At 45.4% G+C, this 144,179-nt stretch overlaps 1 long non-coding RNA gene across 1 annotated transcript; it reads left to right on the plus strand.

Annotated features, from left to right (window-relative positions):
* Window positions 1-49,278: 49,278 nt before the first annotated feature.
* Window positions 49,279-100,825, plus strand: LOC121836770. Its single transcript, XR_006077992.1, has 3 exons — window positions 49,279-49,413; window positions 100,443-100,660; window positions 100,747-100,825. It is a non-coding gene; the product is annotated as an uncharacterized LOC121836770 (long non-coding RNA).
* The last annotated feature ends 43,354 nt before the right edge of the window (window positions 100,826-144,179 follow it).

A 144,179-nucleotide genomic window follows, 5' to 3' on the forward strand; every position in this document is an offset into this window, starting at 1 on the left:
GCCATGGTTTATCGTGTTGCAGGAAGCGCTGGAGAACAGGACAGGGAGAGAGTCGTCGGTGACGGAGTGGACAGCCTGAGTCGCACAGTAAGTCTGAAACCTAAAGGAAAGCCTCCCTTCCAGAAGATAGTCAATTGTTTGAAGAAGAGCGGTTTGACGATTGTACAAGCGGACAAGGAAGGCGGATTCGTGGTTATGCCTAAAGGCACGTTCCAAGACAAGGCGAAATCGGCAATAGAGAATAATTTTAAAACAAGTAACTTTCGGCCTAAGCAACAGAAGACAGCGGCACTCAAAATGCTAACGGACTTGAACCTGAATAGCCTAAAAAAGGCTGTTAACAAAGCAGAAAGTGGTGTTTTGGAAGTGTTTTTTTCCGGAAAGACTCACAAACGAGAGTGCCCTCCACGGGTAAATAGTATCGGAGAAGAATTCGTGGCAGGTCCAAGTGAGCCGTTATTTACAGCGTCAACTGAATACGTTGGCATGTGATGATCCTTTTTTTGTAAAAAAACTCAATGGAGATAGTACAGGACATCAAGGACGGACTTATGACGGCCAGATCAGCCTTCTCAGTGGATGTAGAAGACCTGTATTATTCAGTGCCACATGATGGACTCTTCAATGCTGTGAGGGACAAGATCCAGGAATCCGGACGGACCAAGTTCCAGAATTCGGCTGGCATTAACTGTGAGAACTTTTTAACCCTCCTGGAATTCTATGTTAAGTCGACAGCTGTCAGCCTTAATGACCAGTTCTTTATACAAAAAAATGGTATATGTATTGGGTCTTCTGACGCCCCAGTGTTGTGCGATATTTATCTGAGCGAAATGGATAAACGCATATCTGGGTCTCTTGAAGATGTACATGTGCTCAAAATTTATCGATACGTTGACGATTTTTTTAATTGTTTTAGGTGATTTGGCTGGGACAAATGAAGTTGATGTTGCTTCGAAAATTATCGACATTTTCAATAGTCACTCGGGAGGTTTAAATTTCACTTGCGAATTTGCAAACCAAAATTGCATTCAGTTTTTAGATTTACAGCTTGATTTCTTTAGGCAACAATTGTGCTGGATGTACAACCCGCGATCTAAAAAAAGTCTGTTGTCATTTGAAAGTGCCCACTCCAAACTTATAAAAAGAGGAACAGCTACAAATTGCTTACTGGCTGCCCTCACAAAAAGTTGCGAACACAAAATGTCAACCGCCTTCGATCAGCAGTTTAGGAAGTTGAAATCTGCAGGGTACCCTAACATGTTACTGTCAGGCGTTTGCGAGAGCCTATTACAGAAACTTAAAGGATCACAGAATAAAAAACGTACTTTAGAACAGATCAACAAAAAAAGAGTGCAAGTTGTGCTTTATATGCACAAGGTATCGCATAATTTGAAAAAGATAGCTGGTAGATATGGTATTAATCTCCTTTTTTCGGCTCCCTGCAAGCTCGGCAAGATATGTCCTATGCTTACAAAAAAAAAAAAGTGATCAATGCGCAAAAAAAACACGCCGTCATGTACACTAACTGCACAAGTGGGGTTGTTTATGAAATTCCTTTTAGCTGTGGCCGCGTTTACATTGGACAACCGGGTCGATGCTTCAATGAGAGAGCGCGCGAGCATAATCTGTCTGTACGAAGCAATTCGGGTGGTCATCTTGCTGAGCACGCTAAACGATGTGGGTGTAAACCACTTTTGAATATGACGAAGTTCCTAAAGAAAGCAAAGGACAAGACAGAGAGGGAAATTATAGAGGCGTTTTTATCAAAAAAGCGGGAGACAAGTGCGTCAGCACGCCCTCGGTGTGTCTCATTGACAAAGAAATATTTTTTCTTGATGGTTTTATTTAAAGAACGGCGCGTGGTAGGCATATAATCTTAAAGTATAATTTTTTTGTGTGTTTTTGGGTTTAATGCTCGCTGGCTATGGTATATATTGCTTGGTTGATGATGAAATAAACTTAGTTGGAAGTAAGCGCCAGTCCTGTTGTACAGCTGCAACGGAAAAAGAGTAGCACAAGAGACCGATGACCGGAGCGGCAAAACCGCGACACGCGGCGCTATTGTTCCCGAGCTCGCCGATAGCGAGAGTGCAAGTCATGTTGCATTTTTCAATGTGGGGGTGGCCGGCAGAAAGTTGAGGGATAAGAAAGCTTTCAAAATGCAGGCCTTAAAATAAGCTGCTTTCTGCCGGCCGCCCTCCCGTTGAGACATGGAACGTGACTGCCACTCTGGCTATCGGCGCGCTCGGGAACAAGAGCGCCGCGTGTCGCGATTTTTCCGCTCCGGTCATCGGTCACTTGTGCTACTCTTTTTCCGTTGCAGCTGTACGTGTGCCCTCTTTGTCCTCGTCAAGTTTGCGCTTTTTTAATCATGTTTATTATTTATCATTTCTAGTTAAGTTACTAAAACAGAAAATAAAAACTTGAGACGAAATTTCTTTCTCCATAAGTCCAATAGTTCCCAACCGATCTCACGTTTAATTTCTGTCACACTGGATGTTCTATTATACATTCCCGACACAAACCTTGCAGCACGGTTTGGAATTTTTTTTTCTAGTTTAGTGCAAGGTACGCTTGGTACGCAGATACCACTGCAGTCTTAGCTTATGAGCGTTTCCGCCAAGTCACATTCATGATTAAGTAAGTTCACGAGAGAGCCATACTGCCGCGAACTGGTGTTGCTTCTTAGGAACTTATGACTTGACAGCATTCCAACGGAGCTTCACAGACCGCCACCAGACGCAATTTTTGAAATCCGTTTATTCGGCTTAAAGCTAGCTTTCTTGAATTCTCTGCATGCAGCCCAGAAACACCAGATTAGGCTAGTGTTTCTGAGCGGTCGGCACAACATGGATCACATCTAAACAAAGAAGTAAGAGTCCAAACATTTCGTTTCCGTTCCACTTAAAGGCTGGTTCACACATTCGTAACGGCTGCGCTCACAACAACTGAAAGGGCAGAAGCAACTAAAGCACCGGAGCAACCGTTACTCATGATTGCTTCGCAAGGTAACCGGACAAAAGCTCACCGGACAGAAGCTCACTGGACAAAAGCTCACCCGTTTTTTTCACAATCCTGGGCAAAAGCTCACTTAATATTTTTGGGCTACCAGGGCGAAACATAGGCTGGGATAAAGTGCGGACGCGATGGACATTGCACTATTTTTAGGAGAACTGGTACCCCATCCCATGGAAATGTGGCGATAGATAAGCCATAACAAACGGAGAAGTAACGATTTCGGGAAAAAAATTTAGGTCACCGAAATTGAGTGGAGCTGATAAGATCAAGCTTGCTTGACTCAAGGTATGCCGGAGCACCATTGTGCCACGACGAAGAAACTTTGTGAATCCAAGTTTTTAACCTGAAGAGTGACCGAAGACGTAAAGACACCCTTCGGTGACCTCGCTTTTTCATTGCGCTTGTGTCACGCTAAACGCGCACATAAAAGTTAGGCAGGATGTCTCTTCGTTCCTAATGCATGGGCTTTTTGGGGTTCAAGGCAATATTTGAAGTGAATGGATAAGAAAATAAATTGTTTCCGTCATTTTGCGGCGTAAGTGTATTTGGAATCAAGGATTATCTCAGGGTGACGCGAAAGGAAAAGTGAATCAAAACTGTATTATACAAACAATTGAGTAGCGGATTTGTAAAGATATTTTGAATGAACGGAAGTTGGGCCTTTTGAACAAGTACAAGGCAGATGACCACTTTAGAAAGCTGTGCGGGATTTTGTATAGGCTGACGTTCTTTCCACCTCAGCTTGTGTCCGAAGGACTAACGTACATCAGGGAAAAGTCTACCGGTGACATCGGCGACCTGCTGTACTACTTGATTGCATGTATGTCAACGGCCCCTTCCGTTATGCTTCTGCTCCTTCTGCGGTAGCAGCCAGAGCGAATTCTTCCCTTTGTCTGACTGTGCGCTGACGAAGGCCGGAGTTTCCCCCAGAACGGTGGAATACGTACGATGCCACTTTTCAACATAAGAACCGAACGAACAACACCTAAGAAAAATGGAATACCGATTCGCAGAAGCTCGTCGGCCACGCCCATCTAAGCGTCTGGAGGCTGATCGAATGCCTACAGCAAGATTAGGCGCTCGTTGCCACGGCATTGACACAAGCCCTGACCACAATCAATAGGAATATTTCGTATTGGTTGTGGCACACATGGCAAGTTGCATAGGTTTTTTTTACAATCCACAGAATAGACTGCTTTTGGGTTACCTTGGTCTCTAATGCATGTAGCACACAAAAGAGCACGAACTGAATCGCAGTGGGAAACTAAAACAATAATGATAAACAAGCGTGTAATCACGCGAAAACTGAGGGCATTGCACATATACAGAAGGTAAGCTTTGTTTCACTGAATACATTACCAGTAAAGTATTTAGTTTTATCGTGCGAGCGAATCGGAACATACAAGTGCGAGCATACTGCTCTGAACTACATACACCCGTGACTACACTTCCAGTGAACAAGCGCACCATCCAAAGTATCGAGCTCACTTTTATAGCTTTCGGTGCGCTCAAACCTTTGAAAACACAATTATCCTCAATTCTATTATTTCAATTATTTTTATTAAATGCACCTATGTATGTTTTTGTTTTTGTCTTTGGCGTTTACGTGCCATTTTCTTAGTTATATAATGTGTTTCCAGAATTCCGACAACTATAGTCTGTTTCATCATACGTAAGGGCCGCATAATCAAAGATGTAAAAAAAGAAAAATAAAGAGCGCGAACACGCGAACAAGCCTTAAAGGGGTCATGAAACGATTTTACTACTTCTTCCTCCTTAGCTTTAATCCTCAACTCAAATGCGAATTGTGAAATCACGTGGCCATGACATTCCTTCGGCACCGGTGCGATGACTCCTAGGTTCCATCGTGCTTTTTATGCACACCATAGAACTTGTCATTCCCCAGTGACAATAAGTTCCGTCAGGGCACTCATTGGCCACGAACGCGAATCCAAATATTCGTCGACGGATTGATTGTTAACGAGCGCATACGTCCGAGTGACGCAGTTCTCGCGTCCAATGCGTGAGCTGGGCTCTGCTGACGTCAGTTTGGCGCCGGTGACGCGCTTTTGGAACCGCGGATGTATCATAGTGAAAAGGCGGAGAGCTTTCGAAGGCAAGAAGGTACAAAATAGTCCGCTATATATTGAAATGTTCGTACCGAAAAGCTGGCTTTTGACTTTCTAGCCTCTTTCTTTTGGGCAACTAAACGATATGCGATTAGTAAAGTCCCAATTTAAAATCATTCATCCCAACCCCAAATTGGTTTCATGGTCCCTTTAAAATTGCAACGTACGGCGCATTCAAAATTAGTCGTTAGTTTTTTAGAGAGCAGGCGTTTCGTTGGGCGACATGGTTACCGTTGAAGGTTATAAAAAGTGCAGTACAACTGTTAGCTCGGGGCCTTTAACGTGCATTAGGCAGGATATGTGGCACACGATCGCACGACAGTAGGATGCAGATGGGCGACTGAACCTGCAGGGTTCCTGCTAAAGCCCTTTGATAAAGGCGTTTCTTACAAGTAGCGCCAACCATTGTTGTGGAAACGCGCAAGACACGTGCCACGAGCGGGTGGTTCACCGCCATTCGCTTTCAAGGGCCAATCATTTTAGTGATGCGCCGCCATTTGCCTCCAAGGGCCGCTCGAGACACGGGCGTCGTGCCCTGGCACCTTTGAGGTGATTTGAAAGAACAACGCAAACACATCGAGAGGATTTAGTCCCCACAGGTTCTGCAGTGTAAACTCCGTGCTTTGAAAGGAGCTCGCGCTCGAGCATTTCTCCACGTGCTCTGATCTGCGGTGCCACAACCACCTCGGCCTACGGTCCCCCCCCCCCCCCCCCCCGCACTTGGTTTAGCCTGTGAGCTAAACCAAATGAGGTACGCTTAGAGTATCGGCACATTTTACCTGATATTGTTGTGGGCGCCGCCATCTTGGTGGTTAGTAACAAATCCAACGCAACTGCCGATCGTCATGATTCAAAAGTATGCGACTTCCTCAGCATTAGTTTCGGTGTCAAGAAGCTCACGTAATATTGCTTTGCATTATCGCGAACTGTTTAAACATTTTTGGAGGACGGAAAAGCGTTTCCTGTGATTGCACATAACTGACAACCATCAATCACAGCTTATTTAGTGGCTCAAGTTTAGCCCGACGCATAGGCACAGAAAGAGAACGAACAGCTTGACCTCGCGCTCTTGGCGCTGCTTCAGTGGCTTCATCCAACGTTGGCTTCATCAGCCCGTAGCGTTGGCTGCGCTCCGAACTAAGGTCAAGCAAACCAAATATTCAGATCATAGGGTTTCACAAGCTAAACCAACAAAACTCACTTAACACGCTCCATTAAAAAAAACAATTGCGGGTTTATTTTGACTAACTGGAGATCTTTTGACGTGCAACCGAAATCTCAGATTGACCTCCGTCGGATTGCGGGCATCTCGGCCGATATTTAAACCTGACAAATATGGATTCATGGGCCAGCGCGTTGGCTCAGAGATACTGAGACGATTTAATGTTTTGTGTTCATTGCCACCTAAGAGCCACCGAAGTGGTTTTTAGAACAAAATATAGTCAAACCATTACGACAAGCATAGTTGAAGATGCTCCTAAGCAGATGATTCAATGCCTTTACATTCTCGACGTTAGCGCGACGTGAAGCAGGAGTTGGACGCAAGAGCTGCGTAAGCGTTCATTCCTAACTCGGTCCCAGTCAATCTGTTAGTAGCACTCACTAGGCTTCAAAGCGCCTTGATGTATAGGACTCTATCAAGGCGCCTATTTGGGTTGGCGCTTCGTTCCGACTGGCTGCATTTGTTTTGCCATCGACACTAAAAGAGATTGAAAAATAATTGGAGCGAAGTGCACATTTTCGTTTACCGTTGACCTTTAAGTGACGGTGCCCCATTAAATACTGCAGACCACAGGTTCATTGCCGCCATTAGTATAGTAAAAGATAACTGCCATTTGAGACACCAGATGGCACTGAATTCCGGAAAGGGTCCTTTGGATCGCGTCGGGCATGTGTACCGGGTACCGACGCACAGTAGAACGCGCGCAAAAGCAGGTGTGGTGCACCCGCAGCCTCGCGCTTGTTGTTCTGGCATCTCTGGCTCGCTCACTGCGGGCATCCAGGCATCTGACACCGGGACATATGTCGCTTTTTTGTTGTTTTGTCTTTTACGTGGCGTTCCAAGCGGCACACGACGGAAAATGCAAGTCAAGCTGTTCTTGAACACGTGTCGCCATCTTTCTTCCTTTCTTTCTTTATTTGTTTTCCTCCGGGCAGAGCCCGAAAGAAGGGCCAGTGCAAAAGGCTAAAAAAGCCTGACGTGGCACTAGTCCCTTACAGCCCACACACAAAAAAAAAAAAATAACATGAAAATGCGTTCCATCTAACAAATTAATACAGCAGGATATAAAAACTTTTACAGAACTGAGGAACACATCCATAACACAAATGCAACAATAAAAGCCATGTATATAAAAATAAAAATACGTGCTGAATGCAAAAAAAACAAGAATACAGACTATAATCCACATGAAAGAAAAAACAAGACATCTAAGGAGCACACAAAAAACAAACATTATCGCTCACTTTACAGAAACTGAACAGTGTATACCCAACAAGGCGAGGCATGCACATAAAATAAAACAAGGATGAATTTTTGAAGGTATAAAGTATAATACAACACTTTATTGTGATTAGGAAGCTTAGAAAAATTTTATAAATTTTATATAAATTTTATATCGCTGCCTACCAGCAGTGCTTTGCATTTTTTTTTAAATAAAGGGAACGACTTTGCATAGTTAATAGAGGGCATGTTATTTAATAGACTAATTGTTTGATAGTGTATATACTATGCCTTCTGTAATTTGTTCTTCTATAGGGTTCCCGCCTTTTAACATGACGGAACGGGTACAGTTCTTCTGTTGCGACTGGGGTGGCGTATAACCTTTTTAGATAAATTATTTGAAATAATTTGAAGTAATATACTTTATTTGCCTTTAAGATCTTGTATTTATTAAAAAGTGGTTCCGTCCGAAGTTCTCTTATTCTCCCCACATAGTTTTTTCGAATATACGTAGAACCTTTTCTTGCGGGATTAGTAATTTATAGTAATCAGATGCTGTAGTTGTGCCCCATATAAGAATCCGGTAACACATTTTGGAAAAATATAAAGAGTAATACAACGTTTTTACTAACCATCTGGGCACCAAGGCTTGCGACTCTATAAATATTATATTATATAATTTTATATTATATTATATTATATTATAGTTATATTATATTATATAACTTTATATTAAGAAACTACAATTTGTCGTAACTGAATGGGAAAAGTTTGAGGTCTTATAACTTTTTTAACGGGTAATATATCAATATGAAAGTTCTGGAAAATGTAATATCGAATGATGCTTCATAATTTAATGTCTCGTTATTTTGATTAGTTGACGTGATTCGTTGTTATAGCGCCATAAAATAATACCATTTTAAACTGTATTTTTTATTTAAAAATGTACATTATTTCTACAGTTTGTTGCTTACTTTTTTTTAATTTATTACATCCAACCGAACGCTCACGTAAAATATGGTGGACGATGGGACGTTACAACTCGAGAAATATTTTTTTTTTCAATATTAGAGACTGTGGTCTATTAAAAGTTAAATAATTAACTAACAACTAAAAATAATCGTAATATCGAGACAATAAAGTATTGTTAAAAAACAGCTCCTTAATTTGACATTAGCTTTATAATCATAAGATACATAGAAAGAAAGCTATAAGCCGTCAAAAAAGCACCAAAACGTCATGCACGGTGAGGTTGCACCTTAAGGGCGAACGGAGTATAAACAATTGCAAGCATGGCGCCCGCCTGGCGCCCAATGCGTGCGAGCACGTGCACTTTTGGCGTGAATATAGCCTTGGCAAGGTTGCACTTGCACGGGCTCGTTTGAACGAGCAGAGACATGGCGACGGCCAGTTTCAATGCTTGCAATCATCTATTGGGCAGGAGATCGAACTATAGGGGGCGCTTTATCGAGCTTGTTGTCCCCACAGCCCGGTGTTTACTCACACAACATAACAAACAAATGAACCTCGCCTAGCACGGCCTGGGCACGAGCGCTTCGTTTTGACCAGTGCTTCAGTCGCACGAGGAGCAGCCTTCGAATCGTCATCTTCGGTCTCTCAGATCAATAATAAACAAGAAAATACGGTTTGTTGTCCCCACAGCTGAAGCGTACCGCTAGAGGCATGACTGTTTGATCTCCTCCCCAATACCGGGCAGCGAGATAACCGAACCCTGTTTTCGGACCGCAAGAATAAAGAGGACATCGCGGAGAGCCCACACTCCGCCAGAACGTAGCCCCAGCCGTTCAAGCAAGATCCCTAAGTTTCATTATCAACCGTTATCTTATTCAAAGGTTATAAGCGATACTCTGAACATTTCAATGGAAAAATGGCGGCCTACGCCACTATGTGGCGCAAGGAACCGAAAACGGGCAAAAATAGGCCTCCTTTTCCCACTAAAAATTTCAGAAAATCACTTATAATTTTTTAATAAGATAGCCGTTGGTGCTGAAACTTTGGCACCTCGCTCGAACAGCGGGGGCTACGTTCTGACAGAGTTTGAGCTCTTCGCGATTTCTAGTTTATTTTTCCGGTGCGAAAAACAAGGTTCCATTTTCTCGCGGACGCCCGGTATCATCTAAAGCCCGATATTCACCTGCCCCGTGAGCCGGAGAGAATTGGTTCATACTGAAGGGTGGATACTAGTGATGGGCCGAACTTTTGCCGAATCGAAAGTTTGGCGCAGAATCTCGGGATTCGGCAAAGCCGAACTTTTGCCAAACTTTTCTAAAGATTCGGCAAAGATTCGGCAAAAATACATTGTTACCAGACGCGTTGGTATTTCGTTTTTTTCCGGCGAAAAAATGGTTGTGTGTTTTTTTGTTTTTCTTAACTTAATTGCAACCTGTAATGCATATTGACTAAGTTATTTCTAAATAAAGTTATATTCTACAATATAATTGTATCGGTGTCGTTTTTGTGTGTTTACTGGCAATTTTAGTGACTCCTTGCAGAAGTGGCGTGACAACGAGGTTGGGTAGAAGCGAGCGTGGCACAGTCACGAATCACGCAACGAGAGTTTCGGTTTTGAGGCATCATCAGCGCAAGCCTGCATGTGTGTGTACATTGCTAAAATGGAGCCAATAACGCTGCGTTCTTGCTTTCTCTGGGAGTCACCGTTTTGTGAGCGAAAACGAATGCAACGGCTGCTGAGCCTTCACCAGAAGAGAGAATAATAATATTGTAAATATGTATGTTTTTCGATTTGAGTCACTTGACGTCAGCTTTGCACGAAAGTGTGCGTCCCATATTCGCAACGTCTCGTTTTTAACCTTTATAATGCCTGTTTCTGGTGTTAGGATACGCACAAACGTTTCGGAAGATAGGGAGAGTGAATGTCGGATGTGAAACGTCGAGCATTATAGTTTTGTTTAGTTTTATGCAGATACATGAAAATCGCGAAATAACACTAATTGAAAAATCAATATTATTTTGTTTTGGAACACACTACTCTTGAGCCGAAAATAGAATTGTTATAATTGCAAGGAGCGCTTTAAAGTAATTGTCGGCCAATGTCTCAATGTATCAGAATGCACCACAGCATTTGTCACTTGCGCAGTGGACTGCGTAAATTACTGGTCGATCTTCTATTTTTGAGGCCGAAAATATTGAAGAGAACCACGTTTGCTCACAAACGCACAGTTACCGTGTTGCCTACCTCACACAGCGCCGTAACCGCTGGTTGTACTACACTGCACGATGGTAACCGCACGGCTGCACGGCGTCCATTTGCAATCCAAGGTTCCGTCGCGTTCTCGCGTGTGCGCAGACATTTGCCGAAGTTTTGCCGAAATTTGCCGAACTTTCCTGCAAAAGTTCGGCATTTGCCGAACTTTGCCGAATTTGAAGTTCGGCAGATTCGGTCCATCACTAGTGGATACACACTAACACGCCTTCAAACCCTTGGCCGCTGAACTCGAGATCAAAAGCAATGATTTCGATTGCTGTTGTTCCCTCTCTCCCTCTCTCTTTCTTGTGTGGTGTCGACTGACCAGAACCCTGAAAACCGGATACAGCCCAGCCGAAGGGCTCATGGGGTGCCGATTTCGGTTAACATATCTTGTCACGAACAGACTGCTGAGACCAGAGGCTCCGAACTTCCAGCAGCTCAGAATGTTTGAAGCAGACTTCAAGCTCAAGCGACGGGAGGCCTACACTCTAAGAAATGCCCGCGCGTCTACTTACCCGCAACACACTCAAAGAGCCAATCATAGCGATCTAGGAAATCACCTCAGCGAATGATGAGGCGGAACATCTGTTTAGACCTTAAAATTAAGTCTGTGCTATGGCATTACGCAATGCAAAACGTCATGCCTGCATTGCCCACACCGCAGACTTAATTTTAAGATTTAAACAGATGTTCCGCCTCATCATTCGCTGAACTGATTTCCTAGATCACAATGCTTGGCTCTTTGAGTGTTTTGCGGGTAAGCAGACTCGCAGGGATTTCTTAGAGTGCACGACTGAAAACACGGCGCCCACTATCTGCCGGACATAGTCGATGAAATAGATCGTTGGTCTCCACCGCCAGAGAAGCGGCAGGACGCAACATCGGAGCCACGCTGATATCTCGAGTCGTGGACATCGGCCAAAGCAGCGTGCGTAGAAACCGCATACGATTAATGACCTAAAGACACCTTTGTGAACACTTTTGTTGCACTTAGTTCCTTTGATTATTTATAAGAATTATTTTACGCCCAAAAAGCGCGCGGAAATGAAGAAAGAATGAATTTAGTCTGATATGCCAGAAACCTTTATCACAATTACCGTAAGTCAATATAAGGATATATTTCAAATGCAAAAAAGTGCCACGTTTCTGCATATGATATTAGACCGTCAAAGGTTGCACAGGCAGTTCATTGCAAACATTTCTAAGTGCGAAATGATTCCAAGAGATCTTGCGTGACTTCGCGTCAGTGTTGGCAGGTTAACAGCAACAATTCAGCGGCTCAACTAAAGTTTCGATCTGTTTTCTCTCCTGTGCTATCCAGTCTCGCTGACCCAGGAGTACGTACTCCCCCGCCCCCCCCCCCCCCCCCCCCCCCCCCCCATGGCTATATGATACACTCATAAAAAGCAAGATTGTCAATCTTCCCGGAAGGCAAGGTGCCACGCGTAAGAATAACCGCCGAATTCAGAAACCTCACTCAAACTACACTGAAACTGAAGGGCCCCTCCACTTCCTCGAGGAAGGCGCGAGGGCCGGCGCTGGCCAATCGCGACGGCGGATCCGTCCTCGCGATTGGCCAGCGCCAGCCCTCGCGCTTTCCTCGAGGAAGTGGAGGGGCCCTTCAGTTTCAGTGTAGTTTGAGTGAGGTTTCTGAATTCGGCGGTAATACATCCAAGATTCTGCTTCTCCAGAACAGAAATGAGACATAATTAATTCTGCGATCTCTTCAAGAAATCTTGGATCAAGTCTGTTGAATCACAAAACCTTGCAGAAATATTGATAAATTAATGCAGTCATATGAGGAGCAGACATAAGCATGCTCTCAAGGCGCCAGGTGGCAAATTTCTGTGGCCCGTAGCTCACATTCAAATAATGTAATAGACCAAATAACTTTTTTTTTCAGGAAGCTTATTTGGACATGCTCTAACTCAAATGCAACGATAGGCTAATCACCTCTTGCGTAAGCTTAAAACAAAGGGCACGCGATGCCTCCAGCTTTTCACGTTACCTACCTTTATTTTATTTTCTAGCTGTCATCGACTCTAAAATATTATATCGTAAGCACCGATAAATAAGGGCTGGGAGGACGAAACCGCCAAGTTGTTTACAACACTCACTCCATCCCGATTTTGACCCGGTGAATAACGAGACTGGCGATACAGGTCTGAAAGGCTATCGAGCAGTTAACAAGTACACAAAACAAGTATAAACAAGCGTATTTAGCCACGTAGTTTATCCGGAATGAAAATAATAACAAAGAAAGGGGGGATGCAGAAAGCAGGTTTAATATTCAAGCGCGGTTGCCTCTCTCACTCAAAACCAGGTTTCCCCTCCGTAGTTTCACGAGTTCCCCCGGGGCTGTGTGCTCTGGCAATTAGAGCCACGAACCCCTCACCACCCTCCCTCTCTCCTTTTTTTTTTTTATACCTTCTCTCCTCTTAGCTCTACGGAGGAGGGTGATGTCGGGTTTTGGTTGCTTCTCGCTTGTCGCCTCGTTTTGTTATCCGTGTGATAAGCTCGGGGGGCCTGTGGATTCGTGGAACCAGAGGCGCCCACCTGGGACGCTTTTGAGACCCCCACGCGCCGATTCTCTCGCAGAACCAAAGATGGGATCTTTGTGCCATCAAGCGTATTGAACTTCCTTGGGGGAAAAAATAAAATAAAGATAAATCTTGAAAGAAATAGCTGACAGCTGATGTCCCTCCGAAACAGCGAACCTTTATTTGACATGAGGAGCCTATCTATGTGTGACAAGCGTTGTTGATTTTGCGTAGATTCTAAAGAAAAAAAAAGAAAGGAAATGCCATCCAATCATAGTTAGTGCACTTTCGAACCCCCAAGAAAGTTTGTTCTCTCACACCTGTCGTGTAAGAGCCGTGAAAACGCGATACTTTATGTTGAACTAAGCGCCACATTTCCAGTGGGGCTCCGAGGTGAAAGCTGCACAAATATAGAAGACCCGACGCGAGGTGGGTGGGGGAACGACCAGACGAGGACTCCTCGCTGTTTTTTCTGCGCTTCTATGCAAACATCGTTTAGTTCCCCTGCGCGCTTTTTTTTTCTCTCTTCCACAAGATATCCGAAACCTATCTCGAGCCCTCTAAAACAAACAATCATTTCTGACTGGTCCTGTCGACGGCTCTTCGGTGTGAACATAGCACGTTAAAAGACCAGTTCACACATTTGCGTTTGGCTGTGATGGACTGCGTTGCAGCCGGTTGTAACCGCTTACGAAAAAAAGAAAAAAAAAAAAGACTCACTGGCGCCATTTTTTGGATAGTCTTGAAACGCTTTCAACCTGCATGTGTTTTACGCATCGTTCATTCAGCGTGTGCCTGAGATAATTCTGGCAATGTTATAAGCGACTCTTTATCGTAGCTAACGGGTGGATTTTATTTGCAGGTACTGCAAAACCTTTAGTATAGTTTATTTATACACATATTTGAATAGTTCCAGGGTTAGCCGATGGATGGTGCCACTGGTGTGCCAGTGTTTTCTTTTGTTGTAAGCGATTACAAGCAATTTCGACACAGCCGATAGAACTCAAACGCGAATGTGTGAACCTGCTTTATGGTTCGGAGCGTTCCACTCGGCGTTGCAGCTGCCATTTTTCGTATTGCAGCCCGTGACCTGCACGAAGCATTGTCTGTATCGATGTGATTCTGTCAAGCAACGTGCTTTCTTATGCAGACACTATTCAGATGTTGGTCATTGTACGCAGAATAGCTTTACAGGTTCCTTGTCCTTGCACAATAAAACAAAGGTGAAGGTCGAGAATGAAAAATTGCATAGATCAAGGTAAACTGTGGTTTGATATCGATCCGCTGTGCACGTTGTTGAACTTGTTGTATGCCCCTTGACGGCATCTATTCGAGAAAAAAAAATAAGTCAATGGGTAAAGCTATGTTTAAAGTAACGAGTTTCTTGTCCTTGTTTTCTTTCTATTTTTTTTCTTACAAATCAATAGGTTTTTTACGAGATTGCAGCCCGAAACTTCGAGAAAAAACTATCCTATTAATTTATTGATTCATAAAAATTATCCTGCATTTTCCAAAGACCATTGTTGCTGGAAAGGAATCAAAGTACATTATTGTTTTGTTGTAATGCCAGGGCCGAATGAACTTGACCCGGTCTAAGTAAATCGCAAAAAATTAATGTTTGGATCATCCGGCCTTGTAACTTACCACAGAAGCAGGACTAACTAGTGTACACTGGATTCGTGTCGAGAAAATAGCAAAGTAAAATCTTACACATAAAAAGTTACAAATATAAAGCACATTTTCCAACGGAGCTGAATTTGTCCAACGGAGTTCAGACTAAATTAAAAATTAAAAAGCGTCTCTGTATGACATTGTGGCATTTTTTAAACAATAAATAAGAAATTAATTTGAGGCCAGAATATATTTTTAATCAAACGTTTTTATGTTTTACAAAACCGTTTTCTCTCGCATTAACAAAAAAAAAATCACCTTAACTCTTTTTTGTCCCGTACGTAAACGTTTATTTTTAGCCATCTTGAGATATACAACAGCTTAAAGGACGAGAGCCCGGAGGTATCTACCAAGTACCAACTTGCCTAAGCTTCAACTTTACCAACGTTCCATCCCCAACATTCTCGGACATTCCTCTCTCGGCGCTTCTCTGTTAAATTTGCTAAAGTAAAACTTTCAGCTGAACAACAACATACAACGAAACGCTCCCCGGGAATATTTTACATGACAGTCATAATAAATCAATAAGCAGTAATTAAACTTTCTGGCGCGTATAGTTTTTATTCCACGGCATTGAATCTTATAGGCCCCATTAACAAAATAGTAAAGCTCTGCTTTTCTTGAAAGGATATCGTATTGTTCTGTTGGACGGTAATAGCCTTAGTATATTAGAACGCAAATAAATTAGAATTTGTATATTTCCCAGAAAACATTTGATTCCACGGAATGTCCCAGAAAGCTGACTATTAATTGGTACCCTTTGGTTGAGTTAAGTTTTTTTTTTTATATTTTCACAAAATAGATACACCACCTATACTCCGTTCACCCTTAATCCTTTGATGCCCAGTCTTGCTCAGGAACAACAACTCAAGAATGATTTGATGTCTCCCACGTCATGTGCGCCTCAATAAATTTATAGCCTTCTGTCGCAAGGCCGAGGATACCTGCAATAAGGAGTGAAGAATCGAATTGTATCTTCAGAACATATCACTTGTCTTTTAAAACCAAAGCTGACAGTGGATGTGAGTATACGATAACCACTGACCTCGAACCTCTGAGAAGAAAACCAGGCACAAATATTGCAAATCCAGTTACAAGTGTCTCTACTGCGCGATATCCGTAGTGCACCTACGCCCTCTCCCAGGTCGTAACTGCATGATTTCAGTCACTGGACGTAAAATAATGCCGCAAATTTCAAATGTTGCTCACGAGCAACATTTTAAAAACATAACTACAACAAAAAAAAAAGGTATTATTTTTTTTTTCCTTCGAGACCAGATTTTTTGTTATTCCGTGTTCTAAAACTACGGCAGGCGGGTTTGGCACCGAAGAGTTAACCTGAGACTAGAAGTTCCGCCTTCAGCGCGAATTTTCTGCCAATAGACCGATTTCACAAGGCAGTTTGACAACGCCACCGCTGCCGCAATGCATCGAGGGAACTTTATAGCGAGTTCGTTTCACGGCACTCGTGCCCACGCGTGCCCACTCGCAGCGTGGAACGGGTTCGTTTCGGCCGGCACTCCACGAGTGGTTGCACTCTCCGAGTTCGCTTCAGCGCTGACACCACACGCGTGCATGCACTCGCCGCACCGAGAAAATCGGGAGTGCGCCAAAATGCAATCCCGTCATGCCTCGCTCCGGTGGGGCCGGCGAGGAGCGGGAGCAGACGACGATGGTTCGTCTGCTACGATGTGTCGCGGAACCGAACGGAAAAAGAAAGTAGATTTTCTGATAGAAATCGCGTCCCGCGGGCAACGAAATCAAACGCAAGCTTGGATTGTGAGCGTCTGCTATTTCACGAAGGAAGCAATCGACAACCCCTGATTTATTTGCAGGTTTTAAATCGCTCTGTCGCCGTACAAACGCTGAAATAAAGTGTAAAGAAAGGCTCAGAACAAACGCAACAGCGGCCCCCGAGATGTCTATCACCATCCGTGTGCGGGTGAAAAATTTAACATTTGTCGACAAAACTCCTCCAGCAGAAACCTCTGACTGCCCAATAAGCATCAGAGAAAGCTAAAGATGGAGACTTTACCCGAGGATTGGGCAACATTATCATGTTTAACATTTACCTACGTCAGCTAACTTGCCCCGTCGTATTTTGTTCGACGCCGTACCGTTTCAGTGGTCTTCTTCATAATACCATGCTGAAACGGATCAAGCTTCTGCTCGGACAGCAGCATCAGTTTTCTTCAGTGTAAACGGTTATAAGAATTGAAAGATCGCAACCAGTTGCTTTGAAGACGGCTGGTAGCGGAAATTTACGCCGTCTGTAATTATCTCTACGGCAGCCTAGCTGCTTGAAGTCATCGTAACTATAAACTACAGGTTGCCGCGACCAACGTTTGTAGATAAACGTTGGTAGCGACTGCATTCTCGCATTCCCACGCATCACTCCGATCAGAAAGGCGCTAGTTTCGGTTTGAAGTCGGTACCTTTTCTACAACATAGATGGCGCCAGCATCAGTCTTCTGCACTCGGTGCACTTGGCGTGTTCGTTTGAGTCCAGTTTTCCGTGCAACACTCTGTGAGTGCGATGCATTCTGGGAGAGAACTCGAACGGTGCCAGTGCGTGTGAAACGAACTCGCTATTAGTCTTTCTGCACGTGCGACAACCCCGCAGGAGCTCTGCGAGTGTGGAGCACGAAACGGCACGAGCCCTCGCATGCACGGCCGTCTGGCTCCTGTGAACTAAAGTTATGGCGGCGTTACGCATGCGCCAAAAGCTTAGTGAGATCGGTCTATTGCGAACACAAGTACGAACGCGTAGGCTCGCGCAATCAAAGCATTGCGGAAGCCAGTAAGCTCGCGCTGAAGCCTTCCGCCTCAGCTTAAGGGTGAACCGAGTATAGCCGAGTATACCTTACTGGTAAATTACAGTGTCGGCGAATTCGAAACATATTTTTAATATGTATCTAAAATGAGGTTAATTTACTTGTCTGCCACCGTAAATATGTTGTGTACACGCATGCACATATATAAACAAGCATTCACACTCTGCCGCCAGGGAAAGACAAACAAAAGACATAATAACTGCAAGGAAAACATGCGTTAACAACATATATCAAATATACAGACAAAATCGTTTCAAATTATTAAAACAATATAGCTGAATAGCCGATTTCATTCCTCAAATTTGCGTAGAGAACACGAGTCATTATTTTTACAATTGAATTTTCTCATTTTGTTAAACGTCATCAGACCTCTGTGAAACAAACTATGGCGGATGTATACCATACCTGCTTCTGTTCATTCTTGTTTTGTTCGAGTATATGAAGACGTGAACGTAACGCGTTACTAGTAACGAGTTACTTCTACCTAGTTACTTTTTTTTGGTAACAAATAACGTACTTTGTTACTTTGAAGGCCAAGTAACGACTAACGGTATTGCGTTACTTTTGGGGAGTAACGTGTACAACATGCACCGTTTAAACAGCCTCGTTTTAATTCTAACCTGAGTATGCGTTTATTGCGACAAAGGCAGATGGACAACCAGAAGAAACAACTAAAAAGCGGGACAGTCAACGTTGAGCTCGTCAGTCGAACTCTACAGCTGGGAATGTCCTTCACCCAGCGAACACATTAAGGTTCGTTGGTTGAACCTTCGAGAATCGCGTACAGACCGAATGCAAACCAAGAGGTTGCCAACACGGGAAGGCACAGGACCCCTTGCCAACCCCGAATGTTAGAAGCAGGGAGAAGAAAAGAGAGGGGAGGATCCCAAATTTATTAGCTTTTCGTGAAGCACAGCACTTTCGAACGCGTCAGTAGAACGGCTCTTCAGCGCCGCCGAAATGTATTCTAAAGACAGCGGGGGAAAGATAACTGATGAATACTTCAAGACGCAGCAACTGTTTAAGTGCAACGACTACTGAAAAGAAAACAATATATCACGAAACAAAAGCACTTGTGTACTCGGTCTTCAAAGTAACGAAAAAGTTAACTCGTTATTTTGAGGTAAAGTAAAGTGTTCTTTTATAGAATATTTAACGAGTAAAGCATTTTCTTACTTTTCGAGCGACTAACGAGTAACGGTATTTCGTTACTTTTTGGGGTGTAACATGTACATGTACGAATATGATAAGACACTCCCCAGGATGTCACAGCGGCCGTGAAAATTGTTGCATGCTTCAATCCTCGTCGTCTGCGTCACGTAATTCAGAACGGCACCTGGTAAGACCAACAAATAACATAATCAGTCTTTTTTGCTATAGTATAGAAATTTCCAGAAGACGTCGTGCCATCGTCACGCATCTTGGCGAGAATAAAGCTATGACATTTACCGTGTGTATAATGGAGGAGTGGAATTTTGTCGAGCGTCATTCATCAAAATGAAGTAAACTGTTTCGGATTAAAAAAATCAAAATGGTGGCGTTAAAAGTTAAATTAATAAAAGATTCGCATAGCCGTGACAGAAGAACCCGTTCTTCGTTGTAGGTTGTTCTCTCTTTTTCTTTTTTTTTCGGAAAGATCGAGATTGTCGTGGAGGAAGAAAACGAGGCACCTCTCTCGGAGTCTCTCCATCGTCGTCCGTTATCATTTCCGTTGCGAACCGCAACAGTCCTGAGCTCTCGGCGCCCCCGGTCGCGACGCCGCCAAGTTTTCGCGCGCGAGCGGGAGCAGCATTAGCATACAGAAGAGAAACGGTGCGCCGAGACGATTTTATGTTTGTGTTTGCTGCTGACACAGAAGCTGCGCATCTTTGCCCGTGTCCTCACGCTCCCTTCAGAAGCACTCTAACTCTGCGTTTTATCGGGCGGGCCGTTTCCTTTGGGACCGATAACGCGCCCCCGCCGCCACCCTAATCGCGAGAACAAACACAGCGAGCTCGAGCCCCGCGCAACCTCCACATGGAGACTCAAGTGGACCGGCCTGCCTTGTCTTCTGCTGCAGCGGTTCTTCTATGTGGAGGCGGGCTAGAAGGAATCAAAGCATGGCCGACAGCAGCAGCTCTTCTTGACGGCGATAAGGGGCTTCTGGATTATTCTGTAGCAATGCGGCGAAGAACGTCCGATTCAGCGACGGTTGGGAGGCGCTGTTGCATGCATTTTCAAAGGGGCGTCTTATCGCGCGAGTGTGATGCTTCGTTTATCGGAAATCGGAAGAACTTGAGATGGCCGCGTCTTTCTTGAGGCCGACCGTTTGATGATGCGCGGACGCCACTGGCTTGTTTTTGTTCCACCGACCGTCTCGTTCCTCGCAGTTGGTTGATGCGTCGGTGTTTACGTTGTAGAGGGTAGAACGGATGACTGTCTAGTTTCGCTATGATACTGCTTCTTACATCAGTCGTTCTCCGACGACGGTCACATTAGAAGGGATATTTGCTGTGGCATTTTGTTTGCTTTGTCTAAATACCATCTTATTTTTCCTGGGTGTTATGTAAAAGTGCCCCCTTGGTCACTCGTATAGGAGTAGGAGATATGTTGGTTAAATTTCACTTGACTTCATAGTTCATGTCTAAATTAGCTCACAAACGGCTAGCAAGACAGAAACAGCTAAATCTATGCGTTCTCCCAAACCTCTGGTCTTCTCAAACTTGTTTTATGCACTAAAACAGAGAAGAGAGGAGGAACTTCTGAGAGGGAGTTTATAACCCGATAACGATGTTTGATGCTGTGAAAGGCCTCTCGCGCATGGGCAACTTTATTGGGTCTCTCGTGCTGACGGTACTTGTGTTATTGGAGAAGGCAGCGCTAAGCCACGAAACCGGCGAAATCCGGAGACAAAAAAGAAAGAGTTAGGCCACTTTCACCTACTGAAAACTGTTGTTCAACAAACTCCTACATTTATAACTTTTTGCGAGGCCACGAAAACAACAACTCCGTGATACGTGTGTCCTTCTCGTCCCCGTTTCAACTCAGCAGCACCGTAATGAATTAACAAAGACCATACCCAAATGAAATTTCCTTAATGTTATTTTGTCCAAGGTCGTCGTCAGACTGCCTAAAGCTGGAGGGCCGATAGATATTTCGCTACAAGATGAGGGAACACTGCTAAGACATGAGGAACGGTATATTTACCTGGATATTAGAATGTGCCGCGAAAACTATCAGAGCACGTTCTGCTTACTCCAGCCAGAAACACTGGAACAGTTGCTTTTAATCCCACCCCCCCCCCAACCTAAAAAAAAAAAAAAAAAAAAAGAAACAGAGTTTGTTGAGCAAGTCATTGGCGTTTCGTATAAATATATTTCACGAGTATGTCCGGGCCTCGGAAGGCCGGCGCATAGCTCACGCTAACACAAATGACTTGGGAAGCGCTCACTCCAAGTGTTTCATCGCGGTACTTTCCCGGCCACGCTGAATAATGTGCGCCGCACATGATCCGGTGAGTTCACGATATTGGTACACATTTTGCCTGGGTTGGCACCAAGACAACCTAGAACAACCGAGGACTGCGAAAATCATCATCCCCCTCCTTGGAACAGTCGGGTGGCATCAGCTGAGCAATTAGGACCCGATCCCGATGCCGAGCGCCCTCCAACGTGTCCATTGGACACGAAGGCCAGCCGAACGCCGAAGCAGCCCTCGTGTCCAATTTGTGTCTTCGATCTATCTCGCTGTGAGGGCATCAACAATTCAAGCGCACAGGCTTTCGTTATTCTCGGTGGTGTTGCTTGGCAACTCTGGACACTGCTTGGAACAATGCAAGGATCAATGTGTCGTCTATGAACTTTAAAGGGAAGCTACGGAGCTTCTTAGAAAAAATGAGTTAGAAGTGAATTCTAGTGTATCTTTACCCCGTGAACCCGAATACCCAAACCATTTGCTGAGTAAGTATTGTTAAACGCGAGAAAAGCGCAAAAGACAGTCGCTGTCCGTGACGTCATCGACGGATCTTTTGGCTGCCCAAGGCTAGGGAGGCGGGGCTTCAGTCCTATTTTGAAATTGCTCGTATGGCTCTCCGGCGCGTCGCATTGAAATACAATTTTGATATCTGTTAATCTAAAGGCCAAATGAACGCAATTCAAGCGTTTTTTCTCAAATGTAGAAGTGCCCCATCTTCCCTTTAAAGGCTGAAGAACGTGCGTTTTCCCGTGTCTGCAGCTCATGTTCTGCATTCTGCATTCTCGAGTTTAGACTAGACTGCGCCTGCCATCCCACTAAATCCTGTATCATCCTTTTTTTTTTTTGCTTTTGTTTGGGGACGAATGTTTTTTTTTTCCTTTTTCTTTTTGTGTCCAAACAAATAGGGCCTACAGCTCCTCGTAACCGCATAGAAGGTTTCTTTAATGTCTAAATTCGGTTAGAGGTTTGTCTTTTTGGTCATTTTAATTAAAGAAAGTTTATTTGTCAAACAGATCTCTCCCCCCACCCACGATCATTTGGGAAAGGAGGGGTGCCCCGAGGCCACAGTTATTGTCCACTGGTTAGTTTGCGCGCTTACTTGTAGATGGCACCACCATCCTAAAGGGCACGATCCTCAACTAAAAGTTTGTTCAGCTGCTGGACCGGGGTTACGTGATTTGGGCGCCATTCAATTACAAAATTTTGCTGCGGGTCTATGGGCCTACGGGTGTGTTTTTCAACGTAACTCCGGTTATAAACAGCCCTAAAGATGCTTTAATATTTTACGTGCAGAATAAATTAGCACTTCTCTTTAGACACCATTTTCGTTCCAATAAGATAAGTATTTCTTAAACGCGAAAAAGTGTATAATCCGCCATCTTTAACGCCGCCATTAAATTGCAAACGCTCTACATGGTTTGAGTTGAACACACTCTTACATGAGGCTCTCGAAGCGCACCGAAATCTAGCCACGTTACGCGCACCTTGCCTTCAAACTACGCAGCTCACATTGTTGATTCGTTGTTAGCGTTGGCGTGTAGACGTACGTTACTGAAAATTATCCGTCACATATTCTCACGCAAGCATTCTGGTGCCACACGTCCATTAGTGGTATGATCAAGAACTTTAAGTATATTGAATTTTGAGCTTGCAGTTCACAAGTGCTAGCCCATAAAATCCCCGAGTACTTAAACGAACAGCCTGATATTTGTGATCTAATAAAAATACTATTTCGCGCTTCAAGAGTACCATAAAAAGCTACCTTCTCTAATTATAATATTAGTATTCTGTAAGTACTTGTTTAAAGGGGCAGTGCAACGATATTTAATTGGAATGTTTTTCACTTTACACAAGCTTACTGGCACTAGTGAAACTCAAGGATACTCGCAGGCAACGCCACTGACCAAGAAACTTCTTTGTTGCGCTGTAATTTCGAGGACAAAACCGAGTGTTTTCATTCAATCTCTCCTTCGCAAAACCTGATGACGTAGCTGGGCGGTAGCAGTACCGCCCAGTGACGATATTTGAATGCGGTTCATTGATTGAACCCGAGCATGGCGTGGACACTCGATTTGGGCTCGTGATAATCGATAGCTCGAGAAGCATTCGGGTGGTGTCCTGTGTCCAATCGCTGCAATGACGACAACAGCCGAGTCATAACAATGTCTGGAACTTAGCACATGTCCTTTGCCTTGCCAACCCCAGCGCATGGCTATGATCAACATTGGCGGCATATAATCAGCTCCAGATCACGTGGCCGCTTGTTCTGGCTGCGAATTAAGGGGGTGAACTCTGCTCGCTTTTCTAAATTTTTTTCTGCGACTTCGATTGCGTGTGGTGAAAAACGAACGGGTATTTCACAGGTCATTAACGTCAGGGATCCGTTCTGAGCGGTATTTGCGCAAAATACAAAAATCGTTGCATCGCCCCTTTAATTGTATATTGGTTGTAATCTGCAACAATGCGTAGAACAGTTCATTGTCTCTTGCGACTGCATATATTCATGTTTTCTTTTTATATACCTACATTTCCAGGAATGTTAAGCGTCTAGCAATATCTATAGTACGTTAACTTAGTTGTTTCTATGGGTTTGCTCCTTATGTAAAAGATAAGTGTTCGTCCTCTGCTTTAATATTAATTATGTTTCTATATGGTTTTAATTTCATGAACATAAGACTCGCGGTTCATTACTAACTGAGCTATATTGACTGATGAGATTGTTCGTGCGTTTATTTTATTAGTATAACTCTCTCTTCTTTACTGAGCAATGTGCATGAGTGGAAGGGCCTTATCAGGTAAATTTTGTCTACAGTTTGCCCCCTTCCCCATACCATTAGCGACTCAAGGAGTCTGAACAAAAATTACTATAATATAGTCGTTGGCAACGTCCTACAAAGACTGCCAAACAGTAATCGGTTTGCTGCTAAGTGCGGATATCTCTTCCGGCGGTTAAAAAAGCCACAGGAGGGATTTTGAGATCAGGTGACCTGCTCCGTGGCGAGAGACTACCTAGAGTTCCAGCGAATTCCACTGATCAGACGCAAGCCTTGCCTCGCCTGTCGTTTTCGTTAATTATTGCTGAACACGACCTACCCCAGAAATAACTTTAGATGGCGCTCCTGAAGCACACGAATGGGGTTCATTTTACGTACACTAAGAGCCTGGTCACCCTCTTTCTGTACGCAAAATCGAGCTTGAATGATCGAAGCGAGGACCGGTTCAGGGGAGCGCTTGCCTGGAACGCTTGGTACCGTTAGTATCTTGTCCCCACGTAGCCGGTCACGTGACCTTAAAATCCTTCTGCTATTTTAACAACCGGGAGAGACACCCACATTCAGCAGCAAACCGGCCCTGGGGTTACAAACGGCGGTACGGTTTCTGTCGTGAACATGCACCCTCAAATTCAAAAGTAAGAAAGCAGTATATCTGTACTACTTCGAGCAAACTCATCTCTCGTTGTCTGTTCCAACTTTTAATCAAGATGTGTTGCAGCATTTAAATATGATGGCACCTAAGTTTCGAGGATTCATGCGCGTTGAATATTTTCTGCAAGTTTTCAACAAACTTCTGCCTGCTGCCCTTCGGTGATTGTTATGACACCAAGATCACACGCGTAACTCGAACCGTTCTGACTATATCAAACAAAAATATCAGAATAATGACATGCTTGAGGGTAAATATATAATAAAGACGGAACTGCAAGATGTGGTGAAAAGTTTTCCCTGTCTGAAAGAAGAAGAAGGAAAGCACTGCCTAATAATATTTGGTTCCCATATTAGTGACAATAAATATATAATAAAAACGGAACTGCAAGATGTGGTGAAAAGTTTCCCCTGTCTGAAAGATGAAGAAGGAAAGCACTGCCTCATAATATTTGGTTCCCATATTAGTGACAAAAGGTTCGGTCTCAAATTAGCTGGTGGTGGTTAAACATTTGACTAAAAACACCGAGACTGGGACGATAAGGGATGGAAAAACACAAAATATACGCGTTTACATGTGTTTAGCGCTCGTGGCTCGTTTTCTTCATAATGGAATGGTACCTATACACCTGAGAAAAAATCTGCTGCCGCGGTAGCGGATTCGCTCCCGGCGGCGGCGGCGACCAGCGGGCTGTGTTTACAACTTTACATCTATTTCCTTCGAGCGGCGGCGGCGGCGGCGGCGGCTGCGGCAGCTGTTTTCGTAACATCCCGTCAAATATGACTAGAAAGCGCGAGAGTTCCCACCTCGGCTGTCTCTCCCGGGCGTTGCTGCTCCCGGAAGAACGCGTACTCATGACGTAGGCAGCGTCGCGCTGCGCAAGAATGTCACTTCCGGTCAGCGAAACGCCTCGTTTGGAGGCAGAAATAGGTCCAGACCTATACGACTCGCCACCGCGTTTTCCACCCAGCGTTTCGCCCCAGCGGCAAAAGCTGGGCGGATTCGCTAGCGGATCCGCAAGTGTAGATGTGCCATAAAGCGGTAGCATTAAGGAGTTCGTGTCACAGAAAAGCCGGCGTCGGCGTCGGTGGGACCGGAAAATCCTGCTTCGCTGAAAACTAATTCATTTGCCTTAAAAGGATGATGCAACGATGTTTGTACTTTGCGCAAATACCGCTTAGAGCGGATCTCTGACGTTAATGGCCAGTGAAACACCCGTTTCTTTTTCATCCACTGCAATAGAAATGACAAAAAAAAAAAACAAGAAAAAAAAAAAAACAAGCAACGTTTACTTTCTGAAAAAAAAAAATGGGGGTTTCGTGTATGTTTATAAAGCCTTGAACTTGGTCTGCCCCAACGGGTGACGAGTCTACCGACTGTAGATGAGAGACTTAGCCAGTGCAGTACAATCGCTAGCCTGAGGTCTTTAACGTGCATCACGCAGTAGGGACACACGACCGCACGCCGGCATGACGCTCATCCAGATCGAAACGGTCAGCGGTGGGGATTGCACCTAGGATCCTGAATTCTGCAGCGCAAGCTTTCGCTCCACGTGCTCCAGGCTGGCGTGCGCAGCGTGCGCTAGCCCACTCGGACACCCGATCCCCCTTCACCCCCTCTACTCGCAGCCACAACAAGCGACGTCATGATCTAGAGCGGATTATATGCCGCCAATGTTGATCATAGCCACGCGCTAGAGTTGGCAGGGCAGAGGACACGCGCAGAGTTCCAGACATTTAATAGTTCGGCTATTGTCGTCATTGCAGTGGTTGGACACGAGCCACTGCCCGAATGCTTCTCGAGCAAGTAATTATTACGAGCCCTAATCGAGCTACATTCAAATATCGTCACTGGAGGATATTGCGATCCCCGCGAAGTTTCGGAACGGAGAGGTTGAATTAAAACGCTCGCTTTTGTCCTTAAAATTACACCGCATCAAAGGAATTTCTTGGCTAGTGGCGTCGCGTGCGAGTATCCTTGAGTCCCACTAGTGCCAGTAAGCTCTTGTAAAGTGAAAAATGTTCCAATCGGATATCGTTACACTACCCTTTTAAAGAAACAAAATTTGAACTTTGGGCGGAGCGGGATCGCACCCACGACCCCTCGGTTGCAAGCCAGACGCGCTAGACACGCTTGTACGGCTTGGGAACGAGTGGGGTTTATATTTAGCTATCGCGCGTTTCACTCTTAAAGGGACACTGACAGGGCATTTATGCTCGCCGAGGTTTTTAGTTGTACGTGACATATGAGAGCTCAACTACCCAGAACAGAATTTGCGGCTCGAAATTCGGTTTCTTTCCGCCCGAAAACCGCCGATCAAGAACTGGCCGGTTCGAGTCTCGCTCACTCTCTTTTCCGCGGTCACGGGCCGTTTTCTAAGGTATCGATGCGACCACCAAATTTAATCGAAGTCGTGGGTCACTGAAGGCACACACTCAATATTAAAAATAGAAAAAAATATGAAACCCATTTATTGTGGCTTCTAAAAAGCTGCAAATACGTTGATTGAAAAAAAAGTTTCACAGACAACCGGAAGCATCCTGTGCGTGCGTCGTTTCGCATATCGTGGGACTCGCGGGGACGGCGATGGCAGCGGACGACGGGCGTGGGACCTCTATTTCAGAACTATCGTTCGCGGTACTGGCGAATTCTGTCTGCCTTTAAAAGAGAAATTTGGGACTGATTAAAAGAATTGGTATTCATCCCGTACGACACGCCCGACCACCAAGCCGATTTGCACGAAGACGTCGCCGAGCCGTCGCTCCCTTCTCGTGGCTGAAGACATCGCTCGCGCAAACGTCAAGCACGACGTGTCTACTTCGCGTTGAATATGCACGCGTACGATTTCTTTACAAGGTGAGAATGTCGCCAATGCGTGGTGCATCCCAACTTCGACCCGGGAGTGCTTTTGCTAGAGGAAAATCGGCAGCAAACTTTCCAACTTACAGTTTATCGGCTGATTCATTACTAAGGAAAGAGACCCCCTGCTTTCGGTAATTGTATAGGCTCTTCTCAAAAGAACAGATCGATTTTGTTGCCGTCCAGGAGACAAAAATATCGTCTGATGAGGACACGGCTCGTGCACTGGACCCTTTCCTCTCAAATTATGAGGTATGTGTTAGTCATGCTGATGGGTTGTCGGGAGGGTGCCTTTTGTTTTTAAGGAAAAGGCTAGGATATACGTCACTCTCACACGCCGTCGATGACGACGGAAGGTTGATATGTTGCGATTTCTCGTTGCATGGCACATACTGGCGATTAATTTGTATTTATGCTCATAACGACGTTCGACAGCGATGCTCTTTCTTTGAAAACCTTGCCCCATACTTAGATACCGACAAACAAATAATTTTATTCGGCGACTTTAACTGTGTGTGTAATATAAACGATAGGTCAACACCCCCTTCTCGACCTGATAGAAGTGCTGACGCTCTCAACACTCTCACATATGAGTATCACCTATTTGATGTTGGAGCTTCTCGAAGTACAACTTTCCGATACACCCACCTCCAAGCTTCATGTAATGCCAGGCTTGATCGTATTTACGTTTCAAGTTCACTTTTTTCACGTGTGACTGCATATGACGTGAAACCAGTTTCGTTTTCAGATCATTGTCTTGTAAGCGTCCGTATCGGAACAGACACGCAACGTAAGGCAAAACCAAAATGGGCTTTGTGGAAATTTAACACGAGACTTTTAGAGAACACAGATTTCGAAGAGCGTGTGCGCGAATGCTTCAACAAAGCAGCAACAAATCATAATATCGGCATTTTTGCTCAATGGGACTCTTTCAAGCAGGAGGTTAAAAACGAGGCAATTGAATGCGCGTGCATTGCATCGTTTCATGCAAAGAAAGAAGAATCTACCCTTTTGAAAAATTTACACATTCTTTATGAGCTGGAGTGTGAAACACCCGGCTTGTTTCAGGAAGAAATTACACGCGTTAAATGTCAGATACAGCGTTATGAACAAAACCGTTACCATGGTGCACTAGTACGGTCTAGGTGCAAGCGTTTTCTACCCTCTGAAACACCTTCGCGCCGCGCAATCGACGACGAGATGCGAAACGGACTTTCAAAGAAAATTAAACTTTTAAATTGTAATGGGACGCTCTCAACAGACGAAGACGACATTATGAAAACGTTTGAATTTCATTACCAAAACCTCTTTGGGCACAAACAACCCGTAGACAATCAATTAGCCAAGCCCTTGGTTTCTTTGATGCCCCAGGTTGATCAGCTTCAACGCGACCTGCTTAGCGGACCAATAACGCTAGAAGAGGTTCGATGGGCGGTAGATCATCTACCAAACTCTAAAACACCAGGACCTGATGGACTCCCATCCGAGTTTTACAAAAAGTACAAAGAGCAGCTATGCCCTTTTCTACTCGAGGTCTTCTTGGAGGCTTATGAAGTGGGAGCCTTGCCGCCTACATTTTATAACAGCCACACGGTCCTGATTCCAAAAAGTAAAGATCCAGATAAGCTCATTCACGCTGAAAGCTACCGGCCAATTACTTTATGCAATGTAGACTATAAGATTTTTGCAAAAATTCTGACCAAAAGACTTCAGTTTGTTACGTCCAGTCTCGTTGGGGATCACCAGACCTGCGGAATTAAGCGGCGATGCATACAAACCAACATACACGTGGCACGTGCGGTAATAGAAACCTGCGTTTTGCATGCTGGACAAGTTGCCATGGTGCAAGTAGACTTGGCGAAGGCATTCGACCGGGTCTCCCACGCTTTCCTCTTCAATATTCTTCGTCATGTAAACCCAGGATCCACAATCTTGAAGGGCATTGAGATGTGTTACCGCAACTGTGCCACGAGGCTTATAATCAATGGATCGCTTTCAAGTCCAATTCGACTAGAATCATCGGTCAAACAAGGATGCCCCTTATCCCCTCTTTTATTTTCTCTATATCTGGAACCTTTGTGCTTAAGCGTGCTCAGAAACCCTACCGTGGAAGGTTATCATTTCTACTCCACAGAGGTTAAGGTGTTAGCATACGCCGACGATATTGCCTTTTTTTGCGCTGATAAGCGAAGCATAGACAATGTCTTCACTTTAGCTCAAAACTTCTGTGATGCTACCGGTGCTCTCATCAATAAGACGAAATGCGTTGGCTTCTGGTGCGGGCAATGGGCCACAACACCCTCAGAATATGCTGGCATATCGTGGACTTGCGTCGCTCCCCAGTACTTAGGTGTGCCCCTCAATTGTATTCGGAACAATGGCCACTACTGGACAGAACGAGTGGCAAAGATCAAAAGTCAAGCTAACATTATGAAAACAAATCAGTGGTCCGTTTTTGGGCGAACAAAAGCGTGTAATATTTTTCTTGCAGCGAAACTTTGGTATGTTCTTCAGGTTATTTGCTGTGCCAGAACCCACATTCAAAAGTTTCACAGGGTTTTTGCTACTTTCGTGTGGAACTCCACCTGGGAACCTATGCGACGAGACAATCTTTTTCGCCCTGTTGATGTCGGTGGTCTCGGTCTATTACACATCTTTTTAAAACAAATAATAACTCGTTTTCTATTCTTCAGAACAACATCACATCACTTCCTTCGTACTTACCTACAGGCAGAACTCTCAGATGCTTTACCTTATTTGGTGGTTTCATCGGTATCGGCGGGAACATCACGTCCCTTGGGATTCCTCAGAGAAGTAGTAAGCGCAATAGAGTTTCTAAGAGCCCGTTTTTCTTTGGAATATTTATTTACAATATCACGCAAAGCATTATATGCCGATCTTCTTGACATAACTTTTCCTGTACCTTTGTATCGAAGTATATTCAACCATGGACCAGGACAAGATGTTCTAACGCGTGTCCGAAAATTGCGCGTCTCACCTACCGCGAAGTCATTTTTCTTTAAACTTCACACTTCAACGTTGCCCGTGAAACCCTGGCTTCGCGAACGAGGAATTTTTGTACCCTGGTCAGTGAATTGCCGTCTTTGTAACCAACCAGAAACTATAGAACATTGTTTTATCTTCTGCACTGATGCCTACCTCTTCTGGGACGTCCTACAGAGAACACTGAAAAAAGATTTGGACGTCAACGCCTACACAATCCGGTTTTTACCTTTAAAACCCAACGATAGTTTTCCTTATGATTTGTTCACGCTCATGGGTTTGCATAGTCTCTGGAAGACGAGAATGATCGACAGAAACGCCGATCCACCCCGGACTACAAAATCAAACTTCATAGAAACTGTATCTCACGTGAGAAATGTGTTAGATCATCTTAAGGAACGCCCAGACTGGTATGCTCTCATTGATCGATGTCTCCATCTTCCTGATTTTTAGTTATGTCATTTATTTTGAATCCTTTCTTCGTTTCCCGAGCGTAAACAGATAACAATATTTTGATGTGATCAAGAACCGTTTAATTGTTTGTATTGTTATTCTTATAAGTAATAACTTTGTCGAACTGTATGTTTGCCGTTTGTCCTGTCACCTTTCCATGCAATAAATACAAAAAAAAAAAAAAAAAAAAAAAAAATGCCCCAGTAGCTTAGTGGGAAAGACGTCCGCTTCACACGCCGTAGGACAGGGTTCGATCCCCCGTGAAACCTTTTTTTTTTTTTCATATGTTTTTCGATGTCTACATTTCTTTTTTTTTTTTTTACAATTGTCACTGACGAAACAAAAAAAGAAACAAATGTTGTGGACGACACGTCGCTGAACTAAATGGTATGGGATTTCCTTTTTGACACCTGCGAACTCAATGTAATCACTTTCCACAAAATGCAAGGAGCATACAAATCAGGTAGCGTCCGCTTTCCGAGGTGCCCGTAAATGGTTTACAGGAATTGCAGCCAGCCATTGGTCCCGATCCCGTTGATCTTTCGGAAACTCTGTCGCACAATGCCACTTCTGTTTCGGACGCAGGACATGTGAGCCAGCTCTTCACGCAACATCTTGGGTGTATTCTTTTCGAAGCCGATCAAAATTCACCACGGGCACTCACTACTCATCTCCAACTCCTCAATGTACAAAACAACTCATCTTGGAGTACAGAACAACGAGCGGAACATACATAACTGCAAAAGAATTCCACGGCGAACAGTTCCCGTACGCCGCATGTCGTCTGCTACCGGGAAGGAGAAAAAAAAAAAAAAAACACACACACACACACGGTCGGGTGTAGCCACGTGACTTCCGCCACTCGCTGTCTTCTTTCCACTTCTCCGACCTCCGTCGGGTTTCGGTTTCGGTTTCGAGCAGTTGCGTCTTTTGACTTTATTAAAAAAATACGCTACTCTGTTCCAAAATATTAATTGGGTAGTCCTCCGACACCATAATGAAGCGCCTGGCAAAAAATGAAAAAAATTTTTTTGGGGGTGTCAGTGTCCCTTTAAGGCCCGTTCACACTCTTGCGACTTCTTAGAGCTGGGTGCCTTGAAACTTCTTACAACAGAGGACACCCTGGCGCCATCTATTGGGTAGCAGTGTAAACTTGGCCGTCCGGCATATTTTCTATTTCTCTCGTACATTATCCTTTGTCTCTTGGCTCGAAAAACTTGTGTTAACGAGTCTTTCTTAAAGGTATTACGCACATATGACCTCAGAAATCCCGCAAAACCTTCACTATTGTGAAATGTAGTTCCAAGGTCATCGCATAGATGGCGCCAGAATGCCAGTGTGGTCCCTCGTCCTAAGAAACCTTAAAGGGATGGTGATCCGAAATTTGGATTTCAAAAAATACAATGCTGGAGATGTAGGCGGGACGCTACAATCCCTACAACACTACTCGTAAGGCGATATCTCGTATGGACGGCCGTATTTCTGGAAAAAGAAGTCGAGATTGAACCAGGCCGACGAGGCGCGTGACCGACAAGATACATAGCTTCCTCCTTTCTTCGCTTCGCTCCCTCAAGGCTGCGAGGCGGAGAAGACGCGAGGCCGTTTCCTCTCTTTCTCGAAAAAACATGACGTCAACATTCCTGCCAAGTGCGCCTCTTTTTAAAAAAAAAAATACGGTCATCCGTTCGAGATATCGCTGTATGAGTGATGTTTTGGTGTTTGTAGCATCCCGTTGCACGCTTTTGCCGCGAGTTCTGGGGAATCCAGATTTCGGTTCAGCATCCTTTTAAGAGGTTTCAACAGGTCTCGTCTCTCTCGGTCGTACTCGGTTGCAAGAGTATGAACGGGACTTTACGGAGCGTTCACACCGGAAGCGGATCCGCAAACGCTAACCGGATCCGCTCGTTCTCAACCGCAAAGCGGCTGCAATCGTGCGGTTGGAGCGCGTTTTTGCCAACCGCTTCGGGACCGATCTGCCCCAACCACTTTCGCGAACCGCGAAATGGCAACCAATCACAAGGCGACGCCGACGTGACGTCAGTGACTTTCGAAACATGATGGCACCTATCTCTGGTGAGGCGTCCAAGGCGCTGTAGTCCTAGCGTTACAGATGACAAATCAACGGAGAAACGTGATGTTCACGTCCTTCCTTGGAATCCGTCACGAAAAGAATCGACTCGTAATCACGACGGGCTTCGCACCGGTGATTTTGTTTAGTGAGAGTTTGTTTATTATTCCAGGTGCCACAGCCCGAAGCTCGCTGCCTTGTTAGTCTCTGCCCGTAGAACATCGGAACCCGCCCAAGATCGACCGAAATGTCAGCTTTCGTACCAACGAAGATAGTCGCGTGAACTTTTGAAAGCTTTCGACACCGTGCATGACCACCATGAAGGCCGATAGAGACGTCGTGAGCCTGATTTCGCAGTCAACGCACTACCGTGGTGCGGGTAGCTAGGCTACCTGCGCTAGTTCGACCTGTAACGTTTACTTTTAACAAAAACATAAAGGGAACATACTCAAGGAATAATGTGTACGTACCAGACGATGCACAGGTAATCCATACGGCGTTCATTTGAGCTTAATGTCAAACAAACAGCAGACTCGATCAATGTGCGAGTGACGAGAGGAGTGTACGCCGCCAACGAAGCCACGACCGTCTAGCACCGAACACATTTCCCGCACCACGGTCCACCCTACCGCTCTCAACTTCGAAAATCAATAAAGCGAACAACGAGGGAGAAAAACTGGTCCTCTATCCCGAAAACAAGGTCAGTTATTCATGCGGGAAGGGTCCACTTTGAAGAAAAAGTCGGGGACATCCTGTTTTGAGTCAGCAAGGCGCGCCTAGCTGGGATTTGCTTGTGGGCCAAGTCACAGGCGAGTTTTGCTGGTCCATGCCTCTTCTTTCGCTGCCTCAACCCGTGATGCGTGCGAACGTCTCTAAGAAACAATCTTCAGGTTGCAAGGTACTTTCTACTTCAAACCGCCAAAAGCCAGACGGTGTAGCCCAAAAGTAGCCAAATGCAAGATATTTATATAGCCCAAAAGTAGCCATATTCTGCAGAGCCCCAAAAATTGTGCGCTCAAATGTGCGAGCTAAATTCGAAGGCACTGCGTCTGCATATCTATGGTTTAGGAGCAGCTTGCAAGGTCTACGACAGCTTGAAATGTATTGAATGTTTTATTTAAAACACAAAAGTGTACAAATTTTCCACGCGCGTTTTTGCAGTCACATAGCTATGAAGCACTCGCTCGTGCCCGGCTTACTCGCCTCGTTCATAATTTCCTTGTTAAAACGGGCAAAAACTTCTTCAGTACGGTTGATGTCCTTACAGAACTCGTTCTTCCCAAGGAAAGCAAACCTTACATAGAGGATGTTTTTAAGAGTTGGAAGGGACACGTTCTTCCTCATCCTGACTTTGTGAGGGACACGTGACTGAATACTCTCTCCACGGCGGCATTCGACATGGGCAGTGTCGGGAGCGCGATGACAAGCTCGGGTAGCAACGGAAACAGGGCTGCTCCTGCGCATTGATCTTGGCCTTGTTCGAAATATTCATTGTCCCAAATCTGTTGTCTTTTGTTGTGGCTCACTGTGCTTTAAGAAACTTCCATGTTTCGCGAAAAAGCCTCCTTTTGTTAAATCCGTTACAACAAGTGTGATCGGGTCACATCAAATTCTGCAGGATGTGTTGAGTTGCCTTTAGTATCAATTTTCCTCGGATGAGGTGCGTCCTGTAGGAGGATGGTGGGAAACTCGAGGAAATAAGAGACGCCAGTAGGAATTAGAAAGAACTTGGGAGCATAAAATAAGCCACATTTAATACAAAAGCGATGTCGTCGGAGCTGAACCTAGGTCAAGGTAGCCCACTTGCGCTAATAGGTTCTGACGTTACGCCCACTAATCTTCAGGCACAAAATCCCTGAGAGCAGGAATCCAGAAAGGGTGGACTGTCGCTTTGTGTTCATGCTCAAATGTCTTTTGTACATCTACTCTAAACCAAGCAAAAAAAAATGTGCCACATTAAGATTTGAAGTAGCCCGAAAATAGCCACATAGTCAACCGCCAAATTTCGACGCCAAATGCATGACAAGGTAGCCCAATTTGGCTATTAATAGCCCACCCTGGCAACCCTGATCTTCAGAGTGCCGAAATAGCAAAATGTTGGCTTTGGATCGTGGATTAAAGTAGATTTTGGATTGTAAAACAAGGTTGCCAAACGCAAGTCTCAAAAGATCACACGTGATCGCCGAGAAACCATGAACCGCATCTCGCCAACCGCCACTCCATGTGTCTAAACGGCGTCGCTCGCGAATCGCATCCGCAACCGCTTCGCGGACGCGGATCCGCTTCCAGTGTGAATGCGCCATTATGGCGCATTCACACTGGAAGCGGACCCGCTTTCGCGAAGCGGTTGCGGATGCGGTTCGCGAGCGACCCCGTTCAGACACACCAAGAGGCGGTCGGCGGTCTCTCGCCGATCACGCGTGATCGTTTGAGACTTGCGTTTAGCAACCTTGTTTTACATCCAAAATTCACTTTAATCCACGATCCAAAGCCAAAAGATTGCTATTTTGGTACTCTGAAGAATTTTTATTCGGAATGATCGCATGCTGCCTGAAGTCGGGATGACTTCAGGTGGCGAAAAACGAGGCATGGACCCGCAAAACTCGCCTGTGATTCCCTCCACTCTCTCTCTTGTGTCCGTCTTTTCTGCGCAAAACCATGAATCCAAACGTTCACCAACTCGCCCAAAAACAAACTATTTTACAAAGCACATCTAGGCCCGCCTTACTGACTCAGGAGTCAAAACAGGATGCCTTCAACCTTTTCTTCAAAGTGGACCCTTCCCGCACGAATAGCTGACCTTGTTGTCGGGAAAGAGGGCCAGTCTTCTCCCCTCGTTGTTCGTTCTAATCATTTTCGGAGTTGTGAGCGGCACTGGTGGACCGTGGTGCGGGGGAATGTGTTCGGTGCTAGCCGGTCGTGGCTTCGTTGGTGGCGGACTCTCCTCTCGACACTCGCACATCGATCCAGTCGACTGTTTGTTTGGCATTATGCTCAAATAAACGCCCTATGGATTACCTCTGCATCGTCTGGTTTGGCTTCAGTATGTTTGAGTATAGCTTGAGTATGTTCCTTTTACTTCTTTTGTTAGTAGTAAACGTTACAGGTCGAGCTACGCAGGTACCCTGCCCGCTCCACGGAAGTGCGTTGGCTACGCAATCAGGCTCACGATGGCCTTCGTGGTGGTCATACAAGGTGTCGAAAGCTTTCAATAGTTCACGTGATTATCTTAGTGGGAAGAAAAACCGACATTTCGTTAGATCAGGGGCGGGTTCCAACGTTCTACGGGCAGAGACTAACAGGGCAGTGAGCTTCAGGCTGTGGCACCTGGAATAATAAACAAACTCTTACCCGAGCCAAATCACCGGTGATCCCGTTAAGATTACGAGTCAATTCTTTTCGCGGCGGATTGAAGTGATGGACGTGAACATTACGTTTCTCCGTTGATTCGTATGCTGTAACGCTAGGACTTGGACGCCTCACCAGAGATAGGTGCCATCATGTTTCGAAAGTCACTGACGTCACGTCAGCGTCGCCTTGTGATTGGTTGCCGCTTTGCGGTTCATGAAAGCGGTTGGGAGAAGTCGGTTCCGAAGCGGTTGGCAAAAACGCGTTCCAACCGCTCGATCTTAGCCGCTTTGCGGGTGAGAACGCGCGGATCCGCTTCGCGTTTGCGGATCCGCTTGCAGTGTGAACGCGCCATTACGCCGCATTCACACAGGCAGCTGAACCGCATTCGCAAAGCGGTTGCGAACTTGGTTGCTTAAAGCAGCAGTACAAATTCACGCGCATTTGATGATGAAAACGAGCAGATTCGTTTCGCGGCTGCGATTCGAACGCCAGCGTGAATGCAGCATTAAAGGCGGAGCTTAAGCGTCCTCCTGTAATGCTTGGTTAGAAAAATACGTCATATTAATTTTCTGGTTAGGACAAAGTGAGAAAACATGTCTCACTTTAAATATAAAAGGCGGGAATATAGGTCGCTAGAGTAACTGAAAGCATAAGAGACACCGGGGCGTGTCGAATCCCAACCATCGGTAGCTCCGCAGCCGATAAGAATGCACCATCAGCCGAAATGAACGCCGAGGAATAAATCACGCAGAGTGAAGCGTGATGCTAAGAACTACGCCCTGTGTTTCTTGAACAACTACCACTTATGAAGGCTTATTATAATCGCCTAGGGATTGTGGACCTTCAGGGAAACCACTGTGCATACTCTTAAGAGAGAGAGCTATCGGCGTTTCCGATAGCGCCATGAGAGAAAGTCTTATCGTCTTGTCGTCACTTAATACTTTCCTAAAATAATCAACGCATTACAATCGCAGCACAAAAGAAAAGCTCTAAATAAATAAACTCACTTCTATTCCCATCACTTAAGCGAATACAAAGACGCCATTCGCTTCCTAACGAATTTCCCTAACTGCTAATATCCCGAACTAATGCCAAGAGCGAATAAATTGATAGATAAAGCCCACTGCGCAAACGAATGATTTCTGAAAGCTAAATGGACCTCCGGAATCAGCGTCACGTGCTTCCCGCGGCGTTCACTCGCTCGAACTTATCTGCTTTATATTCGGAACTGAATCAACAAACTGCCGAGGACCCGAATCCGGTCTAAAAATGTGTCGGCTTCATTTTCATGCCCATTTCGGGGGAGATATATATTTCCTCAAAAACCGGTCGCACGAGGTTGCCCCAACCGTCCTGCTGAGTGATAGGACGTATCACCGACCCGAAGGGTCGCAGCTGCTTCGCAATGAGAAATATCCCGTCTAATTCAACCGCCTCCCGTTTTGTCACATGTATATATATATATTTATATATATATATTTATATATATATATATAGAGAGAGAAAGAGATACGACAGCGGTGGAGTACATACGTGTGTATATAGTGTATATTGTCCGCCACTGAGTCGAGGCTGTGGAGGAAGAAGAGTACGCGTATCGACGACGCTCCATCAAAACTGACAAGGGCATAAAAATAGCAACATTTAGTAGATGGAGGTTCCCAGCGAATCTCATCGTGGCGGCGACGTCGCCAGCAGCACGCCTTTCCTCCGAACCACCGACCGATCTTTCAGAAGTGCACTGGCCTTGTTTTCCGATCGACGGGAAGCTAGAACAGGAACTAATTTGCCGGCGACTTAGAACCTGTCATTTCTTTCTAAGATATATGAATATAAATACATATAGTGTGTGTGTTTGTCTATATATATACAGACGCACACAGAATTGCAGAATCATCTCTTCTGGTATACTATGAACGCGTGAGTGGCTGATATAAAAGCAATGGCCGCCCTAGTAATCGATGCATATCGTGTATACGACCCATTATAGACTCCAAGGATCTAGACGACGAAAGACTTTTGCGGGTCACTGGTATTTTCGAAGACAACAGAAGGAAAAAAAAAAAAGATTGCCAATCGGTTGAATGCGTGTTTTCAGTCTAGCTAAGAGGCGTAGTATCGTGCGAGCATTGGAATTTGTAAGCCGGCCACAGCTTCCGAAAGAGCACACTCGAAAAAAATTAGTAAATGCTGGCTTCGTAGCATTATAATGATTGCCTGATGTCCAGCTGCCGTTTAAGTATATGTTACAAATTTCCTTCGAACATAAAGACAAATGTTTTCCTTAAAGTATATAATGGTGATGCCTACGACACAGGTAACGCGAAAAAACAGTCGCCGCGGGTTTTATTGTTTTTCTTACCCTAGAATCAAAAATATTTCATTAAAACTACGGTTTGCTTCAAAGTGACCATTCGGGGACACTAGTCTGGTAAAGTTTGATGATTTTCAATAGCATAAGTAAAATGCGAAAAAGTACCAACGTCGTGTCGGCGCTAGACATTTCGCGCAGTCTAGATCAATTTTATTTAATTCCTCTAAATTACGTGGATTAATTTATAAACAAATCCAGTTAATTAAGATGAATATCAAAAACTATCAAGAAACATATTTCAACGTTTTCTCACTTTTTCTATGCAGTGAATGCGACCCATTATACTATAACGTGGCACTGCACGCGGAAATCTTAGAAACAGCGGCCCTTATTAGTGTTTAGTGCTTTAATCAGTGAAATAGCAAGGTGTAGCATATATACTCCGTTCGCCCTTCAGCTGAGAGCACAGCCAATGCCACAAGCACGAGAGCTCTTGCATGGTCGCTCCTTTGAAGCGTCCTTTCGCAAAATGAGCACTCGCGCTAGAAATGCGCCTCTCAAAGCAAGGAACACGGGCTCGCTCGCGGCTGTACCTTTGGCTGCAGTCCCAGCTTAAATGTAAACTTACGCGGTTATGCATTTGAATAAAAATACTTAAATAGTCTTCATTTGGCCTCCAGGATAAGGGATATCGAAATTATTTTTCAATTTGGTGCACGGAGGCTGCAGAAAATGATTTTCAAACTTCCGCTGAAGCCCTTCTTTCCCGGGGAATAGCGTTATAAAAGGAGTTCTAGGAATCTCCGCTCTCACGCATCTTCAGTGCCTATCAAGGCTATGCACGCGCACTCTTGCTATTTTCAAAAAGGTAAGAAAAGGACGTCACGACTGGTGTCAGTGCGCGGGAATATACCTGGCAAGCTTGCAATTACACGCGTTGCCCACACGAGCGACTCGCGCCCCGGGGCTGAAATTTTTTTTTTTTTTTTTTTTTTTTATGACGTAACGACTGGTCAGAGGTTTTTCGTGTTTTCTCGCGTTTAATTACATCTTCGAGGAAAACGAATGTTATTATCAAATTCACGGGATCAAACTACTCTAAGATTCACCTCTAACTCGTACTTTTCAAGAACCACTTCAGCTTCCCTTTAAGGGAGAACAGAGTATGGTGGTGTATCTTGGAGGTGATGGCACCCATGGCAAAGAGGTTATTCGCGCCCCTGGTGATGATGATGATGATGATGTTGTGTAAACTCCCACGTGTCTACGAAAGCGGACTAGCTCTGTCTCAGAACATCGATTCCAGTGCAATGTACTGAACAGACAAGGGATGGGGATGCCAAACAAGATAAACTCCCGTCAAACCACCTCCTAATCCTCGCGGCCCCCATGTTTTGTGGAAGAAAGAAGACGAAATTTAAAAACTGTATTGCTTCTAAATAACTTTGTATCACAACGAAGAGAAAAACGAAGTGGGCATGTTAACAGTGCTGAATCGGAAATGCGCATAGATGAAGTTAGAGACATAGTAATAATAATTAATTGGGTTGTGGGGATGTTTATACAGCGTGTAGTTGGTCAGCCATTAAAGTTGCGACGAGTCACACGCTGTAGATGAGCAATTTAGCCAGTGCAGTACAACCGCTAGCCTGGCGTCTTTAACGTGCACCACGCAGTAGTGATACACGACCGCACGCCGGTACGATGCTCATCCAGATCGAAACGGGCACGGGTGGGGCTCGAACCCAGGATCCCTGGGTACTGCATCGCGAGCTTTCGCCCCACGTGCGTCGAGCTGTGTGTGCGCTTTAGCCCACTCGGCCACCGATCCCCCCACAGACATAATATCAGCAAAAAGGCGCTGCTTAGGATTCTTACATTTTATTTGCCACCTTTGATTATTCGCAGAACAAGTATAAAACAGAAATTAATATGTCATGGCACTGCATAAAGACTACAAAATAACTTTTCCTGCTTTCGCCGTTCCGCTGAAGCGAATTAAATAGTCCCTTTCCGAAATTCAGTCTGGCCACTTTGATCACTTTCATCATCTGAAAAAAGGCATATGTGCCGTACAAATGGCGGCCTTTTGTTTGCTGATAAAGGAAGAAGTTGAAGATGCTCCTTAAAAGATAATTCGAGGCTTATACATCCGTGACGTTAACTCGACACGAAGCAGGAATTGAAAGCAAGATCTGCGTAAGCGTTTATTTCTAGCTCGGGCCCAGCCAATCTGTTGGTAGCACCAAGGAGCTCCAAAGCTCCTTGATTTGTAGAACTTTATCAAGCAGTGTACGTGGGTTGACGCTTCGTTCTGACTGGTTGCATCTTTGTTTCTATCGTCACTAAAAAAGATCGAGAAGGAAATGTGCAGTGAAGCGCACACTGTCGTTTGCCTTTGACTTGCCAAAGTGACGGCGCCCAATAGAATATGGCAGACTGCATTTTCATTGCCGCCATTAGTACGGCAAAAGTTAAACTGCCTTTATAGCCACCAGATGGCACTGAATTTCGGGAAGGGTTTATTACACCATCATCAAAATCAGTTCGCTCAGTTTCTTATTTTTCTATACTCAGCAGAGCAAGATCCCAAAGATTGTCCCGTCTCATGGAAGGTCGCAAATACAAAAGTAATAATTTCAACTAAAGCAAGAGTGCAAACGGGTTCAATACTGACGTGGTAACCGCGAGGGACAGGGTTACCACGCCAGTATTGAGACGGGACTGATACAAAGCTGTCCGTCCTTTTTGTTCTCCAGCACCTAGCTGGATTACCATGTCAACCGTTCCAACTTGCAGAACATCCTCTCAAATCCAGCGATAAGAACTGATATGAGGAGCAGTATCTGAATGGCGATGTGATAATTGGAGAAAACGTTCTCATCTCTGTACTGGACATTATAAGGTGAAGGAGTTTTTCTCATTTTGATACTTCCGGTCAGCCCGCTCTGTGAACTACAATTCGCAGTCTAAAATTTCTGCACGCACATTATGTGCGTTGACGTCACATCTGTAGGGTTATCCGGAAGTGCAGCATTTTGATAAGTTACCCTGGTCGGTTTGCATAGTCCGTCGATATCCAGGAGCAACCCAAACGTGGCATCGGTGTCGCGTAGGTCTTAGGCGGCAACGCAATGAAACACAATTATAAAACAAAGCTAGGGAGAGCACGACTTTCTACACAATACGATAAAGCAGCACCGCTGTACAGCCTTTGTCGGTTCTAGAAAATGCCTCTTTGGAGCCGACGTCGTGCAGCAAAGCCCCTATAACGAAGACAGCTAGCTCAGTTTGAGTGAAAGTCTGTTGTCGCTTTTCTCTTTTGTAGATAATACGTTACTCAATGTATTTCCATCGCAAGTTAGTTATAGACACTGCATACGATTATAGAGAGATATAAAAAAATTTAAGATAGGATTTTTTTTTTAATTGACGCGTACTTTTTCATTAGCTGCGGTTCTGCATTATTACCACAACTAAAAAAAAAGGCTAAGCATAGATTTTATATAGTCGTAAAATTAATTTAATGGTGTTCATTTTAATATTTTGCTTCCTTTTATAGGAATTAGTTTGTTGGTAAATAAAGTGTGAATGTTTCTCTAAAACGTATTTACGTGTTTCGTAGCTTTTTTACACTGGAATTTTACAGCGGAGCTGTTAAGGGCTAGTTTCCCCAGGATCGTGTCCGTCCTCAAACGCCCTGATGACACAGAACTCTGGAGAGCTACCGCCATCTATGAGCGACGGCGGCAACCTTTCGAGTCTTTTCACTCACGCTTGCCGACTTGCGGCCGGCCATAACTTCATTCCCCCCACAGTACAGCTTCGCTGGTCTTCCTTCTTCACCAGAGTGGAAAGGCTGGAAGTTTTTAATTGTAATTTTTAATGTTCTATGTAGATTGTATAAACCTTTCAAAAAATAAGTAGAAAAAAGAATTACTACTTCCATGGCTCGGTGTGAAATTGATGGCTATGCAAAGTACCATGGTGAAACCTTGGCAATCTTTACACTTCGAGCTTCGAAATTTCCTATCTCCGAACCAAAAAAAGTAGCTACAACGTTTACGTATAACGACATGCTCCTTCCAAAAACGTGGCTTTCACATATATTTCTCACATAAATATAAAAATGATGACCCGCAACTTTATTGCACGATCTGACGTGGAAGCACCCTATGCGCCGAGAAAGTGAGGGAGAGGAGGAGACGAGAGCGCGCGAGGACGTCAGAACGCCGCGTTCTGATTCGAAGGATTAGTGGGTAGACCTAAAGCTAGCTGCCTTTCCACTGCACTCGTCGAAAGCCTAAAGCCTGGTTCAGACAGTTGCGTTTGACTGCGTTTGACTTCGTTGCGGCAGCGAGAAACCAGGACATCCCTGCTGCTTATATCGCGTGCCAAGATGATTCCTTGAATTGGATTCCACGCTTCATACGAAGCACAGATGTGCCGGTGATTCGCTTTCGGTTCTCGACGTAACACAGTCAAACGCACTCAAACGCAAGTGTCTGAACCGGCCTTTAGAACGCGGAACGCCGGCGACCGGCGTTTGGCTCTCGCATTCGATCGCGTTAGATAAGTGCAGTGGAAACAAAGGCATCTAGCTTTAGGTTTATCCACTAATCGTTCTAACCAGAGCTCGGCGTTCTAACGTCCTCGCGCGCTCACGTCTTCTCCTCTCCCGGTTTTTCGGCGCATATGCGGCGTCGCGCTGGGAACGAATAACGAAATCCAGCCCGACGCGAAATATCCTCTTTCTCGTTGATAACAGAGTGCTTGAAATTCAGACGCCCATGACCACACTACAGATCATGAACTTGTAACGCAAACTTCGTTTCCCGAACTCTGGCCAGTGTCGCCTGAGCCGAGCTCTTTGAAGACTGATCTCTAACGGGCCACATCCCTTGAAAAAAACAGCGCGCCTTTTCTGGCGTCCCAGATAAGAAGAGGAGAACGTAAGCAGACGCCACTCCAGCAGGAGCCGCAGTTTTCTTTGTGCAGATTGCTGCGGCGAGAGACGCCGCGATTGCGAGAGGGCGCTGGGCCCCGAATCGCAGATTAGGGTGACGAGTTCTTATCGGCCAACGCCAATCCAGCGCACACATGCCGCCGTGGGTTTGGGACCTCGATAACACCGGGTCGGTTCCAAGCACGTAGGCAAAACATACTCACCTTTGACGCACTTTCCGACGAAGGAAGAACATCGCTCCTAGCAGGTTCGACCGTTCTCAGCTGGGTGTAAAACCAAGGACCTTCCGCGCGCGACGAAAAATAGTGCACTATTTGAAAAGCTCGCATCTGATTCGGCGCGAGTGTACAATTTTACTGAGAACATCAATCGTATACTAGCTGTTTAGCGCTCGGCAGCGTGGGTGATGCCCTCGTTGAAATCATAAACGGGTGCCGGATCAAAAACAATTTTCAAAAATTTTCATTTTTTTTTTTGAGGGAAGGGGGGGGGGGGGGCGGGCACAATTTGGGCCCCGTTTGGACAACTCTCAAGTAAACTGAGAGGGGGGGGGGGGGGCTTTCACTGTTACTTACTACGAATGTTTACGCTTAAAACCATGACGTTATTATAATGTAAGCTAGAGGTTCCAATGGCGCTAGTGTGCTGTTGCAAATTGAAGCAGACAACGACAAGTCGGAAATTGATTTTCGATAATGCATTTTTATGGGAAAAAGCGAGTGCATTTTCTCTCTGCACTTGATTATAAGGGCAAATATCACGAATAATTCGCACGAACTACGTAGATTAGAACATTTCTCAGTCACGGAGACGAAGTAATTTGTCAATTATTGCGTTTTTCCTACAGATGCATGGCATTAAACACTGTGCTAAAACAGCTTCATGTATGCATTTATGGGCACTGTCGGACACAGCGCGAACACGGCGTCGGCGCTTTTCAGCATGGAGGATACCAAACGAATGAAGGAAGTCCGGAAAACGAATAGAGATGGCAAGAACTACACGGTAACAATGGACCAGTAACGCCTTGTGCATGTAGCGGTTCAAAACAAATTGAAGTCCACTTAATGTAGACCTATTTGCAATAAATAAGTTATGCTTTAGTCCTTCTGCTTATGACTATGTACGATGATGCTTTTTCTGCGTTGATGCTCGGAGCTCGGAGCACGTGGAGCGAAAGCTCGCGCTGCAGAGCCCATGGAATCCTGGGTTCGATCCCCACCCCTGCCCGTTTCGATCTGGATGAGCATCGTATCGGCGCGCAGTCGTGTATCACTACTGCGTGGTGCACCTCAAAAGCACCAGGCTAGCGGTTGCATTCTACTGGCTAAATTTTGCGTCTATACCTGAGACACACGCCGACTCAGGTTGACTAGCTTCCGGCTGTATAAACATACACACAACATTATTTAAAAAGATTGGTGGACGATCATGCGGGGTGACGGTTTAGACAGCGCTATAGCTGTGCAGCTTATTCGACGATATGATGATGACGACCGTCACATCATCGCCAAATTGTTCAGGTTGGTAGATTGGTAGATAGGTCACGTGACATAATTTTTTCCGCTAAATTTAGGGAGGAACCTGATTTCGTGTGTAGGTCTCGTGACGTGAGGTCACGTGACACCAATTTTCCCGCCAAATTTAGGGGGGAAACTGAACTGGTCCACACGTCATGTGATGTAAATTTTCCTGCCAATTTTAGCAGGGAAACTGAATTGGTGCATGAATCACGTGACGTCAATTTTTCCGCTAAATTTACTGAGGAAACTAAATTCGTTTACGCTCACGCCACCGGAAAACCGGAGGGGACGAGTCCGTATAATACCTCTCGGTGTAGAACCGGATTTCCCTCTTCGTTCATTCCTTTGCAATACTTGATGAAGTCTTGAGTTCCATTGTTGGCGTGCGGGTACCCGTGGTGACTATAGTAGAATGCAGCTCCTAGATCGGAAACAAGCACTGCGTGAACACTTGGCTAGGGCTCGTGACAATCAATGCCTTGACAAGCATTCGGATTATGGCTACGTTTACACGAAGGCGATCGTAGCACATCGAATCGTGCAGGGACCAGTCTCACGCAGCCTGTTTTCCTACTTCTTCCTTTCTACCCATCTGCTACCAATGAAAATAGTCAAATCTCGATCCGATGCGCTACGGTCGCATCCTGTAAAGTTAAACGCAGCCAGTGACCCGAGTCCAGTGACTGCATTAACGGTAATACCCGTGCTGTAACAATGTCTGTGAATCAGCGCATGCCCTGGGCTTTGATAGCCTCAGCGTGACGGAAGATCGCGTTCGCCTCTTGTTCTGGCTGTGAGTTGAGAGGGTGAATACCGCTGGTTTTAATGCGGTAGCATTATTTAGCTAACTTCCCCACCCCTCCCTCCCCAATTTTGTGGACCTTTGTAGCCTCTTCATGCGCAGGTTCCCCTCTAAATTTAACAGAACAATTGATGTCACATGACCTATACACAAATTCAGTTTCTCTGCTAAATATAGCGGCAAATTTGATGTCACGTGACCTGACTTCACGGGACCTAGAAACAAATTCAGTTTCCCCACTAGGTTTAGCGGAACAATTGACGTCACGTGAGTTTAGTTTGCCAGCTAAATTTAGCGGGAAATGTGATGCAGTGTGACCTGAAGTCACGAGACATACAAACCAATTAAGTTTCCCCGCTAAATTTAGCGGAAAAATTGACGTCACGAGACCTCTACAAATATTGAGTTTCCCCGCTAATTGTAGCGGAAAGATTGACATCTCATGACCTATAAACCTATTCAGTTTCCCCTCCAGATTTAGTGGAAATTGTTTTGTCACGTGACCTGACGTCACGTCTAGGACGACCTCTAGGATGGCCTCTATGGCTCTAGGCCCTTGAGGTTGTCCTAGGGGTTGTCCTTGAGGTCGTTCCAGACGTCGTCTTTGTGCGTCCTAGACGTCGTTTTTAACGTCGTCCTCGAGGTCGCCCATATCCTCGTAACAAAAGAAGGAGGTACACATATGGAATGCTATCGCAATTCATAGACGACCAACAATAGTGGTTTCTGCAGCCAATTTTTGGTAATTGTTTTGCGACTGGCATTGCGTACAGAAAAAAAAAACCTGACTCGCGTTGTGTAGGTTATAAACGTCAAGGCGTGGTGCTTAATGAAAGTACGGAAATGTTTACACTACCCCTATAGAGGAACTTGCTCTCAGGCTTGGGTTTGCGTAGGTGACACAGACACGTATGAGCTCCTGAAACACGCGCTCTCGAGTTGTATACTTATGCCTTTTATCGCCCACATATGCAGACCCAACTAGCCTGTGCTTGGGTCGGAGATGCAGTTGTAAGAAATATTCAGTCTTCTGGCTATGTAAACTGACAGCTCAGAAGGAAGTATCTTTCATTTCCCAATTAGAGGACGCAAAGCAGAAACGCGTCGCTGGTGTTTGTCTCTAAGGGGAATTCTCGAAACTATCAGGGTTATTGACTCGAATCGACGATATTACTTCGAATTTTGAATACCTTGGGGCACATTCCCGCGAGTTCGCGTTCTTACAACTCTTCAGTGGCGGTAACAAATGAGGAATCCCAAACTTCGCCGAAAGGAGATCAAAGAGGCGGTCTCGACTTTGTGTCTGATTCGGTCTCTCCGCGGGAGCCGCTATCAAAGGAAGGCGGCACTTCGATTTCGAGTGCGATGTCAGTGGGACGGACTTTGTCGACTAAAGCAGTATCTTCGTCCGAAAAGTGCGACATTTCATCTTTGCGATCTCGGTGAGGGCTTGTGCCGACTCATCAGTGCCGCTCCTATCGCGAACATTGTCTTCTCTCGAGTTGTCCTCTTCAAAAAACCGTTGGCTAGCTAAAATGCTCGTATTCCAAAGATTAAAAAACGAAGGCAAAAAACGCTTCCATCTTTGAAAGTCATCTTGGAGTTTTTGTCCCGATTGAACAATAGACGTGCGTTCGGCGATATAATATATGCTGCGCTCATCGTAAACATTCCTCGAAAGCATGAAAGCTCCTTTTGGTCGCCCACCCCTACCTCTGGAACAAGTTCTCTCATGGGCCCCAAGAGCCGAAAAACAACGCGTTGCATTTAAAAATCTTAGAACATGACGGCGCCGACACAATATAGCAGGAAGTTTTGTGACCTTTCTCTTTCTCGCTCTAAAACATGCGAAAGAACGTCTCCATGATCAAGCTCTCTTTTTTTCGGTCAAGCGTATCCAGAAGCTTTGCGTACCCAACAGCGCTACCGCCACTGCACATGCGCCGAGGCCTAGCCGCTTTTTTGTATTGGCGCATGGCGATAGCGCTATTTCTTTGCGTACGCAAAGCTTTTGGCTACGCTATTCTAAAGATCGATCACTATTAGGGAGTTTTAGAATAACGTACGCAATTTTAGCGCACGCTAGCGCTAAATTTAGCGCTTGCTTTAGCGCACGCGAAACAAGAGACTTTTAGAATAGCGTTTCTCTGCCGCGACGCAAAAGCCCAAGCATCTCGCGCTTGCAACGCCACCAAGATACAGTCACGATTTTTATTTCACACACCAAATGCTGCAACATGAAAAAAAAAAAACAAGATTTTTGGTCCGGAGTAAGAATTTTACATTTCTTTAAACGTGAGAGTGCGACGCGAGCGGTCGACCGGTCGTGTCCGCCGCATGCGTCGCCTCGGCAAGAGGGTACTGACCTTCGCCGATAAATGTTCGCTCGTCGCAAGCACCAAGTTGCCGGTGATCGTTGCCCACCCTACTGGGTTCCAAACCGAGTGCAATGTCGTCCCGCGGTCCCGTATTTGAAAACCGTAGTCGCGAGGATGCCGCCGACGTCGCGCTCACGACGCCGCCAAAGCGACCGCAGCCGTGGTATGGCCGTGGTCCTGGGGGCCGCCATGTTTTTTTTTTTAACCGTGCTCGTCTTGGCTTTAGCCAACTTCTCATCACGAATCCTCCTTAGAGGAGCGCAAAGGCCCTTTGCGTACGCACGCTATTTCCGAGAAATAGCGCACGCTAAAATTGCGCACGCAAAGCGCAAAACCTGGTTTGCGTTCGGAGCATGCGCAGTGGCGACGACGCTATTCTTTGCGTACGCAAAGCTTTAGCGTGCGCTATTCTAAAACTCCCTATTGGTGCTTAGGGCCGAGTGGGCGCCAATGGCGATCGTTACGAATTGAAAGTACGCCTTCCAGAACCTTATTAGCGACGTGCGCCACCAAAAGCGTCGCTGTATAGTCGAAGTTCGCGATTGGCCAAATGATACCTTCATGGACACTGATAATGCCTGCCCAGATCCTCGTCGTGACGTCGGGAGCGAGAACCATCAGGGAGCGCCACCCAAAACTTCACGGCGCTATTAGGTGTCAGGAAGCTCAGGCGATATTGTTTTGCTCTGTCTCGTATTCTTCAAGTACTTCTGAAGAAAGAAAAAACGTTTCCCGCAATTTTATATATCGCTCCAGATGGCTCGCAACGGTTATTTTAGGCGGCTCAAATGTCGTTACTCCGAAGTGTAGCGTATGGAAAGGCTCCAGCGGTCACCGTCGGTAATCACAAAGAGTTGCACCGCACGCGCTATCTAAGCTTATAGTACGATCGTGTTTTAGACGCCGTGAAACGAGAAGAACGCAGACGCCCTACGCCCTCACGCTTCCGTGGGTTGGTGAGTTGGCCCACGAACTCATGTTTACAAACAAACCGGAGCGCCCCTAGCGGACGCCACCGACGCCGCGCATGTGGGATGGGGGTGTGGGCAAGAAGCTTGCCGTCACCCATTAACAAACCATTGGAATGGGATGTAGTCGGCATCGGTATGAGTCTACGCGCTCTTTTTCGTGTTGGAATTGTTGATTCTGCGTCTTCCTGGCAATGTATGACTACTTGAGCGGTCTCAACGAAATTGACGAGGCTCGTTACACCACAAAACTTGCCGTGAATAATGTAACATGCGACGATTCATTTCACGGGGACGGCGCATGTCGCCGTCCCCGTGAAAGCCTGAATTACATGGTGAAGTTTTGCTCGCTATTTTCAGTCATGACGTCGCTCGGGCTGCAAAAGCCTGAACCGTAACTGAGATGTCGACATCGATACTGAAATCGCAAGCAGAATCGGACCGAGTGAATCAGGCACAACAAGTCGGTGATGGCCACTGGTTACAATTATCAACGTCTCCTTATATCTACTTTTTACTTCGAGCTCCACTTACACGAAGCAATCTTCAAACTTAAACGCCTTTTGAGGTCTGCACTTTTTATCGCAATTACCGGATCAACGTTTGGTCTACGGGCCGCTGCCGTTTGAACGAACAGACGACAAGCAAAAGCATTTCAGAGAGCAGACGACAGCTCGAACGATGAGGCGGCCGTTTGAACGTGATGACGCACTGAACGTAGTCCACAGGTGGTCCATGCAACTTGACGGTTTTCCCGCGTCCATGTTGGAACAAAACGAATGAATCTGACGACCACAAGTATCTGTGAATTCAATCCAAAGTGCTTCCCGCCCAAGCAATCGTGGTCCGACGGCGTCTGTTTTTACTTTTGAACGGCCCCTGTTCACGTTTTCGGACGAACGAGCAGGGAGAAAACGCATGAAACCTGACCTTCAAACCTTTCCCGACTCTTTGGTAAAGCCCCAGTCGCAGCGTTTTCACGAGAAGGCAGGCTTATGTCCGGATTCTTCCGAAGTAACACAGGAATGCACATACCCCATGGCGGCTTCCTCCCACAGCCCCAGACCGGAAATGCGCCCGACGCGCCACCACCGTGCCGTGACGTAACAAAGATGAGTTCGTGTATACACCGGTGTCCGTCGTCACAGCTCGAGCCACTAAATATAGCCACGCTTCAGGGTAACGACGCTTCAGCCATCTTGCTCCTTAAGATCATTGTTTCCAGTTATCCGAGGCTTTATCTGAAATCACGGAAAATTCTTCGCCGTCCTCCAGAAATGCTCGAACGGTCCGCGACTGGGCGAAATATTATCGCCCGTGCTTTAGAACACGGTCACCTGGAGTCCACGAAGTCGCATTTTCGAATTGTATACTTGCCGCCAACAGACCCTTTTCTAGGTCCATCGAGCAACATTGGCGGTCGCCAATGTTGCTTGGACATGTTGCCAATGTTACTTGGACACGCTTGGACATGAAGCGCGTGATTGAACCCGAGTTCACGCCGAACGCTGATGCAGCCCTCGTGTCCAATAGGTGCTCACTCGGAGTTCACGTGATCAAGCAATGACGGACAGGTGACAGCGCGCACTTTTGAAAAGGGTATGGTGCACCCGCTCTACGCAAAGCAGCAAAATAGCGGCGATCGCAAGGGCGGGGAATGGATTGCCCATACTTTGAGCGTAGCTTGTAGTATAGTGACTCTATAGTCACACCCGCAGCATGCTACGGTGTCTGTGGGCCTATAGAGAGCCACTAAATAAGCTACACTTCGGAGTAGAGCGACACTTAAGCCATGCAAGTTTTGGATTTAGATTTGAATTTAGGGCTAACCCCTTTGTATCGGGGGATCTCCACTACGGCGCTGGATCTAGCCCTTGGTGCTTAGAATCATGGTTGTTAGTTATCTGAAGCTTTATTCTGAAATCCCAGGAAACGCTTTTTCCATGTTCCATAAATGTTAAAACAGATTACGACAGAACGAAACAATGCCCCCAGAGCTTCCTATAGCTTACCCAGCTCTTTTCGTTGCTCTATGTGAGCCTATTACGCAATTTGATCTCACACAATAGAGGGTATCTGCCACGAGCAATCTGTACACGAAAACTGCGTGTATTGGGGTTGAAACTAAAACTTAGTGTGGTTGCGGACGATGCTTCGTAAAGCTCATCGCCACTGGTCCGTCACCATGCGTGTTACCTCGGTTGGGTTGAATTGAAAGATGACGATTGAAACATGCGTAATAGTACGTTCAATCGTTTCAAAATGCGAGTGTATATACTCACTGACAGCTTAAAGAAACGCGGGGCGTGGTTCAATGTGTTCACGCTTCTTTCTGCTTTGTGATTCGCCCGTCGGCGTTCTTAGCGGACGATAGCGCAATCTCATAGGCTGTGAAACGATCATAAGATACCGGAGGCTCGCAACGCCCGGCGCTTCTTTGTGACAATAGCACCATCCTCGTCCACTTATTTTTCGTGGGAGTGTTATGCCACCGCGCTTACTTCCTACGAATCAACGGAGAGCGAGAAAGAGATATTCTATTAGCCGCAGTGATAGTTGCCCCTCTCCCCCCAATCTCGACTTCGGCCATTTTTCGACGCGCTCTTCTTGGCAACCGCGCCGTCGTTTTTAAGTGGACGGCGTACGCTGCCGAGGGTTTCACTTGGGGGGGGGGGGGGGGGGGGGGGGGGGGGACGGGGACGAGACAGACGCCTTTCTAAACGGAGACCACTTAGTGCCGCGCCACACACGAATTAAGGGCGTGCGTGGGGTTTCCTGTTGACGTCCTTCGCGCTTGCATCATTGGACACCACTGTTCCGTGCATCGCGTAATAGAAGATCCATGCATTGGCTCGATATTGGAACGTTGTGTCATTTTCGTGATTAACTTTTTTTTTTTTCATAGCTAACCTTAATGAAATATAGTCGAGTGTTTATCTATACCGGTCAACGCTGCATCAACCTGTGATCACCACACGAAAGTTCCTAAAGAAATTACATCATGTACAAAATGCATCTCAAAATTATTTTTTTCTTATTGCGAAAATTAATTATACCCCTAACCGAAAGCTCGTTCCCCACCCAAATGTAGCGCACGCGGTCCGGATCAGACGCCGAGGTTTGAGAAATCTTGTGTTTCTCGGACTAAAAAAAAAAAAGTTATGCGCGATTTTTGGAAGTTTTGAATAAGAAAGTGGCAGCTGACAAAGCCCACAAGTGCGTGCAAATGAATGACGTCGGCTGCAGGAAACGGCCCCCATTTCCCTATTGAAATTTTGAAAGTCGCTGGTAACTTTTGAATTAAAAAAACTCCAAGCTCTGAAGCTTTGACCTCTGGTCTGAACCGCAAGTGGATATTTAGCGTTCCGCAATGCGTAGTAAAAAAACGCACACACACAAAAATCTTTTTTTTTTATCACCCATTTATTGGCGAGACGGGAATCTATAAGCATCGATTTAAACATGGAGATGCCCTTGTTTGAACACGTGCGTATGTCTCCCGGTGATTTTAATGTTTGCAAAACCAAAATGTGCAGTGTCAGAAAATAAAAGCAGTGCGTGCTCTTAGTTCTCAAGCCCTCGGAAAGGCAAGGGGCAGATATACCCCCACGAACAATAGTGCGACAACATTCCCTCCCTCCCTCCCCGCACACGTGTTTTCCTTTCTTTTTTTCTTTCTTTCTGCCAGCGAAGTGTTGTTTTTTATGTGATACATTCCGTGAAAATAGAAGACCTCGAGCTTTATTGCTTTCAGAGCAAAATACAAACGGGCTGGTAATTGCCAATATTAGACATAAATATGTTTGCATCCAAAACGACACAAATCGAGTTAGAGTTCGAGGGAATGTTTATTAAACATAAATTACAAAAAAAATGGTATGTATGTCTATACAGCCAAGAACTTGGTCCGCCTCAAGGGGCGACGAGTCTCTCAGCTGTATATGAGAAATTTAACCAGTGCAGTACAACCGGTAGCCTGGGGTCTTTAACGTGCACCACACAGTGGTGATACATTACCGCACGCCGGTACGATACTCATCCAGATCGAAACGGGCAGGGGTGGAGATTAAACCCAGGATCCCTGGGTTCTGCAGCGCGAGCTTTCGCTCCACGTGCTCTGAGCTGGTGTGCGCAAACCCACTCGGCCACCGATCCCCCAACTTAAATTACAGGAGATCAAAACAGAGTTGTCCTCACCCTAATGATGCGATGGCCATGTGCACCGAGCCTGGAATATTCGTTTATGTGTGAGATATGACATGATGGTTGAGGAGGTGAAGATTGTCATATGGAGTGTTTCAGGCCACTTCCTGCAACTTAAGCCAAGAGTGACCTGAGAACATTAGTCCTTCGTTGAGAGTCCCCAGCCGGATGCGTCCAATCCATGAGGCTCGGGGGTCTTTCAACTTCCCGAAAAGACTCCTAATCATCTCCTCTTTGACTAGCCAGAGCATTACAGGATGTGGTGAAATTTCGGGACGGTTCAATCTTCCTTGCACCTCTGGCATCTAGGGTCTAGAGGAGAGAGAAGGGTTCCAATCGTTGGAATTGAGCTAAGTCTACGATGTACTTAGACCACGGCGTGACCGCTCTTTCGGATTGGATTCCGCGGAAAAGTACCATCTACTTGCGCTTTCTGGGGCGCGGCGTTCAGGGATCGGTTATTCGGCGGTTATTCGTCACGCTTGCAGCTTGCAGCAGCACTTTTTCCCCTCCTGAGAAGCCCAGTGGATCTTCCTTACCGGGTCGTACTTGCACAGTGAAGTTCATCTTGATTCGCCGGACACCACGAAATGACTCGAGAGGGACGGAGACGTGAGGGTACGCGCCTGAATCTGAGCCGTGAGCTGTCGATTTGCCCTGGATGTCTTCGTGCCCGAGAGCTCATATTGTGCTGACCCTGGTACCCAAGGTACAAGGCCAGTGCTTTGTCGAAAAGAGATGTCACCATAGGATTTGTCATAGGCTTCAGTCTCTTCAGATCTCCCAGCCCAGCCTGACCTTTCACGTAGATTATAAGGTTGGCTGGTCTTGCATTCAACCTCGTCATAGGCTTTGAGTGCTGCAAGTATACCCGTGAACTCAGCCAAACATGTTGTAATTTCTTCCGACCCAAAACAGCTGGCTTCAGACCGCCATTATTGATACTCTTGTCACCAGGGAACAGCGAAGACCGCCCAGCCATGTCTCGTAACACCAACGACAGCGTGGATGACCGTCATCTTCTCGTCAAAAAGTAGTTCTCCCAGTTTTTTTTTAAGTTTTGTCGACCAAAATACTATCTTCTCTCCTGGTGCCTTTGAGCATTCATGTTCTCGGGCACAGGCTTAGAGGCATGGATAAGATCAATGAGGTCCCATAAAGCCCTTGGGGGAGGGAGAGGCTCCTTCTTCTGGATACGAAACCCTAGGAATCCTCCAATCTTACGCCCCTCAGCCACGTGCTCTAATCTTGTCCTGTGGGCTGCTTCCTGCAGCTTCAAGAGATCCGTAATCTCCAGCAGAAACAGACATTCCTTCAGCTCTTCTTTCCTAGTATTCCCGGGTAACCCCAGGATGACCCTTCTTGCTTCGTTAAACATCGTCTCAAATATCAATATGTGTCCTCTGCCAAGCGGATAAAATCTCGCCTCATGCGTAATTTTTAACACCAGGGTGACGCAGACAAGCTTTTTAGCCGTCTAACCCCCCTGCTCCACCAAGTTTGCCAGAGATTCTCCTGATCAGACTCAGCACCTTCTCCCATTTCACCAGGAACTCCTTGAGCCAGTTGTCAGCGAGGTTTGCACCATATCCGAACTTCACTTTTAGGCTCGTGATATCTGCATCAGCCTGGACGTGTCGGGTATCTCTGCAAATCTAAGGTCGACCTTACTGTTTTCGCATCCCTACCAAAGAAAGTGTACTTGGTCTTCTTTGTAGCCGGAGCCATGCTGGCTTCTTCCCGGTAGGAAGAAATGGTATCCAGCCCCCCTGCAGAACAGTTCATTGATTTCTTCGTTACCCATACACGTCCATACAGCGATATCGTCCGCATATACTGTCTGTTACATTCAAATGGTGTAGCTCATGGAGTTTCCACACCAGAGGAGTCATCACCAAATTAAATAGTGAAGGCGACAGCACTGTTCCCTGCGGGAACAGTGCTGTCGCCTTTATTAACTGCAATTTTTCTTTCCTTGCCTTCCGTGGCCACGTCTTATTTGTAGCGGCCCTGATCGTGTATTTCCTTCCTCTCAGGAAAGTCTTCACAAGAACGAGTTCTGTCCCGTGCAAGCCTTGCTCTTACATATTCTCGATAACCGATTTGTACGGGACACTGTCACATGCCTTCTTTATGTCTATTGACACGGTTACCTGCATTTGATTCCTTGTCCCCTTTGTGTCTTCAACGTCCTTGTAGATCATGAACTGGCGATCATATGTGCTGAAATCGGCTCTGAAGCATGTCCGTGCTGTCTGGAAAACCCCCTTGGCGTTTGCATTGTGCTGAATCCTCGCCAGCACTATTCTCTTTATGAGCCTCACCATAATAGAAGTGAGGGATATGGCCGGGTTTGACTATTTTTCGGATCTGTGGCTGGCTTGCCGGTTTTAGGAATCGGTGTGACGAGTGCCGTGCAACATGAGCATTGTGGAGCATGTGGACTATGACCCCATCTTCTCCCAGAGCGCTCTTGGTTCAACAATGCTTTATCGCAGCTTTCAGCTCCCACTCAGTGAGGGGTTGCTTTTCAATCCGGATGACATCAACAGGCTTGCAAGTGGGCTTATAAATAGAGCCCTGCGAGGATAACAGTTTGATTATCCGCATCCGATCCGGATCCGCAGACTTTGCTTCGCATCCGAACCGCATCCGCAAACTTCTTACATTATTGTATCCGTATCCGATCCGCATACTTTGTATCCGTATCCGAACCGCATCCGCAAAATGTGTAACCCCATGCATCCGACTCACAATCCAGGCATTTATTGTATATCAAAACATCAAGCGAGAATGAAAAAAAAAAATACAATTAACACTTTTTGAGATGTTTGCTTATCTTTGTACAAAGAAATCTTCGGGTCACTATTCAAAGGGGATGTCATTTTACTATTATCAGTTTCATCGTATTTATATTAAAAACGATCAGACTTCCCGATACACTGCATCCGCGTCGAATGAAAAATGATCTCAGTTATGTGATCGTCCGAGGAGTCCGCGACACTCTGCCCGGAGAAAGTCTTCCGCTCTTTTCCTGCCAATGTACTAGCATTCTCAGGACGATTGATGACCTGTATTCTTTACTTTTTCTATAGATAGCATTTTTGACGAGATAGAACGCACTAACTGAAGCGATATTCAGGGAGAATCAGATCTTTCTTAGGATCCCTATCGTTTCTTGGAAACGCGTTTTGTGGAAACACGTTTAGTGGACAGCTCTTCATGAATATACATTTCATGGACACACGGTTCGTCGACGCTGTACGTTTTGTGGGCACATGCCCCTGTGACGCTTTGTCGACAACGCATTTCTTCACTAAGCCGCTGAAAGCTAGCCCGCGATTCACTAAGGCTCGCTTAACAAAACCATGCCCCCCTCCCCCCTGTAATCCAGGCGAGACGCAAATAGTTTGTTACGAAAATAGCAGGGTTGTGTGTGACGAAACGGCTCAGATTTTTCGATGAACTGCCCGGTGGCATTCAGTCGACGAACTGAACGCCACCAGGCAAAATTTAGATCCGGATCCGCGGACACCCGCATCCGGCAGCCCCTGACATCCGCAGCCGATCCACGACCCGCCAATTTACTACGTATATACGCGGATATCCGCGTATAATCCGCGAATTGAAGATTAATAAAGCTTGGACAACCCACTGACAAGCCTTTAGGCTTGTCAGTGGGTTGGGGAACGAAGCTATCGCCAATCTTGTTCAATATGTCCCCCGTCGGCTCGTTTGACTATAGAGAAATTGCAGCGAGCGAACTAACCATTTTCTACTTCCCAAACATACGGTTGACAGTTCTCCAAACGGTTTCCATGTCACTGTACTTGTCTAAATATTCTCGGTACTTTAACACTTCTCAGCCCCTAGTTGACTGGAGTACCTCTTGGCTTCCTGCGTGAGGTGACTCACCTCCTCAGGAAACAGCTTGCTCCTGTATTTCCTGAAGTTGGTGAGAATTTCAGTTCTCTTGTCACAGAGATTGAGAAGATACAAGTCAGGAGGGAGAAAATCCAAAGATACTTGCCTAACATCTGTCGCCACCTTTGTGGCAGTCTTGAGAGCCGCAGCAATGTTGTCCTACCCCAAAGGTCCCATCCCCGTCTTCCAAGAGACCACGAAACTTGGCCCAAGTTATGATGTGAGTTTGCACCCTTGCCTTCGAGACCTTGCGGCCCCCAGCTGGTTACATAACCTTCAGAAAGTGATCGCATCCCCATGCCTAGTCCATGACTTCACATTCGTAGTTGTCCTCTGTACCAGCAGGAACGAGAGAATGGGGTCTCATTGCCTCCTCGATTTTGCATGTCTTGTCGGATTACTCAGGTTGTTAAGCAACGCTACCCCCGCCGCATTCATGGTGGCGACGAGATTTGCCCTTCTCTTCGGCTGCCTGCTCGAAGCCCAATCTTCAAAGTGTGTGTTCATATCCCCGACCCAGGACCATGTAGTCCTCCGGATACTCTTTTCTAAGATGCGAGATAGATCCATGTGATGTCCTAAGTCCTGTCAGGTCTTGCATACGCCAAGACCAAAGTTAGTCTCTTCTGTGTCGTTGGGACGGCCATCCTAATGGTTACAAGCTCCTGCGTGGCAGAGCACCATCTCGAAGTGTCGATGGCAATACGAGAAAGTTTCTGATGCACATATGTACTTGCACCACCTCCTGACCCGACGTCTTCTTGTCGACATGCTCTATCAAGGAACAGCAGGAAATCGACAGCTTGTGACACGTCAGACAAACTGCTTCCTCGCTTTCAAAAGGTTACTGCAAACGCCCCACGTTTGTTTTCCACACCACAAAGTTCGCGTGACTCTTAATTTGCGCAAAACCAGAATCAGGATCGGCCATTTCAGCTTCCCCCCCCCCCCCCTAGAATAAAAGAACAGCAACAACAAATCATAATGGATTAACATTTATATCTGGCTAGCAGGGTGGCAAAACGTCTCTAGTGCTGCCTTAGGGCTAGCGAATCAGCAGTAATGTGAACCTATTCGATCCGTGATTGTGGCTACCGAGAACGACGGCGCTTCTTTGCCTCAAGCAAGAATCAGAGCCCTCATCTTGGCTATAATTCTTTTCCAAACACGGAGACGCCAAAGGGTGAGGTCGTGTCCGATAATCACTGATTTATTAGCGAGCACCGAATTAAACGCCTACGTATCGAGGGAGGCGTCCTGTTTGTCCAGGTCAACCCGAACCTCCGAGAATATGTGGACTACACTCCCTTTCACCCTACAATGGACCGCACCGGATGCTGTGAGCCATCCCAGCCAATCCAGAGCGGCGAATGCACCCCACGACTACAGATCCCGCGGGTGGCTGCGTCCGTCCCGAGAGTCATGTGACACTCACACGTCATTGGATTGGCTCCGATGGCTCGTAGCGGCCGCTGCGGTCTATCGCATGGTGAAGCGGAGTGTGGTCTCTTACAAATTCGAGGTACACGAGGTAGTGTGAGCTCCAGCCGAGCACGGTTCGGACATGTGTTCGACATAATAATGGTCAGTTAACTTTAGTTCCTTCGGCTAAAAATATGTGGTTGAACGAACTTAACTCTGGCCGTGCGACAACCCCGTTGTTTTGATTAATTGTAGATTTGATTGTCATTTTAAATATTGAGATTCTGTCGGGAAAGAAAAGGCGCCAATCGGTAGGCAATGAAAGGAACTAAAATTTGCATGAATCTTGATATTTTAACAGCACTGATGTTTACCAAACGCAAGAGTTGTCAAAGGCATAAAGGCATACACAATTTGTAATAACCACAGAAATTATCTAACACGTATAGCTCGAACTTTCGTCCTTCGAGGTCGACTGGACCATTCTGAAAGACACGCTGGTGACGTTAAACAATCGAGCATTAAAAACAGGTACATGGATCGTGGCCTTCAGAAACAAATACTGCCATGACTTTCCAGGATCTTGTAGGTTTTCTCAAAAACATCGCATTGCTTACACGGGTTTGAAATTATCACTTTGCCTTACACAGAATGACTCCAAGATAAAATCGGCTCGAACACCGTAGTACAGTAATCATCCGCATTGTCATCGTTAAAATATTTTTTAGCCGCGTGTTTTTTTAATATATATATATATATTTTTTTTTTCTATTCCTGGCTTGAAGTAACCTGCTATAGGACTGTAATGATCATTTTGATAAAATTGGACTGCGGTGGCACTGACTTCGACAACGCAACCACAGAGTAATACAGTAAACGTGAAAAGTGGACATTGGGGGCGCTTCGCAGCCGCAATAAGTGTTTCATGGAGTGGTATACACTCCGTGCAACGCGACTGGCGCGCCGCCGCGCGGCCGGTACCGAAGGTAGGCGGTGAGAGCCCCAGAGAAAACGAAACCGAAACCACGCCGCGTACGTTGGTACGCATTGAAGTCGGAGTGGTGCGGTTGCGCTGGGTTCACAGCATGAAGTGCTTGCCGCCTGTGCTGCGTCATTAAGTGCTTTAATAGTTATGCGTCGTATCTCGTGGAGACAAAGTTTCACAGTTTTTCACCTCGCCGATGTTTTGTGAAAAACCGACAACGATGGAGCCGTGCCGTACGACGCGAGAAATTTGGTCTCCCGATCATGTCTGCCACTGTGTCGGCACGGCTGACATGTTCTAGCTACACTGCCGCTTTGCGCTCTGCGTTTGTTTTCGTACCAGTAACGCCTACATCTGTTAGCGCCGATGGGACGAACTGAAACGCCATCCCACACTCGCGGGCATGCAATGCCAATTTCGTTGGAGGAATGCCCTCCAAAGAAGTTTCGTCCCCATCGTCCGTGTCGATGATATTTCCGGACAAGTATGGCACGCAATCTGTACTTCATGAAGAAAGATTCGAACGGTAAAAAAAGTAACAAATATAAATCTAAACAAAACAACAATGAAACTCGGAATTACTGGAGAATCGACGTTTGAGTATGGAAGTTTATGTGGTGTGCTTTCTTTCTTGATCAGCCTCCTTTTGGATGTGGAAACGTTGACACCCCGAGTTCTGTGGACAACAATTTTTTTTCTCGGCTTTAGAGCCACCTAATGCAAAGTGGTTCGAACTGGAATTACCGTCCACTGGTCCCTTCCTACCTGTAAAGTGTGCACCTCCCACGATAAGTGGTATTATCTGGCAACCTTTGACGGTCAAAGCCAGTTCCCATTTAGTTACGCCGCCCAAACTAAATTTCCACCTGGTTTCGCTATGCCAACTCTTTTTGTTATAATAAGTGTTGTGCCAAGTGACGGTCATGTTAAAGTACCTGTGCGCCGAAAATCAGCACCTCGCACAACAGGTTATTACACAACAGCAGACCGCAGAAGCCCTTGGCGGCCAAACCGTGTTTTGGCCGACAACTTTGTTTTCTCGGCTTTGGAGCCACCTTTCGTAAAGTTGTTTCAATTGGAAGAACAGTCCACCCTAGTCCCTTCGTACCTCTAAAGTCTCCACCTCCCCCGACCAGTGGTGTTCTCTTGACAGCCTTTTCATGGTCAAAACCGGTTCCATTGCGTTACGCCGCCCAAACCAAATTTTCACCTGGTTTCCCTATGCCACCTTTTGTTTTTGTATAACAAGTGCTGTGTCATGTTACTGGCAAGACCAAGCACCTGTGTGCCCAAATCTGCCAAAACACAGCCCGCTATAACACAACATTTTGGGTCGAATATTGGATATCCCGTACAGCTTTATTTCTTTATTCATTAGAAACCTAGCTTTCACACCTGCAAGAAACTTGGCACTCTTCGTGCACAAACTTAGTGAACATCTCACTCGCCTCCAAATATCATCGTTCCAGCAGTCCTAGGTTTACAGTGACGAGCGAAATAAACTTCCCACCCAGAGCAATCAAGGTGGCGGCCGTCTTGTTTTTCGGAAAATTGCTCCAACTCCTTTTCGGCCGCAACTAGAGAAATTACCCCAAATAACGACTCAAACTCAATATATAAGAAGCGGAGAACAGCTAGATGCCCTTCTTAGGTCTACCCCAGTACTCATGCAACGTCACCCTCAACTTATCGGCTCAAAAAGCAAAAGTTTCGTCCGTGCGCGCTTCCGCCGCCACAGCTTGGCACGCGAAAAGGCGCCGCAGGCTGCTGAACGCGCCTCACAGTCGAACGCCAGCTCCTCCGCTAGCGGCGCTGCGCGCGTTTTTCAAAGCGCCCCCTATAGTTCCCGCACGGAGTGTATACAACGTAGCAAGCTGCTCAATGGACTTCTTCCAAAACCGACGCGCCCCATCGCGGCGAAATACCACGCAGTGCACTCTGGGAACTAGTTGGCCATTAGTTTTGGTTTCGACTGAGCAGCTTCATCTCATGCTATCACGCCGTGACCGAACGCGCTGCTTGCGCTTTCGATTATCTGACTTTTCACTAACATACAATACACTCATTCTCGAGCGATTCAAAACGAAGACCGGGGCACTTTCCTTGGTTCCCGAAGCACCGGATATTGTGCGTGCGTATGCAACATATCGTGGCCTATTCACCTCACCCCACGATTGCGTGTTTGAGCTCAATTTCAATAATCCCGTCTAGTACCAGTGAACTAAAACTGAAATTTGTTCATCTGGAGCCTTACACGTATTTTGTTTGCCAAGCGTCCGCTTCTTGTTACTTCATTGGGCGAAAAGCAAGCCGCATCCTCACAGGGAATCAAAGTTGAACCCAGCGTTTACGCATGAACTTTTAAGGAAACGTAATAAATTCGACCTCACTACTGCACAGAAGTTACTATGATGTCTTCCTCGTGTCATCATATATCTCCCACTAAAATTTTATGCTGATAGAAGATTAACTTTTCGCAAACGCTGAGATCGGCTAGCTACGACGGAGGCCCTAACAAGCGTCCCCTACTCCTCGCTAGACCTTTTTGGACGACCTTTTACTGACGCCCAAGATCTGTGCCTGAACGGTGTGTCTGAAAGTATCTAGGCATACTCAGGTAGGAAGAAAGCAAACACATAACAAATATTATGGCCATTAGCAACCGTCAAACGCGCTTTGAATTCGTTCGTTTGGCGCACCCGTCCGGCGCACTTCCGGCGAACGGTGCGACATTCTTCACACAAGTGCTTGACTTTTGCTTTCTTAAAACGATCTGTATGTGCGAATTTGCCTATATGATTGCAGGATAACTTTATGCGCGTACGCGATGTTGAATATTAGCGGAATGCAAGCGGGTGGGGACTTCACTTCGTGCAGTGCTGCGGGTCCGTACAGAGAAGAGATAAGGAGTGTGTTAAAATTGAGCTTTTCAATGGCGCCTCCTAGTTTTACCTTGCATACTCAGGCATATTAAGAAAAACAGTAATTGCAAAAAGTAATATTTCGTCTATGGACGCACGAAACAAACTGCCTGATCAACAACACTAATGTAAAGGCGCGAGCTCGATGTATGCATACTTATTGGTTGCTACGACTTGTTGATTCGTACACAAGCAAGATCCCCGAGCTTCGCAGCGTCGAGATTCCCAGCACTGGCTCGTCCACATACCTCAATGGGAACGCTAACAGGAAGGCTCAAGTACAAAAATACAGCAAGCATGTGTTAAGACAAGCTATACGTTTCAGGCTTGTGCTAAAGCTTTGAGGTCTGGCCATTTAGGTTAGTTTAGAGACCACAAACGACGCTCTCGGGACCAGGAAACGTGAGATACGCTCTCTGTGTATAATCTCTTGTCGACGTGTCGATCGAAACCGAAACCATGCCACCCTCCTCCCTGGCCAACTAGTTCCCAGAGTGCAACGCGCGCCGTGTTGCATGCAGGACTTTATGGAAGTAGTCTATTACTTGTAGTGTCGCCTCTGCCGACCGCTAGACATCGCTGCCGTGAAAAAAGAAATATAATCTTGAGATTTTTCCTAATAATTTGTCCAGCAAATCTTTTCATTATAAACGTAGTGTAAGATTATTTGTAGAAATATTAGAACCACCTAAATTATTCGATGTTACATCATTCGTCTCGTCGTATCGGCAGCCCCAGCCCCATGGACATCACCGCTTGGTTGGTGCATGGGGTGCATGTTGGGGCGAGCGGCGCGGCTCGAGCTCGACAACATTTTGGCATATAGGAACAGTGCGCATCTAATTCAAGCCCCGACCAGGGCGCCCCCAGCGGCAAACGGGTCCATTGCATCGGGGAGCTTCTGCGAGTCGCTGCGTTGGTTGTCCGTTGAAGTGGGTTAGCGCTGTAATTTCTGAGATGGCTATTCCGCACCAAGAAAGCCGCAACAATTGCTGCGTGGTCGGCTGCAACAGTAGGTCGAAGATCGCGCACGGCACGTAGTACTACATCGTCCCTTCGAAGCCGTACGAGGCGGAGTACTGCGCGATCTGGGTGCGACTTGTGCGTCCATACAGGTTAGTGGCATTTCTTACCTTCGAGTTCGCGCTTTGTTTAAGCTGCTGACGAATAATATAATTAACTTTTTTTCTATTCTAGCGACGATGGAACAGCATCGACACCGACGGCAAGCTCTAAAATATGCAGCAAATACTTCACCGGAATCGAGAAGTGGAATGCGGTCGCCCACCTAAGCCTACCCTTGGATGTTTCCATCAGCCTACAGTGGGAATCGCGGAACGGCGCGAAAAAAATCACCCAGTTATTGTCAAGCTGATTCAGAAATAAACGTACATAATTTCCACAGTCCACTCAACGCCCACTACATTTTTTGCGGGCGCGCTTGATTTTGTTAGCGGAGTACGGCGCTCCGTGACATCCACTTGTCGGCCGAAACGGACCTCCTTCACGTCGTACACGCGGCCAGATTCACGAAGGAGTTTTTCCTTCTTCATATTGGTACCACGGAAGAAGCTTTCTGGATTCGTAACCGCCTTAAACCCCGTCGTAATCACGCCGGGAACACTGTCCGCTGTGCTGCTCATCGCCATTGCTTCCCCCCGATGATTCTGCACCGGCTACCGCAGAAGCTTTCCGGATTCGTAATCGCCCACTGTCCTCTGTGCTGTTCGTTGCTATTACTTCCCGATGATTCTGTGTCGACGGCACTGGCTACCGAAGGAACTTTCCGAATTCGTAACTGCCTTAAATTCCTTCGTAATCACGACGGGGACACTGCCCGCCGTGCTGTTCGTCGCCATTGCTCCCCGATGCCCCTGCGGCGGCTACCGCTAGGTTGCGGCGAACAATAGGCGACCGCCGCGACACGGCCGGCTTGCTCGCTTCCTATACTTTATTAGGGGGGAATACACCGTCCTCCGCTCATTTGCATTAGGCGGCGCGCATAATGCGCCAATTTCTCCACTGGCGGCTTAGAAGTATAGCTAAGCTGGTGATTAGAGTACGCCTGCGCGCCGCCCGAGCCGCTTTGCTCGGGCGATTGTAAGATGGATTTAATCGCCGATGTGCCAATGGTGGGGACTCTGTGCTATGTGGACAGCTGCAAGAACCGTGGATCGCAGGGAAAGGACCTGTCCTTCTTTTCGTTTTTCTCGGGACCCACGCACATGTGAGTAGACGGCATTTATGATATCCCGCTCCTGTTCTCGATTGATGCCTCTCAACTAAATGATGGGGTATGTTATTTCAGCCGCTGGGAATGGACAGTTCGCTGCAGGTCTGCAGATTTTGACGCCGTTTCCTAAGACCGTGGGCCAGGTCAGACTGAGCCTGATCCTTCAACATTTTTACGAGGAAGTCTCTAGCAACCGAAATTTGAAGGGTCAGGAATGAGTAACTGCGAGATTATATTGAGGTACACGACTATGAACTCCATTTCATTTACATATATACATCTCGGAGTTTGTTAGAGCTTGAAGAGATATAAAGCACGAGCTCTCTTCCTCGAGATGGCTTTGTTCTATGTCGCTCTTTATAGTCCACGTTCCTACAATATCGATAATCAAATCATTCGGGTTAGTTCAAATTGTCCAGTTTTTCAAAATATTTTTTTTTCTGCTGGGGAGCAGCTTTCCACGTCGCAGAAATTTATAGATGCAGAGCTCTTGTTATGAAAACGTGCTTGCGTTCCATGAGCTAATTAACAACCGTAATAACAAGTTTTCAAGCAAGATGCTTGTGTTGGCGTTCGTGGTATGCGCGCACCCTGACAATCAATACCTTCCGATCCCGCGATTTTGAAAAATAGTGTATTGTACACCGCAGGCTGAAGCAAAACAGCAAGCTGTCGAGGAACTTGGCCAACAGACCTGCAAAACAGGGTAGGAATCACGAAAAAAAGTAACCTGTGGCACAAAAAAAAAAGTGAGCAAAGAAGTAAGCATGTAAAGATTGAGTTGGTTGAAAAATCAAGCATTGTCAGTGTTTGGGTGAAACTGTCCATTTTCATCTACCGGGTGTCCCAAAAATAAAACTTATGATCCACAATAGAATGGTCCGCCAACATCAGAGACCTTAGACATCAAGTAGAACGTGTATTACTGGTCACATTCGCGCAATGAAATTGCAAGTCTCTACTTCGATTAGAAAAAGAAATGAACTGACTACGGAACGAGACAGCCGTGCATGTCATTTTTTGCGTGGTTGAAAATTGAATGCGATAATGTGACCAGTCAAAGACATAATTAAAGTTTCCTTTTTAAACGCGAAGTCACTCATCTACGTTGTCCATTTTTTACCTTAAAATTATCGTGGGGACACCTGATAAAATTATTTTTCAGTCTTATCGCGTTTTTCTGTAGATACTCGTACTGTGAAGAAAACACTACCAGACTATTACTTTTTTAAAGTTACATAGCTCATCAGCATCTACTGGTCACATGGCGTGCTCATAAAGGCTCCCCAGGTTACATTACATTTAGAGGTTTTCGTGTGTCCATAAATTTGCAAATTTTATGAGATCTCATCAACTTTTCCTATTTTATATAAACAGTTGTTATGACGACGCTTTAAGGCCACGGTCCCACTGAATGTGGCAGTTTAGGTACTTTTTGCCAGGTCATTACTCATCTCCTTTTAAATACTGTTTTGTGGGATTGATGTCATTCGAAAGGCAATGCAATCATCTTTCATTTGATATTATGTATGTGTTGGTTTTTACTGTTCATGCGCATTTGTAGCGTTGCGAATATGATGGCGCGAACCCTGACTTGTTCCGCTAGTTCATGTTTTATGAACGATCCATTAAAGATAACACGGTTCCAATATAGTAGTGTTGTTAAGATGATGTCGGAGCAGAATGTAACGATACACTTTTTTGGTATTTGCACTACATTGTTTTTTTCATCCCTCTAAATATTGACCTAAAATTGACATTTTTCAGCACAAATATGTTTTTAATGACACGCGCTAGGGCAATGAAATTAGCTACAGATGTAGTGCTTATAATTGGTAATATGCAGAAAAAAAATTAATGTTGTGTAAATTTTTTTTGTTTATATATTTTATGTCAAACTTAGCACTTTTTTGTGCTTCGAGTCATGGTACTTCAAATGCCGCTGAGGAAATAATTAAACTATGATCAAATCTTTTATAACATTTAGAGCTACAATGGTTGCCCAAGAGCTGGACAATGGCTTTATTTCATTTTGAAAGTCATAACGCTCCAGGAGCGTTTCAAACTTACCTGTTTTGACGCATATCTTTTTTGGACATCAAACAGATTTATTGGCATCTAATAATATTTATTGTTTGGAAGAGATATACATTGCGATGTATTAGATTTTCACAATGATCTTGCTTTGGTTTTTTAATAGGTGTAGCGCTTAGCTAATTTTAAAAACAATTAAAAACTGTTTGGGTGTTTTGTTGCGCTACCTGGCGGATGGCAGACAAACTGCTGAATTATAATATTCAAAAAATTTCCGATGGTGGCGTTCGCGTCTGTATCATCATCAATCTCCGTGTCCTTTTACCCTCACATTTAAAAAATATATCAGAAGATTTACTATCAATAACTGACTGGTTTAAGTACTGGGTTAGGCTAATAAATCTAAGACAAATAATTACACAATCGTAGCGTGTTATAATGTGTTCATTATTCGATATGATTGAAATCAATAAACAATGAAGACGAGGAGGAAAAGAATACACCCGAGTTCACTTTATGCCTAGAGTCACTAAATGAGCTTTAAAGTGACATGATGAACAGAACGCACACAAAGACAAGGACAGAGAAAAGGAACATGCAGAACACACAAGCGCTGACTCGCAACTGAATTTATACACAAAAGAAAGAAGAAGAAACCGTTCTGAAAGACACGCAGGGCACGCAGTGCTTATGACACGCGACACAACACCATCTAACTGCAATGTCTTTGCCCCATAGTCCTTTCTAAAAACATGGGGCAAAGACATTGCAGTTAGATGGTGTTGTGTCGCGTGTCATAAGCACTGCGTGCCCTGCGTGTCTTTCAGAATGTTTTCTTCTTCTTTCTTTTGTGTATAAATTCAGTTGCGAGTCAGCGCTTGTGTGTCCTGCATGTTCCTTTTCTCTGTCCTTGTCTTTGTGTGCGCTGTTCTGTTCATCATGTCATCATACCAACTCGCCCAACTTACTACACTTCTGCGAGCTTTAAAGTATCGGCACTCCGTTCCCCAAAATTGTTTTATGCGCCGCCATTTCGGGTCTTGCTCAGAGCAAACGCAACTGCCGATCATCATGATCCAAAAGTACGACTTCCTCAGCATTAGATGCGGTGCTAGGAAGCTGATGCAATATTGCAATGCTCTGTCGCGGGTTGTTTAAACATTTGTGAGGGACGGAAAAGCGTTTTCTGTGATTTTAGATAAAGCTTCATATGACTGGCAACCATCATTTTAAGCCACAATATGGCCAAGTGTCGTTACTCTGAACCGTTTTAATGGCACAAGCGGGAACAATGAAGAAGAGGCAGGTGTCAAAGGGTAGTGGCTTGTGGAATCCACGGGGCTTACGTCATGGCCCCTCCAGGTATTACAAGCCTCTTGAACAAGAGCATGAATAGTATCATTAAAAAAGCTACGCTTCAAAGTAGCGACACTTGGCCTTATTGTGGCTTAAACTAATGGTTGCCAGTTATTTGAAGCGTTATCTGATATCACTAGAAACGCTTTTCCGTCCTCCTCTTTAAACAGTTTGCGACAAAGCAAAGCAACATTACATGAACTCCCTAACACCAAATCTAATGCTGAGGATGTCGCACTTTTGAATCATGACGATCGGCAGTTGCGCTTGCTCTGCGCAAGCACCAAAATGGTGGCGTTCACAACACTGTCGGGGAAGAGAGTGCCGATACTCTAAGCGCAGCTCATTTATTGGCTCTAGTTCCCGCGAAACTCCTTTTCCCTGACTGAAACTAAAAGTAAATATGAATAATACACCATTATTATAGCTTATTTAGTTATAACCAAATACACATAATGAGAGGAGAAAGCGGGCGGGTAGGAGAAACGCGGGTTTTATGTGCGACGGTTCTAACCGTCTCAAAAGAGAGAACGCACGAGCTTGCGCTTGTTAAAAAAAAAAAAAAAAAAAAAGGCATCCAAGGAAAAGAGGCGGCACGCTGTGTTCTTTGTTATTATGCGTCTAATTGCAAATTGTTGTGTGTATATTTATACAGCCGGAAGTTAGTCTGCCTTAGTGGGCGTCTGGTGTCTCAGCTGTAGATGAGCAATTTAGCCAGTGCGGTACAACCGGAACCCTGGGGTCTTTAAAGGGATAATACAACAAAATTTCGGCGCTCATTCTTTGGTCTATATGCGTTCAAAGGAGCAGCATCACATCGAACATACCAATACCTTTTAAAAAAAAGTCACGAAAAGGAATTTTAAAACGAATTAAACGATTAGCAAAGAGCACCTGGTGGATGTCGCTAACGCCTCGCTGTAATGCCCGTCTAGGAACCTTGACAGTTAGTGACGGAGGTTGTCTCGCCTCCGGCCACGACGAGAGAGGAGGGGCAGGAGGAACTCCCCTCTTCCCGAAAATGCCTTTTGTGTGTCGCAGAAGTCGCTATTGTCCCCCTACAAGATTACAGAAGATTAACCCGTTACTCAGAATTCTTACAAAAGCAGCCGCTTCGGTGGCTGGAACGACTAGGCCATCCTCTCGACGTCAGCCTCGCCGTAGCTTTGCTCGTCCTGAGACGACCTACGTCACGATTGCGTTGGATGTCGCGTGGTCTCCGCTGGGCCTTCTCCGGGCGCTTGCCAGAGTGGGCCGTTTATAACAAAAAATACAGCCACCAGGCACAAAATACAAATGTGCGACTGTCATTTACGGATATTGTGGATCATATTCAACCTATTTTTGAACACGACGGGAGTATTTTAAATTTCGTTGAAGTATCCCTTTAAAGGGATACTGAACCGAAATTTCGAGCTCACTAAACAAGGCCGGGCGGATAAACGGGAAGCTGCAAAACCAAAAAAAAAATATCACTCATACGGCGATATTTCTAACGAATCGCCGTATTTTTGGAAAAGAAATGCGCGATTGAACCCGGCCGACGAGGCCGACGAGACAAGGCAAGTCATGATTCCCATTCTCTCTCCTCCTCGCTACGTCCCGTCGAGCTGGTGAACGGAAGCAAGGAGGAGAGAAGCGAGGCTGCTTCTCTTCATTCTCAAGTTCTCCCGGAGGACAGTTACGTCAAAGAACTCGCTTGATCGCGCCCTTCTTTTCCAAAAGTATGGCCATCCGTTTGAGATATCGGTGTACGAGTGATGTTTTGGAGTTCGTAGCGTCCCGTTCAACACTTCTGCAGCCTTACTTTGCGAAATCCAAATTTCGGTTCAATATCCCTTTAACGTGCACCACGCAGTAGTGATACACGACCGCACGCCGGTATGATGCTCATCCAGATCGAAACAGGCAAGGGCAGGGTGGGTTCTGCAGCGCGAGCTTTCGCTCCAAGTGCTCCGAGCTGGTGTGCGCTAGACCAAGCACTCGGCCACCGACCCCCCCCCCCCCCACCCCCCTTATGCGTCTAATTTATATACAGGTATAAGTATTTGAAGATCGACGATGGACGTCGATCGTATCGAGGTAATGTAACGTAATAACATTATATAAATAATAAACTTGTTGAAGGACTGAACGGCTAAATTTTTCAGTTCTTGGCTTGTAATATGGCGGTAGCCTATTGTACTTACTGTTGATGAAGAGCAATATGAGGTGACGAGGTAATGATTAAATGATGAGGCTTTATAAGGACGACGACATTAGTGGGTGTCGAACCACAACGTACAGTGCCAGACTTGTTTCAAGTATCGTGTACTCAAAGACTTTCTTCACCCGTAACAGTATACGGTAGAATCAATGAGGATGCTGCTTTACAACTATACGTGGAACAGGAAAAGTGCACTGTGCAGAAGTGCGGCTTATTCGTTAATATGAGGGACGGATTTCTAGCAGCATTCCCTGATTGACTACTTGGAACAAATGGGCCTCGTTGACGTAAAGTGTCCCCGTTCCAAAAGATTCTTGAAGCATACTTAAACCGCAAAGGAGTATGAGGCGAAAAATAAGAAAAAAGAGCCTGGTGTGAAAGGTCCAAATCACCACCACAGCTTCTACTATCAAATACAAGGGCAGTTCCACAATACTCAAAGAGAGTTTTGTGATTTAGTTATATTTACACTTAAGGGCATTGATATCCAACGTATTCAGAGAGATGACACCTCCTGGTCAACCAACATAGAGCCTTTTTTACTCAAGTTTTACATGAAACGCCCGACTTTCGCTGAAATTCCTCCCGTAGACGAGTTGTCCTACCGAATAAACTGCCATTACTCCCGATCTGGGAATCTTTCGATCTTTGTTCGTAGGCCACAGTATCATGAGATCGAGGGGTATGGCTCTTTCTCCGCCGAGTATTGCTTCAGCGGGTTTTTTACCGTGTAAGATGAAACCGTCGCGTGCTGCCGGAACAAGAACCTGGCGATTCTTCACTGAATTGCTTCTTCCGTAAGCTTCAAAAGGGCTTTTTTTTTTTCTTTTCGCACACCATCTGTTCTGCTTGACCGTTAGTTGCAGGATGGTATGGTGCACTTGTGTGATGCCTGATGCCGGTTTTTTGTCTTCAAAAACTTGTTTATTTTATTTGAAGCAAGATTTGGCGCGTTATCAGAGAAAAGTATCTTCGGTAGGGCAAAAGTAGGTAAAAGAGACCGTAGAACGTCAATGACGTGTTTGGACGTCGTGGCAGGCATCGTGTAAACTTCCAGCCACTTAGAGTACGCATCGCCCATGACTCCGCAGATACGGATACGTTTCGCCACCCACCAACTGAATAGTGGATCGTTTCCAGTTACTGTTCATGATGGCGTTGGACTCAAGGAAGACTTCGAGTCGTTCCACAAAGCCCAGGTGCCAGGACTTTTGTCGAAAGCGGTGAGTGTTCGAAACGTCGACAACGTCGGCAGCCACGTGTTGTGCTTGACACTGGACACTTACCATTCGCTGAGAAGAAACTTGCTTGTTCGTCTGCCATGAGTCGTCCGATATCAGGTCATCACCGCAACACCATCTTTTGACAAAACTGGTCTTCATTGTCCGCATGTCCATAGTTAGCAATCACGTCAACTTATAAATTCCCGAACGCTCATAACTTGCCGTCGCTAAACGCCGTTCATCCATAGCGTCTTCATTGCAAATAAACGTCTTCCTATTTTTTCTGATGGTTTTCATCATATTCCTCCTAAGCTGTACATTGTGTGTGTCGGTACTTCCGAAAATATTGCAATGGCGTTTGTTTTTGGGGAACTATAATGTACCAACCTTTACAACATCTTCCGGACCCCGTGAAACATAATATTTCGTGACCTTTTTTTTTAGTCGTCATTAAAATGGTGAGGTAATTAAGTACCGTAAATCGCGAAGCAGTTTACCTGACGTGCGCTTCCACTGGTGTCTTGGAAGATTGAGTCTACTGAGCGTGCATTCCTGCAGAGGAAATTTTCATTGATAGAATATTGACACGTCAATCAACATTTGATTCCTTCTTGGTAAGATTTAATGCGAAAGCCCGTTACAACCGCCGAACCGCATGCCCCTATATCACGGAACAATTTATACCCAGCCTGACTTCTGGCGTACATCCGTTTGCTGGGCCACGCTACTTGAGCCAGCTGAGCACAGCTGGCAGCGGCGCGAGCAAGGCCACGAGGGGAACGTGATGGTGCTCGAGCCATCCCACTGTGAACCAATGTTTCGGCCACCCCACGGGTGCGTGTCGCCATCTATTGGTTGAACTAACGCCTTGTTCAAGATGGCTGCCGTGGGACCGCAGCCGTAAATATAATAATTTCCCCCAATAAAGTTTGACACCACACCACCCCAAGCAAATGTTTGTACTAAAAATATTTGGGGAACAAGCTCCTACTCATATTGAGCAAACACTTGCATCCACCGAACGACCTGCGCCGCGCCCTTCGCCAACCGCAAATGTCTGATAACCGCAACTTCAGTGCCAATAGGTGGCGCCTCCCACCACCCCCGATTCAGGGGGGAAAAAAACCGAAGTTTGCTCAGTCTTGTAGTCATCCCTACTGCGCCAAACCTATCCGTGCCGAGGCCATTGTATTCTTGGGGAGTAGGATGTATTCTCCCTGGTAAAGTATTTGATTTTGGCATCGTTCTTGAGGTTGAGGTATGTAAATATTACATTGGGGTGTTTTTCACTTTCAGCGGTAAGGTTGTTTGGTTCGACGAGTGCAGTGGAGACAAAGGCAGCTAGCTCTGCGTCTACCCAATAATCAGTCCAGCCAGAGATAGGCGTTCTGATGGCCTCACGCTCTCAAGTACCCTCCTCTCCCTCATTTTGTTTGGCGCAAAGCACTACGTTATTTTTTTTTTGTCTGTTGCATTATATTTTGTTTATTTCTGTAATGTATTTATTTATTAGTTATCAACTGACTTGAGAAATATAGTAATCATTCTAGTGCGCTTTCAGGTGACTGCAGGATGCCCTACGGCAACTATAGCTGCGTGGCTTCGTGCCCCAACAACGGCAAAAACGCGCAAAAAGCAAGGCACGAACTTTTTTTTTTTTCATTTTCTAAATGACTTAAGGTACGCGACAGACGTGACTTCCATGGCTCCCTATTTTTTGTTTTATGACATCAACCGTAGACGATATATACTTAAGACGTGTGGGTGCTATTGCGAGAAGAGTAAATAATATTGAAGGTTTGTTGGCATTTAGGCAAGAATTGCTTCGTCACTTTTTTTTTTTAATGGCGCGATGCTTCGTTTTGCAACACTAGGCTCTAATTATGCTTCAAGTATCGCTGTTCGTGTCCTTCAGTTGTATTAAGGTGCTACAGTATGGTAATGCTTTTCTGTATTTAAGTTTTGTCTTGAAACAGATTATCTTGTGCAAAACAGTTCATGGTAGTCTTTTTCGTAAACAAAAATATGTACATATCAGAGTGTAGATTGCAAACAATGTCAGTTACTGAGTGGGCATAGCTGTGGTGACCTTGTAGCAACTTTTCCGTTACGTGTTGCTTAATTAAGTAAGGGCAGGCTAAGTGCACTTTCGTGTACTTGCATACAGGATGGGAGCGAATGATTTTGGAAAACATAAATTGTTCTTTGCTATTCTTTTTCACCCTTCTTTAGTTCTCTCACATGTTCTTTAAAGACCCTAGGCTAGCAGACGGGCTGCCGATTCTGAGGGCAGGTCAGCATCGAGCTGTCTAAATAAACCCTAAACCGATTTACGACTACTCTAATGTTTTGATAATAAAGAAATGTCCAGTGTTAGAAGTAAATTTTCTTAAACGTTCTTAGTTCTCTTGATACAAACTTTTCAGCCTATTTCTACTGCCGCCACACCCTTAAATTATCACGTAAAAATACGCCAGCTTTCTCCTGCTTCTGCGGGTATTTGTAGCTACACAACATGCTGCTTGGGAGCCGGTATGTGATTTTCGTCCAATAAACTATATTTGGATCAGTTCTCGCTGTTGCAGTTATTTCATGAGCTGGGGTACACAGCTACTCCCAACAAGACGCATGGGCAATCAAGTAGTTTTTGTTATGAAAGTTGAAGAGATTCTTGTTTTGAACTGGGTCTTGTTTCCTACTGGAAGGCGAAAACGATCGTTGGAAAATACGGCCCCTGTTCTCATTTTTGGTAAATATATTGTGTTCGCAGAAAAACAGCGTTCTAACAATAAATGTGACAGGGCTAAAAGACCGCCATTAGTTTTAAAGAGGGACTTCAGAATAACTAAAAAGTAAACAAGCAAGTATCTAAAACATTTTTTAAAAAACTCGCAAGCGAAGTCAAACAAATGCTGAAAATACGGAACCGAAACTAACTTTAATAAAAAGCGAAACAAATTTAGGGCCTCTGTCGACTTCTAGGGGTCTTACTTTCCTTCCCCTATCTGGACCGCTGGGACCTACGTGAATGTCCACTGTTTAGGTTTACTACTTTGGAAAAACCATCACAATGAAGACGACGACGAAGTCGGCGGGTGGCTCGGGATGGAACGCGAAGTAGAAGTAGAAAAAGGAGAAGTGGGACGGGAACTGAGACGACCCGCAGAAAAACGCGAAGTCCTCAACCCACCAAGAACAAGAAGCCATCGCCAACCACTTCGGGGTTCGGGCCCGTAAGGTAAAGAACGCACCTGGCAGCGCGACTTACCACGCCGAATCAACCCAACACCAAACTGCCCCGCGTCTCCTTCGACGGAGTCTAAGATGGACATTCTATCCCTAGTGTTGAATTGTCCTTCATTTAAGTGTCACCTTTACTTTTTTCTTTTTTTTGCAGTAGTTTTATTTGTAAATCATATTACATCTTTATTATTTTATTTTTGTCGAACCAAGAAGCTCTGTCGTGTTCCATTATACTCGCGACTCACACCTGCGGATGTGACACCCTATCATTAGTAGGACTGAATACGTCCGGAATAACATTTTCGCTTTTCTATCAGCTCTCTTCATTTTTCTCCTTCGAAATACGAGAGATGTTGATTATTACTCTTATTAATTTGTTTTCGCTTGTTGCAGTATGCTTCCACGATAACGTTTCAGTAAGCACTGGAATGTGCGCACATCAACATGTCCTTTCAAAGCAAAGCTCCGGGTATGAGGGAACAACACGCGTCTTCTTCGACCACTCACGAGAACTCCTCCAGCCGTAATTAAAACGTGAACCATCGCTCGCTATAGCTGGTAGCGTACACCAGGAACAAGCATACAGGAGGAAAGCGATATTCCGGGACTGCTCGATCCAACCAAGACACACACTGAATCACTCCGGGAGCCGGGCCAACCAACGAAAAGCAATTAGCCTGCTGTTTCCTTTTTCGGGGCCGTACACGCACGTTGAAGCAGCGCGCAAGAAGCAATCCGACGAGTCAGCGAAAGAGGAGAGATTCCCGTACGAGGTGGTCCTCTCTCGTTACACGCAGCAAAAGAAAAAAAGAAAGAAAAGAGAAAGCGTGCATTTGAGGTACAGTGGGGCTCTGACAGGTAATACAAACAAGGAATGTCGGCGACGTCCTCCGAACAGCAAACAAGCGCCGCTCGCTCGGCTGGCCAACGCTCCTTCTCCGGCTAAATGTGTTCTTTATTCAAACGTTTATTAATTACCTGACAGCCCAAAGATACTCCCCTCCTCCCACCAAACTCCCAGTTCTCTGCCGCTCAAAACCCTGTATACAAAACCGGTTTTGTATTTACATTCTGTCGTGCAGGATTGCTGCAGTTTTCTTTTTCTTAGACGGTCGGCAGCTTCGTGCCCAGCATGGGGGTTGCGGAGTGCTCGCCACGGGGGTGGTTGTTTCACTTGCCAAACTTTAGCTTTTGATTTTTTGTGTGTGTGTGAGTGCTTTGCGATGGCGCACAAAATAACTAGTTTCTAAGGTTTTTCTGTTCATTTCAATGTAACAGCAGAAAGTGTCATTTCGAGAAGACAAATCCGCGATGCGTAAAAAGACACTTAGCGCAGGGGTGACAAAGCTGCGAGCGAAAACGTAATTTACACAACGTTAGGTATACCTGAGCAGAGATGCATTCGACTCTATCCGGGGTTGTCAAAACGATGACTCTAGTTCAAACGTTGTATATGTTCGTCACGCAGGAGTTTTAGGAGCTCTGTGGAACAAGCCTTGGATAACGTCTTCACGCCATTCCATCAATGCGCTTGATTCACGGAGCTTCGTATTTAATACCCTGGATTCTTTGCAGCGTAGTATTAAGAGGAATGTGTGTCAATATATTTTTGTTGTGTAAATTGACGTTTAAGCTACAAAGAGGTTTACCGATCTGTGTTTTATTCCTGCATGATAGCAGGAAACTGACTTTTCAAGTCTTTAATGTTATGTCACCCAGCAAGAAAAAAATAAGCCGGTATTTTAAAAAGAAAACATTAAAAAACGATCAGTTTGTGTTTCAGATTTCATTTAATTATGCCCGTGCCAGGCCGGCTTCCGTGAAAAACCAAAATTTGAGGAATGCTTACCAAGTTGATGGGCAATTGGGTTGCACGTGAAACATGTGGCGTCTACGCCTCCAGCGCTCTTCGTCGGTTAGTTTAGCGACTGGCTTAACGCATAACACGTGCACTCAATAGCGATTTCTTGAATTGAGATACCGGCGCTAAACCTCGTTTTAAAAACTTATGACAGGGTGTCAAGTTGCTCTCCGCCGGTCGCAGAACGGATATCACGCAGGGCTCTCCTGCTAAATAGCACCTCAATTGCTCACTGCCATGTTTCGTAATATGCCAATTAAGAAAGAAAAAAAGTGTCGTGACATGCTGGAGAGACACTTGCTTAATAACCTTAGTTGCCTGGGTTCCATTCCCGCCTGACGCAAACGATTTGTTTTTTTATTGCGATGTTTTTTTTTTCTTCCGCCCTAAATGGTAGCGGTGTCTGAAATAAGGTGTGTGATGTAATGAATTGGCTCAAGCAATCAGCATCGAGTTAATTGGCAGCTTCACTTTCGGCTACATAAATTTCAAGACTCCCTCCCACCCCCTTGACGAGACGAAGCACGTTTCATGTGAATGAAATACGATAGGAGCAACTGTGGAAGTTGCTTGTCTTGCCCGACCCAGCACGCTGGATTCGCGCAGTCCACAATTTTAGCCTCCCAGTCTCGAACCCACTGTTTTCGCTCTATTACAAAGAGTGAAGCAGGGCGCTCGTCAGCCCGTCACCACCACTGGCGTCACGCTCTAATCTCATGGCCGATAGTTTTTGAATTAAGGAGCATCTCGGCGCTATAGGTAAAACTTACGGGGGGCTCAGAATGTAGCTTCTTTGTCTCAATGTACAACTGTATATTGTGGTATGTTACCGTTACGTTGTCTTCATTACGTTATGTTGTAATATGATATTGATCTACCGGTAATGGATGGAACGCCGTGTATAAAGTGAAATATCTGTAGCATCTTTGCTTTTGTCGTCATAGATAAGAATACCCCAGCAAATGTGTCCGCTTTCATTAAGATACCGATGCACAGCAAAGAAAGACCTTCAACTCAACCCGCATACTCGTTCGTGCACGAACTTCCGGTCACAGAACGCTAATCTATTAACCAGTAAATAACGCTTCGCTACAGGTGAAACTCAGCATCAGCGGCGATAATTTCTTTGTTGCTTTCATCGGCGTCTTTTCCTTTATTTGCTCCTTCTCGCTAGCTTATACGATACACTGTTCTAATACCTGACAGGATAGCAGAGAAGTGCGCCTGGTAAAACTCAGGGGTTTCACCGCCGACAACTTGAGCAGAATAAGTTGCGTGACCGAATCATCGTAAACTAAAAATAAATAAAACGTATAATGCACAGTGAGCGCCGCGCTAAACGTTTGAAAAACAAATCAAAACCGCCATCTCTTTCAAACTGCGATGAAAAACAGCCGGCTGCTGCCAGGCAAGGCTGTTTAGTGCATACATGAGAAATAAAAAAAAAAAGGATTATAAAGAAAACTTACACGGAGACAGGCGAGTTTTATAGCGAGAACACGAGTGCGTCGTTGAAGAGCGTGAAACAATGGGCGATGTTCGGGTAATATACTGCGACCGATAAACAAGCGCTCATTCGGGTCCCTGCCGCGGGCTGATGGGGCAGAAACTAGAGCGGCGGACACGTTTTGCCACGGCAGCGGCGGCAGCACACGCACGCGCCGACTCCCCCGGTGTCACCGCTGATGTGTTTATAGTCCTCGGGACAGCGCCTGCGGCTGCCGGAAAACAATGGCGGATGGTTGACGCAGACAGCGACATCTGGACGCCCGAAGAGAAAGCGTTTTGCAGACGACGGCGAACATGGCGGGCTTCGTGTAGCCTGATTGCGTCGCTAGAGAAAATTCTTGGGAGCGGAACGGTGCAGACGCATCGCGCGTTTGTACGTGTGAAAAAACGGAAAAATAAATAGTCCCAAAAAAATGTATATGATTACAAATGCTCCTATAATTTTCAATTAAGTATTTAAATAAATATGAGTATAACGAGAGGTATTGGATATCATTCATGTATACCTTCAGAAATGTAAAAAAATGTATGAATGTAAAAGTCAAAGGCCGCAAATCCCTCATCATCCACCCAAAGTCAAGAGAAGTGAAGCTCAAGATTCGGTCCACCCCCTCCTCCCCTTATACACACAGATACATATGGAAAACTGGTTCCCGTAGTTTCAAATCTGCGACCTTTTAACCCTTGAGTTCAAACGAATGGTCTCGTGCCCTCTTAAAAATCGAAGCCGACATATGTCACAACGATCAAGTTTCTGAAACAAAGTCTCAACTTGGCTGGGCGTCGATTAAAAAAAAAATTAACCCGATTAATCGCCGCCTTTAATCGATTAATTGGTGTCGTTGATTGCCATGCATAAGAGTTTTAAAAGTCCAAATGAAATTGTTTGCCTTGGCTGAATATGCGACAAACGGCGCAATGTACAATTCCGGGTCTTCAATCTACCTTCAAGTGTATTTGAGAACAGTCGAAAATCACTCACAATGGCAAGTTATTACTTCAGCCGCAGAGGCAAAGAGGCCCGTTGATATTCTGCGGATATATCGTACTACTGTGATTGTTCACAGTAGTCCCTGCTGCTCTAAACGGACTCTCACACGGCGTCGAAGTGGCCGGGAAACGTATAACTTTCTTCACTTTTTCAGCGTTGGAGATCTCGGCCCTATAGTTTACTTTCGGTCAAAATGGGACCTAAAGTTTGCCTTCATCCGCGTGTACTCGTCCATGTCTGCGCGGTAAAAGCGTTACATTTTTTTAGCTTTTCTTTTGTTTGTCAATATTTAACCGATTAGGCAGTTTAAAAAAATTAATTGCGACTAAAGCAATAATCGGTTATTAGGTAGGTTAATCGATCCAATCCCCAGCCCTAAACCTTAGCAATATAATTTATTTGATAGGCAGGTACAACATCAGGAAAGACATCTTTACCATGCAAGTTGAGTGCAAGCTTATGTAATAAGGTTCCGAAACAATAATTCGTGGTCGCTTGCCACGTTAGCCAAACCTTAACAACAGACCACGAGCAATTTTCAGGATATAACAAAATCCCAAACAAAAAGTCAATAGGTCTACCAGCGGTTCTTTTCCCTTTTTGTGTGTGTGTAATATGCCTATTGCGCTGAAACCGTACTCTGGACAGCAAGAAAGGGAGCCCAAAAATTATTTAATTCCATTCATATTTTAAATACAATTTTTGTTTTGTATTTATATACAATCGGAATGTACGGTCGGCCCAGTCTGTAATGTGCGGTTCAATACAAATAAAGGTGCTCAGCATTTCCTCAGCGCATTTCAAATGATTGTACTTGATATGCTGCCCATCTTTGTTAAATATCAATAATTAAATACGATTAGCAAGTGCCGAACACATAAATCCCTGAAACGGAACTGTTTGTCTGGTTCTTTTTCCCCTGGCCAAGCACACGTGTTGTCTTTTTTAAAACTAATTCTATTGACATTTCTTAACAAAAGACAGCGCCCAGTGGAAAATGTATAGAACATTTTGGGGGGGGGGGGGGGGCAGAAAGTGTCCTGGTATTCGCTCTTTTTCGCTTGACTAGGGTCATAGTGGCGTGTGTCCAAAATATTCTAGAACACTTTTGCTCCTGCACTTCACTGCTTCGTATTTTTTTTTTTTCATTTCATTTTGTAATTGCAATTTCAAAAAGGGTTTCCACAACTTCCAACAGCTCTCCGGCTCCGGCTTCTCTTTAGTAATGAATGGAACAAAAATATAACACATCCCCAACTTTCTTGTACATCAACGCCCCGGCGTATGAACTAGAATGAGAATTTCAACTGAACAACAACTGAACATCTCAATGTTCCCCAGAATATTTTAGATGACAGTAATAAAATATCTCTGAGTAATAATTTAACTTTTGGACGCGTATAGCTTTTATTCCGCGGCTCTACAATCTTTGTTTTCGTCAAATCCTAAGTGTTACTTTTACAAAATTCGCAATTTCTGCCTTTATTGCCAAAATATTGTAATGTCCCTGAACACTGTAATTTCCTGGGTATCATAGAACGCAAATCAATTCGAATTTTGATTCCTTGAAAACATTTTATTCCTCGGAATGTCCCAGAAAGTTCGCAATGTTTTCGATCAAAATTTGCTTTTCCATAGAAAGAAAAAATCCACTGAACATTGTTGCTTCGCATCCTGCTGCTGTTGCGGTTGTCACTTAAAACAATCGCTCTAACTGTTCCCACTGTACTTTCTATATAAGGCCTTGAACGAACGGTTAGACTTATGAAGCTGTGACCATATATGAATTTTTTCAGCACCTGGAATTATTTTTTGGATGTGTATGACTTTCTTAGATTTATCTCCGCTGCGATCCTTTCGCCTTTCATTAATTGGATGTGAATGATTTCCTAGGAAAGTGCTTAAGGTGGAGATATACAAAATAATTAATTGACCTCCACACGAGATAGGTGAGGTTAATACATTTTTGCTCCTTCAAGAACAAAGCCCTCGTGTCAAATTTTTTTGCAGAGCACGCGGAGAAGCATTTTTGTGTAGCATTGTGCATTAAACATTCATGTTAATTGAATAGGTAAGTTCCTTTTTTACATGATCAGAATCCAACTCAGATTCTACTGGAGGTAACCAATAGATAATCGACGGTGTCGTCTCGTCGTACACTAGTCTTATTTGGTCAATTTAATTTATCAACACTTCAAGGATGCAGAAATGTCGGCGTCACTATAATGCGACTTTTGTTCGAGTAAAATGTAATGACACTTGAGCCTGCCTTACGTTACTCCGCACACCGAGTACTCAAAGAACTTCCGGTGAGATCGAAGTATCTTGTTCGTTCTTAGCGGAGTACTTGAAAATGAACTCGGCACGTTTCTTTCTAAGAGGTAGGAGGAGCATCTAGCAGTGGCTAATAAGTTATAATGAACTTCAAGTGTTTAGCTTTAATCTGCTATACACTTTGCGTTAAATAAATCCAAACCCAAATTGCCTCTTCTTCGGCAGAAAACTACAAGAAAAATCATACTATTTGGTTTGCATTGTTCCATCTCTCTCACAGGGCGCTATATTACAACCCTCTTCCCCTTTTTCGAAGAGGAATAAAAAAATTCAACCTCGAGCCATATCGGCAATCACGAAAACTCCGACACTTCGAACTGGGAGCTCGGAGTCCCACCGGAAATGGATCCTATTCCTAGAAATTCTGTTTCTGAAACTGCTAGTGCTCATCGCTACAGCTTGGTGCGGGACACTGCGGGTTGCCTCGGTGTCACCGACTGCGGCCCCTCTCCCCGACCAGGGGGGGACGACCTCGACATTGATGGAACGAGCCCAGCGTCGGCGCATGTTCGGGTCGCCCACCGCTGTCTGCGGTGATAGATACGCGCATCGCCGCCGCCGACACACGAGGCAAGTGCACGGGTCGCACCGAAAACCCAGGGGTGCCTTCCTCTTCGAAGAGGAGACGGGGCGGCAACCATATTGGTTTCTCACCGCGGGAAACCTATTATACCCGACCGCCTCTTTCTGTTTTTTCTTGCTTTTTCGGAACCGGCGTTTTGCGTTCGCCTTACCTGCCTGCCCTGGTCTCACTGCCCTTTCTCTGTTTCAAGCCGCTGCCAGCTATAGGCTCTGCTGTCCAGCGTCGCAGGTCCCAAGATTCGATCTCGAACTCAGCGGCACGTCTCTTTGCCGACTTCGGAAATAGATTTTGCATACGTGTATGCGTGTGTGTGTGCGAAGGAACTGGGTGTGCGTGTAAACAAGAAGGCGACTCCCGGTGTGAGCGAAGACCGCCTCCTTGGGCTGAAGCTGAACGGAACACGCCCCTGTAGTGAGCTTCCGAGCAATAATGCCTAGAGTCAGTGACAGTCTAAGAAACACGCAGGGTGCGGCTATTGTCTTCAAGCTTCTTGCTTTCTCATTTTGTTCTTTAGAGCTTTTATGAACTAATTGGGCAATCGAATTAGCTGCGGAGCGATCATAGGAGGCTTGGGACTTTCCATGCCACGCTTTCACTTAAAGAGTGGCTCACACGCTCGCGTTTGAGTTTGAACGATTGCATTGTGCTCCCTTATGATCGCTCACAACGAGAAAATACATGGCCCGCTGGCGCCATCTATGAGGTGGCTCTGGAACTTCGTATAACAGTAAATTGAAGGTTTCGCAGTATTACCACGTCCCCTTGGCTTCCTTTCCCTCGGTCTTTAAATAAATAACAATCACTATTTGCGAGACCAAACATGCGTACCTACTATCTACCAGAAAAGGTCGCTTAAAACATTGTCACATGTTTTTTTTTTTCCTTTTTTTTAAGGCCCGTAATAAAAGAATGATGCGTAAAATAAATTTGCGAAAAACAGGCAAAACGGAGATGTTCCAGGTCTTCCCGGTAGGTGGCGCCAGCGTTTTGTCTCGTCATGGGCGATCAGAAGGGAGCTCGTCGTACTTGTAGAAGTACGACGAGTTTACACTTGAAGAAGGATAAACTTCTTCCTTGCGCGTTTGCTCCTTCATTTAGAGTCCCAAGTAGAGTACGATAAACCTAATATATAAATTACTCTAAAACATCGTTGGTAGTCAGCTGTGTCCTATCCTGTCTTTTTTTCTTCGTGTTCTAGTTTCATTCTAAAGTTCAAGCTGACATATCTACAAGTATGTACCAGACGTCTGCTTATCTCAAATACTCTACTCAAGATACAGTATTTCAAATACTTCTTGAAGTATCTTGGTACCTTGCAAATACTTTTGATCGAGAGTATTTGATACTCTATTTTAATTACAATTTCGAGTATCTTGTACATCTCAAATGCATTTTTGACATTCCGCCGTTTTCCGAGTTTTTCGGTAGGATGTGGCGTGGGCGTAGCACGAGCAAACGTGAACATTCTTTCGAGCAACCAAATCCTGTTGCTAGCTCCGATCCTCCGATTAGCTACGGCGTCTTTGATTGAGCTCGTGAAAGCATAACTTTTTTGCCGAATGGGACTCATATTTGAACCCAAAGTTCGTACAATGAAGGTTTTCCCCTCACCTTCCCGAGGGCGCTTTTTGTTTCCATAGAGTTTCCCCCCAAAATATCCTCAAACAAAAGGTGTCGATTTACGGGAGTAACGATGCCACCCTGAGGCGCAACGCAGACCGGGAAACGACCTACGACAAAATGCAGACTTAAGTGTCAAGAAAATAACAAATAAAAAAAAATGAGAAGTGATCACACAAAAATAAAAATAAAAATACTTTTTTTTTTGTTTTGCTTGTTTTATATTTAACCCCGCTACGGCAAAACGTCGAGGTTTTCTTTTGTTTACTTTCCTTTTGTCGTCAGTCTGTGATCACTTATTTGTCTTGCGAATAATAAGCGAACAATAAGCGAAAATTGATAAGCAGAGAACAGGACAGGAAATGAACTAAAAGGTGGATGACTTCTCAAAATCCCAACAAAGCGTCCCCTAACGTTGAGTGCCATTCTGAACGCAACCTACTTGCTTGAAGAAGGTGAGACCACTGCCGTGACTATTGTGTGGGCTTTCTTTGTGATCCATTCACTCATATCCATATCCAAGTTTGTTTATAGTGAACTCCCTATGTAGGGAATATGGATTGTAGTTAAACGATGCGTCTAAGGTGCGCTGCAGGACGTGGTATTCAGCGATGTCAGTATTGGCGAGGCGCCGTTTGTTACCCCCACACCTCGGTGTTTACCCAGCACAAGGCCTGTGCACATGCCCACAGGCCTTGTGGGTCAGTTCATGACATCTTATTTACTAGAGCGCGGGGCACAGTGTAATGTAAATATACCAACAAATAGTGAAGTGACGTTAAGTGCCGGATCTTTCCAGAAAGCAGTCATCAGAGAATGCGAGCTTCACCCACTTGGGCTTTATGCTGAGGTGGGTACCGTGCATGCTGCATTTTTCACGCAGGCCGGAGTGGTAACAAAAGAGCCCCCCTCCCCCTCACCGGAGAACACGAACTCCAGTCGAACGCTGACGCCGCGTTCGGTTAAGTCGGCCGAGCGCTGAGTCATTGTATTCGCAGTCCCCATCCATGTTGTTCTAAAGTTAACCGCTTAAAGCGCCACGGTCTGATCTCTTCCCCAATATCTAGACCAATTTCTTTCTTGTTGTCCCAGAAATGTTTTGTAACATCTATGATATTGCCCGCGTTGCCCAGAGAGCGCGTGGCCGAATGGTTACCGCCTCTGGTTACCGCGCTTGGCTCTAGCTGGGAGGCTCCGGGTTCGATACCAGGGAGCGGACTTTCATTTATTCTTCCAACTTGACATTCTCGTAAGTTCGAGAACCTTGTTGTCTGATCGAGTTACGAATGTTCTACGCGCCGAACGTTTACGCCGCCGAATGTTCCAGAAACCCACGCGGGTACAAAAGGTGCTCCGAGTGGCGGTCCAGGGTCAGTCTCGTGCCAGCGCTCGATCCTGCTGTTTCACCGGCATCGACGCCTGCGACACTAGCCTTTCTCTATTTTATTTTGGGCGCAAGTTCGCCCCAGTAAACGTTTAGTTTCTTCAGTTATTCGCCGCCTCATCATTTATCATTCGTGACAATAGCCTGCTCCTTACAGTTGGACTGCATAAAATAACCCTACGATACTTTTTTTTTTTTCCGTTTTGTGTTGTTGCGTGCTAATAAGCCAGTCTGGTAACCCAGATTTGCGCAGCTGTATAATTGTCGTTGTCACTGACGTCGATACAAATTACGCAATGCGGACGTTTCTTCAAAAGTAATTGAATCACATTTCTAAGTATTTGTACTCTACTCAAGATACTTTACAGTAAACGTAACTTGAGTAGTATCTTAAATACTTTATGAAGCAGGTATTTAATAACTTAAATACTTTTATCGAGTATTTTGTCCAACAGTGGTATATACCAACAAGCTCAACTCTTAACTGTTATTCCTATACTTACTGTGTTCCACTCAATGTAAAAACAAAATGAAATACGCATTTTTCAATGTTTATTTCAGAGTTTCCATAGGAATTCAAATTACGGGGGTCTAAATTTTTAGGCGCGGGGGGGTAGTTGGAGGGGGGGGGGGGGGGGGGGTCATCGAGAATATAGGAGTCGTAGGGAATTAAGGAGGTCCCTTCAGAAAAACAATTGGGGGTTTACACCCCCGTAGAGGGGGGGGGGGGGTAGGGAAATCAATGGTTTATTCTCCATCCGAATGTAGCGCTAGCGGTTGAAATCGATATGAATGTTTCAGAACGTATATATAAATTTCGTTAAGACACTGTTTTGTTTTATATTTTCAATTAGAAGTTGGACCTGGTTTGCTCCACCATATGCTATTCACTTCGAAGTGTTTACTGACTTTTTCGGAGGGCCTGGACCTCCGGACAGCGGAATGAGCTACGCTGTCCCCCTCTCGTACCAACGCTTTCCCAGCCGAACCTACCTGAAACAGCTACTCCCTCCGGGCGCGTCCGTTTCTCGGAAAACCGGAGGGGTTTTTCCGCTTTTTAGCAGAACAACGGCAGCCAATCTTGAGCGAGCTCGACAGTCGCGTCGTATTGTTAAATAAGCTTCTAACATAAAAAAGTTCCTCGTTACGTGATAATTATCGTAATTTAAGGTAGAGCACTATATAAATAAAAATTTAAGTATCGGGCTAAATTTATTGCGAAGGATGCTCCGAAGCTGCAAGTCTCTGCATCAGCTGTCTCGAAACATGGTGGATTTTCGATAGAAAGCGGCCAAAAACACTTCTGCGGAGTCGTGGACGTAACGTAATGTCGTTGTGACACCCCCGTACCTATTAAAGCTACTTCACCGATCTAAATCAAGAACTCAGCGACTATTGGGGACGCATTTACAGCTTCCCGAGCCCCGACTTTGCCAGAAGAATGTGGCGAAGCGCCTAAAGTTATATGGCAATCGCTTTCCTGGAACTCTACGAGCGAAGGCTAACTACGTCTCTACCTACAAGAAAAAGGAAACAACGAAGAACAGTATACGCCTGCGATCGCACGGTACTTGGTTTGACCGTCTGTTGGCTTTCAAGTAACGCAGCAAACACAAGTTTGTCTTTGCTGCGTTAGCCAACACAAACAAATTCGCTAGCGCGGAAGGGTGAGCTTGCTTAAAATCGCATTTGCGCAAGCTATGGTGAGCAAAAGTTATGACCACGATCCTCTTGCTTTTCGAGGGACATGAGCGCCTATGTGTGACATGAAGGCAACCTATAGCAAATGTACGCTCGCGCCAGCACGTTTCACAGCTTATATATATTCTTACAAGGTTTAGGTTGCGCTCATGCAGAAAATACATCACAGAAAAGGCAGTCTGCATACACTGAGGCCTTCCTTGTATGACGTCATACTGGGCATACAACAACTGTCTGCAGACAGGTTCAAAGACGAATGAAGCCAACATGCTTCGAAGATACGTGTCCGCAATTAATTATGTCATCATGTCCGCAGCAAACACCCTGTCTTTTGTATAAAGTACGAGCAGTGTGGCTCCGGCTTTACGGTCCTATAACCCAGCAGGCAACTTCCACGGTTCATCGAGTATGTGTTCGCAATTTTGCAAAGCATGCGCCTTACGCAAGAACTCCATGGACATTGCGCCTCCCAGAAACTCTTCACGGAAGCATTGTTTGCTTACACAGTAACTATTAAGCCTTTGACGGTCGTGTTTTTTTGTTTTTTTTTTTCCCAAAAAGATGATTCCCAGTGGGTCCGGTTTTGTTTGCAAAGAAATAGTATAAAGAAGGGGTCAATCTACAGGCTGTTTAGGTACAGTGCTTGCAGGCTTAGGTTTAGAAGCATCCAATGAAAATATTGAAGCCGAAGAGTTGTCACCTTCATCCGTTTGTTTTTATTTTGACGGATCCCTTTCCGCACCATTCCAGCGTCTTCAGATTCCTAACCGGAGGTACTTTAAAAGACTTCCCCGTCGGGTGATGAGCTCCCGCGTCCTTTAAATGTAATTCCGGGTTGAAAGTTTGAATTGGAATAGCCACTACTGCTCTATTGGCACTACCACCAGAGCAGCCGGTATGCAAAGTGATCATGTGCGCGGAGCGTCTAATTTGAAAACTATAAATAACTCAGCAATGCGAAACAACATGCGAATATAATATTTATAGTTCACCAAAGACATAACAAATAACAACACCCCCTAGGTATCCGCACCTTAGCGTTTTGGTAGGAACTTTCATATATGTAATCACTAGAGTTTATGAACGGCGACGGCCGTCAAAGGGTTGATGACATCGCTACATTTTCCACACACATTTGAGTCACCTTGTATTAAGACTAATTACAGTATATTAGGTTTGCTAGAACGAGCTGTGTGAAGCTCCATTCAGTGTTGGTATAACATGTTTACTACTCCATCAGGGATGTACACATGGTCATATCTGTTGCCTTAAACATAATCAAACAAGTTTAATTTCTCTACACTGTGGAAGTCAATAATTCCTATGTCTTACAGTCATTTCAACCTGCCTGATTGCCCAGACAGCGTGACAAGGAGACATAAAAGGTTTGTCATGAACCAGATATTCAAGCTCCAGTTGGTGGTCATCATCCATGGGCCGTGTGGAGCTTCACACTGTGTTGGTCCACCAATCTCTTCAGGCTATTCACCTCAAAGCGCACATATTTGATGAACTTAGGTGCTCCGCTATGTGATAGGAGCGAAATGAAAAAAAGAAAAAAACTTCACCCGATCCTTGGAGAGGAAAGCTACTTGCAAGCAAAGCAACAGAATTAACAACCACTTTGTAATAAAACAATATCCAGCATTGATATACCCTCATTTATTTCTGGCGTGACAAACGGCAGCTCTACTGGCTGGTGCTGTCGCCACTGCTACACCACAGCAGTCTGTTAGCGTGCACGCACTCTTGGTAAAATCGTCAAGTGGCAGAAAGTGCCAGTCCCAACAGGCTCGGACGACTGCATGCAGACGTGCGGGAATTTTAGAATGGTGGGGGTTGCAGTCTTTGGGGAATGTGACAGGTCAACAGCAAGGTCATTTGCACAATACTGTTCCGACACTTGGGACGGATTCCAATAGCATCACTGACGAAACCTACAATATTAACTAGAACACTTTGATCAAACAATGTTGTGTAGCTAGTTCAAGCTGAAAGACTGAGCAGGGACTATCATGTTCAGGGATGGTTTTCATGCTACATTTACTGTCTGACAATACTATGCCGTCTAGAACTTCTACCAGACGTATATTCTCAATGTTGCTGACGTACTGTAAGCATTTAGAACACAAGGAGTAAATTCGATGTAGAGCACTGCGGAGGCCCTAAAATTGAAGTATATCAAGCAAACGTAAGCCATATTTATGTGCTCTGTTCACTGGGCGTGCCCAGAACGAGCTCAAACTTACGAACTTCACAGAACCGGCAATCTTGATGGTGCGGAATGTATGTTGTAAAAAATCTGTGGACGCTTGCCGGGAGCCCGCGCTGAGCAGCTACGCACTCAGTTATGTCCGTTAGTAAGTATACTCTTGTGCGCCGATAAACTGAGGGACAGATGGAGACGACAGCTGAGCTCTAGTTAGAATGATTACTGAGTATGCCTAAAGCTAGCTGCCGTTGGCTCCACTGCCCTGGTCGAACCCGTTAGAACTCGGAACACCGGCGTCGGGCGTTTGGCTCTCGCGTTCTAAGGTCCGACGAGTGCAGTGGAGACAAAGGCAGCTTTAGAACTATACTACCCACTAATCGTTCTAACCATAGCTTAGCGTTCTGAAGCTCCCCTGCGCTCTCGTCTCCTCTTCTCCCTCCGTTTCTCGGCTTATAATCGACTCCAGATCACGTGATCGCTTATTCTGGCTGCGAGTGGTTGAACACTACTCGTTTTCCTAGCATCTGTCAGCGACTGTCATGGCGTGGAGAAAAAATAAATAAAAAATAAGGCGAGTTTCATGCACAGTGGAAGAAACAAATTTGTGTTTCTTCCACCTTGCTCATAGGTTAATAATGTCAAGAACTAATTTAATGCAGTATTTACTGAAAGCAGGGTGGGAAATAAAAGTCAAGACGACGGAAATATTTCATTTAAGCCATGATTAAATCGTTATTTAGTTGATACCAGTCTTGCTATGACGATCTAAATCAAACCTCAATTGATGCTTTCTTTGTGCATTTGTTTTGTACTGTAATCAAAGAGGCGTCAAGCAAGAAGGATTTATATCCGGCTGAACACGAGCAAAGAAGTGCTTTTCTGAGCAAATTGGAGCATTGACCTTTCTATGTACCTTCCATTCGTGAGCAAATCAGAATGCAAAATAGCTAACTAAAAAGATTGAGCTGTTTTTAATCTAGTGGAAAAGGGGGGGGGGGGGGGGGGGGCGGAGGTTACGTCAATAAAAGTTGTAAATTAGCAGTAGTTTAAACGTACATTAATTCTTCCGCATTGTTATCGGTGATCGGACGGATTGATAAATCAATCTGCCATGTTTAAAAATGCATGTAGTGATGACGAGTAATTATTTTCTAGCTACGGTGGTTTAAATAAAGGTTGTTTTTTTTCTTTCAAATAAATAGAGCATAAATCAAATAAATATGTTTTTTTAAAGAAATCCTTATTTCCCACACTGACTGAAAGTACAAAAATTGTAGCATCGTCCCTTTAACAATGATAAAAATATGCCCGTTACGCTTATATTTGTTTAGCTTTATTAACTTTCTTTCATTATATTCGAAAGGAGCGAGTTTGTATATGGGTATATTTCTAACAGAAATAGTAATACAAGAAGAAGAGATACAGACGGGCACATATTTTTTTCTCACTTCTTAATATTATTTATTTCCATGGTGGAAGATAGCCGGTTTACCAGCAGTTTGTAGGGAAAGAGCGAAAATGCGAGCAGAGGCTGAGGGAAGAATTCGGGAGAGGAAAAAGTGGAAGGAAAGGGTGCACCGACGGCCCCAGAACGAGTTGCATACGATTTACGAATATTTTTCCGTGCTTTTTCTTCACTGCTTTTCTCTAAAGGCAAAAGACTTCCCCATACCATCACCCGCCATGTGATTCTAAAACTCTTCAATCCATAAATTATTGTCAATTGATGGTGATCGGCCTCACAAGCGTGTAAGATTTTTTGCTTCATTGAATTCAGAGGAGGTAATGACGGTGGAAACCTGTAGGATGTTCTCGCACACTTCGGAGGCATGCGTTTTAGAGAAGCTCGTTTTAGCGAACACCGTTTTACCGACCCCAGTTTATCGAATCCCTTTATAGAGAAACCTGTTTTGAGAAAATGGCGATGAGCTTCCTTTTAGCGAATTCGGCCGCCCCGAAGCGGCGTGTACAGATAACTCAAGTGAGTTAACATCTTTTTGTAATGAGCCACCGCAGACTCCCGCCGCGACGCGGCGGGAGCGCAGCGGGGACCTTGGGTTAACACGCGCACCAGTGGTGCACGCGCGAAGTAGAAAAACCTTTTTTGAATAGCGTCCGCTTTTCGATAAACGGCATTTCTGAACCGAGGCTCTGCTTTCTCTAAACCGTGATTCGATAAAACCTGCCCGTTCTTTAAAACGTGCTTCGACAAAATGACATTCGATCAACTGTAGTAAACCCCTCGCACTTTTACATGAAGAATATCCGACCCCACACAGCACTCTTTTACTGATCTTTGCAATTATGTGGTCTTCTATGCTCCTGAAAGTCACAGTAGGGATGAGGTTGCTTTTGGTCCCGGACCTCGATGGGAACCTTTGAGGGTGTCTATCGCCGGGGACCGGGTAGTGATCATAGAAGATGGGTCCGGATGATGTCTGGAGGTGAAGAACACTTCTTGCCTCTTCTTCTTGTGGCCGATGGCGGAGAGTCAACTGACTTGAAAGCGAAGTTGCAGTAAATACAACAAAAATAAACTTTACTGCTGCGTAAAACAATTACACGAAGACAGTACAAATATTAAAAGCTGTTACTAACTGCCGCGCACGGCTTACGTAGTTAAGCAGTTACAAAAATGGATGCTTCGGCGTCAAGTGCCTCCGGTGAGGACGGCGGCTGAGCCGCAGAGCAGGGGCTGTCCTCCACGACAATGGTAACGCGGCGAACCGCGGGGGAGAACTACTGGGCCGCTCGGACCCGTTGGAACTCGACGATTTGATTGATAATACGATTGATTGATAATACGATTGATTGATAATACGTTTAATAAATCGTTCCGTCCGGTCGGGGGTTATGACGGTGCACCGAAACCTGTCCCATCCAATCAGGTTCTAGTTAGGATCCCATTGGTACAGGCTCCGACGCACGAGAGGTCATTGCTGTTGCCGAGGGGGATATTAAGATCGGGCCGTGCGGTTGGGACCCTAAACCTCCGACATATTTATGTTCTAGGGAAGATATACTCATTCTCGGGCGAAAAGGCGCGCCAGACACATTTAGGCGTCCGGGGAATCCGTTTCGCCGAGTATCCCACGATGCTGGGTCCACTCTTGCGCCCTTACACCGGTTGCGCCCGGTGCCTCTCCAGCCAACGTCACGAACCACTGGAACCTGACCCGAAGTTTTCGAAGAAGTCGTTCGAGCTCGAGACACGGCCCTGTTTACGAAATTGCGCGCCAGCCGTTGAGCAGCACTCCGGTGCATGCCACGAGCGCCAGCGTAGATTTTTGTGTTTGGAAGCCCACGCCCCTGGTAAGAGGCAAGACCCTGTGCAATGACCTGTCGTGGACAATGTACAACTCCGCTCGTAGTAGACGGAAAAAAGTAAGACACGTGCAAGCGCTAAAGCAAAAACGAATGACCGCGGATCAGTGCAACATACCGATGAACTAAAACGAAACGCCGTCTCGGCGGCGCGCAAAAATGCGACCACCTCTATACAGTCACGCTGAAGCGTGAAATAGAAGTGCGTATGTAAGGAAAAGACGAACGTTTATTCTTATGACACCATTACAAATAGAGACAAAAACCTATTCTAAAGAGAAAAATTCTATACTGCAAGGTGTACTCTGCTGAACGGATTGATATTCCCATATGAATGTCACACTGCGGACACGCACTTCAGAGCAGAAATCAGACGAACCTAAACTCATGACTGAAGGTACAAATAACATTACATATTTAGGTGTGTCGCACAGTACCGGTACTGTAATTACACGGTTAAGCTGTTCAATTACTGGAAAAATTCGACGATGAACAAATTCGAGCCACATTCAAAATTGATATTTGAGTTTAACTTGGGTTTCTAGCGCTTCTTTATAAAGTCTAGCCTGTTTTTTGTTTTTGTTTTAAGGAATCAATTGATTTCATTATTTGATCCGGAATACAACTTTGCTTGGGGTACATTGTTACTATAGTGGGAGAAGCTACAAAACAGGACTCTGTGAGAGTCACTAGGGTTCACCTGGTCTTTAATTACACCTTCTTGGTGAAAATTAGGGCAAAATCTAGGTTCCAACTAATCGAGAATGTGTATATGCCGTCTCCTATCATAGTTCAGTCAGACTGATAGTATGTTGAAATATATAAAGAAATAAAAACAAAGTATTCCAGGCAGACCATGGGGAAACGCAAGCACTACCCCATATCCGCCTTCTTCATGATCCCCACGCCTACCCCAAGGCAAGCTTTATATACCACCACGGACAGCTGGACCCTGATTTCCTTTTTCCTTTCCTTTGTGTATTTTATTCCATTCGTCCCGATCACTGTTCCCGGCTGAAGCTGCCTGGAGGTTGAAGAACTTGTTCCACACGGCGCGCTTCCAGCACCTGGGTACAGCAGAACCCCTGAAAATAACAAACAAAAACATAAAGTACACTTACCGAGGCGAAATGAAATATACATAGTCTTTCAAGCCCGTGATTCCGCCCACTGCTTAACAAAGAAGCGCGCCTCCTTTCAACGTTGCCTCGTAACAATTAGGTCTACGAAGCTCACGGAGGTAAAGTAAGCAAAACACATCTAATCTTTAAAAAAAAAAAAAAAAAAAAACTTAAAATTAAAAAAAATAATAAAAAAAGTAACCGATACACACTTTTTTTGTTTAAAACCAAATGTCTTTCTAACGACCGCGCAAACGTTGCTCGAAAGCTTTCCAGGACTGAACATGATAGCAATAATATATACACAAACAAAAAAGAGCGCTCTAAAAGAAAAATTTACAGAATCAGGTCGCTACTCGTGAACCAAATAAAAAAATTGCAACAAGAAAGACAAAAAAAAAGGCGCTTGTAATTGCTTTCCGTCGGCGGGTGTCCATTAATATTTTTTTTGCTTCGATTTATAGTCCTGTTTTCATTGGCATTATGCTTAGTCTTTGTTACCAGGCATGTACCATCTAGAACCTCGCGCAGGGTCTTAGCGAATGGGGTAACGTAACTAATTACTAGTCGATAATTGATTGCACTCCTTGAACATAAAGCTTACAAACTTTGTTTCCTTGTTCATTTTCGTTCTTTTTTTCTTTTCTTTTTTTCGATGCATAACTTTTATGCAGATTCAATTGGAAGATGAGCGTAACCGCACGGCCTCGCAATCGTGGTTGTAGGCCTCACCTTTGAAAACAAAAGGTTTAGAGGTAGGTCGCTTGACCTTTCGACCATGCGAGAGGCCCATGTCTTCAGGTCCTCTGTTATTCGCGTTTATTAACAATCTGCAAGCATTCTCATTGGTAAAATGCCTGTTCCTACCCTGCTCCAGGTTCCAGCCGCCCTGGTACTATATGGTGCAACGAAGCGCCAAAAAGAAACGTATAACAGGCGCTCCAATGATCCAAATAAAAGGTATAAAATACGATTAGTCTGGCGACCTTACTTCGAGCAACAGAAATTCACGCGAATCTCTGGAGCCGCCTGTGGAATAATAAGCACTTTAAAACATTTCGTGAGACAACTGTTCCGTTGGAGAGGGCAGGTGGGGCTATGGAGAATCCGGAGTCATTAATCACACCATAATTACGTCAACATTCCCAGTCTAAAGCGAAGATATAAAACAAAAACGACTCCACCGCGCATTTAGAAGTCTTGTAAAACGGTAGAATATAAGCCGAAGGGCGGCTCCAATGTGGCCCGTTCTTCATTTTATGTAACTCCGTTTACTGTGTATCAACAAAGCCTTGAGTGTAACCTTACTCCGTGAGGTAAAACGTTTCTCCCGCGTTTTGAACAACAACGATAATTCTTTTTTGAGTTCCTGACGTTTCACATCATGCGGCTACGCTGAAAATTGGAGCTAGCTTAATTAATCATCGAATATCCTCTTTTCGCTCAATGTTCGTTTCTCTTAACGATTCAGGGAGCGAGAGGCACAATCGTACTTAGAGGAGCCCTCCGCTCTTTTCTTTCTTTTGGTATCGGGTGCTACGCAACATCTAGCTCCGGAACGCAAAATGTGATTGTTCGGATTATCAGTGTATATATAGTGACACTTCCTATCTTCCTCTCTCTATAATGTCGCATTAAATATTTGTTTATTTTTTCCTAATACGCTCTGAACATATCGCAAGTCGGCCGACTGTCGACTTTTGCGTAGATGCTAATGGTAACAAAATAATGTAACGCTCACCAATGCACATGAGTGCAAAGCCGACAAAACACCATCAAAGACTCCGCGTCAAATCCTTAAAGTGCCATCGCTTTATATAACATTTCAGATCAGGGAGTGCACGTCTCTAGTTAGCGGAAAAACTTACTTCGTACATTCGCAACGCAGTCGCCCCTTCTCGCTCTTTTTCCTCGAGGGGCCGGCCATAGCGGAGGTTACAAGCAATTAAGAAAAAAAAGAAAAGCGTGATGGTACAGCCATAATTATAAGACAAACAATGTAAAAGTGAAAACAACAACAGAGCCTGGCCAATTTGTCATCGCGGATGCATAGCAAACAAACCTGTGCCGACATATTAATGGTCGCCGCCAAATTGAGCCGAAAGCGCTCCTAACGGCGACGTGATGCAGCTGTGAGAACTACACTACGTGGAGGATGGTGGATGAATAAAAAAATTACCCTCATTATTTCCGGCGTCAGGCACAGGATGGCGTCGCAACCGCGATCGTGACAGTGCCTGCCGCACAGTTGGTTGTTTTATCTGCAGGAAGAATATTGAATAAAGGGATGGCCCCACATGCAAGCGTGTACGAATCCGGCTCCTGCCGTGTGCACGGACGTCTTTGCCGGAAGGCAATCTTCCGGATTAAATCGCCTTTTTTTGTGAGTCCAATATTTCTGGGAAATTTGCAGTTGTTCCTGCAAACAGCTGACGAGTCGGATACATTGTTTTGAAACGGCCGGAAGCGGCTAAATAACGTCTTTTCACTCCTGAAAAAAAAAGAAAAAAAAAAAAAAGCCGCGTACGGTAGAGATTAGGGACCCAATTAACACCAAAGACAACCCCCTTTTTTTCTTTATGAAGTAGAAAGGAAGCACCGGAAGTAATGATTTCGGAAATAGAAGCTTTTCTTCCCGCAGTTTGCGAAGTGACAGCGATAGCTGTTATCGCGCGGGGTAGCACACTTTTATGCATGCTCATTTTTTAGTTTTCCAATCTCACAGAACACAGCCTTGCGGTCACTGAAGTATGTAGGAAAGAAAACTCACAGCACACTCGAGTCCCTCCTGCCTAAGACTAAATTGAGACAGTTACCGTTAGGATTAGTGGGTTCCTTTGCATCGGAATGTGCAGGTAAACCTAGTTCCACGGTAAAATTCTTGACGCCAGAGATAGATGTTCCAGGCGAGATGTACATGGCGGTGAAAACGACACCCTTGGAGGGTTTCACAGTGCAGGTGTCGCTCTAACTGAACGTATGCAAAGAATGAAGTTAGAGACGCGATGCGTCCCCTAAGCCGGGCGCGCTGTCCTGCCCGCAATCTTCTGGTGAAAGGTTGTCACGTGATTTGATGACATCATGTAGTTTTCTGCCTGGCGCAACCCCGACGCTGCGAATTCAGAGTGATAATTATGTGCTACCATCAGCGTTACTAAGACACTCAATTGGGAAACTCACCCTTGAAACCCGGACCGCTCGCGTCCACCGAGACCGAACTAAATACGATAACAGCGCCCTCCTTTAGCGACGAGTCAAAACATGAAAGTCGATTCAAATAGCGACTGCGTAACGCAACTGCGAGATGGCGCCACCGGCCCTTGCGCGACTCGACCCGAACCTATACGTGCAGCCGTGCAGTTCCCTGAATGGCCGCTGCGGGAGAAATGGCGGCATTGCGATCGCCTTTGGTTCGGTTCTCGAGTACGAATCGGAGCCACTTTTTCCAAGTAGGCTCTGGCAGTTTCCCGACTGAGTTGTTCTAGTAACGTTGGTTACCACAAAGACGCGGCGCAAGGTGAGGCTTGACGTGTCGAATTTTTTAATTGATCAGATATATTCTGGAGCAAAACAGAAACAAACAAACGAAAAAGCAACAAGCGAAGTGAGCGTCTTCCCAACCGTGAATCTTCGTTGCCTGTTTCAAGAGCGTGCAAGTCGATCGAGGCGATTCCGGTTTTGGGTCAGCGCCCGCTTAACTTGCGTACTTTTATTTGTAAAGATGCTCGCTCACGGACTCAGGCCTCGAGAAGGAATTGTTCCTGGACGCTCGGTCTGACAAGTGCTCGTGTCCGGCCTGAGTTAGGGCAACGTCGCAGAATGCTAATGAGTTGGAAGGCGGCTGCGATGCGCAACGAAGGCTCGCAACTCGCGTCTCGAGGGGGAAATGCCAATTTATTTTTGTTTAGCTCGATGTTTTTGTTTATTGCATTCTTCCCCTACGCAATAGCCTCGAGAGCAAAACAAATCGACCTAATTCAATTTGATGCGCGGTCGAGCGTTTCTCTTCGCTCACCGGACAAGCCGTTAGCCGACCCCGAAGAGGCGTAATTAATCTGGACAGCAGACCGCGAACGCGTTAGGGAATAATTTGAAAGTTATACTTCATTATTCATTACGTGTTGGCAAAGTACAGCCACCCAGCCGCGTTCGAAGATTCGTTTAAAGCTAGCAAATAGTTTGAGCTTGACGGTTGTCATTTATTTATTTATTCGTATCCTCCTAAAGGTGCTATTCCGAGGTTCTTACACGCGCACTCCACAAATTAAATTATTAGAACCAGTTTAACAGAGACGTTACTTTGCGATAATTTGGCGACTTGTAGATTTCTGTGTGAGTGTCGTCTCCCATCGTAGGTACTCTTTTATTTTGCATTGTACAGAAGGTGTTTGAATTTTTGTATTGTTCGATATATTTTCGTTGAAGTTAGCATTTCTGTCCCCCCTTAAACCTAATTCACATGGTGCGTTTTTGCTTGCGATTTCTTAGCTGCGACATTGAGCATTGCAGCTTCCACCCCTCTTTTTTTTTTTTTTTTTTTTTCTGATGCACGAGCGGCGTCGGAACTGGGAAATCTCAAGTAAAATTTACCGCGTGAATCAGGCTTTACACAATTTTCTAAGAGAGCGCGTAGAGGTATGTCAAATAAGTTTAAAAAATAGCTAAAGTGTTTTGTTTGTTTGTCTTTTCGCAAAACTAAACTGTATAGTTTTTTTCTGTGTTTTTTTTTTAGGTCATTTACTGCACGTGTGAGCCTCTCAGTCGTGCCTTTTTTGCTGCTAATGCCAGGACAGAAAGGTGGAGATTCAATCTCTTATGAAATGCATATGCTCGGTGATATGGATGTGGCTTCTCTAGCAATCTGCTACATCGTGCTAATTGTTCCAGCCAATCACTTCCAGATAAAATGAAGGTAACAAAATTAGTCGCATTAGAGAAAACAAGTATCACATAATAAATTAAACATTGATAGGATGGACGCTTGGGCGAGTTGGTGAACCATACTTGACGGTGAGAGCGCAGGTAAAACCAATTTCACACCAGACACTCGGGAAGACAAGCACACGCGCTGAACTTACAACTCTTGTGTATTCGACTACTTCATTTTTCTCTTCAACGTCAACCCAGACGTTGAAGAGAAAAATGAACTAGCCGAGCACACAATAGTTGTAAGTTCAGCGCGTGTGCTTGTCTTCCCGAGTGTCTGGTGTGAGATTGGTTTTCCCTGCGCTGTCACCGTCAAATTAAACATGTTTTGTTGTTCTGGAGGCTTAAGTTACTTCCATACTTTTCAGCGTTAACCGTCTTCAGACGATAAAATACAATCTTAATAGGCAAAAGGAAAGAAGAAAAAAAAACAATCCAAAAGACCATTCCCATTTTTTTTAACTGCTATCCCTATAATGCCGTAAGCATATTATTAAAAATGTTGTTTTATTTTGTTACATCTTATTTCGCGCGTGAAGTGTGCGCCGTAAAAAGCCACTACGACCATAAAGGAGATTCATAACCTCTCAGTGACTAATAGCAAATAATTATCTAAATCAACGATGCAATGGAGCGTGCTCTTGAAGAAAACAATCTTCAGCTCCAAGTCCCAGTGCCGTCGAATCACCGCCACCGGAGCGATCCACGAAAGACACTGCAGATGTAATGTCCGTCAGGGCCTTTAGGGTAAATAAATAAATGAATAGATGGAAAGCGCAATCACTACATAGAGTGATGTTCGATGGAATATTCTTATCGTATTGATTTGCCACTGGCCAGCGACCTACGAAAGAAGTGAAAGAGGGTATTTATCCATAGAGGCTCACTACTGCTATAGTCAATGGCAAGTGAAGGGTACGAATAATTATGTGCACGCTTCTTCCTTCGTGATTGGTTGTTCGCCATTTTTTATCGGTTAATGCCGCGATGCCATTGGCGCGGGATCAATAATGAGATGCTCGGAGTTCGCAGTGCTCTGCGCAGGGTATTGAACCGAACCCGAACCGTGAACCGAAAACCGGAAAAAACCTTTATTTTCTCTCGAACCGGAGTTGAACCGGAACGAAATAATTTTTTTCGCTCCGGAGCGGAACCGATATGTTTTCTATGCGGTTTTCGGTTCATAGCCGAAGTCAGGTCGCGTCAAAAGTGCGTGGCAGAAAACACATGTAACCTAAAAAAAGAAACCAAAAATGTAAATATATATATATATATATATATATATATATATATATATATATATGTGTGTGTGTGTGTGTGTGTGTGTGTGCCTTATTAGGAAGCTAGGATTGAAGAAACCAATGGTTGATTGTCCAAGGCGGTGGATGTCCACGCTGCATATGCTCACCAGGCTACTTGAACTGAGAGGCTTCACTGGAAAGTTGCTCTCAAAAGAAGAAAGCTCCAGGTCGGCATAAGACGTATGGGCGGAAGTCGAAATGCTCGCAGTATTGCTTCGCCCGGCAGAAGTGGTGACTAAGACATTGCAGAACGAACAGCTCACTGTAGGAGATTTTTACGGCGCATGGCTAAGATATTTCATGGACACTTCCAAGATATCGTCGCCGTTAGCAAAGGCCTTTGTCCAGACAATGAAAAAGAGGGAGCGACAACTTCTTGACATGGACGTCTTCTGTGCAGCAGTGTACATGGATCCCCGCTACCACCATCTTTTCACCCCTGAGCAAAAGTACCGGGCCACGTTTTACTCGACAAAGACTTGAAGGCGGATCGCAGCTCTGCAATGCGAGCAGATCCTACCCTTTCTTCTGAAACTGCGGCGGCTCCAGAAGATCCCGGAGAAGCCCTGGAAGCGCTCCTCAAGGAGAAAGAGGTTGAGGCTGGAGTGCACGTTCGAGGTAAAAGTAACCCCCTTTATATAGCACGCCTCCTGGAAATGCTAGACAAGGAGTCGCGGTTTTCAAGGGACGCTAACGTATTGCAGTTTTGGGAAGAGACGGGAGCGCCATCCAGAACTCTGCGCATTGGCGCAAGTAGCCCTGGGAGTGCCTGCGACCCAGGTGAGCGTGGAGCGAGCCTTTTCTCCACTGAAGTTCATTTTATCGTCTCATAGGTGCCGTCTTTCCCCGGGTATGCTTGACGACGTCCTGCTTCTTCGGTCAGCTGCCTGGCATTAAAATGGCCTTTAACCCGCGTCCCGAGGTGCCCCAACACTAGCTCGTTCGTTCCACATAGTAATGCGAGACTTTGCTTTTTATATGTACCACTTTTATAAAATATGTATAGTTTATCTTTTGCAATCGTCAATTGTTTTTGTTGCATATGAGTACGAACCGGTTCGAACCGGTTTGGACCTTTATTTTTTCACTCCGGAGTTGAACCGGAGCTGAACCGTTTTCTCTGAACCGGAACGAAAACCGGAACGAAAAACATTTCGGTTCGACACCCTGGCTCTGCGTTTCTCAAGTTGTCAGGGACCTATAAGTTGACACTCGGTCGTCATCCATAAAAACTTGGGTCTTCGGCGCCATTTCTTATGTGTGTGTTTGCGTGAGTGTGTCATTAGCGATTAAAACAAAAATGAAAACGCCCCATCACCATAGTGAGTTACGCGGACGCTACAACACGCAATACAATTCGCAAACAAGCGTACACGAAAACCTCAGCAAACATGCAAATGAGTTGCCAGCCGTCGGGCCTGCCTCCGACCGGTTGCAACAAGAGTGCCTCTGTCCACTCGCATTTACGCTTGGCACGCGATGTTTCCGTCGCGACGCCGAGCGAAGACAGTAATCGCCGTCGTCCGGTGAAAAATAGTCCCGCTTTGCATAGAGCCGTGTACACGAACGAGCCATTCGCGGGGCGGCCTTATCGCCTTTTACCGGGAATCGCCGCAACGCCGGGCGTCGTCCAGCACACTCCCCGCCGCCTGCTTTCTTTGCGATATTCTTTCTGCGCTCTATCCTTCCTAGACACTCACTATGCCCACTCTTTGTAGACCCCATGGCAGACCATGGCCTCTGAGATTAGCGCGCCGGTAATCTCAGGGGCCGTACCCAAAAAATGACCGGCACAGCATTTATACGCGCGACATCGCCTTCGAGCTTATCAACCGATGACCATCTTAAATTCGCCGAGATTATGGAAATCGTCTTAGTGGAACAAGCGTGCACGGCCGGGAGTTCGGACAAAGAAGAATCACGCGATCTGTATGTCTCGGTTGCGTGTTTACGTGCCATCGGAGAAGACCCCCTCCGAGTTCGGAACAGTCAATTCAGTTCACGAATTCGAGGGTTCGTGACGGCGACTTTTAAGAATTAAACGAACAAATGAACAAACGAGGCGGTTAAAAGCTGCCTTCGTCTAATGATGCACATAAACGACTCGCTTTATGAAAGCAAGCTGCGTTTAAAAAAGGAATCGTGGCTGCGTTCATTTTTGTTGCGTGCCTTCGTCGCGGCATCATATGAAGCGCCTCTTCGTGAAAAAGCAAAAAAGCTTTCCTCGTGCGATTCGGCATGGCAGGAATAGCATAAAGGCAGCGCGTGACTCGGCAATCCCAATCGTTTCTTCTATTCCAGCATGGAAAAATAATCTCGAGTTCGTCTTCTTTTCATTGTCTCGAAATGTTGTAAAGAAAGAAGGGTGGTATTGTTCCCAAAAGGACCCAGAACTATAAGTAAATACATTTTTAATTACCTGAGCGGCGTGTCATAATTTTTTACTACTATCAGAGAGGTGCTAATTGAAAGAAAACAAACTTAAATTGGACATTACTTTCAGTTGTTTAGTCAGTTATATAAACCGTTACTAAAAATTATTTAAAAAAAATTACATCACGTGCAACATAAATTAAGCTTTCGTGGGTTCATGGGTTGATAAATTCGAGTTGACCCTGGGTAGAAGTGCCTGTAGGCTCATAAATCGGATTAGCAACACGTGATGATCACGACAATATGTAACTTGAACTAATTGTTGTTTTGTTCGCAATAGGAAAATCATTCTACATGTGTATAGAGTCATCCAGAGACATAACTTTAAGAGCGATTGAATTCGGTCCCAGTTATTGAATGCAGACAGGTTTCTTCCACTTGCTATACCTAGACGAATATATAAATCTTGTATTGTTTTCTTTTAAACCTTTTGTAAAAAATCAAATATACTTAAGCAAGACTAAAATTAACACCAAGAGCACTCCTGTGAGTACCTGAGTTCAATCACCATAGTAACTACATTCCGAGCCTCAAAATGGTAACCAATCATTGTTTAGACTCGGCGAAACGAAAGTACCTCGCTTTGTTTGGCCGGCATTTATACAACCTTCAACCAAACATAATCTTATTTGGATCTTCTGAAAGTAGACATCGAGCCCTTGTTCATTCGTTGTGTTGATTAAGGAGACTTCGATGACCCATGGCTGAGAAGCTGGCATGCTCCTATTGAACACATCCTTAGCGTGTTCATTATTCTCAAAAGGTACACACGTGACAATTTCTGACGAAAGAGCTTCTATCTCACTCACTGATACACACACTAAGTCTCTGAGACAAATATTTGCATTGCACCCGGTAATTTACGGTCAACAGCAGCAACACTAGCATACTCTCGAACGAAAGTGAAGGAAGTCATCATAGATACAAGCACGAGACAGGCGAATCAGGGGGAGGGGGGGGGGGGGGGAGTTAGCTGGTCCCTCCTTGCTTATTACCATTGCAAATAACCGGAATTTCGGAGCAGAGCCACCGGACGGACGCCCTGTAGCTGCTGGACCACGCGTGGCTCGACTGTATACACGCCACGCATATATGCATCATTCTTGCGCCTGACTGCCCCCAAGTGAACATCTCGACTGGCATGTTTAAAACATCGCTTCATGAGTGCGTGTAGAGTCCCTTGAACGTATGCTAACGACTTTTTCGCGAGATAACAACGCACGAGCTAACCAGGTTTCGGTAGGACGTTACGAGCGATCCTGCGAACTCACGCAACAGGCCTCGCTGTGTGTCACGTCGGAGTGCATGGGTTTAGTCACGTAAGGCTATGTAAACAAGCTGCGCGTAGAAGCCGGGTATGACTCGCAGTTCAGTGAACGACTCGGGAATCGTGCTTATCATATTCAGACAAACTGAATGTAGCGTAATTCGCGAAAATTGCCACTCATTGGAAATAATGGATGGGACATAACATCATACCGGTACGCCTTGAACCTGGAATCAGCTATAGAAAACCAGTTATAACCAGAACGGACTCGTACTGGGTCCAGTTTATTTTTACATTCCTGTTAAATAACTTTCTTCCTGTTTAAGAGACAAATGAATCTGATTTGTTTCTCTTACCCCATAAAAAAAATAAAGAGAGAAAATTCAATTTATATCACCATATATTCTCGATCCATCACCATATAGTACTGTGGATTCCTGCGCGGATACTGCATTTTGAAACAAAATTTTGTATTCTGCCACCACGCGCCTCACGTGCCCGCTTTGCTCGCATCAGGTGTAGGCAGTGGGCAGAAACCGAATTCTGCGCAGAAACCGAATTCGGGAGGAGTGAAGCTTCTGCGCATGCGCAGTGGCGACAGCAGCACCACCGCAGTGACGTTACGTCAGAAAGTGGAGTTGGTTGAGAGTGTGTGTACCAGCGTGTGGTCGACTCCCCGCTTACTTTCCAGGGAGCCTTTCGGAACAAATTTTCGAAACGTTTGTCCCGCCATTGCGACGTTTAACTGGAAACAACACAACGTTAAACTTCGCCACCCACACAACGCGTGGGCAACGTTTCCAAAACATTTCGCCCAGCCCAACCCGAGTATTTTCGCTGATTGTTGGGGCGTTTTCCTTTTTTTCCGAGTCGCTACTTTGCTGACGAGTCGACCCACAGGACGAGCAGACACCCTCTCGCCTTACTCAGGGGATGGGGGGTTCAGTCACGGACGGCCACTTGGTTCGCTTCAGCGGCAGCTGCTGCCGAGGGGTCCGTCCGTGTGTCTCAAAAATGCATCCCGCAGCCAGAAACCATTCGTCATCGAAATGGATCCGTGCCCGATAACTGCTATCTTTGTCCGCGGGCTCCAAGATTAATGGAGCTTCACTCAGACGAGCGATTTCCATGCGTCTTGCTTGCATGCAGGGAGAGGGGCTCGGCGGCCACCGCCGACTATGCACTCAGTTTCACCTTACGATGGACCGCAGCGGACGTTACGAGCCGTTCCAGCCAATCCAACGCCGTCCACGCGTCACGTGAACACGCGCATCGCATCGCTGCATCCCCGTCTCGAAGGGCACGTGACTCTCACGCCGCATTGGATTGGCTAACGACGACTAGTAGCGTCCGCTGCGGTTCGTCGTGCAGTGAAAAGGAGTTTAGGCGGGAGGGTCCCCGGCTTCCTAAGGCTGCGTCCTGCTAAAACAAACATGTGGGGGGAACCACGACACGCTCGAAATTCATGAGGCCCAACTTTTGCGTCTTCCAGGTACCGAAGGAAGGTGAAAGCTGCTCGCTTTTGGCCGATCGTTTGCTTCACTCGTTTCCTCGTCGTTGTATTTTTGCTTCTTTTGCACGGTCCCGGAGATGAGTTTCGTGGGTCGTGGGACTGTAGGGGCTTGTGGGAAAAAAAACAAAACGTCCTCGCTCTGCCAACGCGACTCAGGAAGGACAAGGTGGCTGTCGCTGAACTGATAGAGCAGGCGACAGATGGCGGTACTGATGCCACTCATAGTCAATTTGCTGGAACAACTTATAACGTACTCCTACTTCGATCTCGCCCAGAAGACACCGTCCTCTCTCTTTTTCTCTCTCTCTTTCTTTCTTTATTTTCGCTTTTGTTCAAAAAGTTATAATCATTATAATAAAAAATATATTAAAAAAATGCCGGTTCCTTGCTGTGCCTTGCAAATGAACTCCGGCGATCGCCGAGTCGTTGCAACCGATGCACGTTCTGCCCCACAGTGACGGGCGACATTCGTGCATTCGTGCGATTTCCCACTAAATTTAGAGAAATTGTTTTTTCCCGTTCAATGTTGCGGCAAATTTTGCCCGCAATAATTTTGTCAGGAAAGCTATTGTTCTCTAAATGTGGCAGAGCGGCGCGACCCTACACGAAACACACCCGGGGGTTATTTAGCGGTTCATAAAGGAAAGCGAGTATCAACATAAAATACGAAGAGCTGCTATTGACCCATGCCTGGTACAATATAAAACTATCCCTAAATCCGTGGACAATATTTATGTTGCAATATCATTTTTACTTGGGCCATTAAACTATTCAAATTATTCCACATAGATAGCGCTTTAAAAAAAATTTAGTTTTTTGTTGTTTTTGTTTTGTTTTGGGGTATCTTATATTATTCTATTGTTTCCCTGATCAAAACTGCATAATATTTGTTTTCTCACAGGAAAAAATAAAAACAGTGCTGAAGTATGGTAAAGTGAGAGAGGAAAACTGCCACCCTCCTGAGTTTTTGCAACTAACTCAAAATAATTAATTAACAATAATAATTGTAAACCGTGAAAACGGGCGAGAATATCAATTACTAAGGGCCGGTTGCACCAACGTCGCTTAGCGCAAAGCGGAGCTTAGCCGGGAACTTAAGCTTAGTTTCGGTTTCGTTCGGTTGCACCAAACTCGCTTATCGCTAAACCTAGCACTAAACTACGCTTAACTTAAGCGCCCAACATTGGGCGCTTTGCTTCTGGTTGTTTCTTAATCCTGGATTAAAAACATGGCGGCTGGTTTGTCACGGTCGACGCGGTGGACGAAATTGGTTGTGCAAAGTGTTTTAGGCTACATCAGCGTGAAAGTCTCGACAAAATGACTTTCCATTGTGACAAGGATGCAAAATATTGTCGCGTGAAGTGTTTATCGACCCCTGTTTTCAAGTTGGCTCTCCACTTTCAAGGCGTGTTAGCCCTAACCGAGAAACGTACGAAGCTGTGGGGCTCACGTCTGTATTCCCGTTGGTTCATCTGTCAACGAGCTTATTCGTATGTACTTACTAATTTTCGCATAGCTGTAACGTATTGTTATTTACCACCTTGTTTATTTACACTTGCAGCGCGTATCCTTCAATCTGATCAGCGCGTTGAATAGTGGCAGTACATGATCTCGGCGATCAGCTGATTCTCGACACCTCTGCCGTTTGCATTAGATTGCGGCGCTTTTAAGTAATAAAACAGCGAAAATTCAATTTCTTTCGTTTTCTGAGTTTTGAGACAATCTTCAGTGAATTTTCCTTATCTCGCGAGTAGAATCTTGGCTTCAGAAAACTGTATCGTTCCATAACTGTAACTTTTTTGGTGATCGCATTTTTTTTATATACTTTGCTTTATATCTTTCATTCGTTTCCCGAGAACGAGATACTGTTGTTTCCGAGTTGTGCTCTGTGATGGTGTTTTCCCTTTACTTTTGTCGTTTGTTGTCATTGTGACGATGGTTGAGACTATATACCGGAACATGTTTTCAATAAAATTCAGTTGAAAGTTGCGCCTTGTTGTGTCCTCCGTAACTCTTTTGGTGATCGCGATGTTTTAGGAATATTTTGCTTTATATCTTTCATTCGTGGCGACGACAAATCGTAACGACTACTATGTTAGATTCGTTCATTGCTGTATCGGGGCAGGCTGGGGCAGGTGATGCGAAGAGACAACCGTTCTTATCGGCGCGATGTGATGTACTAGTGGGAGTTTTTTTTCTTCTGAACTCGACAGTGTGAAACTGAAGTCCGTTTGAGGCTGCAGCGGATGTTCAACGACGGTACAGTGCAGTTCTGTCACCTTGCTGATAGCAACGAGTACCGTCGATGCAAGGTCTCGTGACCTGACCTCTCGACGACTTCTATTCGACGAGTTCCGGGCATTTTCGCAGCTGCCGTGGCGAGTTCGTCACTGTTTTGAACTTCATCGGTCTCAGGCTTGACTTGGTTTTAGTAGTCATCTTACCTGCCTACTTATATCCATGATGTTTTGTCTTCAGCGATGTAGTGAGTAGAGAGAGTGTCCTTCTCGCGTTCGGTGAGTTTTGGGGCCCCCGATGGCTCCTTCGCCTCAAAATGTGAGCACGAAAACTACTACCACTGTCAAAATATCCTGTTATCAACCGATATTAAACACACAATCGCAGATGTAAAGAGCATTCGTGTTTATTTGAAGCTTTGACTTCTGTTATTGAAAGTTAAATGAAAAAATGATTGAATTTGGAGACCTTTAATTTGTTACTCACCGAAGAAATACAGCGAAAAGCAGACGCCGACGACAACTACTACGGCAGTTTTTCTTTCTTTTTTTTTGTTTTGTTTACATCACGTGATTTCTCTCCGCCAATCGTATTCGTCGCTCTCAGCGTTCCCTGGTTTGCTCTGTTTGTCCCTAGATTCCCTACGCAAATCCAGCGTTTAGCTAGGGGCGCGTCTGTAAAGCCGGCTTAACCTTGGTGCAACCGGAATTTAAACCCGTGCTTACCTAAGCTCGGTTTAGGGCGCTAAGCCGGCTTAGGAAAGTGCCGCTTTGGGTTAAGGTAAGCGGCGTTGGTGCAACCGGCCCTAAATGTTGCTTCAATTTTCGCGAAATATGACAATAGGAATAATGCCTTCCATGGAGTCCCCCCCCCCCCCCTTTTTTTTTCTTTTGTCGTTGATACTTCACTTTTTCTAAGAAAAAACAATGTTCCTGTTTATTCTACAGGGTGAACTACTAAACGAGTGGGGAATAAACTAAGTTTTAAAAGTAACTAGAGGTCCAGGAGTTTCTCATTATATTTATTGTCACGACAAGCACGTATATAGTATTTGCCAAACATTTCTTCGAAGCTCCACTTCCGTATACCCAGGGAGGAACACTTTTTGTGGTTATGCAGTCCAAGTTACGAGTGCGCGTACTTAGGAGTCCATTAAAACTGCGCACGCACACTCCTCCTCTCGCCGGAAATGCCACAGAAAGTTGTCCCCGAGTACAGTAACTGCAAACAGCGCAGCCACTCACCTAAACCACGTGCCGCCAAGTCAATTAAACTGAAGACCGCTTCACGATGGCGTGCGATCTTCACACGCGCGTCCAATATTCGCGTCACGTGTCAAAGAAGAAACAAATATCGGCTTGCCGTTTTACCACGTTGCCATAAAAGCTCTCTAAACCAATAAAACGGCAGTATCCATTCGCCCGAAAGCCTAGCAACAAAGAAACATATTAAATTGAAAAGCCTGGAAGGCTTTTAGCTTGACTGTGGGAGAGGTGGAACCGTGGCATCATCGTTAATGCCAGCCGACGACTCGCTCAAAGGCCAGTTCGTGCCTCATAACCACCACTTGTCACGTCTTCGGGTCTTCAAAACCCAAAACCACAAGGCCCTTCTTACGATCAGCCCGCGGGGGCCCCACCTTCTCCCCGCCAAACGAGAGTCCTCTCCTCAGCTGCAGAATTTCGGAGCACGGATGCCCCCAGTTCTTCGAGCCGTCACAGGACAGGTCCCCACACTACACACCATGGGAGAGGGCAAGGGAACCATGGAAGGCTCTAAAAGGCAGCATTCCCAGGAAAGACGAGGAAACGCAGAAACCGGCCCCCCTTCCCGCCTCCAACCCTGTGGTCCTTGGCCCCCCCTTTCTTATCTCACAAAGATGGTCCCTTCTCGGCCGTCCGCTGGTCCTCTCCTGAGACGTTGATGGAGTGATCGGCCCCGATGGCTATCGCTGCTGGCTGTGGCGTCGTCGCCCCGCGTCGCCGTAGCAGGCAGCGTGGCTTTTGTCGCGTGAATCGTTCGTCCGGTTTGTCTCGCGAGCTGGCGCCTCGGAAGAACCGTTATCAGAAGTCGTTTTTCTTGCCCTCCTCTGTCCTCTTCTCGCTCCCTGTTCTGGAGTTTTTGCTATGACAGCAGGAAGGCGCGTTTGGAACCGTGTACGGTTGTCACAGACACTGTCCAGCAGCAGTGCGGGGGTTTGGGAATGTCTGGCTGTCGGGACGGTTGGCGACGGACTTGAGAAATAATGGCGCGGAAGGGGACGCCCCTGGGTGGCGCGGACTTGTCTTCTGGAATTGGCGAGGATTCCCCGAAGCGTCGAGCTACTTCTTGCCCGTTACTCTTGTTGGGGAAGCCGAGTTCCTTCCCGGTGGAATGTTTTGTCGTGATCGTGTGGTGAACTCTCCACTCTGTTTCGAGCAAGTGTCGCGAGTCGCCTTGGCTGAAGTCTGTATGCTGCTCCACTGTCGGAGCTCCGCTTTCGACAGCTTAGTCATGGAAAGCTGGCATTCCAATTTTACCGGAACTGCACGGAATCTCTGCAATTTACTCGGCAATAAAGCGGTCGTATTCGTTTTTCGGTAAGGCATCATTTTCTGTAAATTCGGTGTTTCTTTTAGGTTGCATCGATATCATCACATGATCCACATCACCGACAGCAGCCTACAGAGAATACCTAAATCAATAACGTACGCAAGGAATGAGGCCATCTGCGTTGGGATGGCCTGCCTGAGGCTCGTGAACCACGAGCAGCTCGTTGGGGAATACGTGTGGCTCTCCAGATATCTGCACTCATTATATAAAAATATGCGCTGAAGTGTGCGAGGCAGGAGTTACAGGGTAAAGGGTCTTCTAGAGGCCTGATTGATTATTAAAACATTCAGACAGTGTTGGTGTTTTTTATAACATATGGAAGTCGAAAGTGTTTGATGATTCGAGGGTCCACTCGCCAGGGACAAAATTAACAACTTTAGGGTAACTATCGTGCATCTGGTTTAGCAAACAATAAAAAATAAACTTTGAACAACCGACACTTTTTGGCGCAAATAATACGATGGGCGATAGTTGTTTCTTATTATTATTATTATTATAAACTGTACCAAAACGGTGGCGTAAATATAGTATGGCGTCTATTGCAAAGTAAACTCGTTTTGAAAAAAATCAGTGCTGAGTGTCGAAACGTCTTGATTTAATTTGCCATATATATTCTATGGTGTCTATTTTTTTTAATCAAAGCTCCGTTTAATCGTCGGCTCAAAATACATATGCACTTTTTTTTTTGTATATGGTACAAACTGGAGACGCTGACTAGTAAAACACGTCGGAGCAGCATACGTAAGGTTCATGGAATTCTGAATGCAAGCTTACGAGAGGCTGTAGAACACAAAAACCCACGATTCATACTTAATTAGGAAACAAGGCAAACCCTCCACGATCTGCTAGCGCGGTACCCGCAATTGGTGTACAGCTAAGTTAACGGTAGCACTTGTGTTACTATAGACACGTTGCTATCCTGACATTCCCTGTTGCTTCTTCGCTCTCGACATTGGTCTTGTTTGCCTAGTTTTCCCAATCGTGTTCTCTACCTTTCTAAGTGCGCGTTGTAGTCGTAGTATACATTCAATGCGACGCTGAAATACCAAATAAACGGTCCTTCAAAAAAGGTCTATCATAGTAACTGAGAAGTTAACATACAACTTATTATCGCTCTGCCGCCAATGAGACTTCGGCATTAGCCAATAAAAATGCCGAAGAACGAATAGCGATGCAAGAGTCGTGAAGTGAATAAGCCACGCTATGCGTTTCTGAAGCTGTCAGAGACTATACTCTTTTTCACCTTGTGTTGTACCGTAGGAAAGGCTACAAGCGTGAGCTCCTTGCTCTAGGGCACATCTCGACAGCACAAGCTCTCGTGCACCAAGGGCAGCTGCCAACGCTATGAGCTCACGCTTCTAGCCTTCGCTGCGGTACAGCATAAGGTGAAACGGAGTTATATATGGCTATATGGCGTGCAAGTTCGCCTGCTCCTTGCGTACCTCATCCGTTTTGTTTACCCGCCAAATGCGCCCACGTGTTCTTTTTTTTTTTTTTACCCTCGACTTCAATAGACCGATCTCACCAACTTTAGTTCACAGGAGGCAATCGGCAGTGCACGAGACTGTTCGTGCCCTGCACGCGCAGAGCTCCAGCCAGGTTGTGGCACGCGCAGAAAGACTAAAGTTCCCTCGATGCATTTCGGCAGCGGTGGCGTAGTCAAAGTGACTGGTGAGATCGGTCTATTAACGACAACCCGATCTTGGCTGCCTCGTCATCGCGCATTTCCTGCGTCTTCGCTGTTTTTCTCCTTGGTGCGGGTACCATTCAACTACTCTTGCAAACTTTGAGAGGGGCACCCTTCAGACCAGCCCAGGTACACTTGCAACGTAAACGTGCAACGTAATCTGCAACACTACATGATTTCTAAGTTTTCAGCAAACAGCAACGGGACACCCTCAACCGCCCCTTCGCTCTTTGACCACGCACTCCAAGCGTTCTGCGAAGACATCTCAGCGAGGCGTTCACCCTCGACCCTGCTCTTGCTGTCAAACGTTCGTGGGTCGCGGGTGAGCAAATAAACGTTCCGAGAAACAAGATTAGCTGCCGTGGGTTTCCTTCCCAAACGGGCAAACTGACCAGGACGAGGCACAGCGGCTATCAGCGGACACGAAGAAACACTCGAAAAATTGAGTTTACTGAAAGAAGGCAAGATGAAAAAGGCGAAAGGGCTACCGGCGCTTTCTTTCTTGCTGGTTAGTTAGGATCGAGCGGAAGACCCGGATGAACGCCTTGGACGCGTGTGTTGGTACAAGTTTGTTTTCTTCACGGTTTCTTCCATTTTTTTTTTCTTTTACTTCTAGATTTAACTACAGCTAGCGCATTCAATGACGACGATCCCCTGGTCATTGGACACCATTTTTCGATAATAAGCTGCACGAATAGCAACCGAAAGTGCAGAATATAATCGGAGGAGATCTGTATCGCGCACGGGATCCGACAAGGCAACTATGGCTGCAGTGTCGTCAAACTTCATCGCTTTCCAAATGTCCAAGACCACTGGCGGCAATGGGTGGCGTCCGTAAACCGAAAACACTTTTCCCCGACGCTATCCTTTCGAGTGTGCTCGGAACATTTTGTGAATGGAGCGCGCACCGAACTTAACGCTGTACAATCGATTAGCATGGGGCACACGCTCGCAAGGTGCGTGCCAGTTTTTTCGTGAGAACTGCTGTTTCAGCGTGTATCTTTTTGTAACTTCATTAATCTTAATGTTGTACCTTTGAGTGGTGACATTGACTCGATTTTACCATCTACAACACTTAGATGAAGGCACCGGGTGTGGCTAAAAATTGTAAAAAAGTTAGTTCTATCACAACGCGCTGGATTCTTCTTATTTTAAAAATTAGTACGTAATGTGGTTGGGAAAAATACTTCAATAGCTATTACTGAAATGTGCTCATGCATCGATTTTGAATCGTTGAATCAATGATCGACTCGCTCCCGCAATGCACCCATCTCAACTTTGTTGTTTTCAGTTTTCGACAAAGGACAGACCCGTTGACACGGGATCCTCAAATAAAACATTTATAAACATGTTCAAGCCGGAGGGATCTGCTAACGATCACTCCATTATTCTTATTTCGCGCGTCCTTGTTTACATCATATTTCATTCTTGTGGACGACATGAAACGCCAAACGTATTCTCGGTGTACTGCATCTAAAACGACAAAAACACTGAAGGGGAATCCAATCGATGTTAACTGATGCAATATCTTTAGTACTCACCTTGGAGTTTTATCGGAGCAGCGTTCAGTGCCGCACTTGGCATCGCCGCACTGGCGGATGCCATAACGCGTGGCAAGAAACGTTCTTAGTGAGTTGAAAAACGCCATCCGCGGCACAAAGAACACAAGACACGCCCTAGGTTGGATACCCAGCACTTTGGAGCACCCAAAAAGCACACCCAAAGCGGGAGCCACGCCAGTGTTTCTAGCCACTCAGCATAGCCGCGAAACCTGACGCTCGCTAGATGGCGCTACACTATTCAAAATGGCGCCACCCATGATAAAACGGTCTATATGCGGCAGCGTAGCTCGTTCACGGCATGGTAAAAGATAGCACCCAGACTAGCTAATGAACAGACCAGACTCGTAAGAACTGTTTAACTCGATCTAAAGGTGTATAAGGTGCAAATGCATGTGTTAGCTAAAGTTCTAACCTTATGTTTAAAAAAATATAACCGTAGTTATTGAACAACTTAATTCGCTGCCGAAGAACATTGTGGGAACAACACTGTAAGAGCCATTGTTTACAACATGCAAATGTACAGCTAATGCTATAATGATGCACATCAGTTAGATTAGAGATACGGTAACGAAAAACTTAAAAAATGCGATAAAAAATAGTCTAAGACATGCACCTAGGGTGTTAATTAAACAAGTACAGTATAGGTATATTTTGAAACAATTTAATTAGCAATAAACAAAAAAGCAAGAGAAACTAACGAAAACTATCTCGAGACATGAACGTAAATAGCTGACGTGAGATCACGCCGATCAATAAACCCCCTGAGAGCATTTGTGGGAGAAAAAAAAAAAAAACAATCCGATTCTGCTCATGCCGTTTAGAACACAAAACAGGGCAAGGGAATCGTTCCAAAAGTCTAATATATTCCTAATTAACACTGCGACTAACGTAATATTCATAAAAATTGAAAAGCAGCGCTTCCAAACACTTTCTATCGTCGCTTAGATCGTACGACCGTTTATTTTATTTTATTTTTGCCCTGATCCTCTGGAGACAAATATCCGAGTTGAGGTGCGTAACTTTTCATTTAAAACGCTGTTCGGTGTAATCTTGTTACTTCTATTACATTATATAAAATAAGGACGACGGGCATTCCAAGTTAATTCATGATAACTGTGGACGAACTCTCGAAAGCTTCTGACAGTATAATAGTCTGTCCTTTAACTTATAGAGGCAGCCTATGAAAACTAAAATCTGGCGTTGCAAACTGTTTGACATAAATGGTTGTCTCACAAATAAAATTTGTATCGAACGGACAAGTTGCTCAACTGAATAGCTAACAAAAAACAAACAAACTAAAACCGAACAGCGATAATACGCCGAACCAAATCACACAAACATATGCACGCGTCTATTAAAATTTAGGTCTCCTTTTCTCCTGCACTGCAGCAGCGGGAAAACTGTATAGATATGATCTAAAATACGGCGTACTCGTTGCACAAATTTGATTTAAAATAAGATATATCGCTTGGTTTGTTTATAGAGTTCGATATTTTTAATTATAATGAAACCATTTTTTTCTATCAACCCTTCACTCGCTTCCTTAACCCGCGTTTTGCAATGTCAAGTGCTCTAGCTAGTCAGTTATTTCTTGTTTCTTGTTTTTTTCTAGATATTAGCATTTGCTTGAGCATCGTTAGGGTATATTATATAAGTATACCAACTTTTTGCCTTAGTCATTATGACGCGGAAAGCTCTACTCGAGATAAAAATCTGCTATGACCTAGATACTCTTTTTTATATTTAATATAAGAATGTTTGTAGAAGGAGGTCAATCGGTTTGTGTCGTGACCGCCGAGTAGGAGCTTAAAAAAAGGCTGAACATACGTGCTAAGCGTGTGATCGATTCGTCACATAAATTGTCTCTCGGGTCACTCAATCGCCACAATCAATTAAAAAAAAAAGAACGATAGGGCTGAATTATCTAAATACCAGAGCGCACGTCAAGCACACTGCGGATTGTTGTTATTGATGATATATTATTTTTCGACGTTCACTTTGAGGAAGTGAGCGAACAACTGATTATTTCAAGCCCACAGGGTTAAACCTCATCACAGCCCGTTTCGATTCCGATGAGCATCGATACTGGCGTGCGGTCGAGCCTTTAAGCCTGTAACGTGCATGCACGTTAAAGACCCCAGGCTATAGCAGTGATACTGCACTGGCTAAATTGATCATTTGCAGTGAAGACAACCGGCACGAGACTCCCCGAAGCAACGGGTGTATTCTTACACCCTTTGTCCCATATAATACAACACCCCAAAGCTTGAGTTCGACGGACAGCGCACTGACGTCGAGCCGACGGTATCAACTTTCACGAGCGGCTTGATAGCAGCGCGAGGTACAACTTCTTAAAATAGCTCATTTGTACGTGTTAGTATTACTGCTTACAAAAAAAAAATAATAATAATAATCTGGGTTTTCTTGACTTTACGGCAAAACTTCAGTGTTTTTATTTTCATAATATTTAATACGTTGTTTATCTGTTTAATAAGGTATATTGCACCGTTTTCAAGATCCTCGTAAAATGTGGGACCCGTCAGTTCGGATTCGGAGCGGTGTGCGTCTAACTGAAGTTTTGGCTTGAATTTTATGAAACAAAGAATGCAAAACTACACCTTTTTTTTTTTTTTTTTTTTTTTTTAAAGTGTACATGTTTTAGGCCTACATCGCGTTTAGGCGAAAAATGAGGTGCGACACAATGCACGAACCAGATATGTCTTACATTTTGCTGCGTCCTGTGTGTTCTATCTTGTTGCCTCATGTTCACTTCCTCAAACGCTCGGCGAACAAACTGGTCTCAACCAGTCAGTACATATTACGCACGTGTCGGTGAATATCGTTTTAATTTCCTCCGCAAGAGCGCGTGCCAGTACTGCAATACGTTGGATAAAGACGACAATCTGGATTAAGTCGGGATTTCACAAATCACGTAACGATTCCACAGAGAGTTCCTCCGATTATACAATTTCAGCTTTGATACAATGTATAACTGATACTCTCTTGTTTTATTTAGTGCATTTTTAATAATTTTTTTGTCAACCAACTAGCACAAAGATTGTTCGTCCTCCGATTATTCAATGTGTAATATCGTTACATATACGTCTTCGCAATTTTATGAGATCTTTGCGTATCAGCCAAGGAGCAAAAAGTTTTTTTTTTTTTTCCAATTCTTCAATTTTAAATATCATAACAAAAGTTGGAACTTGTTCAAAACCAGGCATTACGATTCGTTACAGGTGACAACAGCCCTTGTATAAGTTGTACAAAAATGAAAAACAGTTTAGGTTGGGATTTACTCAAAGAGCGAAGAAAGGGCTTGAGATTGAAACTCTTTCACAGCATATATTACGAAAGGACTGTTATTGAAAGAAGTCTTTACATTTTTGAACCACACTATGCATCTTCAAAACAAGATCATTCAAAAAAAGAAAAAAAAAAAAAAAGCCGAGGAATGTTGTTCCGTTTATCTATGGTATGGATATGTATTGTTATTGCATAATATTTGCTGCCCTGCATAATGCCTAACGGCGCTTCAGGTATTCAATTAAATAAATAAAGAAATATTTTTTTTCCTAAATTTTATAAAAAGTTTCTTTTTATAAATCTCGTAAAGCGGTATGTTTTCGTGCAGGTGCACTTCTGTGTTTGCTTTTATCTGTTGGTCTTTTTTTCCATTACTCAGGACGACTTACCCTGCCGCGTCAAAAACACCAATTCAATTTTTTATTCAGTGCCCACCACAGGATAAGCTTAGTGTCCGATTGCTCTATCATCACGTTGTCCGTACGAGAAATCAACGACCACAAACAAATTTCAATCGAACCGAAGCGCCCGAAAAGAAAGTTTCGTGCATTTCCGAGTTTTGTTATATCAACCAAATAGCACAAAGCCCTTTTTCGATTGTTCAACCTGTGGTATCAATATAGTGGCATTTTCGAAACTTCATAAAACGTTTCCAGTAACGAATTTCCTAAATCCGTACGTTTTGGGTGTGCTTTTGTTTTTGCATCTTTTTGGTCTTTCTTAATCACACACCCAGCAGCGTCACACCCAGAAACTCAATTACTTATTCAGAGCCTACTGCGGGATAAGAATTCTGCCCGTGCAAGTAAAGAATAGCACTAAGCAAATCACAATCGAACCGAAGCACTCCAAAAGAAACTCTCCGTTTTATCGCATACTCCCAATGGCGTTGGCGTTCATTAGTGCCCGCAGCTAAGTCACCCAATCCGGTCGCAATCGCTCGCATCTGTCACGAAATGCATAAACGCACAAATGCCCCCCCCCCCCCCCCCCCCCCCCAAACGTGAGGACACAAAACAAACAAACGGATAAAGCAAAAGGTGAGACTTCTGCAACGGCGGTGGCGACTGCTCCCATGTCCAGATTAGCGTCTCAAATTACCCGACACAAGAGATAAGAGTGGCACCAAGTCGAAGAACCCGCCGAATGGCTCTCAGAAGAAAAAAAAAAAAAAGAGTTATGAGTGCACTCAAAATCGCAGAGATAGGAATAATAGCATTAAAACTAATAATAATAATAATAATAGTAGTATAAAGTACATGCGCTCGCACGAACACTTTTTTCCACGTATGTGCTTTCATTAATCCAAACTTGGCGTGAGTTTTTTGGCTATATGGTTTATTTTTTTCTTCGCGATGAGATGTTGCTTTTTACTCCAAGATATGCGAATGTGAAAAACAGATAAATCATGCCTGCTGACCTGCCAGAAGACAAACAAGAAGGAACCCCATTTATAGCGTCTGAGCGTCTGAAATATAAACAAACAAACGTTAAAAGGTGGAAAGGAGGCAGTTATCGCGCGTCCTGCAGATCTCGAGAGTCTCCTTTTTATTTATTTATTTACTTCTTTGAGAGGAAGAATGCCGCGATATAAATGCGCTTTAACAAAAAATAGAAAACCTCGCTCGGTGTAATAAACGCACATCAAAACTGTAAGAGCGTCCCCACCGACGCTACGGCATTTGGTTTGTGAAAGCAAATACGTGTTACCTTATCGCTGCGAGGCATTAAAAAGCGATCTCGTCGTTGGTTCGATAGCGTGACTGTACCGTAGTTTGCAATCCTGAGAGCAGGAGCGGCAAAAATAGAACCGAAGCGCCTGACCGGCATAGCAATGAAGCCGGTCTGCCTACCTCTCGAATTAGGGACTGAGGCCTCCACGCTCCTTTTATTTCATTGGACTTATTATTTATCTCCCCGAGGAACTCTTTGCACTTGCGAATGTATCCGACTATTTGCGACGAGCGCGCGACTACCTCCGCCCTGGTGGCGGTATAGGGAACTCAGGAAAGAGAACACACTGAGCGTCGGAATAGACTTTATAAACTTCTTATTTGTTATTTTCATTTACCAGTTTTTTTTTTTTTTTTTTTTACTTGCATAGAATGAATTACGCCACTCACGCCCGGATCGACGGATTTCATAAACATCCAAATCGTAGGCAGGTGGCAGACAGTATTTACACTGATGGCTCAGACATCTGGTGTTTGAGTACGACTAACATTGTTAGTACCGCTGACGTCCGCTTACGAGAAGATGCTACCAAGCTGGCTATGGTAACGGAAGGCCGCGCAAGGGAGCGCGACGCAACGTACTCAACGCGTCTGAACCGTGGTATTGGACTCAATGCGGGCCAGACGGTAGTCAACATGGGCTATAAGGAGCAAAAAGCATATGTTTTAGTGTATTTTGTTTCCCGTCTGCCCCAAATTAAAACAGCATAACATTCCTTCTTCCATCATCAGTTTGTAATTGGTACAGTATCACGTACATTAGCGTTACTTGACTATAAGATTGGAGCATCATCGACGTGTTATCAAAATCTTGTTCATGTTTCACACAGTATTCATCGAGGTTCCGGAGAAACTTTAATTTGACATAGGTGTGCCTTATGATGAAGGTGGGGGACTGCATTGTCCGGTACCTTCAGCGTCGCAGTTCCGCCAGCGTCTTGAGAGTCAGTCAACCTAGAAGACAATATGGCTGCAAAGGCTCTGTGTCTTAAGAATAATTACTCTGATGCTGATATTCCATCGTTTCGTGTGCATTAATACCCTATTTTTTTTAGTGGTAACTTCAATGCACCATCGCGCTTCCCACGTGCCCCCCTATCTTTCTAAAATTGACTTATCTAGAGGATTTCAATGACACTCAATGAGTAAATAATTACAAACGCAAAGTTGATTTCGCTAATTAAAAAAGCTACTTAACAAATTTTAGATAATTAACCGACTTATCGTGACGGTTATCCCTCTATAGCAGGGGTGGCCGGGCCGACCAGGCCTAAGAGCCGCAAACGAAACCACAAAACTTCTAAGAGCCACGGGGGGGGGAGGGGGGGGTGAGGGCAAGTTTAAATTTTGTTCAGAGTCTGACAAGGCTGTACGACAGTAGGTATGGAGGTACAAGGCTGCCAAACCGCGAGCCGTACTTCATTCTGCCTGAAATCCCTTCTTTTTTCCTGGGAAAATGCGGGAAGGGGGGGGGGGGGGGGGGAGGGGGGGTCCCCTTACGAGGGATCCGCGAGCCGCACTTGGACCAGCAAAGAGCCGCATGCGGCTCGCGAGCCGCGGTTTGGCCACCCCTGCTCTATAGTGTGTCCCCCTGGCCATATGACTCACCTGCACAAACCACATTAATGAAGCTTTCACTCTCTTTTCTTTGTTTCTTTTACACCTGTAAGGCATACATATATACTCTGTATGGAGAAATATCAAAATCTGCTTTGGCAAATATTTATTTAGTTTACGTGCTCGTGTTTTTGCCTTGCGCGTGCTTTAATTCGGATTACTTTGGGCACTGGAACATGTTGAGGGTACCAACTTTTGGACTTTGGAAGAAAACATCCAAATGGCGAATTCTCCGTTGTGAACTGATTAAAATAAATCCGTTTAGTGTAATCTATTACAAAAAATTAGTTCATTTTTTATTTATTTTTCTATTCAATTCTCTGCAGGGTCGCAGCTTCGTCGTTCACGTCCGAGCACATATCTGCCTTCCCTCTTTTTTAAACTGGCATCTACAAATTATTTGGGAGAAAGGGTAGTCTCAGTGAAGACATAATTATCGTTATTTCACGTTGCTATTCAGGCAGCGGTTTTGCAAGGTATCTACACATGATACCGTTTTACTGAAAATCAATGGCCACAAGAGAAAATATGCACAGCTGAAGCATCTTGTTTTGTGTGTGTTTCTATTGTTGTTTTATATACCTACATACATAAGTTTATTGCATAATTAACCTGTACATGAATTATCCAGGCCTGCAAAAGCACGTGTGTGCTTATGGGTGGGACACTGTTTCAATGGATCAGATGTTATCACTCTTACACAAAACAAAACGTACCGGCATGCTCTTGGCCTAAAAACAAAAACCGTTATGTTGCATGTTACGAAACCCAACAAGTTACAAACTCTGTAGATTTAAAACTTTGAAAATCATAAAATGCAAACACACAAAACGACGCGCCAATCTTAAAAAAAAAAAAAAAGACTAGAGGTTGCAAATCTGGTTAAACGGCTAAGTTATTGCACCACTTTCTCAGTTCTGTTTTAACAATCCTAAGTGACCGCGAATCCAAAAGTCGATCTAGCAACATGTTATAAGTAATGTGGAACCTAAAAAAGCTGTACTTTTTGCCGTAATTTGTGAAAACCCTTGGCAGAACAGACATTCTACTTTGCTCAGTACCCTTTGCTTTTTTAGTGGCTGCCTAAGCGGGTATTTGTAGTAATTGTGTACGAATTTGTTATAAATATACAAGTGTCAACTAGGAAGACCTCTAGCGACAGCATATTTAGGTCAATTTTGAGAGTAAGCAAATTCGTTCCATACGCAACGTTTCTTGCTATGTTTCGCAGAATAATTTACAATCTTCTTTCTTCACGATACGAGCAGGAACCAAAAAAACAGTTATTCCGTATCGTAGCATAAACTCCTCCAGTGACTGCGACACACTAAAAAAAGTCTGTGCGTCTACTTTCACCCACAACACTCGGAGAGCCAATCAGCGCAACTTACAGATGCAGCTTAGCGAATGACGATGCCGAAACATATGTTTAGACTAAAAAACGCAATCTGAGTTGTGACATTAAGCAATGCAAAACGGCACGCTTGCATTGCTTAATGTCACAACTCAGTCTGCGGTTTTTGGTCTAAACAGATGTTTCGGCATCGTCATTCGCTGAGCTGCCTCCGAAAGTTGCGCTGATTGGTTCTCCGAGTGTTATGCGGGAAAGTAGACTCACAGACATTTTTTTAGAGTGTAGGTCTGACATTTAGTGCGCGCATCGGTCAGAAAACTAAGGCGGTATATATAAGCAGATACCGTACGTAGGCGTCTCGCCAGGTAGTCCACAAGCGCTCCCCATGCGAGATGTTCATCGAAAAGCACGCCCAGATATCTTGTAGTCGACACGTATTATAGCGGTGCGCACCTGCAGCTTTTACAAGTGGATAAGTGAAGGACTAAGGGCGCCGAAAGTTTTATAATTTTGTGCTGGTTATGAAAGTGCATTAGTTTTGTTTATCGACGTGCACACACATTTGGTTGCTAGTGGTTACCACGCGATTAGGTGGAATTAGTGCCACTAAATAAGCTAAGCTTCAAAGTAACGACACTTGGCCATATTGTGGCTTAAAATCATGGTTGCCAGTTATCTGAAGCTTTATCTCAAATTACAGGAAACACTTTTCCGTCCTCCACAAACGTTTAAACAGTTTGCGACAAAGCAAAGCAATATTACTTGAGCTTCCTAACACCGAATTCAATGCTGAGGAAGTCGCACTTTTGAATCATGACGATTCGCAGTTGCGTCTGCTCTGTACAAGCACCAAAATGGCGGCGCCCACAACAATATCGGGGAACGGAGTGCCGATACTCTAAGCACAGCTCATTTAGTGGCTCTAGGTGGAATATGTTATTTTGAAAGATGATGTAGCTTCGAATTCGTCATTTCCGGATAAAACCAAAGCGGTATCGTCGGCGTACTGAAATACCCGCGAGGAAAAGTGAAGCATCCTAATTTCAATAAGGTAGGTGTTGAAAAGGAGAGGTCCTAAAATAGATCCTTGTGGATACCGCACCCAAGTGTCACTAACTTACTCTTAGCGTCACCATTCTTTACTAGCTGTTGATTCCCTAAAACGTAGTCATTCTTGAAGCCATTGAAAGCGCCTCTGAAACTCGAGTGCTAAAATTTCTGTACAAGCAACCCCTGATCAATTGTATCATATGCCTTTTTGAGGTCAAGAAAAAAAAACTTGTTACGATCTATATTTTCGAGGATATGATCGGACAGGTTTTCGAGTAATGATTGTGTGCCTGTGTTTTTGCGGAAGCCGTACTGGGAACTACACAGTAAAGAATACTTCTCACTAAAAGACGTCATTGTTTTGAAGACAAACTTTTCCAGTATTAGAGATACCACAGATCAAATAGACATGGGCCTCAAATTCAACATTTCCTTTTAGAGCGCAGCTCTCAGGCGCCCGTTTCCGGGATGAGCGGCGTCGACGTCGGCGTAACCTTACGTGCCTTATGGAACGTTCCCCATGATGACTTCACACGTTACGTCACGAGGGTAAAATTTTCCCTCTAATTATAGCGGAAATATGTTCCGCCAAATTTAGAGGGGAAATTTTGCCCTCGTGACGTCACGTGCGACGTCATTATGGGAAACGTCTCATAATGCAACGCGCGGTTACGCCACTCAACCCGGGAAAATTTTTCCTCTAAAATTAGCGGGAAAATATTTCCGCTAAATTTAGCGGGAAAATGTTTTCGCTTTAATTAGAGGGGAAAATTTCCCGCTAAATTTAGCAGAAAGATTTTCCGCCGAATTTAGCGGGAAAAGTTTACCCTCGTGACGTCACACGTGACGTAAAGCGTAACTTCAGACGTCACGTGTGACGTCACGAAGGTAAAAGTTTCCCGCTAAATTCGGCGAAAATTTTTTTCGCTAAACTCAGCGGGAAATTGTATTGCGAAATTTAGCGAGAAAATTTTACCCTCGTGACGCCACACATGACGTCATACGTTGCGTCACGTGAAATTTAGCGGAAAAATCTTTTCCGATCCTCACTAAACTTAGCGGGGAAATTGACGTCCCGTGACCTCAATACCATTTCTGTTTCCCCACTAGATTTAGCGGGAAAATGTTGGGAATTTTCCCTCTAAATTTAGCGAAAATTTGCCGCTGAATGGGAGGGGAGCAGGAGAGGAGGAGGGGAGAATACGGAGGGGGAGGAGGGGCCTACTCTTCCTTCCGTACTCCATAGTCATACCCACCCATCAGAGAATCGTAAACGTCTTTCATTTTTTACTTCCCTTTTTAAAGATAGGCGTTACAACTGCAACTCTTAGACCGCTGGGTATTCTGTCGGTTAAAAGAGAGGTGTTAAGGCGTGTTCACACATACAGCGGAGCGCTAAGTTAGCGCTACGTGAGCGCTCCAAGGAGCGCTCATGTAGCGCTTCCTGGCGCGTGTTCTAACACAGCGCGCGATTAGCGCTTCTGTAGCGCCTTGTTAGCGCTTCAGTAGCGCCTTGTTAGCGCTCCAGTAGCGCCTTGTTAGCGCTCCAGTAGCGCCTTGTTAGCGCTTCAGTAGCGCCGTGTTAGCGCTTCAGTAGCGCTTCTTGTACCGCGGTGCTGCGGATTAGCGCGTGCACTGCGGTTCCGGTTCCTGTGGTTGGGTGTGCATCAGCAGCACCATGGCGGACATGTGGGATGCTGAAATAGAAATGCGACAAATGCTCTTACATACGCGATTAGTGCATATGTTTGTGGACGGCTTAACGCCCAGAAGAGCCTTCTGGGCGCGCGAAATCTTTCGCCACAGATACCGACGGCTACCTGGTGAACCTTGTTCAGGGACCGAGACACAGAACTCTTGCGAAGGCGGTCGTTTTTAACTGCGTGTCTTTGAAACCAGGGACACGCATATCGAATAGAAAGCGATGAGGTCGTATCCCAATCAATTAGTCGCTCAAAGTCCAGGAGTCTGGATCGCCAGCCCGACCCTTTGCTTGGAGAGCGGCCGTTTTACTTCTTCTTTCAATGCCAAAGGAAAAACAACAATAAAGGAATCGCCATGCACGCGCGGTTCCGCAGCAGCAAGCACGGCACAAGAAGAGTGAGAGCGCTAACAGAGTGCTAACAAAGCGCTTCAGTAGCGCTAACAAAGCGCTTCTGAAGCGCTAACAGAGCGCTACTGAAGCGCTAACCGAGCGCTACATCACACGCTAGGAAGCGCCACATGAGCGCTCCCTCGAGCGCTCCAATAACTTAGCGCTCCGCTGTATGCGTGAACCGGCCTTTAAAGGGGCACTGATACTTCAAAGGTCGTATTTTTTTCCTGTCTAAAACGATGCAAGTTGTAGTCATAAACAAGCAAAAAAATAGCTCACCTCGAAAAAAAATCTACTTACGCGCGCGTGCGCCTTTCTTTTTTGGCGCGTTTTTCTTTCGCTTTTAACCTCCTGGCATCCTTTAATTTGTGACGTCAAAAATCCTGAAATTTAGAAGCTTTGTAAGATGCATTTCTTCAGCATTTAATAATGGCAATCGTAAAACATGTTTTTTAAAGCACTTGCGACCGCACTACCGCCCTTCTTCTTGAAATATCAAAAATCAGAGTCCGGTGTGATGTCGCCTCCTGGATTTGTATCCTTCCTCGAAAAACATGGCGGCGCTCGACGCACGGAATAATAAAGGTTTTTCCCGATCCGCCGGCGCCCTTCTCTTTCGTCCCTCACCTGCTCGCTTCGGGTCGCGGTGGCCGCAACGACAATTTGGAGCACGGAGGCGTGAAAGAATGTCGATTCGCAGGGCTCAGCAATATTTGACGTCACCGCACTGGCGCGGATCGCGCGGAAACTTAAATTCGGCATTTGGAATTTTTTTTTTTTTTTTTTTCAGTTTTTTGCAAGTGTTGAATTCCCAAGTTTCGAATTTTGAGGGTAATGTCCCGGCATCGTTTTCAATTGTCTGGAGAATAAAAACAGTATATGATTTTAAGGTGTCAGTGCCCCTTTAATTATTTTCAGCAGCGCGTATTTAAGTTTCTTAAAGTTAGCCGAGATCTCTCTCAAGTGAATACCATCATTCCCAGAAGCTTTGGCCCCGGGCATATTAATTATCTAGTCAGACTTAGATCCTCTTCCATCACTTGCGGAAAATAATCTGAGTCGGCGCAACTTCCACCAGGACCGGTGGAATTATTGAGCTGTAACTAAACTCCGTCCCTCGGAGATCTGCAACACTTCGAACAAATATTTCATTGAACCTCTCACATAAAGATTGTACATCCCGATCTCCGAAAGCTTTTTTGATTGATACGTCAATGTTTTCTTTCCTTTTCTTTCCAACTAATTCACGCATAATATCCTATGATTTTCTGGGGTTTCTACTGTAACGATCCAAACGAGCAACGCAGTGCTTTTTTCTTCTTTTTTTTTCACAAGCCTTACTCTGGCGGTAACCTTATTACGTAGGCTTCTGAACTCTTTTTTAAGTGCGCGGTTCTCGGGATTTGCTCTACATCTACTCCAGGGGTGGTCAGGCTAACCCGGCCTAAAAGCCGTAGACAAAACCACTAAACTTCCTGGTCAAGTTCTCATCAACAAAGATACGCTCGTCCATGAGTGCCGCGTGTTTAGCAGCCCAACGGTCAAGCACAGAACGGTCCCTAGATCGCACTGGTGTGATTCTTCCCTCGCGAGGACCGAACCCGTGCACTGCCTCGATAGCATCAGCTGTTGACACTGGCAGCTGGAGCTTGGTGGCAAGGCACTTAATGATCTCGAACAGGTTCTCATGTTTCTTTCCCGTGGGCACCATATATTTCAATGTTTTTGCCCTTCTAGAGTACTGCTTCATGCTTTCCACCTTTAGGTCCCGAATCTCCAAGTCCTGCTTCGAAATCACCAACTTCATTTTCTGTGGTTATGTTTTAGTTATGTTAATTACTGAACATAACCGTTTGTTTTAAAGAGTCGCTATTTCGGGCCAGCACCAGAAAATTATAATAAATCGGCGCGGTGTTGTTGTTTTTCTAACAAAAGAAGTGTGTTATGAAGCAGGCTTCCTATGGTGCGAGTAACATGACGACGAAAAAGTGCAACATCAAACCGTCAAGGGTAGCTGTATTTGGCGCGTGATCGAGACATCGACCGCGAAATTTAATAGACTCCCGGAATGAAAAAAAAAGAAAAAAAAAAAAATCGTAAACATTTAGCGCGGCTAAAAACGCGCTTCACATTCTGTCTCTAGATTTCATCTGTAGGATTGGAGTACATTTAAATGTGTCCTCTTATAGGGCCATTTAATCTTGTTCATATCAAGAAGACACAATTTTCATTTCTATGCTTTCATGCCTATTGCGCTACAGACAGTTAGGAGGCATGATAATTCACCGCAACGGTGGTGCTATAGTCGGATGCAACCTAAGAACAATCTTTTAGCTCCACCCACAAGCGCATTGCGCCCATCTGAAGTGCCTCCGCCGTCGAGAAAGTTCCCTAGCAACGTTGCTTTTTCTTCCTCCAGGAAACCTGTCTTAAACTACTACAATATTTATTTAATTCATTCAGGACATTTAAATAAGTTAGAATACGTTTTTGTGAACGAAATAGCTGTTTGGCAAAAGAAAGAAAGTCATGTGCAATGTACCGTCTTCCCAATTCATTTTCTGTCCAAGATACTGTCTAACATACCGTCTAACATACCTCTCAGCAGTGCTAAGCCTCGCGCCCGCTTCGAAATTTTCGTTGGCGATAGCGTCGCTGGATTCTCACGTTGTCGCGCAAAAACAGCTGCAAACGCTAGCCGATACCATTAAGATTTCGTGGCGTAACCTCGGGAACGTAAAACACGGTGCAAAAAAGAAGAATAATTGTCACGAGAAACTAGCGTCGCGTTGCTAAGGCCAGCAGCCACGTTGAGCTTTTTTTTTTCTTCAAAAGGATCGCGATTGGTCCACGGAATCGTGACGTCATGAAAACGATTGGCTGGCGTTTCTCGGCGTAGGATTACATTTTCCTCTGAGAGGCATTTCCGGTTTTTTCTTAGCTTGCAACCGACTATAGTAACGACCACGAAAAAAAAAAAGGAAATTCAGGCAATTTAAGCTTGAAATGTCGACCATCTTAGTTCGTGATTTAATCCGTAGGCAAACAGAGCCAATCTTTTGAATAGGTATATAAGTATATACAATGTAGGTAGCCTGACAGAAACCAGTTTGGTCAAGCGTTTGCATTTAGTGCACCGCGGGTTATCTCGTTGAAAGCGGCTTCCACCCGTCCCCTGATCCTTGATGGCAAAAAGCTTTATACTTCTTCAGAAAACAGAAGGGTGTCTTGAGCAATAGTATTCTCTCGAGGAGTACGAGGGCTGCAGAACAGGTAATATTTGTGACTAGCGTAAACGACCGCGCATAAATTGACTTCACTTATAGCTGCAGCGACTGTAGCGCATAGACAGGTGCGTCGTATGGACACTCGGTGTCTGCAGGTGTTTATTTGAAAAGTTTGGTCGACAAGAATACGAAGCTGACTACCACATAAGAAGGGCTTCGTTTCTCATTTCCAAACTGTTCGGTTGAGATCTTTCTTCTTTTTTTTTTCTTTTCTTTTTTCGCAAGAGCAGAATCTGCGCTTTGAAATTTCACAAGATAGTAGGTACGCAAATTGAAATACTTTTTTCAGAAAAAATTCGTCTCCTTTCTGGCTTTCATCTTTTAATTTGTTTTATTTTACATTATTCAAAGGTATTGCGCGATAGAAGTTAGAACTAAGGAAATTAACACATAGTATGTGAGCATATATATACAGGGTGACTGAAATAAGAAGGCTCGATTTAAAATGGGTCGTAAAAATTGGCGCCTTTTCTAAAACCTTTCCCTCAAAGATTTATTTCACAGATATGTGTTTTTTTCTTTTGTAAAATTAAAAAAAAAAAACGTAGCTCCCTTTCTCTAAAAATTAAGGCCAAAATACTTGCCAGCCGCAACGACGGGTCAGACTAAAAGCTCCGCCTTTATGCGTGAGCTCGCTGGCTACCGCGGTGCTTTGGTTGCGCTTGCCTGCGCGTTCACACTTGTGTTGGCAAAGGCAGAAAGATTTTTTGAAACCCTATTTGGCCTGGCTGAGACGGTGCCTCAGCCATGTCTACCGCATGTCAGCGGTATTCTGTACACCACGCCCACATTACAATCTACAAATCTTTTGGCATGATTGACGGTGCATAAGCGCGAGTCGTTCTTTTTTTCCTGAATCCGCAGAAGGGCGTACATCGGCCAGACAGGACGGTGCGTAAATGAGAGGATGCCCCAGCATGACCTGTCTTTGCACTCAACATCTCGAGGACACTTCCCTCTTCATTGCAGAGATTGTCTGTGCCAGCCCAACTTTCAAAATACCACGATCGTGGGGAGGGCCCGTGAAAAATGACCGCATCTCCACGTGGTGAATGTTGTTGATTGGGGCGAAGCTCTGGTAGTGCTGATGATACTGATTTTATTGTTCATAGGTAGTGCTGATGGTGCTGATTTTTTTTATTGCACATAGGTAGTGCTGAGTTCCGGGTTGCCTTTCGACTTCAATATTACAGCTTTATGATCGGTGAAATGCAGAGCCAGTGGTTCTTCTAGCGGATAAGCTTGGATCCGCTGGAAGCCGTGGGAACACATCTCCACCGCTTAAGTAAACGGTCCATGTCAGAAAGAGAATGTATGGTATGGAACGGGGTTATATACGCATATGAGCATTTGACCGCAGCGCCCTCTCGTCTATAAACGTTGAGCCAATGCATGCAAAGTTTAACGCGATTATATACGCATTTGACCGCAGCGCCCTCTCCTGTATATACCTTGAGCGGCTACATGCAACGTTTCACCCATGACAGAAACCCCAGCTCTTGAGTTACTACCATATCTCAGAGCCCCCTACTCGTCCCGCAGTCGTGGCCGAGTGGTTAAGGCGATGGACTAGAAATCCATTGGGGTCTCCCCGCACAGGTTCGAATCCTGCCGACTGCGCAAACATATTGTTTCTTTTTATGTCAGCACGGACGCCGGCCGGCCGGACGGACGGACGGACGGACAAGGCTAGACCCTAAGGAGTTTCGCCCCTAAAAGCTGCGAGGGAAGTGCTTGAAGCGCATGCTATAAAGAAAGGGGGCACTGAAGGCTGTGTAAGCCAGCCGTCAATTTTTCTGCATCAAAAAGAGTGTGTTTTTATTGACGCGTGGTGATAGAGTGACGTTACTAAGTGATTCAGTGTATTTTTATTGGAGGTTGTTTGCTTGAGCTGTTTTTAAATAAATGTTCAATTGAGAGTAACCGCTCGTCCTGTTCGCTTCCCTTTTTTGTCCTCGTCTTTGTTAGCGCTTTCAAATTTTATAACTCATGAACCAACTCGCTCGCTTCGCCACTTTAGTAGAGATTTGTAAACGCATACTTTTTTCTTACCTTCATGACCACAAGGCACGGCAAAAGGTAACGCTTTGTCCGTTCTGCCGTCGATCTACTTCCACTTGGTTGCACGGGCGTAGTGAGCCACCGATGAGCGCTTGGCCGGTGCTTTGTGCGCGAACACAGTGGGAGCAAAATCTGGGTGGTTTCGATCAGACGACGGTATGTACAGGGTGTCACAAAAGAAAATTTACACGGTCTTTTTTACCGCAAAAATAAACTAGGCATCGCCGAACGCTCATTCTTCGCCCAAAGGTGGAGCTAGAGGTCACAACCAGATGCCAAAGTTTCAGCCCGATCCGATAACTTAATCAAAAGTTATAAGTGATTTTCTGAAAATTTCAATGGGAAAATGGAGCCCATTTTTGCCCGTTTTCGGTTTCTGGTGCCATAGAGCCCCATGTGTTTGAAAACTCCGTCGGCCGCCATTTTCCCATTGACATTTTCAGAAAATCACTCATAACTTTTGATTAAGTTATCGGATCGGGCTGAAACTTTGGCATCTGGTTGTGACCTCTCGCGCTATCTTTGGGCGGAGAATGAGCGTTCGGCGATGCTTAGTTTATTTTTGCGGTAAAAAAGACCGTGTAAATTTTCTTTTGTGACACCCTGTACATATCAACGGTCATTCATCAGTAGTAAAATCAATTATATCAGGCGTTCCTCAGGGAAGCATCCTTGGACCGTTTTTATTCAACCTTTATGTAAATGACGTCATAAATATATGCCAAACAGCGAAGTTCATAATTTATGCTGACGATACCACTTTATTGTTTACTGGTGATACCGCCACCGAACTCATGGCTAACGCGAATGATGCACTCAGGCAACTAGAGAGATGGAGCAAAAGTAACGCTTGAGCGTAAATAAAACTAAGTCAATTTTATTCCGCCCAAGGAATAAACAAGTAGATATGACCAATGCAATTTTTTTGAACTCCACTAAAATAGAATTAGTTTCAGCATTTAAAACCCTAGGTTTTACGGAGACTGTGTCATGGGATGATCATATTAATTTCATTATAACCAAATTATCCAGCGTCGCTGGCTTAATATACCGCAATAAGCATATCTTGCCACGTAGAATAAAACTGTTACTATATAATTCTTTATTTTTTTCCCACATAAACTATGGTCATTTAATATGGGGTACAACCACACTTACCAATTTTCAAAAGGTATTCGTGCTGCAAAAAAAGATATTAAGAAGTATTTGCAATGTTTCACTGGAATACCCGGCAGATTTGCTTTTCAATGAACTTGGTGTAATGAAAATTTTTTATTTGTATAGATATCGCCTATGCTTAAAATATAAAATTGAACAAAATATGCACATACAATATCTTAAAGAATTATCAAATCTAAAAAGAAGAGAATACAGTTATCAAACACGTATAATGTTACCCTGGCAAGTGCCTTTCTCTAGAACAGATTACGGTCGTCAAACCATAGCTCACACACTTCCAACAATTTTGAATCAGCTTTCTACAAATCACATAGAACTTGATAACCTATAGTGGGCGGTCTGCGGGAAATGATACTCTCTAGCCGGAACGACCATGACTGAAAGATGCTTTTGAATGTTTTATTGTTTTTGAATGTTTTGTTGTATTTCTTATTCGAGAGTGTTTTGTGCAATGTATGCTTTTTCTTGTGGGTTATTTCATGTGTTTGCGTTCGAAAACACTGCGGCAGTGTCCTCTTATAGAGCTCGACTTGGTTTCTAATATACGTGCAAATGATTGTTCCGTGTAAAAATGTTGATTTTTTTTTCATTGTTTTGCCGCTGCTGATGTTGTGGGGGCTTGGGACCAGTCAAGCTGTGCCAACAGCTTTTTTCCAAGCCGCCCTCCAACCTGTACTTTGTTGGAAAATAAACTCCTATTATTATTATTATTATTATTATTATTATTATTATTATTATTATTATTATTATTATTATTATTATTATTATTATTATTATTATTATTATTATTATTATTATTATTATTATTATTATTATTATTATTATTATTATTATTATTATTATTATTATTATTATAAGCAAGCCTGGGGACGGAGATTGATAGAGACTTGCCTTCAAGAAAGTGCTTGCCGCACAAACGGTCGTCCCGCGAGGCGACCATTCTTTTCGATCCACGGATATCATAAACCTTCCGCGCCTTTCAGAGTCCGCCGGGAACTTGTGGAAGCTCACTCCGCTACTCTTGCTGTACCTTTCGGTGCAATTAACGGATACAGAGCTTTGCGGCATGCTGAGATGCTATGACGCCCATCTAAAACGTACGCCCGTCTGCCCACACTACCCCGCTCCAGCGCGATCCGAGCGCCGTTGCAGCTCCGCGACGTCAAACACGCGTCCCTTGGCGGCGAACCCCCCCCCCCCCCCCTCCCCCCCCCCCCCCCCCGGCCCCACGGTGTGTCTGTTTTTGTGCGCTATGAAGTGTATGCAGAAAGCTCAGTATAGCAGGGACAGATACCACAAATTCGGATGATGATAGTTACCGAAGTAGTCAGACTAAATTTTGGAAAGGGTCTATGCTCGGATGAGTGCGACTGACTGACTGGCAATAGCATTTAACTTATAGACAAGTGCGGCTGACTGACTGTCAATACCGTTTAACTCATTAGAACTTTTTTAAGCCACGGTTTGCTTGTTTTTTTGTTTTTTTTTCGTTTTTTGGAAGAAAAAAAAAGGGGGTGTAGCCTGTAGGGTGGAGCTTTACCAGAACTGGGGAAGGGGGAGGGTCCTTTTTCTTTTTTTTACTCCTCTTCTTTTGATTTGAAAGAGCCATGCTTAGCTTGTTTGAAGCAGAACAGGAAGGAAGACGGTCTGTAAAAAGACAACGAAAGGAAAGTATCGTAATGGTTCGGCCGATTTTAGCACTATCTTCACTGATCAGTCGACAGTCCGCTAGAATTTACCTAGTATCTTGTACCCATGAAAGCAAAGGGATCGGCTACCACCCTGACCTTTTCCCGTGGAGCTGTCTCGGCCAGTGTGAATGAGTAACGCTCCTGGCACTGAGCCTTGTCCCTATGCTTCCCCTATACCGGGTTCGCTGCACAGCTACAGTGGGCATGAGTGTCTTCAGCAATGGCACGTCGAGGACTATTCAGCGCTGGTATTGGAGAGGAGATCGCACGGTCACGGACTGCGTGGTGGAGGCGCGTGCACGCACGTGCTGAGAGCGGACGCATGTTCTATGGGCTCCGCAGAAAATCGTCCTTTTTCTTGGAAAATTCCTTTTCTGTGCGGTGAAACGTGTTGGAGAAGACAGAGCTAACGTTCCGGTTTCGCTCGATACCACTTTCATGCCGGTGAGCCGAATCTTTCTCATTTCAAGGACATTGTCACGATTCTGGCACACGGAGGGCCTGTTAACACTCGTTAGGCTTCGCGCCGCAGGGCGCGCCGCACCGAGCTTCTCGGAGCGGCCGCCTAGCTAGGCCTATCGCGTGGCGGTCGCCGTCCTGGTGGGGGCTGAAGGCTGGAGGATGGATACAAGGACCCAAGAAACTCCAGGTACTGGTCGAGTGATCGGCTATAACCCAGACGAGGTGGCGCATGGATTTATCAACCCGGCGCAGCGGCCACTCCGGGATGATGGAATCAAGGATGCCACCTTGGGGGACCAGGAGGACGGAGGACCCGGCAACGGCTGGGTGCAAGTACTGATGCAGAAGAAAAAGAGCAAGAGGGAGACACAAGGCCTCGAGAAACAGGTTTGAGATGAAGCCGGGGGAACAACGGCGGAGAATTTCAAGTCGAGGAAAACTCTGAGGTTGCCCAGTCTCAGAGTTTACAAGCACAAGGTCATTATCAAACCTCATCGGGTCGCGGTGGACCTGAAGCGGTACAGGAGCCTGATCGGGGAAGCGGTCCAGAGCTCCCTGCCGAGAGGATTGGACGAGAAGACGGTCGTAAGGCTGCTGGAAGCACAGAATACAATCATGGTTTGTACGGACGAATGGAGCGAAGCGGAAGCCGTCGCAGGTATCAAGAAACTGAATTTTCCTGTCGGCGTGCTAGACGTCGAAGCGTATCATTTCTCCCCGAGCGAAGATGCGTGCCGCGGCGTCATACACGGTGTCCGGCCTGACCTGACTAACAAACAGATTCGACAGAAAACCAGAGCTGTGGGATACGAAGTTCTAGAAGCAGGGAGGCTAGGGAAGTCACAGTCTGCGGTAATCGTATTTGCGGGGAAGAAGGTACCGTTCACGGTGAGCTTCAATTGGCTTGAGACTCCCTGCTTTATCTATAAGAAGACTAGGGCGGCTTGTTTGAACTGTGGTGAAGTGGGCCATTGGATCGACGTATGCAGCAAGCCGGAGCGATTTGCGTGCTCGGCGTGCAGGGCCACTGAGGTCGGTGAGGACCATGAGTGTGTGCCGAAGTGTGCCTTGTGCGGGGGGGCCCACAAGACCTACGACAAACACTGCCCGGAGAAGTTCTACAAGGAGACTAAAAGCAGGGAGCCTAGACGGAGTCGGGGGAGACGTCGCGACGGCGCGCAGCACGTGCGGTGGCTTTCGAGAGAGTCGGGACGGAGCGTGTCAGACTCGCGCACCCGCTCGCGCAGCCGGTCCGCCAGCTGTGCGAGAAGCGCGTCTCGAGATATGACTACATCCAAGCGGCGCCGGCAAAAGGGCAAGCGAAAAAAGAGCAAGCGAAGCACCTCTATGGAAGGGATCTTCACTGATCCAGGCAATCGCAAGAAGTGGCCGGAACTCCCAAGGGTCGGGGATCAGGAGTCGAGGAGCACGTCCCAGCCCAAAGGTGGAGGGGCGAGCAGCAACGGAGCGATACAAGACCTGCGGAGGGACGTGACCCACTGCAAAAAGACCATAGAGGAACTTTGGAACAAAAGAGAAAGAACCGGGGGAGTCTCGGCAGAGCAGGTACAAGCGATCGTGGAGACGACCGTTCAGCGGGCGATCCAGGGACTTCAAGAATTCTTCACCAGCCAACTGATGCAGCTGACATGCAGGGTCACCGAGCTGGAGAAATTAGGAAAGACTCTTGAGCAAAACCAAGAGAGCCTCTTCAGGCAGTTCGTCTCGAAGTGGAGAAAAACGGGCGAGCCTCTACGGGATGCAGAAATTTCGGACGCAGAATCATGCGCAAGTCAGCGAAGCCAGGTTTGAAAGTGTGGCAGTGGAACTGCAGGGGGATGGGTCGGAAACAGGCGAGCCTTAGCCTGAGGGTGTCGCTTGAACCCAATCCCCCGGCGGTGATACTGCTGCAGGAGCCGGGCAAGAAACCAGTGAAGATCAAAGACTACGCTACAATTGAGGGCGACCAATACGTCGCGACGCTTGTGCACAAGACCTACGCAGCCACGAGACTAGACTTGGATGGCTGTGAGGTGTCGTGCTGTCACATTGTGATCATCCCAGTGAAAAAAGGGGATCGGGGTGTACATGTGGTGAACGTGTATGGAAATCCAAAGAACCATAAGACGGACTACAGGCGGCTCATCGCGAAGGTGGTCAAGGAGGCGGGGAAGGACCCTGTGGTTATTGTGGGAGACTTCAACGCCCCTCACCCGGGATGGGGTTACAAGTACGTTTCTCCGAAAGGCAGAAGGCTGGCGGAAAGCATCAACCAGGAACGCCTAACATTGCTTACCGAGGTTGATCAGCCAACCAGGACGGGCACGAGCTCATGCAGAGACACCTGTCTGGACCTGACGCTTGTCAAGAACGTGGCGAACGCTGAGTGGACTAACCTCATGGAGCAACTCGGTAGCGATCATTGTATCCTCGAAACGACTATTCACGAGTCCGGATACACAAGAAAGACGGGAAAGGCAAGAATAACGGATTGGGACCGATGGCGAAAACAGAGAGGGAAAGGTGCAGCTAGCATCGAGAACATCGAGGATTGGTCTTCGGAGGTGATCGCCAGTGTCAAGCCGTTCGTGGCTGAAGTTGAACTCTCAGAGAAGACCCGAGCAGTGGACACGCGTCTGCTTCATCTTTGGGAAGCACGACGCGGGCTGACCAGGAGATGGAAAAAACAGCGCTACAACAAGAAGCTGAGGAAGAGGATTCAGGCACTCACAAAGCTGGCCGAGGACTGTGCGGTGAACTTGGCTAGGAAGAACTGGTATGGCCTGTGTGACTCTATACGGGGAAGCCTAGGCACGGCTCAGGCATGGAGGATGCTTAGGGCCTTAATCGATCCGAGTAGGGCAAAGGCGGTGACGGGCGGCCGTTTAGCGGAACTGATAGATAAGTTACCCGGGGACCGCAAGCAGATCATGGATCGGCTGGCGGAAAGGTATTTGTGTTTGGAATCCACAGGAGAAATCGTGGAGTATGAAGGGCAGGAAAACCCTGAATTAGACAGGCCAATTACTGTCGCGGAGTTGGAGTATGAGCTCGGGGTTATGAGGAAGGGCGCAGCACCCGGACCGGACTCCCTCACAGCGAAACTCCTCTACAACTTAGGGGAAGGGGACCTAAAAGAGCTGGTACGCCATTTCAACGAACATTTCTGGGAGCGCGGGCTTACTCCAGATAGTTGGAAGGTTGCTGACATTCGCTTCATTCCAAAACCCAAAAAGGAGCTCAAGCTAGAAAATCTGCGGCCGATTTCGCTTACATCTTGCCTGGGCAAGGCGTTCGAACGAGTCATAAACTCCAGGGTTATGAAGTATCTAGACAAGGAACAACTCCTTCCGAACACGCAGTTCGGGTTCAGACCTCACACATCAACGCAGGACATACTCTTGTGGATATATAAGGATATACTGGAGAATCCGCGAGGAGCGGCCAAACGAGATGCCTTCTAGCTTTAGACTTGAAAGGCGCGTTTGATAATGTTTCGCACGAAAGCATATTTAGGGGTCTCAGCACAGTTAACTGCGGGAGAAGAACCTTCGAATATGTCCGCAGTTTCTTGACGGACAGGACAGCCACGTTGACGTTGAGAAGTATGCAATCTGGGACATACAGACTGGGTTCCAGGGGTACGCCGCAAGGGGCAGTACTTTCCCCGTTGCTGTTCAACCTTGCGCTGCGGGGTCTACCAGAAGCGCTGAGGGCGGTTCCGAACGTGGAGCATGCCATCTACGCGGATGACATCCCCCTGTGGTGCAGGGAGGGCAGTGACGCGGAAATAGAAGAGAAGCTTCAGGCGGCGGCGGATATCGTCGGAGAGTACGTTATGAGATGCGGGCTTAAGTGCGCCCCGGAGAAATCTGAGCTTCTTGTCTTCCGAAACCCTCGCGATAAGCTAGTCGATCACATTGACGTGGTGATAGATGGGGTCCGGGTCCCAAAACCAGCGGAGGTTCGGATTCTGGGCCAGCTTCTACAACAGGGGAGGGGGAACAAGTCGACTATCGACAGACTGGACGCCATGACCACGCAGGTGTGCGGTATGATGAGGCGAATTAGGAACCGTAGACACGGTATAAAGGAGAAAGAGGCAATACAGTTGGTCCATGCCTTCATTATTGCCAGACTAAAGTACGGCACTCCGTACCTGAACTTGAACAAGGCGGAGATGCAAAAGCTAAACGTACTGATAAGGAGAGCGTACAAAAACGCGCTGGGGCTACCGGAGCGTACGGCGACCGAGAAACTGCTTAAACTTGGGGTGCATAACACCATAGAAGAACTTCATGAAGCTCAACTAGTGTCACAGCTGAAGCGACTCTCTTCCACAGTGAATGGAGCGTGGCTTCTGGACAAACTGGGAATGGCAGTACCCGGCGGTTCTCACGGGCCCGGAGACGCGGGGGAAGAGCTGTCGGTTGAGACCCGGCAGAGATTCACGATCAGTAGAATCCCCCACAACATGCACCCGGATAGGAATGCGGAACGGAGACAAGCGCGAGCGGTGGCCCTAGCGCGTTCCTGGGACAGCAGAGAGGGAACCCTGTACGTGAATGGGGCCGGTCCGGTGCTGGGTGTGGCTGCAATAGCGGTGGCCAGTGCGCAAGGGCAGATCAGACGCGTCGCCTCCATACGAGCGCAGACGGTTGAACAAGTGGAGGAGGCGGCCATAGCATTGGCGGTGGTTTGCAATCCTCGTGCGACGATAATTTCGGATTCACAAAGAGCTTGTCAAAACTTTGCGCGAGGGGTCGTGGGTCAACCAGCTCTAAGGCTCCTCCGCAAAACCGCAGTAGAGGGAGTACATCTGATCTGGACCCCCGGCCATATGGGGCAAGTCGGAAACGAGGCGGCGGATGCTGCGGCCCGAGGTGCGTTATACCGGGACTCGGTTCTGCCCCAGGGGGATCTGGACAGTGCGCTCACTTACAGTGAGGCCTTAAAGGCTCTACGAACACATAGGGCAGAATATCCTGGGCCGGCCAATGGTCTCAGCAAAGAAGAAGAGTTCACGTGGAGACGACTTCAGACGGACACGTTCGTCACACCGATCCAGCTACATCTGTGGTACCCAGAGCGGTACGCCACGGCGGACTGTCCCTTCTGTGGTGAGCCCTGGGTGGACGTTTATCACGTTGTCTGGGCATGCAAGAACCTCCCAGGACTGGCTCCAGTCGAGGAGCCCAAACTCGAGGAGTGGGAAGCGGGACTCAAGTACGCGACGGCTAGCGAGCAGAGGCTGCTCGTGGCCCGAGCACTCCGAGTTCACTCCGCACTTGGAGCCCCGGAATAGGGGCACACAACCACTCTCTCCTTTTTCTTCCCCTTTCTCCCCTTCCCTTTCCTAAATCTTTCAACTCAATAAAGTTTTTCAACAACAACACGGTCACGCCTCTAGTGGAACGTTCCAGCTGTGCTCCAGCAACAGACCGAATTTTCTAATTTGTTTTTGATAGGAGGAATCGAAAATTGTGATTCGCAGGCCGATCCTCGTGCGACCAAAGCACTGGTCAGAGCTAAGCGCTCGTGCACAGACCGCGCTAAATTAAGTTCAATTTCTTTGTTATGCTGTGTTAGCAAACACCGGACTGTGGGGACAATAAGCTGGAAAAAAGTGCCCCCTATTGGCGACGTGCGCGATCGAAAGCGTCGCTCTGATCGGCCTTCAACGATTGGCCCAACGCTGACTATGACGTCAGCAAAGGAATTGTCTTCGACGGAAATAAGAGGAATAGAAGAACTTCAATTTTGGTGGTGTTTGCAGCGTTGGTTTCAGAGCGCAATGATTTCAAGCTTCCACCACGCTCATTACAAACACCATCGAACTTGCTGTTTGCAAGGTAATGACGTCACGAGAAGGAACCACAGGAGGGCGTCACCAAAACATCTCGAGCTAATAGTTCGAGCTCTTGCCCAATAGTATGCCTTCACTTAACAAAAACAAAAGAAACTTTTGTTACATCTTTAGCGATTATTTGCAATGAACAAAACATTTTAGAGAGCCCTCGGCAGTGTTCATGGCTCTACCATAAGAGCATGGCTCAGCTACAGCGCATAGGCATACACCGTGTGACGTCAGCGACACGCCCTGTGAAACCGTAATCCCCTCACGTAACGACGCGTAGCAGAAACAAGGAGACTTGTTTGAACAACCGGCGGAAGCTAAGCCTAATCACGTCTGCTCCTCGCAGCTGCGGGCGCGGGCAGTCTTCGGTCCCCCCCTGGACAAGAGGGGCAGGACTGCCACGGCTGCGAGAACCGGCGTCATCCCTGATCTACGGCCGCTGCTGCGCTTGACCCCGCCGATGGCCGACCGGCGCGTCGTTAAGCAAACAAGTTTCTGCCTTCCACGCCCCTCCGGCCGCCACGGTTATGCATGTTCCTTGTTCTTCTTGCCTTTTATTACGGCTATCCCTCTCCTCGTCGTTGATGTTCCGTTTATTGTCGTCGTCTGCCTTGTTGCCGCTGTTCTTGTTGTTCTTTTTGGGGGGCACTCCTCTACTCTGCTTCACGTAGCGATGGACCCCAGAGAACGCTACGCGCCATCGGAGCCAATCCAGTGTCCCGAGAGCGTCACGTGACCTTCCGGAGGGACGCAGAGACGCTACTGCGCGTGCGCGGCTCTAGCCTCGTCTGCAGAGTCCCGGACCTCGCTGCCGGTTGCAGGACTGAGGAATCGGTTGACAAAAGCTCCTTATTGTCAGCGCTGGATTGGCTAGGATGGCTCGTAGCGTCCTCTCTGGTCCAACGTGGGGTGGAGAGGAGGATAGCTGCATGCCGCATGCGAGCGCGGCAGCTCCCTCGGCGGCGGCGGCGGCAGCGGCGGCCCGTGGACCCGACTAACCGGCCATGATGTACGCACGGGGGCCTCTCGCGCCGTGAACCATTGTTGCACGGAAAGAGCGCTCACGATCCCGTGCCGCTGACAGGCGCCTTCTCCGAGTTACGGAGGAATTCCGGGCCCCGCGCCGCTGCGCGGAGAGCAGAGAGAGAGAGCGGACCACGCCGTGGCATCGGGCACGTCCAATCGAATTTTCACAGTGGACGGAGTCGGGACGAGGCATTTCGATGATCGTGATGGCTAAATAAAAAATATAAACCACTTTTCTTTTTTCTTTTTCTTTTGTTAGAACTAGAACGCGAAAAAAGCGTGCAACAAATTTCTGTAAAAAAAAAATATATATAGTGCGAGGAAACGAGGTGATAGAGAAAGAGCTACAGGGGGCGACTCATCCGTCTACACAAGGCTACGGCTTCGTTTTCAGCAGTATATACCAGTCAGTATTCGCACCTCCAGCTCGTTGCTCGCCCTCTCGCGGCGGAAACGGAAAGCGCTCTAGTGAGGGTCTCCCGGTTTTCCTGCTCAGCGGGCACGGCGGAACTGCTCGCGATCATGGCTTGCCAACAGTCATTGCTGAATGCAAACAGCATTTTTCACTGTACCAATTTAGTGCTGGAGGCGGTATGGGATTGTACCATCCTAGAGAGTTTCAGTATTGCGTATAGATTCAAACAGAAGTGCTGTTCGTTTGCGAGTTGCGTGTTTCACGCTGCACATGTGCGTCGTTGCTATGCGCCAATCCAAGACCGCAATTTCGGGCTCTGCGCACTCGCACTGTGGAACACGGAACGCCAAAGCAAACACAAAATGCTTGCGGTTACTTGTATAACCAATGCAGTGCTTCACCGGTCTTCCAACGCCAAGGAAACGTACTGCAGTGAGCAGACGTGCAAGCGGGTGTGCGCTCCTTCGAACTGGAAAGGCTGAGATGAGCAAAACGGCGGCGGGTAAAACTAAAGAAATTAAATGTTGTGGGCAGTTTTGTAATAAAACAAGCAAACAACAAAAACCGTTTTTTTTTCTTTTTTTTTTTTTTTTTTTTTTTTGTATTTTGGGGCGTTGGGTCCGGAAGGATTGGCGGCAATTTTTGAAGTTTTGCTGATTTTCAAACGTCGCGACTTTGATAGCACAGTCTGCTTTACAAACAGTTAAAATCATTTTACATGGATTTCTCAGACTAGCTAGAATATCTTAATTGGTTTTATACTATGACTTCCTAACTCCTTAATTAAGAATGCTGCCTTTAGCACCAGTGATGATGATTTGCCAACTTTGGATTGCCATAGTTCTTCGCGCGTTTGAAATGAGATCATAAGCAACAAATTTTATTAGAGTCTGAAGAACTCTTAATAAAATACCTTAATTGCATTATTATTAATATAAATTGCCGCAATGTAAAGCCCAATGATAACAATAATAATAATAATAATAATAATAATATATTTATTGCAGGTGCTTAAACGTCCTCAGAGTATCATTCCGGGACCGTCAAAGTCCTAAAGACTTGTAGGACTGATCCCAACAAAATATCTACAAAAGCACGCATAACATTGAAAGAAAAAAAATACACACACACACACACACAAAAACAAAAAAAAACACAGAACAAAGAAGTTACAGAGATTCAGAGACGGGAGAAGGTAAATATCGTTAAAGACGAATTGCACAGTACAAACTCATTACGAAAAGTCTTGAAGGTTGACGCTATTTTCCTATGGGCGGGCACATAGTCTTCAGTTTTCTTTTAAACTTTCCACGAGAAGTAATGTCACTCAGCGCAGGTGGGAGTTTGTTAAAGGTGTTTGGAACATAATAACTCCGAATGTATGTCCCAAAATGAGTACTAATTCGCGGCGTGGCATATGGTGCCACTTTCCGAAGGTCACGACAAACCACGTTGGGAACTTTAAAGGTTTTATCCCAGCCATGTCGGAGTATAACGGTATGCAGAAATTGGGCTCGAAAGGATGGTAAAGAGAGATCACCAAAGATGTTGTCGGATGTTTGAATATTGGAGCCATATGCCACGCTACGCAAGATGCCCTTTTGGAGAGAGTTCACTTTAGTTTCTAATAGGTTTGTGCATTGCCCGAACAACGTAATTCCATATCGAAGCACACTATAAACGAGTGCGTGCACAATGAGTCTTCGGGGTGACATGGGGATAAATGTTCTTATATTGTAGAGGGTGCAGGATGCTGCTCGGGCAGCTTCTTCATGATGTAGAAAAGATGGGAGTTCCACGATAAATCAGAGTCAAAATAAATTCCTAAGTAGTTTGTAGTGTTCACGTAATCTACTGGCACAGATTCACAAGAAGCACAGTCTGCAGAAGTATTGGCTTGTTTAAAATGACTCTTTTAAGCGGACTAGAAAAGCACATTAGTTGCGTTTTTTTTTGTTTTTTTTCATTTCCCCCTTAAGATGATGGTGGCAATCAGGAAAAAAAGGTGTGAGCTACAGTTTGACGGGTTTCTGACCGCCTACAGCAGCAGCGACAGTGTGGGGAAAGAATACATTGATCCATCAAAGGAGAAACAAAAATGTACAGAAAATAATCGCAATCACAGCATTTTAAGCGCAAGACTTTAGATTATCACGATGTTAACAAATAGAGCATGAAGGGCAAAAAAAAAAAACAAGCTTTTAGTAATAAGAACTAAGCACGAAGTAGAGAGAGCAACTACAGGTAACTACACGAAGTAGAGAGAGCAACTACCAGTAAAAAAAGGGTGATTTCACTTCACCCAACGATAGCGTGTCTCAATCAATATATTTAGCTAAAAACAGATTAAATAATTTAGGAACAGCGTATTTCAGCGTTTGTGTGCCATAGTCTGTTCTCGGTGTGACCACCTCCCAACATTCAGCTCCGTGGGTAGGGTAACTATCAATGTGTTTCGAGATTTCTGCAAGATTTGTAAAAAAAAGTTCGTATACCTAACTTGCTCCACTTTTAGGCTAGTGGCAAGCCTGTAATCCTATAATCTGTGTACATTTATGACATGAAATTTTTTAGATAAGCTGGCTGCATGCAAGTCAAGGCAAAAGAAAGCACTTACAGCTATAGAAGATGTCCCATCTCCTATAGTTCTAAGTGCTTTCTTTTGCAACACATGCAACCTTTCTAGATTAGTAATTAGCAATGAACGCCACAAGCACAACAATATGCCACTTAAGCTCTTTACAAAAGGGTATCATTTTGTTTTCTTTTCAGTGTATGAAAAGCTGACATCGCCATAAACACTGGATGCAATATATATGCGTCACGCGTTGCCATTAAAACACACTTCTGTTGTCGGACTCGGATTCCATTTTGGGGTTTTAGAGAAGAGCGTTTTTTTGTATATTTACACCTCTTGTGAAAATATAAGCTCATCACCTGTGGCGATAATTGGTCATATTTGAATAGATTCTGTTATTGTTGTGCTGGGAATAATGCTGCAGCAATAAATCATCGAAATTTATCAAAACCGATTAAAGGGCCCGCAGTTCACCATTTCACATGACAATTATCTGAGTGAGAAAAGGCAGCGAGAGCACGCAAGTATCAGCGCTGAATTTTTCAACAAATAAATATTCTGTTACCTCTAAGGGATGGAAGACCCTCTCTTTAAAGGGACACTGTACTCTTCAAAATATTTTAAAGTTCCTAGATTGGACGTGTATGTCACAAAATAAAGTTCCCGCTAAGAAGTTTGTTAACACAATAATTACGCCGTGAGGCAGATATTGAGTTAGGAGAGATGCCGAAGTTAACACCCATACCGAGAAATTAACTCCAAAAAGAGAAGTTAGTTTTGGTTTCGTTCCTGAATTAAAAAGTGCCTCCTGCAGTAAATATTACGCCAAAAACCGTGCTTGTTTTCAAGATAAAAATGTGACCTTCGCGGATAACACCCTGGCATCCTCGTATAAGCAAGAAGAATTTGTAACATTCAGTGAAGCCAGCAGAATAGACAAGGCTCAGCAACTGGTATACCAACACGCATTTCAGGCCCTTATTATAATCGTCATTTTTGAAAACGAGTAGCGCCACCTATAGGCAGTTGGAGTGACGTCAGAATGCCAAGCTCTGATTGGCTCTGCCATAGCCTCCTCTATACTCACAAAGCCTGGCAGTTCGACGACGGAGCTATATAGAGTGCCCGGTCGCA

Source organism: Ixodes scapularis, unplaced genomic scaffold, assembly GCF_016920785.2.
Source record: "Ixodes scapularis isolate PalLabHiFi unplaced genomic scaffold, ASM1692078v2 PGA_scaffold2__306_contigs__length_199485367, whole genome shotgun sequence".
Classification (NCBI taxonomy): domain Eukaryota; kingdom Metazoa; phylum Arthropoda; class Arachnida; order Ixodida; family Ixodidae; genus Ixodes; species Ixodes scapularis.